This window comes from Myodes glareolus, chromosome 1 (genome assembly GCF_982192425.1).
Source record: "Myodes glareolus chromosome 1, mMyoGla1.1, whole genome shotgun sequence".
NCBI classification, from domain to species: domain Eukaryota; kingdom Metazoa; phylum Chordata; class Mammalia; order Rodentia; family Cricetidae; genus Myodes; species Myodes glareolus.
The window spans coordinates 71,626,252-71,739,565 of NC_142026.1; the positions used below are offsets into that span (position 1 = coordinate 71,626,252).

General features: G+C 47.2%; 4 protein-coding genes across 5 annotated transcripts; 2 read left to right on the plus strand and 2 right to left on the minus strand.

Moving 5' to 3' along the window:
* The first annotated feature begins 238 nt into the window (after positions 1–238).
* Positions 239–23,324, plus strand: Znf787 (zinc finger protein 787). Its single transcript, XM_087909206.1, is given in 5 exon segments — positions 239–363; positions 3,793–3,982; positions 12,604–12,692; positions 21,635–21,717; positions 21,719–23,324. Coding segments are annotated over 4 exon segments (1,161 nt in total). The 5' UTR covers positions 239–363; positions 3,793–3,977; the 3' UTR covers positions 22,703–23,324.
* A 9,975-nt stretch (positions 23,325–33,299) lies between these two features.
* Positions 33,300–70,008, minus strand: Nlrp5 (NLR family pyrin domain containing 5). Of its 2 annotated transcripts, XM_085692274.2 has the most exons (12): positions 69,880–70,008; positions 61,683–61,760; positions 56,013–56,063; positions 54,008–55,577; positions 51,100–51,270; positions 46,800–46,967; positions 45,377–45,547; positions 43,046–43,216; positions 40,613–40,783; positions 39,154–39,324; positions 37,125–37,295; positions 33,300–33,539 (listed from the first exon to the last, which is right to left on the minus strand). In XM_085692274.2, exons 1-12 carry the CDS (start codon positions 69,953–69,955, stop codon positions 33,407–33,409), a joined length of 3,102 nt encoding a protein of 1,033 aa, XP_085548400.2. In that variant the 5' UTR covers positions 69,956–70,008; the 3' UTR covers positions 33,300–33,406. The 2 variants fall into 2 exon arrangements, with proteins under 2 accessions (XP_085548400.2, XP_085548405.2); XM_085692279.2 differs by lacking the exon at positions 56,013–56,063.
* Positions 47,090–50,914, plus strand: LOC148123451 (transcription intermediary factor 1-beta-like). Its single transcript, XM_087896280.1, has 8 exons — positions 47,090–47,111; positions 48,708–48,768; positions 49,268–49,478; positions 49,555–49,874; positions 49,957–50,080; positions 50,165–50,251; positions 50,332–50,469; positions 50,558–50,914. The coding sequence occupies exons 1-8, from the start codon at positions 47,090–47,092 to the stop codon at positions 50,732–50,734; spliced, it is 1,140 nt and encodes a 379-aa protein (XP_087752406.1). The 3' UTR covers positions 50,735–50,914.
* Positions 70,009–74,013: 4,005 nt separating the features above from the next.
* LOC125395521 (NACHT, LRR and PYD domains-containing protein 8) lies at positions 74,014–106,884 on the minus strand. The gene is made up of 9 exons (XM_085685817.2): positions 106,501–106,884; positions 103,516–103,587; positions 99,707–101,297; positions 91,499–91,669; positions 86,535–86,687; positions 82,870–83,040; positions 79,660–79,830; positions 78,934–79,104; positions 74,014–74,331 (listed from the first exon to the last, which is right to left on the minus strand). The coding sequence occupies exons 1-9, from the start codon at positions 106,838–106,840 to the stop codon at positions 74,232–74,234; spliced, it is 2,940 nt and encodes a 979-aa protein (XP_085541943.1). The 5' UTR covers positions 106,841–106,884; the 3' UTR covers positions 74,014–74,231.
* Between the last annotated feature and the right edge of the window lie 6,430 nt (positions 106,885–113,314).

A 113,314-nucleotide genomic window follows, 5' to 3' on the forward strand; every position in this document is an offset into this window, starting at 1 on the left:
CTTCCCCATTTCAAGTCAGCCTAGTCCGTTGCTGCCCCGGGCGCCATGCGCCGGTCTTTGATCCGGCGAGTAATTACAGAGATGCAGGCGGCAGGAGGCCCATTCATCTCTTTCCCCCGCGCGTGCTGACGGGCGGCAGGAAACAGGTCCCGGGAGAGGAAGCACCAAGCCAAGGTCAGCGCCGCGTGGGCCCTGCGGCCCAGCCTGGACAGTTGCCTTCCTCCCCCGGGGCGGCTTCGGGGCTGGGTCCCGCGCGGAGCCCCGCCCCTCAACAGCCCTCCCGTTTCCACCCCTAATCTGCACCAGGGCAGGTCACAGGGTGACCCCCAAATCCTAGGCATGAGTGCCATAGCACCTGCAAAGGTCAGTCGGAAAAGCGATCTACAGACACAGAAGCGAGCGCGGAGCGGGAACTGACGCTTGTCTTAGTGCCTGGCCGGTGCTGGGCTCCAGGATAGGAGGAAGGTGAATGTAGTGGGTGGAAAGCAGAAGCTGAGAGCTGACCCAGCACAGGCCCAGGGAATTTTGTTCAGGGAGTTATTAAAAAGGCAGCGACTCGTTTTTTTGTTTGTTTTGTTTTTTTACCCCTCTGTGTAGTATGTGGTTCAGGCTCCATGTTGGGCATTGTTGAGGTGTACAGCCTCAGCTCCGATGAAAGCACAGGTGGACCCTAAGCCTCTTGGGTCATGTGCAGCCAGCCTTCCCTGCCTGCCTCTCTGGAGTTTCTGAGTGTTGTGCTGCCGTGGCCCAGAGAACTTTCACATCAGGTGCTGATTCAGCTTATCTCACGTATTCTCCCTCTGAGAGCTGAGGATGGGATGGGAAGGGCATATCCTCCAGCTTGGCCCGTGGTGAAGTTCAAGACTGAGTTGCAGCCACTGGGAATATTCCTCCCGATGGGCTTTGTAGCTCAAATCCGTGCTTCAGCTTCCTAACTTCTGTGGCCGTAGAGAAGAAACTTCACTCTGTTCCCATGAGGACACAATGGAGGTGATAACAGTATCCTCCCTAGCACAGGGCCTGTCATACTTTCCTTTCAGGCAAAAGTTACTCAAAAGGTCTCTGAAGCCAGCGCCCCTGAGTCCCAGTTTTGGCTCTTTTACAGATTTGTGACCTTGGATGTGTAGCACTTCCTCTTTCCCAGGCTGTTTCCTCCACAGTCTCCTTTAGTGGGGAGCATTGTTAGAGTTCCCTGAGTAAACCTAACCCATCAAGACTACAGACACGGCTAACTCCAGGATATTGCCCTGTGGTGGGGACACCTCCTAGGTTGGAGAGAAGTTCAGAAAGTTTCCATGGGCCAGGCTTGTTACTGGGTGACACTGGTCAACTTGACAAGGATCTTGTAGTCCCTTTTTGGAGTTGTTCAGACCAAGAGGGAGATATGCCAGAGTGGCCATGGGCCTAGGGACCTACAGGGAAAAGGACTGCGACCTCAGTGCAGGGACAGTGGCATTAGCATGGTGGGTCTTGGACAAGGCGACCCCAGGACATACGGGAGATGGCAGGATGCAGAGCTCAAGGCCATCAACAACTATGTAGTCACTGATGGGCACCCATTGTTCTCGTGGTGGGGGTGCCCAGATCACTTCACAAGCTTTCCAAACCCGTACTGGCATTCTCTGACTAACTAGGGCTGTACCGGCTGTTTGATCCCATATTTAGGAGAGACTGCAAATTTGATGACGAGCTCTGAGTGCTTGGCAGGCATCTGGTGCTGACTTGTTTGAGGCCCTGGGACCAAGGTGGTCACCTCGTGTGGACAGGCTAGGACAGATGCATGTGCTGGTGCTCATGCTCCCTAGGCCTAAAGTAGCTTCAGAGTATGGTCTCTGTAGAAGCCCAGAGCCACCCCTGATTGTAGTGCCATCCCTACTGTTGGAACAGTTCTTTTGGGCAAGCCTGAACCTGGGATTACAGGCCTATTCTTAGGTGCTAGCCATTGGGTTGAGGTTCCTGGTTTCCCATTCTGTGGGTAAAGTGTCAGGAAGACTCCTACATACAGGACTGCTGGCCAGAAGACTCTTGAGACCTAGTCTCTTATTATAGGGGATTTATAGCTTAGTGGGATAAGCAGAGGTGACTTCTACTGGTGGCTGGGAAGGGTTGTGAGAATTGAGATCCCTGTCAACTGTGGTGGGTAGGGTAGCCAGTAGGGTGGGTAGGAAGCTGAGCTGTCATAGTCTTAGTGTCAATGGCTCTAAGGTGGAGTGCAAAGAACTGTAGAGGGATCGTCTCAGCCCCTGTCCAAGTGGGCCGGGTGACCCAGGCTGCTGGTGCCTCTGTTCCTCTGCTTTGACCTCTTGGGCTCTCTTTTTGTGCTCCCAGAACAGTGGCTTTTCTGCTGTGCCCAATGGGGACTTCTGTCTAGCTCCATGCTGAAGTGCCTGCCCTGAAGTGGATAATGCTGGGGACTAGATATCAGATAAAATCAGCCTCAGGGCCAGGCTGCTCAGAGCATTGCTTTGTGTGCAGGGTCAGATGGTCAGAAGAATAGTTCCTGGCCTCCTTTGAGGACTCAACCTGCTGGACATTCCTTCCCAGTGATGTTAGGGGATGGGAAACCCATAGGAGGAGCTTTAGGGTTCGGAGAGGAATCTCCCAGAGGACTGACTCAGGCACAGGAACAGTCATTAATTGAGAACAGTGCCAGTGTCCTGTGGGGAAGTCTGGCCGACCCAGATTGGACCTGGAGTTTGCTCTGTGGCTGTATGACTTTGTATTAGCCTTACAGTTGTCTAGCTCTTGGCTTTCTCATCTCTGAAACAGGAACAGCAGTTATGGAGTGCAACAGATGCTTCATTGCCTTGTCTGACGGCATAAAGTGCCTGCAGCTTTCTTGTTCAATACTAGGCTTGTGTTTTGATTTACTATTGACATGGGGTGAGATGAGGCACCTTGCCTCGGTCACATGGTTGGTCAGCAGTGGGGTAGGTTCTGACCCTGCAGCTTGCCTGTGGGGATTGTCCTCTGGCCTCTCACAGGGAGTTCAGGGGATCAGGATCTAAGCTTATGCTCTTAGAGCACCATGCACCTCACGGCTTGGGGTTTAATATCCACTTGGTGAATGTGATGTTACTGTTGGCTAAGGAGGACAGTTGCAGCAGAGGGAAGGCTTCCTGAGGGAGGAACTTGATGCTGGGCCTTGGCAAATGGGCATGTTACCTCAGCACATCTAGAAAGACATAAGACCAGGTGGTATCTGCACACCTAGAAAACAACCCAGTCTAGAGGGTGGATCTGAGATGGCTCATGGGTCTTTGGCCTGTCTGTAATGCAAGATCTAGTTTTTTTTTCTTTTTTTAGAGAGTTTTAGGGTCACAGAAAAGTTGAGGAGGCACAGTTCCCTTATGCCCCTCCCACCAATCCCAGGTTCCCCACTGTTGGAATCCCGCTCCACCCCCATCCTGGGTTAACTTGCTGTTATTGATAAACCTGTACAGATGTTGTAATTGCCCAGCATGCAGTGTATTCATGAAGAGGGTTTTGCTTTTGGCAGTTTGCAGTTTACTTGCCAGTGGTTAGGAGTCAGGTGCTTAGGAGTGACCCTGGAGATCTGCAGACATACTGAGTCTTAGAGCTAATGCTGCAGGTCCCTGTCTGACTTGGCTCCTGCTTTCTGGCTGTGCTGGGTCAGGGTTGAGCTGGTGCCCCTCAGGGACTGCTCCTGCTGAGTGCCAAGTGTGTCACAGGTTTACAGTGGATTTAGAATCTAGAAGACTCTCCTGGGGTAGGTGGGGTCAAGGTCCTTCTCTATCCTGACCTTGTTTACTTCTTTTCCTTGACCATCAGGCCCTGCTAGCCCGGGTTGACAGTGTCCATGCCTGTTGAAGAGACTAGAACCCACAGGAAGTGAGTGTACTAGACCAGTTAGGAGGCAGAGGCGGCTCATCAGCTAAAAGACTGGAGAGCAGACCATGAGGATCAGGAAGTTCTGCCTGGCTCCATGCCATGTCTAAATACACCCTCAGATCCGGATGAGGTACAGACGGTGTTCTCAGATTGTCACTACCAAAACTGACTGGATGAGATGGAGTAGTCCCCATGAGCTCACCCCCGACGGACAAGTGTAAGAGCCCAGTGGTGACAAATGGTGGGATGCATCCCCTGGATGGTCAGGCCTTGTCCTAGGGCTGAGGAGATGAGGGCTTAGCTTTGGTCTGGTGTTGGATGCAGGGCTTGAATAGAAAGGAAGCCAGAGGGCCTGGAGTGAGGGGAGAGGCCATAAGGGATCTGCTAGGGAGGGCAAAAGGGATCTGTAGGGAGGGAGAGGCCAGAAAGGATCTGCTATGGAGGGAGAGCAGAGAGGTTGCTCTGTGGAGCACCCTGGTGAAGGACAGCAGGGCAGTGGACTGATGGCCACCTGCAGCAAGCATATAGTGGAATGGTAGGTACCCGGCACACTTAGTGATTGCCCTCAGGGAGCACAGAAGGAAATAGAAAGATGATTAGAGATAATGACACAGCTGGCATGTGATAGGAGGTAGGGCCCTGCCCCTTGTGGCGGGTAGGCACTTGAGTCAGCCCTTGATAGGGGAGGAGCTGGAAGATCTGGGGCAGGATTCTCCAGAAGGGCCTGGTGGGGTAGATAGTGAGACTGGGGCTCTGGGAGAAGATGGGAGTTTGCAGAGCCTGGGCCAGACTGGGGTCCTTTGGGGCTGGGCGAATCTTGGTTTTGTGGCTAGAGCAGTGGAACTGTGATGGGCTGTGTTAGGCAGGGTAACATTTCTTGCCCGTGGAAGTTTTACTGAATTAGGGAATCCTTTCCATAAGGTACAGTTCACCCACAGAAAGCACACAAGTTTGCTTGCTTTCAGTATATTCACTGCTTTGTGTGTGCAAAACCACACAAGATTTTAGAAAATTATCCTCACGGTGAACCCCCTACCATAAAATTATTTTCCTTACTACGTCATAACTAATTTTGCTGCTGTTATGAATCATAATGTAAATATCTGATGTGTTGGATATCTGCAACACCTGTGAAAGGGTCGCTTATCCCCCAAGGGGTCATGACACACAGGTTGAGAACTGCTCTTCCATGGGTTTGTTTATTTTAGGTGTCTTATATAGAATGCAGCAGTATGTGCTTCCCCAAATTTGGCTTGGTTTGCAAGCAGGAAGCCTTCGAGGTTCAACTTTGTTGTGTGTGTTAGTGCCTCACTCCGGTTGTGGCTGAGTGCCATGCTTCTGTAGATGACCATTTTTATTGGCTCTTTTTTGTTTCTTGTTTTGTTTTTCAAAACGGGGTTTCTCTGTGTAACGGCTGTCCTGGAACTCACTGTAGACCAGGCTGTCTTTGAACTCATAGAGATCTGCTTGCCTCTGCCTCCCAAGTGCTGGGGTTAAAGGCCTGTGCTTCCACCACTGCCTGGCTATATTGACTTTTTGGTTTTTGTGATTATATTTTCAGAACATTCACATCTAGATTTCCGTGTGGCAGAAGTTTTTCCCATGCACTGTTCTAGTGTATAGACTGAAGTGGAATTGCTGCGTTGATGACGATTGTTTGCTCAACCTTGAGGGACTGCCAGGTGTTTTCCAGAGCAGGTGCACCCGCCTTGCCCTCTCTTCAGCCAGGCCTGAGGCTTCCTTTCTCGACCTCTTCGCCAGCACTTATGACAGTGGCCTGTAGTGTGAAGTGGATCCTCTTTGTGGCTGTGCTTGAATTTCCCCAGGGCAAGCATCATTTCATGTGCCCACTGGCCATCTGGATGTCTTCTTTGGAGAAAAGAGTATTAGGCCTGATGCCTACAGCGGGGTTTGTGTGTGCTCTGACTGTGCACGTGTGCAGATGCTTATGAGTCTGAGCACTCTGTCTTTTATTTGTTAGTTTTGATTTTTTTCAAGACAGGGTTTCTCTGTGTAGCCTTGGCTGTCCTGGGACTCAGTTTGTAGACTAGACTGGCCTCGAACTCAGTGATCCTCCTGCCTCTGCCTTCCAAGTGCTGGGAGGTCTGCACCACCACCACTTAATTTTAAAGATTTATTTGCTTATTTAACACGTATGTACCTGTTTATATGTGCCATGTACATGCAAGTACTTGAGACCAGAAGAGCATTGGCTCCTCTGAAACTGGGTTTGTAGGCAGTTGTGAACTGCCATATGGGTGCTGTGGACCAGATTTATGTCCTCTGTAAGAGCATTACCTTGGGTTTTGAGATGGGGTCACACTGAGCTTGGAACTCACCCTTTTGGGTAGATGAATTAGTTGGCCTTGCAGATCCCCCTCCCCAAATAAGCCTGGCTCTGCTTCCTGGCCCTGGGGTTGCAGGTGTGGAGTGCTTTACCTAGTGTTTTTATGTGGATGCTGGGGATGTGTCCTTGGTTCTCACACTTGTGCAGGCTCTGAGCCATCTGTCTCAGCTTGTTTGCTTAGTTTTATTTAGGTTATTTGAACTAAGTAACTTTTTTACAAAGACTAATTGGTTGTGGAGTGGAGAGGGGTCTTGAGAGGCACAGGCTGCATCCAGAACTGGAGTGCCAGGAGCAGGTCCTGAGGTAGGTGGGTGGGTGGAGGGAGTAGAGGGAAAAAACGGAGGAGGCAATGGCTTGCTTGGCACCTTTGAAAAAGGAAGGGATGGTAGTGGTGTTGGTATCTCTTTTGGTGACCCAGGGATTTGGGGAGGTGGGGGTAGGGTTATTTGAAACTCAAAGGCAAATGTAGGAACTTGGTGACAGAAAAGCCAGAGAGTATAGTTTGCTAATGAAAACAGAAGAGGACAGGTGGTTTGGAGATGAATGACAGGTAAGGTGCGTTGGGATGTCACCACTCTTGCCTGCTGCTGGGAGGAAAGGAGCAAGGAACGCTAGGCTGGAACAGGGAAGCAAGTGAGTGAGAGAGGATGAGGGGCAGGAGGGGCTGCTTCTGCACCCAGCCCCAGCAGGCAGGGGGAGGAGGAGGTGAGATTGGCAGCAGAAGAAAGCAAGGGGATAATTGGTGGGCAGGCATCCAGAGAGGGTGGGTGGAACCTAATAACAACAATAATAACAATAATTTGTCTGGGCTTAATAGCTCTGTCAGATCCATGTGCTAATTGGATTGCTTAAGGGCCCTGCTGGGAGGGGTGGGGGCCGAGGGGGTGCCCGCTCGCTCGCTCGTCTACTTCTGCAAGGAGGAGGTCAGAGCAGTGAGCATCAGAGGCTGGAGGTACTGGCTGAGAAGGGAGAGGAGGAGGGAAGGCAGGGGTGGCCTACACCTGCAGGGCTCCTGGTCAGAAGCGTGAAGCGTTGCGTTGTGTTGCTTGGACTGTTCTTTCTTATTTCTTCAGTGGTACTGGAGCCTGACTGTCAGACCTAGGGCCTCTGCCATATGCCGGGCGTAAACTCCGCCACTGAATACCCTTGCACATTTTGGAGATTTCTTGTGGTCAGCTTGGGGCTCTTTTCCAGGGATCTGGACTTGTGACTCCTAAGGTTCTCCTGGTTCCTCTGGGCCTCCCCTGCAGATGCAGCATCCTACTCCCCAGGTTGTGAGATCTCAGGTGGGCCCTGCACCTCAAGACCTAAACAAGAGGGCCGGTAGCTACCTCCATGAATGGGGGACCCAGTAGATGGGAGAGGAAGAGGACTGGATGCCCTTAAACCCTTTGCAAGAATCCCTGATTCATCCCTACAAGCTTGGTACCACTGGGGGTGTTACACAGCCCTGTGACACACTTGTCCTGAAACGACACAGCTGAGCCCTAAGAGCTTTTACTTGCTCAGGGTCACAGTGTGAAGCCGTGGTAACACGTGGGTTGAGCTTCCAGGCTGGGATTTGCCAGGCAGAGAGAGGTGTGTGTCCCTGACTGGTACCAGACCTGCTTTCAGCTTGTTTGCCTATGTCTGCCAGGTGTTTCAGCTCCTGGAGAGCACAGTGGACTGCTCTAGGCAGCCATCTAGACGCCCTGTAGCTGAGACTCACTGAAGATCTGCTTCTACTGCACACATAAACCTAGGCTCTTGTGCCCTGTGGCCTGCTGCAGCAGAGGCCGGGGGCAAAACAAAAAGACTGCAGCGAGGCAGGAAGAACAGAATGCTTTTCTCTTCTGAAGTCTAAATCTTTCAGGACATTTTGTGTGGGTGTGGAGGCCAGGTTTTGATTGATGATGGCAAATCTTTCCCAGTCATTATTTTTTAAAATTGTCTTTCACTGAACCTGGAGTTCATCATTTTGCTAGACTACCTGGCCAGCAAGCCTCAGGAACCCTTGTGTGTGTCCCTTTCACCATCTTTTACGCAGGTGCTGGGATTGAACTCACTCAGTGTACTTGTGTGGCAAGCCTCTATGGACCGAGCTATCCATCTCCTCAAATCCTTTGGGACATTTTGTGTGTTATTTCCCCGTGGGATAGGAGCCAACCCTTCCCATGCCCTGGGCCCAGCAATGCTGTGGACTTGTGTGCTCCCTTGGTAAGGGGAAAGTACACATACAACTCGGCTTCACAGACAGAAATCAGCACAGCGGCACATGGCCTGAAACCTAAGCGAGGCTGCCTCTTGCCTGTGCTCCCAACCCTGGCTCTCCTCATGGCTCCCACAGTCCTTGGATTTGAAAGCTGTCCTTATTTTTGTATCTCTTGCTCTTTAACATTAGGAGTCAATCAAACTCTTCCTTTTATTTGGCCAGGTATTAAATATTTTAGACTTTATGGATCACAGTGTGAACCAAAACTGTCATTCTTAATAGGTGACTAGGAACATATAAAATGTGGCCATTTGAGAGGAGTCATCGTGGTGTTAGTGTCAGGAGGAGGAATTTGGCTAGTATGGCAAACATTTTCCAACTAGCACAGGTCACCCTGCCAGCTCTCTTTTGGGCTTTAGTCCCCTTGAGGGTTGCCTCCCTGTCTGGTCAGAATAGCAAGGCTTCCTGGCGTTCAGGCAGTGGAGTCTGTCCTCTGACCACGGAAGGCATGCAGCAGGGGTGAGGTGAGTAGAGAGCAGGCAGGAGTGCCCTGCCCCCCTCCTGCCTGCAGGAAGTAGGCTGGAGATGGGAATTCCCGGCTGCTTGAGCTCTGGGCTTATTTAAGTGAGACCACAGTATCGCGCTGGCAGCAGCCTTTCGTAGGCAGCCCTCTTTCCACCTCTGTGACCCCTGCTGGTGCCTGGGCAGTGCCTGTAGTTGGTTTGTCTTTTCTCCCCTTAGGTACTTGCAATGTTGACAGTTTGATAATCATCAGGCATGTATAGTTTTTAAACATTTTCTTTCTATTAAAGATATTTGTGTGCTGAAAATACACTGTTTTAAAGCACAAGCTTGGGTGAGTTGCTGTGTCCAGAATTGCAGGGCAGTCACTGCTGTCTAGCCCCACATGTTTCACCCTGTGTCGGGAGCCCATGTCTGTCTTTGGTCATTTCCAGAACTGTCACAGCACTGCAGTCACTAGTCTGATGCTGCTTTTTTTTTTTTTTTTAATTATTTTTTCAAGACAGGATTTCTCTGTGTAGCCCTGGCTGTCCTAGAATTTACTCTGTAGACCAGGCTGGCCTCGAACTCAGATCAACTTGCCTCTGCCACTTGTGTGCTGGGATTAAAGACATGCACCACTTCCTGGCCTAGTCTACTTTTTGTCTGTGGGCTTCTCTAGAAAGCCCACACCCATGGAATCCTATGCCACGTGGCCATGGGCTTAGTGACTTAGTGACCTTGAGTAGTTCGTGAATACAGAATCTTACACCCTTACACCACGTGACCCTGGCTTATTTGATCCTGAGTTTAGTGACCTTGGGGAGTTCACACACAAACCTACTCCTAGTGCACTGGGCTTTGTGACCTTGGCCAGCTGATACACTGGAGCCAGTATCTTGTAGCTCTGGGCTTAGTGACCTTGGCAGTTCACGCACATTGAGTCATACACTGGTGCCCTGGGCATAGTGACCTTTGGCATTTCATGCAACCAAGTGGCCCTGCTCTTAATGGGTCCTTGACCTTGGGAAGTCCATGTACGCGGAATAATAGGCTTAGGCCTGTTTCTTTCCCTAGTATTTGCTGTCTGCTTTTTAGCTGGCACGCACAGCACTGCATGCCTGTTCACTCACGCTGTCGTGCAAATGCGTGGTTTCTTCTCCGGTATATGCCAACAGTGCAACTGTAGGGGCAACTCGGACACTCCTTATATTTGAGAAGTGACTTGTTTTCCATGTGACAGTTCACCTGACACTTTCCCAGTGTACTTGCAAGTTCTCCTTGGAGTTGTTGGCTCACTTTTTCATCCTGAGACAAGATCTCACGTAACCTGGGATGGCCTTGGATGCCTTCTATAGCTAACGCTGGCCTGGAACTTTTGATCCTCCTGCCTCCACCTCTCAGTGCTGTTATTAACACATGGTCACCACCATACTTAGCTTCCTGTAGAGTTTTGGTGTGCATGGTGTGCCGTCTGAGAGCCCCGTAGTGTGTGTCCTGTGTAGGCGGGACAGAGCTTCCTCTCTCTCAGAGCTTTCTGCTATGTCTGAGAAATAACCTGCCACAAAGCCGATTACCCAGCAGAAAGTGCAGGTGCCTCCTTGTGTGTGGGCATCAAGTAAGAGCAAGGCCCTGTGGGGCTTGTATGCTGCTGAGAGAATTGTGAGTGGGGAGGCTTGTTTGTTTCCAGATCCCTTGGCCTTGGCTCCTGGCCTTGATAAGGTAGTTTCCTTCCCCAGAACGGGGAGAGCCCGTCTCAAGAGGAAGCTGGGCTCTGGCTTTCAGGAGCGAAAGGGAGTCACTGCTGTCCCCACAGACCTTAGGGTGTATGTTCTGTGTGTTTCTGCCCTCATGCCTGCCCGTTCTGTTTTATAGTCCTGAAGGTTGTCAGATGAGGGAAATGAAGCAAACAGAAGAGATTTGGACTCTCTTCTGTGAGCTGGAGGATCCACTAGTGTCACAGCCCTGCAGCGGTTTGCTGACATTCTGTCCATAGGCTGATAGGTCCTTCCAGGTTTCCCAGCTTAAACCTTGCTGTTCTTTTGAGAAGCATCTTCAGGGTTTTGAGTTTTTCTTTCTCAGTAGCTTCTGGAGAGGTCATCACGTAGGGTTCCTGTAAACATTGCCCCTAGCTCTTCAGCCACTTGGTCGCCTTGTGCAGTCACTGTTCAGACCTGACTCCAGCAACTGGGGCCTCTTGGGTCTTTGTGTCTGTTTCATGTGGTTCCCCCTCCTGAGCCAGACCTGGGGCAGGACCAAGTACTAGAATTCATTGGGTTTTGTCTTTTAAGCCTTTCCTTGGCCCAGTTTCATTCACCTATGTATTCATATACCGTTGTTCTCTGAGGCACTTGGGCTGCCTGGCACTGTTGTAGGTGCTGGGATTCCTATGGGTAGTGCTGGCTTAGGAGTGAATGAATGAAGACAGACTAACCTGGTAACATGAAGGAGCCCTAGTGTGTAGCACGAATTCTAATTGGCATTAATAATAAAAACCCAGAGTCAAATATAGGGGTTAATGCTAAAGATCAGAGAAGCGGAACGGCCACTAGAGAGTTCTTACCTCTACTGAATCCTCAGACCACAGGGGCGATCCTGTCCTCAGGCTGCTTCAGACTGACTGCCTTCTCAGACTGCTTTGAGCTCCTCTCTCCTCCTGTCTTATATTCCTTTCTCCACCTAGCCCAGCCATATCACTCCTGTCTCCACCTCCCTAGGACTGGGATTAAAAGTGTGTGATCCTATGTGCTAGGTTCACCTTTGTGTGAGCTCTGTTTCTCTTTTAGACTGGATCAATTTCATGTAGCCCTGGGTGGTCATGAACTCACAGAGATCCGTCTGCCTGTCTCCCGAGATTAAAGGTGTGAACCATCACTGCCTGGCCTCTAGTGGTTTAGTTCTGCACTCTGATCTACAGGCAATCTTTATTTGTTAAGACAAAAACAAAATATCACAAGGGTGAGGCGGAGAAAAGGCCGGGTGGGGGTAGAGGTGGGTAAACAGGTCTTCCAAGGAGGGGACTCTCACTTCAAACACAGCCTGGCAGGGACAATGACCATAACAGTCGTCACTTGCTCAAAGGCTCTCCAGAGCCAGGAGGAACACCACCTGAAGGGTTCCAGGTGGCTGTACTGGGAGGGGACCTGTGGTCCAGGGTTTTCCTGAGGGCTGGACCTAGCCCAGGCTTTCTATTGCCTGGCCTAGAAGACCCACGTGTTAGTGTTGTCTTGTGGAGCAGGCTTGTTGCTATGGTTCTAAATTTGAGCAGCCGATCGGTCCATAATGTTTGATACAGGAGGTACAGGCTTTCTGCCTCTGAAATTTCTTTTTGTTGCTCTTATCTTGCTGTAGAAATTGACAGCATCTGTCACTGCCACAGTCTAGAGACATATGGGTCTCTTCCACTAAGTGTCGTCAAATCTGCATGGTTGTGTAACCCATGCACCTCTGTTTTCCATCTTGCCCATGAGGAAACTGAGTCATGGAGATGAATTGCTCTGCCTCATTCCAGCTGGATGGAGCTGGATAGGGGTCTGGGAAGATGGCTGTGGCCTGTATAGCTATGGGGACTGAACAGTCATACCGTCTGAGTCAGGGTATGCCTCCACTGTCTCAGTGCAGGCTCCCGTCTGCGGTGACTGTGCCTGCCGTGCAGTGTCGTCTGTTCCGTTCACATCTGTAATCTGTCTTCCTGTGTTATCCCTTCCTGCAGGGACCCAGATATGGAGCTGCGGGAAGAAGCTTGGTCTCCGGGGCCGCTGGATTCTGAGGATCAGCAGATGGCCAGTCATGAGAACCCAGGTGAGGTGGCCTCGGTGATTCTTCAGCCAACCCCACTGCCTTTCCACCAGGCCGGGGAACCATCCTTTGTGACTTTGGGGTAGCTGAACTCCTGCCCTTTTCCCTCCAAGAGCCCCACCCCCACAGCTAGAGTGAGAGGCTGATGTTCCGGTCCCCAAGGGTTCTTTTAACAGGCCCCTCCAGATCCTTGGGGTCCACCTTCTGTCTGATGTCTCCAGCTGGCTATTGTTGAGCACCCCTTTTGTGTCCTATGCTCTGTTCTGGTTCTAGGAGCACTGTGACTGCTTTATGGGCACTCCTCACATCAGGAGTGGGCCCCCAAACTCTGTTCTGGAAGTTGTAATGAATGAGTGAAGTACTAGGAAGGGGAATCTAGTCATGTGGTAAGATTGGGAAGGGTGGGCTGGGCTAAATATGAAGTCATTCATTTTTAAGTGTTGGCAACATATGTTTTGTTTAATAAAGCATTATTGGGTGTATCAAAACTCACCTGTGGGGTACGTGGTGCCTAGGTTTGTTGGGTAAGACCCATCCTGGCCTACAACACCCTCATCCCTCTCCCTGGTGACACCAGCGTGATGACAAGCAAGCTCATGATTCGGCACAGTGAACACTGTGTCTGCCGCTTGTGGCAGATGCGTTGGCTTCCTCCATTTTAATAAATCGGTGCTTACAACACATTGCTTCAGTGTTCCTTAGACTTTGCTGTCATGGCCCAAGGTGGCTTGTCTCGTCACCTCCACCTGTACACAACCACGGATCCATGGGGGGGGTTACAATAAAAGTTTGGCGTGACCTGAGCGCCTGAAGTGTGGGTAGACTGTCCCAGTTTCCTTTCTATTGCAGTGATAAATAACTCACCGTGGAAATGTAGGGGAGAAAGGGCTGATCTGAACTTTTAATTCCAGGTTACAGTCCATCATGGCGTGAAGTCACAGGGGCAGGAGCTTGAAACATCTAGTCACAGCACATCCACAGTCAACAGCTGAGAGAAATAAATGCATATTTGCTTGTGCGGGCCCAGTTTGGTTTCTTTCCCCTCATGCCAGTTTCAGATTCCCTGATCATTGATGCCCTCACAATGGGTTGGCTCTTCCCACATCAGTTAGCTGATGACAGCTCCCTACAGACCTGCCCACAGGACAGCCGGTGTAGATGACCCTTTATTGAGACTTCCCAGGTTACTCTGGCTTGTGTCAGGTTGACAGTTAAAGCTGGCCAGCACACTGACGTTGCTTTTCCTTGGCTCTGCCTTGTTCAAGTGCTGGCCCGGTCATCACAGGCTTGACTAGTCTCTAAAGGTGGTGGTCCTCAACAGAGCCCTGGCTCTGGACAGCGGAAGCCATGTTGCCTCAATCTGCTGAGAGTGATTGCTGAGAAAATAAGAGGCATTGCAGAGAATTAGATCACATCGCAGGGCTTTAGAATTTGCTTTTTTTTTTTTTTTTTGGACTCTTGCATATTTCTGGGAAGCCTGTTGAAACAGAGGCGCTGATGCGGTTACTGAGAAAGGCACTTGCAGTCTGTCCACCGTCATTGCCAGCCTCCATGTGGGTCAGCTCACTGAGCATGCACAGAGCTGGGAAGGTCAGGCTGCCTGCTGCTGATCTACCTTATTTTTGAAAGGATATTGGTGGGGGGTGGGAGTTGAATTGGGGCCAAGGCCAAACAGCTTGCTCAGGCTGCTCAGGTATGGGATGCACAGGTGGGCTAGGTCTCCCTAGGGCTGAAGTGGTTTCACAGTCCCTGAGGCTCCTTTTCTCCTGATTGCTCCAGCTGCCATATGAGTTGGCAGTGGCTGTGACCAGAGTGATCATTCTAGATTGTCTTAGTTCTTATCCTGGCAGCAGGATTTCTAGACAAAAAGAGTAGTCCCAGTCGAAAGGGCTTTCATCTGATATTGCGGTAGACTCCCACTGGGTGATGAGGCTCTGTCCTCCCTGTGGAACATAGTGCTCACCCTGCCATGCACCTCGGTCACCTGGGAGAGCTCACTTCAGCTGGAATGGCCCTTGAATTTTCCCAGGTCCCTATGTAGTAATACACCAACACATAGCCAAACCCCAAGCCATTAGACCACACTGACAAGTGTCAGGCCTGGAGCATACCTGCTAGCTCTAGCAGACATGAAATGGGGTAAGCCACCTTAGCCTGAGTGTGTAGGGGTGTCTTAGGGAAAGGAAGCAGAGGAGATGGTTTTCAGGTGTCCATTGGGAAGCTTGGGGGCAAGGACACACTTGAGGACCCATAGCTATAAAGTAGGTGTTGTATGCAGAACTGTGTGAGACATGAGAGGCCAGGGAGGCCAATGAGGAGCAGCCTGGGTTCTTGAACCAATAGACCTTGAACCAATGAACATAGACCTGCATGGCATGGTCTAGGGAGCTAATTGTGAGCAGGGAGGGAGGAAATAGGGGTGGCCACTTGTGTGAGTACAGTATGAAAACAGCGGAGAATTCCATCCTATTGCTTCATGAGCCAGGACACCTGCCTGTACAAGTAGTTGTGGCCCGTGCCCTAGAAGGCTGTTACGTTAATAAGGAAACAGGGCAGCCTCTTCACAGCCAGGTGACTGGGAATCCCCTCCCCCTCCCAAGTCCAGATTGCTTAGGTGTGTTGAGAGAACACGGCACACAGAAAAACCATGTGATCATAGAACTCTTTTTTTTCCTTTTTTTTATTTATTTTTTTCCTCTTTTTTTTTTCTTTTCTTTTTTTCATAGAACTCTTATCTGGGGCAAACTCAGCAAAGATTAGGAGTAAAAGTGCAAACCGTCTCAAAATGGAAAGACTAGAAGGAACCCATGTCAGTAAGCACATTGTTTCCAGAATATTGAAGGCGAGGGGTAGACATGACTACTCGGTGGTTAAGAGCGTGTGCTTGCAGAGGAACCATCTGTAACTGCAGCTCCAGACGGCCTGACTCTGGACTCTGGGCACCTTCATCCACATACTCAGAATAGTATGCACCCTCAATAGTACATATAGTTAGAATTATTTAAGAAGCTGAGAAACAGGATACTTATTAAAATGAAAACAAGTTATTTTTGTTTGTTTCGAGACAATTTCTTGGTAGTGCTGACTGTCTTGGAACTGTAGACCAGGATGGCCTCAAACTCAGATCCATCAGCTTCCTGAGTGCTGAGATTAAAGGCATGTGCCACTGTCTTCCAGCAAAAATGAAATTTTAAAATGATTACAATGAAGTAAAGAATATTGAAGTTAGGCAGAGAAGGTGCGATACACATTTAGACTGAATCCTTGATATATGCAAAGCAAAGAAATAGGATATATGGCAAAACTGTAATCCATGGGCTGCATGGCACTAGCTGCTCTTACTGTGGACCCAAATTCCATTCCCAGCACCCATGTCTGGCAGCTCACAACTGCCTGTAACTCCAGCTTCTTCTGACCTCTCCATTATTGTACACTTGTGGCATGCATTTACACAGACACATGCACACACAAACACAGATACATCCTAACTAATTCAAGTGAGAATCCCCACTATTGAGCTCTGTTGAGAACAAGTCACAAACGCTGAGAACAGCTGTTCGGAGCCGAGGGCCAGGATGTGGCTTGGTGTAGCGCACTCATTTCCCATGCCTAGGCTTCTGCGCTTGATCCCACTTGTTGCAAAATCAAAATCCAGCTTCCTGGCAGAAAGAATGAATAGCTTATAAGAAAAAGTAAAGGCAACAAGTAAAGTTAGACGTCAGCAACATGTCAGCCCAACAAAACAATAGCAGCGTAACTTTGACAACCCTCAGGCTGAGAGGGGTGAGCCGAGGATTTGAAGGGTCTTGATAGAACTTGAGCCCAGTTAAGTCCCTCAGCTGTGGTCCTTTCCCAGAAATGTGATGGTGAATAAGCTTTGGACAATGTCAGTGACCAGAGAGAGGCAGGCAAAAGGTGGCAGTGAACAGGCTGGCTTCAAGTACAGGACCAGCTGGCCACCCAGACACCTGCCTATGAAAATACTGTGAAAATGCAAAGGGACCCCTTAGGGCATTTAGTGTGACTGTCCCCAGAAGGCAGCATGGGTCACACCAGTAAGTGATTCCTTTCTGCTTCCACCGTTCCTCACAGTGATGATGGGAGCCATCTCAAGCGGGAGGTACTAAGTAGTTGAAATAAACTTTTGGTTGCTGAGAGTGCACGTGGCAGTTGCCTGTATGGATTCACAAGTTCTTATTTGAAAACAAAACCCCAAACAGGCACTTTCTGATTCTGCTTCTGAGTATTACTTTGGAAAGCTGTCCGTTGTGGGTCTGGGTAAGCAGCATATAGAACAAATGGGATGCTGTCCCGCACCCAGGGAAGACAACAGCATTGAGGAGGCTCGCTCACACCGGAGATGGGCAGTTTTAGCCTGAGTGAATATAACAGAATGCCTGTTTTTGCTGTGGTACTGGGGACCCAAGGGCCCTGCCACAGAGCTACATTCCCAGCCCTATTCTACTTTTTATGTGGTCACAAGAATTGCTGAGTTGCTGATACTGACCTTGAGCTCATAGCCCAGGCAGGCCTTAGCCTCCCAGAAAGCAGATACTGCAGACCCTGTTCCACCAGGACCAGCCTGTGGTCCTTGCGTTTTATGGTGTTGGGAATGGGGGAGACTCAGTTGGCCACTTCGGTGAAGAATAGGGAACCAACCTATACTCAAAAACTGGGCCAATGTCCTGCCTACAACCTCCTGAAGTGGGCCAAGCACCAAGAGCTTACTTCTAATGTCTTGTCTTGAGATCATCACAGCTGCTATCTCACAAACAATAAATACCTGCCCCTTCTGTGACCAGTTGGTCCATGATCTGAATACCATCCCAGGAGCCTTTCTCTGGGGAGAGGACAGGATGGCATCTCGAGACTGTCTTTGGCAAGGCTGGGCTACAAAGGGGTGGTCTGTCCGCTAGTCCAGAGGTGGTGTGAGTGGACTGTGTAGCCAGCAGAGCCATGTGGGCCTGCCTCTTTTTTGATATTTTTAATTTTTATTTTATGTGTTTTGCCTATATGCATGTCTGTATACCATGTGCCTGCCTGGTGCCTGTGGAGGCCAGGAGGGTGTCAGAGCGCCTGGAACTGGAGTTACAGGTGGTTTTGAGGCACTGTGTGGGTACTGGGAATTGAACCCGAGTTCTCTGCAAGGGCAACAAGTGCCCTTAACAACTGAGCTAGTCCTGGAACTCCTACTGAAATCACTTTAACAGCCTGCTCGTTTACAAAACAGGCACATTTAACTGAATAGTCAGACAACTTAGAAAAAGTCGAAGCCTAAGGAAGGAACACGCGTGACCAGAGTTCTTGCCCTACTGCTTATCCACTTCTTCCCCAGCTTGTCACTTAGCCAGTGATGGCCCTGAAGGGAGGTGGATGCACTTCTGCCCCTGCAGGTCTCTGTCCTGAGCTCCCAGACTTCTTGCTGTATTCAATATTCAGATTCCACGTCATGACTGCAAATGCTGCTCAGAGATGCATAAACACAGTACACTGGCACTTTGAATCTTTAATATTTTAAATTGTATTTTGTATGTGCACAGGTGGGCAGTGGGGCAAGCATGCCACCACACACATGTGGAGGCCAGAGGAAAACCTGAGGGGTTGGTGTTCTCCTTCCACCATGTGGGTATTGTGACTGAATTCAGATTGTCAGACTTAGGGCAAGCACATTTACTTGCTGAGCCATCTCCCAGGCCCCACTATGACACTTGAATACATATGTGTCACTCTTTTGTTTCCGTTTACTTCCCCATGCCTGTCTTCCATAGTCCCTCCTGCTTTCTTCTCTCATGTATTCCATTCTTGCATTTTGCCTGCCCACCTGCCCTTTTAGATCTCTTCCTCCCCCAGTCTCCTTTCTACCTCCCACATGTATGTGTGTGTATGTGTAGAGTGTGCATACATGTGTCTGCCCACTGTGTGTGCCTATCCACTAGGATGCATAGGCCAGAGGTACATATAGATTGTTTTAGTGTATTGATCTTCACACAGACCCTGAAGCTGCATGTGTTGGCTAGGTCGCCTTGCCAGTCAGTCCATTTGTCTCTACCCACCAGCCAGCACTGTAGATTGCCATGCCTGGCTTTTATATGGGTGCTGAGGATTTGAACTTGGGACCTCTCGCTTTCACAGCAAGTACTTTTATCCAGTGAGTCACACACAACCCAGCTCCATACATATATTTAAATCTTGCTGCTGCTGGGTTGGTTTTTGTTTTGTTTTGTTTTTTTGTGTTTCAAGACAGGGTTTCTCTGTAGCTTTGGCTGTCCTAGAACTCACTCTGTAGACTTGTAGACTAGGCTGGCCTCGAACTCACAGAGATCCACCTGCTTCTGCCTCCTGCGTGCTGGGGCTAAAGGTTCTGCCATCACTCCCTGGCTTAAATCTAGCTTCTTAATATGAGGAAAAGTCATATTGTTGGAATCTGGCTTGTTTCATGTAATAATCCAGTTCCATCCATTTTCCTGCACATTTCATTCTTTACCACTGAATAAAATTACATTGTATGCATGCATGATGTTTCCTTATCCATTCTTCTGGGGATGGGCTTCTAGGCTGGCTTAATTTCTAGATTGTTGCAGTGAGTATCTCTGCCCACTTTGTGCCTGGATTTGCTCTCGACCCAGGTGATTCTGAAAGTCTTTACCTTAGGCTAGTGTGTCACAGCCTTGAACACGGAGAGCCACCTTGCTGACCTTGTGACAGTACGGCTGAAGTTGGGGGAATACAATGAAGCCAGAAGGTCCTAGGGCTTCGGTGGGAGAGTGCCCTCGGCTACTCTAAGCTTGGAACTGCTGCAGGTGTGTTGGGCACTGGCCATTGGTGTGGCTGTGCAGATCTTGGCTTGGCCAATTTCTGGTTCTGTCACCATGAACTGTTACTTTAGTCCCTCATACCTGGAACTAGGACCATTTCTTCCAAGCAAAGAAGTGTAGCTGGGGCACTGAGCCTCCCTCTGCCCTCAAGGTTCTTGTTCTTGATCAAAGCATTCACAGACGCCGAAGGGGACTTGAGGACAGACAGTTTGATCTGTGCTAGAGAGGGATTACTATGAGCATAAGGGTCAAAGTATTGGGAGAAGGTAAAGAAGGGAGACAGCCTCCCCCGCAGTAGAGGTTCTTTTAAATAGAGTTTGCGAGACACGAGGAAGACTAGGGTCCGAGGCCTGCTTCCTTGTTCAGGGTGCACAGCGGGTATTAGGTGAAAGAGCAGCTCGATTCTTTGGATCCACCAAGGAGGAAGTGTTTAATCTTTGGCTAGCTAAGAGTTGCTGTGTGTGGCTTGGAACTGGAAGGAAGCTCCACTTATCTTTTAGCTTTGGGCGCTGACAGAATAGCACTGTTTACTCTCACCTGCCCAGCTTCACTAGTGGGGCCACTTTCAAGCATCTGCTCATTGCTTCAGCTTTAACCCCTATCAGCCACCACAGCCTGCCTGTGATCGTTATCTTCTGAGTTTATTTTGTATCTAGCCCCTGAGGGCCAGCGCCTGAACAGGAGCTCTGGGCTGCTTGGAGAGTGCTCTGTAACCTTTGACATAGAACACACGCACGCATGCACACACACATGTACACACCTGTAGAGGTCTGCAGGCAGCCGTGGATCCCTGGAGCATATGAAATCCATTTCTCTACTACAGAGACTTTGCACTTTCTTACCTCATCTCCCTGTGTCCATCTGACTTTAGGCCGCCTCCTTAGGTTATGACACTGGAAGTGTTTTCTTCAGTGTAGAAGTAGAAGGGACCTTGCCTCGAGTCCGCTCTCCCCCAGTCCTAATGGGGGACAGGGGCTTCACACACCTGTGGCCCTCACACCACAAGGTCTCAGAGAGCTGACCTTGACAGTCACTCGACCTTCCCTCCTACCTAGCTCCCATTACAAAGAAGCAGGTTGCACTGCAGCCACCGGTGTGGGTTTGACAGGTCTCAAGTGTGTCTTCCAGCCTAGTGGGCCACAGTTACTCATTACCAGCATCGCCTCTGAGGCCGCATTTATGAGCAGGAGCTGATGAGAGAGGAAGAGAACTTCAGTGGGCTGTGAGAGCCTGATATTGAAGAGACTTCAGGGTGCTGCCCGAGCTGGTTGGCAGGTGAGGCCCTGGCGTATGACTGTGGGCCTCGGCTCTGCTGTAGAGGGGTGGGGGCTGGAGGAGTTTAAGAGGTGGTAGACCCCTGGAGAAAGTGTAGTCCACCTCAAGAGCAGGACAAGTTAGACTTGGACAGGAGGCAGGCTTCAAGGCAGCTGGATGTACATGGAGTGAGCTGGGGCTACCCTGGGTGTTTTCAGTTGTTCAGAGCAAGACCCCTGGACTGTCAGTCCTTGGTTGGTGGGGGTGGGGTGTAACAGACTAACTGTGGGGCTTGCATGCCTAGATAGTCAGGCTAGTGCAGCTGGTGTTCCATCCCCTGTTTGTTTCCCGCCCTGCAGCTAGGATTGCCCAGATGTGACACCATTATGCCTTAGCCTGCAGAAGTTCTGAGACCTATCTTTCCAGCAGCATCTGGTCTGGTCCTCCCACCCACATTGATATTCAGGTGCCGTTTGTGCTGGGGTTTCTCTTAACATCTTTACCCTTGACCCTCTATAGCTCTGGTTGGTAGACCTTTATGGGGGCCCTGGTAGCCTTAGCCATTAGTCTACAAGTCCAGAGAAAGGCTAGCAGAGAAGTCCTCTCTGAGGGAAGAAGAGCAGGTCCTAGGGAGATAGGTTATGAACGCAAAAATACTTAGTGAAATACCTCGAGTCATCAGTGCTCCATGGGATAAGGGGTGCGGGCTGCGAGCTGGCACAACCCAGCTGTCCCTGGATTGTCGGAACGCTGAAAGGATGAGCCGCCCCCGGGTTGCTCACTAAACTGAAATCAATTCATTGGCCACCTGCACGTGGACAGTCACTGTGGGCCTGCCACCTCTGACTTGCCTCCTCCTTCCCTCTTGCCTTATAGTGGACATCCTCATCATGGATGACGACGACGTCCCCAGCTGGCCCCCGACCAAGCTGTCCCCACCCCAGTCGGCGCCTCCGCCTGGGCCCCCCGCCTCGGCCGCGGCCTCCCGCACCCTACATCTGCAACGAGTGCGGCAAGAGCTTCAGTCACTGGTCGAAGCTGACCCGACACCAGCGCACGCACACAGGCGAGCGGCCCAACGCCTGTAGCGACTGCGGCAAGACCTTCTCGCAGAGCTCGCACCTGGTGCAGCATCGGCGCATCCACACAGGCGAGAAGCCGTATGCCTGCTCTGAGTGCGGCAAGCGCTTCAGTTGGAGCTCCAACCTTATGCAGCACCAGCGCATCCACACGGGCGAGAAGCCCTACACCTGCCCCGACTGCGGCCGCAGCTTCACACAGAGCAAGAGCCTGGCCAAGCACCGGCGCTCACACAGTGGCCTCAAGCCCTTCGTGTGCCCGCGATGCGGCCGCGGCTTCAGCCAGCCCAAGAGCCTGGCGCGCCACCTACGGCTGCACCCAGAGCTGTCAGGGCCGGGTGTGGCGGCCAAGGTGCTGGCGGCCAGCGTGCGGCGCGCCAAAGCGCCCGAGGAGGCTGCGGCGGTGGACGGCGAGATCGCCATCCCAGTGGGTGACGGCGAGGGCATCATCGTGGTGGGCGCACCGGGAGACGGTGCTGCAGCAGCCGCAGCCCTGGCCGGAGCAGGGCAGCGGGCACCGGGGCCGCGGTCGCGGAGGGCTCCGGCGCCCAAGCCATACGTGTGCATGGAGTGCGGGAAGGGCTTTGGGCATGGGGCCGGGCTGTTGGCCCACCAGTGCGCACAGCACGGGGACGGGCTGGGGGCAGCGGGTGGCGAGGAGCCTGCACACATCTGCGTGGAGTGTGGTGAGGGCTTCGTGCAGGGCGCTGCCCTGCGGAGACACAAGAAGATCCACGTGGTTGGGGCGCCTTCGGTCTGCAGCAGCTGCGGACAGAGTTTCTATCGGGCAGGTGGGGAGGACGACGGCGAGGATCAGTCGGCCGGTGCGCGGTGTGCCGAGTGTCGTGGTGGGGAGGCCCGGTAGGGACGGGGGTGCCCGAGGGGTGGGCAGGGCCCCTCGGGCTCAGTGGGGACTATCAGCGAGCAAGACCACGAGGCCCAGGGAGAACCGGACCGGGAGGATCAGCAGCTTCGCTCCTTCCTTGGCCCACGCTGACCCGGGTGTGAGGGGTCCCGCAGTCATCGGGGCAGGTTCTCAGGACTGCCCACAGCCTCTCTGCTGACTGGCACCGGCCCTGTGTAGGTTCCCACCCTGGGAACCAGAGACTATGTGAGAGAACTGTGTAGATCAATCGGCACAAGACCCTCAATAGAGAGGCCATCCCCCACTGCAGGTGTGGGGCTGCGGTGTCCTAAGGAATGGAGGGATCCTGGCCTTGTGCACCAAGAGGGTCTTTCTTCCCTTCTAGAATTTTCTTTTAATCATACCTTTTTGGCCCCTCCCGTTCATTAATTTTTCTGTCCCATGGGCCCTTGTCGATTTTCTAGCCCAAGTCGTTCCTCTCCCTCCTGGATTTGCAGTAGCAGAGGAGTGAAGAAGTAGCCTGTTCCCATCACGGTCTCATTGAGAGGACAGAGTCCTGTGTGCTCCCTGTCCTGACGGTGAAGAAGGGATGTGAGGGCAATAAATGGCACTATTCAATTGATCCAGCACTGCATGGTTTTTGAGTTTGGGACGGAGAAGGGAGAGAGGTTAAATATAAGTGACAGGTGCCAGACTAGGGGTGACCATACTGGGCCCAGACTGCTCTCACCTGGTTCCAGGAAAGAGGCCTGCTTGCTGAGGAGCTCCTGACTGACCTGGTCACTGAATGTGGTCTGCTCCCGCTGGGCAGAGTTCAGACGCTGACATCTCCATAGAAGGGTGCAGCTCCCAGAGACCCCAGTGCTGTGACTCATCCAAGTGCTGGTTACTAGGGAGCCATGTATCTGCACTCTGCAGAGCAAGCTATATCGTGATGACTGCTACTGTCTCAGGGGAGGAAGCTGAGCTAGGAGTAGTCATTGTCTCTGGATCCAGCACCAAGTGAGGATAGGATGTTGGCATGTTCTGTCCAGGTTCTGCTCAGTGCCAGTCCAAGGCATCTCCCAGAACACTACACCCGCAGGATCAGAAGGCACCTTCAAGTGTTGGGGTGTAGTTTCCTGGGCCCACAGTCCTCAGCTCAATGTCGCCTGTTCCTGAGCTTGGAAGGCTGTCTTGTGGACCCTGCCTGGGAGTACATTCAGCCTAGTCTGCAGAAGTGGGGGGTGGGCTGTAGGTTCCTTCCAGCCATCCCAAGGAGTAGGGAGGCTTCTTGTTAATGGATGTTGGAGGAGTCCTGAGTGTGTCCATCTGTATCTGTCCATCCTGTCCCATCTGAAGGTTGAGAAGGTCAAAACTGAAGGTCACACTGGGCAACTGGTGGGTCAGGATGTGACAGTTCTCTGGAAGATTTACAGTAGTAGGCCAGGAAGACGCTCAGGTGTTCACTGCCTGGCTTGGGTGAGTGGGTAGTATCTGGTAGGTACTATCTCAAAGAGTTACGTGTGAAGCAGCCACAGGTTCGTAAAGATCACAGAAATGTTGCTTAAGAACTCTTCAGTTCTTTCTGCTGAATGCTGACCTGGGACATTGCTGGAGGCCAGAGAGGGGAGACTGTGTTGAAGATGTAAGCCGGAGCCTACCGCCAGGACATGGACACGCTCTGCTTCTTACAGGCTGTGCTACTCTGGGCAAGTGAACCAGCCTCTCTAGTCCTTGATTGGCTTTCTCCTCTGCAGAAGGAAGAGCTGGGCTGTCTCATGAACTGTTGAAGGTGATCTAAGCCAGACGTGGGGTCATGGGCCTCTGTCCCTCTCCCAAGCAGGGGCTGAACGCAATGGTGAGGAGCTGGTATTTAAATTCCGGCTCTGCGCTATCCATTTGGGCCTCAGGTGCTTAATGTAACTCAGTGAATAGAGAATTCACTGAGCAAATGTGTCTGCACTTAGGGCAGGGTGTCATGCCTTCCCCTGGAGTCACCACCTAGTCCTCAGCCTGAGGTGCGGCTGTCCCAGTGGACAGGTGAACAGGTGAACAGATGAACAGACAAGGCTGGGCAAACTTAACTTTGGGAAGACAGGCGGTGACAGTGGAAACACCATTGGTGTTTGCTTCTGCGCACGCCATGCCATTTAGTGGCTCTGCATCCATGATGCTATCCTTTTCTCTAACTTTTTTTCTGTTGTGTGTGTGTGCATATAGAGAACAAGTTACAACAGTCTGCACACTTTCCACCACCTGGGTCCTGGGGATCGGAATCTGGTTGCGGCAGGCTTAGCAGCAAGCATCTTTACCCACTGAACCACCTAAGCTCCCAGCTCTGCTTCCATGTGGAGCTGCTGCTGTTACAGCCAACATGGATACAGTCTGACCCCAATCCCTGTGCAAAGTGGAACACCCCTCCCCCAATCCACAGTCCCACCCCCACACTCTCCTGAGTCAAGTCCTACCCGGTTGTATTTACTTAGCATGTACTATACATGAGGGATTCACCTGAGTTCCAGGAACATGGTGGTGACCTTGACAGCCACAGTCTGTGCCCTTGTGAAGTTTGCCCTCTGGGGTGAAGGGAGAAACACCAGTAAGGCACAACACAGTTGCTTAGAGAGGTGCCAAGGGCGTATGGGACAGACAGACACGGGAGAGAGGAAAGCACCCCCTTGGTCTCCTCCCATCTCTGAGTGCAGTGCACATTCAGGAGCATTCATAGTGCACATGTGCTTTCCAGTGTGTCCTGGAGGGTGGCTGGAGGAAACAGTGATGTGTGGAGAAAACTGGGCTCTCTGCGCCAGTAACTTGGGAACATGCCAGATTCGGTGCCTGGCATGTGTCATGATGCTAGGTACCCTTCCCCCAAGCTTGTGTCTCTTGGAAGACCTGAAAATGGCACACCCCTTCCCTGCCCAAACCCATTCCCAGCTCGTCATGAAGCCGCATTCTCTGCAGAGCCGGCTGTAAGGGGTGGGATGCTCCTGTCCAGTGATGAAGGGGGCCATGGGAGAAAGAGGAAGAGCAGGAGCAGCAGGTACTGCTTGGGATGTAGTATCCAGTATTTTCTGAACTTAATCAGTCAGGAAATCTTTCATTCATAGAGCATCTTGGGGCTGGCTGGTATGTTAAATCCCACCACGGTGGGATGTTCTGCCTGTCAGCACCATGGACAGAGAGCCTGAGAGCCCGGCCCTACGTTTCCCGGGTGCGCGCCGCACCCAGCCCACCCACAGGTATCCTGGTCTGAGGGGAGCAGACTAAATAGGGGAGCACTGTTGCATTTTCCAGCAAAGGAAACCGAGGTCAGTGGAGGCTGAGTGCTGTGCTCCCCGTAGATGAACAGTGGAGGTTAACCATTCAGAGTCTTAAGTCCATATACCAAGTTCACTGAAAACAGCCCAGAGTCCATTGTGTGCACTCTCTCGCATGTGGCACCCAGAGGATGACTTGCAGGAGTCCTTTCTCTCTTCTAGCACGTGGGCTCTGGGGATCAAACTCAAGTCACTGGTCTTGGCGGTAGGTACCTCGACTTGCTGAGCCGCCTCATCAGCCTAGACTATCTTGACAGATACCATTATTTGGGCAGGCTGATGGGAACTACGCTGGGGAAATTTGGGTAAGGAATTCAGGAATTTATGTTTGGATACAGATTTTTTTTTTTTCGAGATGGGGATTCTTTGTGTATCTCCAACTGTCCTGGAACTCCCTCTGTAGACCAGGCTGACCTCAAACTCACAGAGATCCACCTGCCTCTGCCTCCCGAGTGCTGGGATTAAAGGCGTGCGCCACCACCACCTTGCGATTTTTTCTAAAGTCATGGATACTTGGAGTAAATACTACTAAATCTACCTATACCATCTTCAAGAGTCCTTACTCCATGTGTCATTCATAGGCAATACTTAGTACAAAAATAGGGCGTATTTTTAGGGTTAGCATAATGTATGTATGTATGGTATGTGTGTATGTATGTATACACACACATGCACACATACATGCACACACGCACACTACATGGTATCTTGTAGTCCAGGCTAAGCCGGAAGCTGCTGTGTGAAGATGACTGTCAACCCATCCTCCTACCTCCACCTCCCCGTGTTGAGGCTGCAGATGTGTGCTGCCTCACACAGCTGAAAAACGATGTATTTCTGGGGTCAGAGAGATGGCTCTGTGGTTAAATGCACTTCTTGCTCTTGTGGAGGACCTGGGTTCAGTTCCCAGCACCCACATCAAAACAACTCATAATTGCTTGGAACTACAGTTCCAGGGTATCTGATGCCCTATTATGGTCTATGCAGGTGCCTGCACCCACATGTGTGCGCATGTGAGCACACAAACTCACAATTTTAAACTACGACAAATATGTTTGTACTGTGCTCATGTCTGCCTCTCCCTCCCTTCCAACTCGCTCGTTGGTTCCTATGGCCCTATAAACACTCCCCTTCTGCTTTTATGGCATACGCTCAGAGAAACACATCTGGTTTCTGCACCTGGGAAAATGTCCACTAGAGGGGTTAAAGAATTGCCTTTTCAGGGCCAGTGAGCTAACCCAGCATGTGGAAGCGGCCATGGAAGCCTGACAGCATCACTTTACTCCCTGGTTTCACGAGGTGGAAGGAGAGAACTGACTGCTAGAAGGTGTCCCTTGACCTCCACACGTGTGCTGCAGCATCCATGTGTCTATGCCCACACCGTCACACTTCCAGAGATAAAATCCCTTTCAACGTGAGCGTGCCCTGCACACCACCCTTTATTTACACACCTGTCATTTACCAGCACCCATCGTCTCTTGTTAGTAGATTACTTGTCTACATAGGAACCGTGTATCTCCCATCTACCCCTCTCTGTCACCCTCTCCGGACCACCTAGGATCCAACCCAGGGCCTTGTGCACATGCAGTGAGTACTCTGCCACTGAGCTAGACCCCCGGCTCCCATCGTCTCCATCAACTGTGTCTTTATCTGGGATTCTCTCCCACTCTCTCCCTTCCTCACTCTTTCCCTCATTCTCCCCACTGTATCTCTCTTCCTCTCTATCTCCCTTTCTCCTCCCTTTCCCCTTCCCCATCCCAACCAGGCCTCAAACTTGCTACACAGCCGAGAAAACCTTGAACTTGTGATCATCCTGCCTGCCCCTCCAAAGTGCTGGGATCACAAGCGTATGCCATTATGATGGGTCGCAAGTGCTGCTGGGGCTCAGATCCAGAGCTTTATGCATGCAGGCAAATACTCTGTCAACTAAGCCGCAGACTTGGCCCTGTCTGTTTCTTTGAACAGCAGCCGCACATCTCCCTGCATGGACACAAGGGCTCCAGTTCATTCTTGGAGGATGCAGTTTGTTTTTGGCTCCCTGCTGGTCACCAATACCACTGCAGGAATCTATGCCCATGAAAGAGGTGTGTGTGTGCATGTGTGTGTGTGTGCATGTGTACGTGTGCATGTGTACATGTGTGTGCATGTGTACGTGTGTGTGCATGTGTACGTGTGTGTGCATGTGTACGTGTGTGTGCATGTGTACATGTGTGTGCATGTGTACATGTGTGTGCATGTGTACGTGTGCGTTCATGTGTACGTGTGCATGAGCATGTGCATTTGCTCAATTCTGATGGCTACAGTTGTTTCACTCCTGAGACATGAGACTAACAGTGCTCTTTAGCAAGCGGTGCACATGGTGGCTGCTGACCCCCCACCCCCACCTTCTCCATTCAAGGCACTGTCATGGTGGACGCCTGATTCTAGGAAGGGGAGTTTAATGTCCACCAGCTTGGATCATCGGAGCTGTCACTTCCCTTAGATGGAGAAGGCGGACCCAGAGAATCGAGGGACTGATGGGGGCTTCTGAGGTGGCACAGTAAGTCTGGCCTTGGCCAACAGTGCCCACTAACGACCTGGCTGGGGCCAGCGAAGTGGCTCAATAGGCAAAGATGCCTGTCTCCAAACCTGACAACCCAAGTTCCATGCCCAGGACTCACATGGTGGAAGGAGAGAGCCCTTGCTCACAAGTACTCCTCTTGATTTCAATTTCTTCCCTCCCCCCGACAGGATTTTTCTATGTAGCCTCGGCGGTTCTGAAATTTGCTCTTTGACTTTGAACTCAGATCTGCCCCCTCCCGAGTGCCAGCATTAAGGTTGCGTGCCACCACCCTGGCTCGTCTCCTCACTTTCGCATGTGCCTGTCATCCCTGCCCCCCACCACCCTGGCTCGTCTCCTCACTTTCGCATGTGCCTGTCATCCCTGCCCCCCACCACCCTGGCTGGTCTCCTCACTTTCACATGTGCCTGTCATCCCTGCCCCCCAAAACAAAAACCACAGATGTTAGGAAAAGTCATGGCTGCATCGTGTTCATCACAGACCCAGCCCTGCTCAGAGAGGTCGCCTATCCTTACGCGATGGAATATCCCGCACAAAGGAGTGAGGATATAACTCACAGCCTGGGTCAGCTTTGCCGAGGACAGACAACCCCAAACGGCTGTGACTTCCCCATCACAGAATCAGAAATTAGCGGACACCTTGGGACAGACTGTGCCTTAATCAGTACTTTGCAAGGGTAACGGGAAAGCCTTTGGGTGCTACTGAGATTTCCATGAATAATGTAGGTCCCTGGCTCTCCGACCCTGGTCAGGGAAATTTGTCCCCTGCAACATCTAGGGACAATTCTGGTTGCTGCAGCTGGAGTGGGTGAGTCTTCCTGGCATGTGGTGTGTTGAAGACAGGCATGCTTTTCTGTATCCCGCAGTGTCCCTTGACACAGAAGGCAGCCCCAATGTCAGGAAATGTACCAGGAATGAAAGAGAACCATCCTCTCCTCCCGCTCCCCTGTTCTGAGACACAATGCTCTACTGCCATCTGGTGTTCACTGAGAGAACATCAAGCGCGCAAGAGAAGACGGGATTAGGGAACCTGAAACTTTTCAAGGGCTGTTCGCACACACCTCGACTAAAGCTTCCCGGATGCACGCCTTTAATCCCAGCCCTCCGGGGGAGGTGGAGGCAGAGGCAGGCGGATCTCTGAGTTCCAGGTTAGACTCCAAACAAAGAACAAAGAACAAAACAAAACCAAATAAGGGTTCCCCACCTCGAATCAGCCAAGACAAACTGAAATGTTGAAGGTTCTCAGCTGATAAATATTCATACTTAGAGTAAGCCCCAAACGCTGTTTGTGAGGGTGGTTTTCGTTTAGCCCAAGGCCAAACAACCTGACCTTCGGGCCTTTCCTGCTGGACCTCACTGCTCTCCAGACAGGTGTGGGAGGAGCTCGAGCACTGGACTCCTTGTCCCTTGACTGTCAGACTTATACAGTGGCTATTGACCTTCCGTTGTGTTTATATGTACAGGCATTTTGCCTCCATGCATGTCTGTGCACATGTACATGCCTGGTGCCCCTGCACGTCAGAAAAGGGCAGTAGATCCCCGGAACAGGAGTTATAGACACTTCGGGTGCTGGGAATCAAACTCAGGTCCACTAGGAGGGCAGCCGGTGCTCTTGACCACTGCGCCGTCTTTCCAGCCCCTGGAGGCCATTTCTGCATCCATCCTTGCAGGTGGGACAAGCAATAAAGGCTGTGAGAGTTCAGGACCTCTGCCTGCCCATACAATATACACAGCTGCTGGGGATCATATGGATCAATCACTACCATATTTTCTATTTTCAGATTTTTTTCCCCAGATTTCTCATGCATCCCAGGCTGACTTTGAACACTACACAGATGAAATACCCTTGACCTGATTCTCCTGCCTTCCCTGCTGGGCGCCGAGATTCCAGGGCCATGCTACTACCCCTGGCTAATAAGTGTTACTATTCAACACAAGCATGCATGGTGGCTGTGTACCCTGTATCTACACAGCAGATGGTCAAGGTGGCTAACAGTGTTCTGACGGATGGACACTTCCCAGGCCTTGGGGAGCTACAATGGCCCCTTATACCTCCACCCATTCTCACAGATCATGTCACATTGGCTAAATGGCTGGGTGTTACAGAATGCAAACTCTCCCAGGATGGGGGAGGCATTCTTGCAAAGACGCTCAAATAGGGTCAATACTAACGACATCAGCACAGAATAACTGCATACTTATGGAAAAATAAAAATATACATGTGACCAGATGTGCTAATGTCAGAGTACACGTGTTCAGCTCGGAGGGCAACTTGGGGACTCAGGTCCCGCTTTCCCTCGTTGAGTCTTAAGGATCTAATGCAGGTTGTCAGTCTTGGTGACAAGTGCCTGTGCCCGCCGGGCCATCTTGCTCCCACCTCCCAGAAATAAGCTTTTCATTCACTCGAAGGGTTCGTGTGGGAGTCAGGCTAATCACCTTTTAGGCTTTTATTTTTCCTGTTCAAGACAGGGGCTCATTATGTAGTTCTGCTGTTTTAGTCCTAGAACTCTGTAGACCAGGCTGGCTTCACACCCACAGAGATCCGCCTGCCTCTGCCTCCCAAATACTGGGATTAGTGACATGGGCCACCATGCCTGGTGACTTTTAGGCTTGGCTTCAGAAATACTGCTTGAATAATGGGGCTACAAGCAAAGCAGTCTGAGGCATGTGGAAGGCTCTGAATGCTTCCTGAACGCCCCGGATTTGATGATGGTGCCCAGAAGTAGACTTACTGGGTTTGAGTGACAGCTCTCCATGGAAAGATGGCAGTTGTGTCTAAGGCACTGTGACGGTCTGCAGAGATATGAGATGTATATATGTATCACAGGAGAGCATCAGGGAGATTGTCTAGGGGCAGCAGTTCTCAACCTGTGGTTCACGACCCCTTTGGGGTCACACGTCAGGTACCCTGCATGTCAAGTCTCCTGCATGTCGGATATTTACAATTTATAACATCAGCAAAATTACAGTTAAGTAGCAGCAACAAAATGATGTTATGGTTGGAGACCTGTATTAAAGGATTGCAGCATCAGGAAGGTTGGGAATCCCTGGTCACTTTCCATGTGTTGTGTGCACATGTATACGGGCACACGTGCTTGGATATGAGCATGCATGTGGAAGGCTGCAGGTTAACTTGGGAAATCATACTCCATTGCTCTCCCACCTTGCTGAGACAGGGTCTCTTAGCCAAACTCATGAATATGGCCGGTTTTGCTAGGCAGCCTACCCTGGGGACGTCTTATTTCTGATTCTGGAGGTTGGGAAGGCTACCACGCCTAACCCTCATCCTGGTCTTCACACATGCATGGCAAGAGCTTCTTAACTGCTCAGCTAGCTCCCCAGTCCCAGATGAAGATTCTTAACAGGCAGGGGGAAGGAAAGAAGCAGGGTTTCAGGCACGCACCACTAACCTCTCTGCATGGACCATGCGGTGCTGAGGATGAGCCAGGGTTTCCTGCGTGCTGGGCAGGTGCTCTGGACCGACTGAGCTAGCTTCTTCCCAGCCCGCTCATGCTCAGGATGTCTGCTCTATATTCCTGCCAACAAGGCGCTACCCAGACTTAACTCTAGCCAACAGACACAGGGCAACTTGCAGGTGAACATGCCTCTGCACACCAACCAACGGCTGTTCTTGCCTTTGGAAAATCAGCTAATCGGGAAGGAACTCACTGATGAACACGGTCTAGTGCCAACCAGCTACCTTTGAATGAACTTTGTGGCAGAACACCTCTAGGACGCTAAGCATCACTCTCAGGCTGTGTCGCTGGCGTAGGCCTTGAGAGTCTCGCTACCCTTTGATAGGTGTGCGCTTCAGTCTGCACCTTCATTATCTGAAGGTTAATATGGAGGCCTTCAATCCTCCACCTCTGCTTTGAAGATGTGTGCGTGGGGCTCAGAGGACAACCTCAGGCGTCACACCTCAGATGCTGTCCACCTTTCTGTATTTTCTTGTTCTGGAATTCTCTGAGGAGGTTAGGTCGGCCAGCCAGTGAGTGCCAGGGATCCTCTGTCCCCTCCACGTGAGGGTTAGTGTCACCAACTGAGCAAGCCACAAGGAACAAGCCAGTAGAAGCATTTCTCCATGGCCGCTGCTCCAGTTCCTGCCCCGACTTTCCTTAGTCATGGACTATGACATGGGAATGTTAGTCAACTAAACCCTGTCCTCCGTAAGTTGGTTTGGGTGAGGTTTTTGCTTCTGGTCCTCCACCAAGACAGGGTTTCTTTGTTTAACAATCCTGGACATCCTGGAACTCACTTTATTATAGACCAGGCTGGCCTCGAACTCCTTGAGATCCGCCTGCCTCTGTCGCCACCACCGTTCAGCTTGGTGCAGGTGTTTTGTTACAGCAACACAAAGCTGATGACAACAGGGAAGACTCACCCTGCTGTAGACGGCACAAACAGAAAAAGGGCGTGAAGCAGCAATGCCTTCATCCCTCACTCTGTAGGTGTGATGGATGTGGCCCATCTTCCCCACCATGATGGGCTGTCTCCTTGTGAGCCATTAGCCAAAAATCAACTGTTTTTCCCTTCAGCGAATTTTGTCAGAATCTTTCCACCTCTCCCAGTGCCGGGATTACATGCATGCGCCAACACATCTGGCTTTTTAACATAGGTTCTGTGTATCAAATTCAGGTCCTCATGCTGGCATGGTACGCACTGTACCCACTGAGCCGTCTCCCCATCCTACCTCTGCCCTCACGCCATACCCTGACTGATCAACATGACCACCTGGTGCTTTTTTACATGCTAAGTATTTATTTTCATTCCTGCTACATCCTTTGAGGCGGGACAAACGTTTTCAAAGAGGTCCTAGGGCCTGAAGCGGGAGGGCGACTCACGCCTTCAGTTTTTCCACCAGTTCCGGTCATCTTCGTCTAAGGAATACCAGTCACCATTGATCACTGTGTGGGGCCTGGTGAGCTGCAACTCCTCCAGGTGCCTTCTCACCTTGGCATGGTACTGCTGCTTCCACAGGCTGGGAAGAAAGGACTGTCACGCTAGGACCCATCTTTGACCTGTTCCCCCTTTCTCAGATGTCCTGGGAGCCAAACCAAGGACTACAAACATTTTGGAGAACTCTCAATGAGAGTAGTACATTTGCCACAGTTTAAAAGCACTGGGGTGTGTGTGGCTCCCAAGGCCCCATCCCCAGTGGAAGAGGAAGAAGAATCACTTTTCTTTCTTTGGGATGTGGCCACTGGTGGCTACTCATTCCCCAACCCCCGAGGATGGCTCCACATCCATGTGCATGTGGGCTGCACTAACTGGAGGCAGTCAGCTAGTTAACTAATTAAAGAGAGAGAGAGAGAGAGAGAGAGAGAGAGAGAGAGAGAGAGAGAGAGAGAGAGAAGCCAGGCATGGTGGCACACGCCTTCAGTCCCAGCAGCTAGATCTCCAAGTATGAGGCCAACCTGGTTCCAGGACAGCCAGGACTACACAGTGAGACCCTGTCTCAAACAGCACAACATCCCAGCCATTCTGGGGACTCCACATGCACAGGCACACGTAGGCATGTGAACCACAGATGCACATACACTCATACACACATGAATCCACACATGTAAAAGTCCTAAATGCAAAGGAAATCTACTCTGTGTGCTGTGTTTTGTCCCAGGTTTGAAGCACAGTGATGAACTCAGGGCAAAGGCCTCACCCATCCCACTTGAGAAGAGGGCTATTTAAACACTTACATAGCTGCAGAGAAATCCCGCTTGGCTTCTGGAAGATCAGCTGGTAAAACTGACTAGGTGGGACTGGTAGTGGTGAATGCATGTAGGTGTGCTCCAGTATGTGTATGTGTGTGCATGTGTGTATCGTGTGCTGTGTATGTGTGTATGCATGTCTGTGTATGTGAGTGTATTGTGTGTATGTGTTTTTTGTGTGTATGTGCTGAGTATGCGCATACGTGTGTTGTGTGTATTGTGTGTTATGTATGTTTCTGTGTGTATGTGTGTTGTGTGTATTGTGTGTGCCTGTATGTATTGTGTGCATGGTAGTGTGTTGTGTATGTGTTTTTGTATGCACAGTATTGTATGTACATGTGTATATTGTGTTTTTTGTGTGTATGTGTACATATGGGTTGTGTGTTTTGTGTGTATACATGTATTGTGTTGTATATGTGTTTTTTGTATGTGTGTGCACACATGTGTGCACTGTGTGTTGTGTGTGTATGTGCACACACATGCAAGTATGAAGGTAGAGGACAGAGGTCAGCATCATTGCCGTTTGTCTTTCTCCCTATACCGAGAGCTTGCTGACTGGTTAGGCAGACTGACCGGCCATGAACTCCAGATCTTCTGTTCTGTGTCCCTAGCGCTAGGCTTGCAGGTGTGTGCACCACCACATCTGGCTTTTACAGGAGTTCTAGGAAGCAGAACTCTCAAGCCCTCAGGCTTGTATGGGAAGCACTTTACAGACAGCCATCTCCCCAAGCCTGCACCAATTACTAAGACCATACTCACCAACTGGGCCCTGCCAAAGACGGCTGGGCCTTGTGGCTCATGGTAAAATTGCCTCTCTTTTTTAAAATTATTTTTTCCAAGACAAAATTTCTCTGTGTATCTTTGGAACCCGTCCTGGCACTGGCTCTGTAGACCAGGCTGGCCTCAGACTCACAGAGATTCACCTGCCTTTGATCCCGAGTGCTGGGATCAGAGGTGTGTGCGCCACCACCTCCTGGCTCCAGCTGGTTCTTTAAACCAACATTCTGCCCTTTGGGCTTGTTTGCTCATGCACCTTGTGAGATGTTTATGTAACGACTGCCAGCCTCACCCAGCCAGGGTTCCCGACCTACCGCCCCTTCCCTGCCACCTCCAGTGGTACACTCCATCCCTACAGTCACCCCTGGCTTTATGCATTTATAGGCATGTGCTAAAACGTGTACTCTGGATACATTCTGTGGCTCTGATCTGGAGTAGTCACTCAACTGAGCCACCTCACCACCAACGTCATCTGGGCTGCCAGCCCTATCCTCTTTAGCCAAATTCTTTGTTTTTGTGGGCAGAATCTTACCCAGAACATACTAGGTGGGCTAGCCTGGCCTCAAATGTGCAGCAGCAATCCTGCCTCTGCTTCCTTAGAGCTGGGACTACAGGCATGTGCCATTTTGCTCGGAATTTCAGTCAAATTACTTTCTTGGATTCTAAGTACACTTGGGCACGTGAGATGGCTCAGTGGATAAAGATACTTGGCTGCTAACCCGTCAACTTGAATTTTATCCCAGGACCTTCATGATGGAACGAGAAAGCTGGCTTTTGCAAGTTGTTCTCTGACTTTCACACATGCACATAAATAAACAATATTTTAAGAAATGGACGTGCATGTATCTGCATGCATAATGCACATGCAGGGCCCACAGAGGCCAGAAGAGAGCACGGAGACACCGAAATTATTAGAGTTATAGGCTGTTGTGGGTCACCATGTGGGTTCTGGGGACAGAAATCATGCCTCTGCAAGAGCAGCAAATGCTTTCAAGCATCAAGCCATCTTTCGAGTCCCGCTCCATTTAATTACAGTTGCTTGCATGAATAGGGTGTTATTTATCAGAGCACAGCAACTTCTCAGCGGCTCCATTCAGTATTTATCATGCAGGGCAAACTTGTCTATTTTTGGCTGAGATAGAGTCTCAGGCTGTGGGCTACGCCGTCCCGGAACTCACTATGTAGTCAAAGCTCGCCCCATGTTTGTGGCAATTTCTTCGTCTCAGTCTCACAAGGGCTAGGATTGCAGGTATGAGACTCAGCAAAATGAACCATCTTAACCACCATGGGGCGCATCCGTGGCATCACACCAACAGCTATACTGTAGAGCAACCACGTCCGTCATCCAGAGAACTTGCCCATCATCCCAAACTGAAGATCTGCAGACATTGTATGGGAACTCTAAATGTTCCTTTCCCCTTTAAATTATTTTGGCAGTGCCAGGTATGGAACCCAGGACTTTACATATCTAAGAAAGTTCTCTCCCACACCACCTGGCCCTCTTTGTCTCATCCTTTAGCAACCTCCAGTCTTCCTATCTTGAGTCTAAATCTAGGACCGTGGTGCGAATGGCTACACAACAGCTGTCTTTGTGACTGACTTCTCTTAACACAGAGTCCTTGTGTCTTAGCCATGATGAACAGGCATCAAATTCCCTGTCTTGAAAAATGCCACTATAAACATGAACATACTAATTATCTCTTTGACATTTTTTCCCCCCAAACAGGGCTTACTGTGTAACCTCGGCTGTCCTGGAACTGTCAGCAGTCCTCAACCTGTAGGTCATGACCCCTTTGAGGTCCCACACGAGACATCCTGCATACCAGATGTTTACACTACGATTCATAGTAGTAGCAGGATTACAGTTATGGAGCAGCAATGAAATAATTTATGGTTGGGGGTCACCACAGCACGAGGAACTGCACTGAGGGGTCACAGCATTAGGATGGGTGAGAACCAAAGCTTTGATAAAGATAGTTGCCAAGCCAGGGATCCCAACTACTTTCAAGTGCTGCTGCTTCTCCGAGTAACATGTCAGAGAGTCAAGTTTATGTCTCAGGAGACGATCGGTAGGGACTTACCCAATTATACGCAGATTGGAGGCGAAATGGCGGAAGGCATAACACAGCTTCAACATCCCCGGCGTACTGAAGTTGTTCTTCACCAGGTTGAGGCTGGTGAGGTGCTGGTTGTAAGCGAGGGTCGACGACAGGGCCTCACAGCATTCGAAAGTCAGCCCACACGCCTCCAGCCTACCCGGAAGCCCAAGAAGAGCTTCAACCCAATGTTTAAAAAACGTGAGTGGGAAGCCGGGCGGTGGTGGTGACCCATGCCTTTAATGCCAGCTCTCGGGAGGCAGAGGCAGGCAGATCTGAGTTTGAGGCCAGCCTGGTCTATAGAGCAAGTTCTAGGATAGCCAAGGCTACACAGAGAAACTCTGTCTAGAAACCTCTCTCTTCCCCCCAAAATGATATTGCTCCAGAGACTCAAAGGATAGGGAAGTGCATGAAGGAGGCAGGATGTCTGGACATGCACATCCACGGACGCTGCATGGACCTGCTCTAGTGGGAGGACCCTAAACAGATAACCACGTCCAGGTCAAAGCTTGGTCAGGGACTATGTGGGACATGGAAGGCTGACAACTTTACAGTAAAGGGTTAGCATTCAAGGGAAATGGATAGACTAGAGATCAGCATATTAAATGAATTAAGTCAGCTTGGAAAAGACAAATATTGCATTGTTTTCTGTTCTCGGAGCCTAGATTATAAGTAGATACATGAAGTCATATACGCTGCTAAAGTAGCTGCGAAGCTGTCCAGGGCAATGAAGGGGACTATTGGGATGGGAGCCCATGTGAGAGGGGAAGGCTCGGAGGTGTGTGTGTGGGTCAAATGGTGTATGACATGGTCAAAGTAACTATATATATATATATATATATATTTGTATGAGAACATCCCTGTGAAATCCAACACTATCTAGTATGAATACATGGCAATAAAAAATTAGGGCTTTATCCCGAGAAGAGCAGCATGCCAGAGAATATCATTGACAAGGGCACTGGAAAGACAGCTTAACAGTTAAAAGCATTTGCTGCTCCTGCAGAGGACTGGGGCTTACTTCTCAGCACTCCCGTCGGGTGGCTTACAGCTGCCTGGAACGCCAGCTCCAGGAGAGCTGATGCCTTCCTTCTGGCCTCTGTAGACACAAACAAGCATGTGGCACAAATAAAGACAAGCAGGCACACACACCCGAGCACACATGGCAAATTCTAAATAAAAAGATTAAGCAGCCATGGAGAGCTTCCTCCTGTTTACCTGCACACTCAAAAGACTGAGACAGACACATAAGATCCAGGCCACGTGGGCTGCGCAGAAAACATCCACCTCTAAGGAAAGAAAATCAGTGGATCATGGTCTACCAGAGTGCTCTGGTATTTGAAAGGTCACACTGACTAGTTTTGTGTACGCACACATGTGCGTGTTTGCTGTGCACGTGTGGAGGTCAAGGGACAATCTTCTACGGTTAGTTCTTGCCTCTTTCTATTTGAATTCCAATGTCGGAACTCAGATTGTTGGGTGCCTTTACCTACTGAACCACATCACCGGCCCATATTCTAGTATTTAAAACAATTACTTTTTATTTACGTGTATCATGTGTGTCTGTGGGTGTGCACGTCTGTTAGGATCTCACAAAAACCTCACAATGTAACCCAGATTGGCCTCAAACTCAAGAAGATTCTCCTACTCCACCATATTGTGTGCTAGAACGACAGGTGTGAGCCACCGTATCTGGGTAGCACTCTGGTCAGGTGGTTGAGATTCTGAGAATAAAAGTCTTAACCACTGGTGTAACTGGTTGCTTTGGGTTCATGTTCCCCGCCAGAGTCTATGTGCAGCACCACCAAGGCCTTAGCTGTCTCTGTTTCCACCACACAATACCCAGTCCCCAGCATTGAGCCAATCACAGAGGGGAGGCTCAGTGAGAGTATCTGAGAGCTCCCACTGCTAGACCCTGACACCCATCACAACACCACCCTGGGGTCACGGCTCAGGTCCCTCCCACCACCTCCTCTGAGCTCAGCCCCTCAAAGAGGCGACCCTAAGAGATTACCCGAGTCTCCTCAGGGAGCTGTTACTCTGTTTCAGCCCCTTGCACAGGGTTATGACTCCGTTGTCACCCAGGTCGTTGTAGCCGAGGTCCAAGCTCTTCAAGTGCTGGTTCATGGTGATCATGCTGGCCAGATCCACACAGCAGTCCCCGGTAAGCCAGCACTCCACCAGTCTGCGAGGGACACGGGAAATCCACGTGCTCAGCGGGGAGGACTAGCACAGGAGCAATATTCAGAAACACTCGGAACGGCTGCCTTTATTTTCTCCTGAGAGGCTGTCTTGGATAAGGGGTCCCTGCCACCACGAGTGATGATCCTAAGCTTCATCCCCTGAGACTACATGGTCGAAGGTGAGAGCTGCTTTCTGCAAGCTGTCTTCTGACCTCCATGTGGGTACTGCTGCCCATAAAGGCCCTCACTCCAAATAAGAAAACAAACACATGCAATTTAAAGGGAGACAGCCTTTGCTGTGTATGGAGTATGCATGTGTGCATATGTGTGTAGGTGGGTAGGGGTGTATTCACACCTGTGCATGCCTGTGGAGAGTCCAGAGATTGACATCAGGCACACGCCTCTATTTCCCTATGCTTTAAACTTGTCATTTTAGGAGACTTGCTGGCCAGTGATCTCCTGGGATCTGCTTAGCCGCCTCCTCCCTTAGTGTTGGGGTTATAAGCACATGCAGGGGACACCTAAGTGAGCTCTGCAAATCTGAATGCAGGTTTTCATGTTTGCTAGGCAGGCCCCATCCCCATGAGACAGCTTTCTATCTGTTCTCACAAAGGGCGCAGAGTGGGTAGCACGTTAGCCTCATGAATGGCGCAGAGTGGGTAGCAGTGGAGGGGAACCTGCAGCAGGTATGGATGAGTTGAGGCATCTTTGGAAAAATAACTGTGCCAGACTGGGAGGCGTGGCTCAGTGGTAGAGTACCTGGCTAAGATCCCCCAGTAAGGGGTGCAGCTCAGTTATAGATCACTTGGCTAAGATCCCCCAGTAAAGGGCTGGGGGCGTGGCTCAGTGTTAGAGCCCCTGCCTAGAATCCCCCAGTGAGGGACTGGGTGTGACTCAGTGGTAGAGCCCCTGCCTAGAATCCCCCAGTGAGGGGCTGGGGGCATGGCTCAGTGTTAGAGTGCACATACAAAGATCTTGGTTCCATTCCTGGAGTACTTCAAACAGAAACAACAAAAAAACAAAAACCAAAACCAAACAGACAAAACAAAACAAAACCCAACCAACCAAAAATCACCAAACCAAATCATCTCTGAAGAAATGAACAAACTTCTAGGGGTCAAGGGTGACCCTGAACGCGTAGTCCTGCCTTGGGGCTCCTGTCACTTTCCCCAGCCGGTGTGACTGCAGAGGACTGAGCACTTGACCTTAGTCTCGTGTCTCCGTGTCCACCTCTCTTGCCGTCTAGAAACCTGGGTGGCAGAGACGACGTTAGCCACCCCTGCTACTCACTCCAGCTCTTGCAGGTGACAAGTCGGCTCCTTTATAGCCTCGCACAGAAACTTCACGCCGTCATCCGCCACTGGGTTCTTGGTCAGGCTCAGGTGCGTCAGCGTTCTGTTGTTGATCAGCGTCAGCGCCAGGAAACCACAGGCGTCTCCTTTGAGGTCGCACTGGTTCAGTCTACGGGGACACAAAGGGGAAGAGGATGGACAGGCACTGCACACACAGGGTACACATTGACCACTGCTGTGAGACTTAAGTGGTGGGTGGTTAAAGACCCTGGCAGTTACTGGGATGCTTATTGGCACTGGATACACTCGAAGCGAGAGCACCAACCGAGCTGGCAGGATGGCTTAACAGGTAAGAGCGCTTCTCGTTAAGCCTCAGAACTTGAACCTCCCATTCTCTGGGAACAACATGGTGGGAGAAGATTACTGACTCCTAGCTTCTCTGTCACCCATATGCATACTGTGGCCGGTGTGTGTGTATGTGTATTTGTGTGTAGGTGTGTGTGTGTGTGTATGTGTGTGTGCATGTGTGTGTAAGCATGTGTGCGCACACACACGTGTGCACAGATTCTCCAAACCTATTTCTCCTGTATTTTAATAGAATTTCAAACATTTTAAGTCACACTTTACGTTTGTGTGTGAGACTGCACATATGCTATGGTGTGTGAATGGAGGTCAGGAGAGCTGATGAAGCTGGCTCTCTCCTTTCACCGTAATAGGTCCCCGGGGTCAAACTCACACTGTCAGACTTGACAGCAAGCACCTTTGCCTACTGAGGCATATCTTGATGGCACTAGTTTATATTTTTAAGACAGAGTCTTCAGTAGGCCAGGCTGGCTGGGAACTCCTTTTGTAGGTGAGGATAACCCAGAATATTCCTGCCTCTGCGTCCTGAATATTGTAGTTATAAGGTAAAACACCACCTCACCATGCTCGGGTTATCTTAACACACTTCCTGGTTTATGATAGACACACGTATATGTTTTCAGATTGTATTTACTCTGCGTGACAGTGAGTGTATATCGCAGTGTGTGTGTGTGTGTGTGTGTGTCTCAGAGGACAGACAGACACTTGGATGTGACACTTGGCTCTCTCCACCGCCATTAGGCATGGCAGCCAGCTCCTTCACCTGCTGCCACACCCCATATATGTTTTGTTCACACGATGTTACCAGTGGACCGACTGTTCAGAGAGAATAAACAGCAAGACGCCAGCCCCTAGTAACCAGAGTAAACAAACAGCATTGATTCGAGTAACAAGAATCTCTCACTCTGCTAGGCCAAGATTTCTGGCTGAAGATAACAGAGGCTGACGAAATTACATGGAAACATGGCCTGACAGCAGTCATGGGGAAGTCTGTTCCTACTGCAACCCGCATGTGGCCTTCTAGGAGTTGCCAATCCCATACATCTGTGACCTTAGCCTGAGTCCTCTACATCCACCTAAAACAGTATTTTCATGGGTGTGTCATGTATGTGCGTGTGTGGCGGCCATGGATCTGCTCCTCATGAGTTATCCACTTTCATTTCTAAAGATTTTTAGTTTATATGTGAAAGTGTTTGGATGCAGTATGTTTACTGTATGAAGTACACATGGAGGCCACAAGAGGGCATGAGATCCCTGGAACTGGAGTTATGGATGGTTGTGAGCCTCCATCTGGGTGCTAGGAACCGAACCTGGGTCTTCTACAAAATCAGCCAGTGCGCTTAACTGCTGAGCCATCTCTCAGCCCAACCCTAGTTTGTTTCTTGAGACAAGGCCTCTAACTGGCTGCCTAGCCAGCCCCAAGCTGTGCCTGTCTCCTGCTCCCCAGCACTGGGATTAGACGGGTGTACCAACCACCTGTTTTAATTATCAGGCGAGTTCAGGGGATCCCAAGTGAGGTCTTCATGCATCTGTGGCAGGTGCTTTACCACTGAGCTGTCCGCTCAGCTTCCCTGGAAACCCCAATCAGTTCTCATACACAGACTCTCAGCTCTGTAGAAACAGACACCGCAGGCCCTTTCCAACACTGTATTACCGGTAACTAACACCAGAGTCCTACACATACTGGGTGTGCTGGGTTGAATATAAAATATCTACCTAAGGTAGATATTGGTTCCCAGTTGGGGGCGCTCTTTAGAGAGGTGGTGGCCTTACTGGAGGAAGCATGTCACTGGTGGTGGGCTGTGAGCCCCCTCACTTCCTGCTCTGCTTCCCATGAGTGTATAAAAACCTGCCCAGCTGTTTTTCCTGTTCCGCCATTTTGTTTTTCCTGACCGTTGCTAAGCCACCCCCACTATGCTGGACTCTATCCCTCTGGAACAACAAGCTAAAATAAATTCCTTGAAGTTGCTTTCTGCTGGGGTGTTATAACACATTTCCCACCCACACACTGTCTCTCTGGACACCGCCCGTCACTCCCTTTGAGAACTGAGAAAGGAGCCAGACTCACATGAGCCGCTGGAGAACGCACCGCGGGCCTTTCATGAACTGGCACAGCAGTCTCACGCCTTCGGTCCTTAGGCTGTTGTTGGACAGACACAGGTGGGTCAAGGTCAGGTTGCCGGAAAGGGCTGAGACCAGGCCGTGGCAGCTGACCAGGCTGAGTTCACAGCTGTCCAGTCTGCAAGAAGAGCCCCCCCCAGAGGAAACAATGAGGCCCGTTCTTCCGGTTTCCTCCCAACACTCACACCATCGTTTACCACAGCACTACCCAGGACGACTAGCTATGGAGCCAACTACAGTGTTCAACTGCAGAGCAGCTGACACGGAAAACGTGCGTGCAGGCAGCGGGGCATTTTCACCATAAAGAAGAATGAAGTTGCGTTGTTTGTAGGAAAACGGAGGCAACCACAGACAGGTGTACTAAGTGAACTAACCCAATTTCATTTGTGGTTTCTAGATCTAAATTAAAAAAAAATTATAAGTGTGTGTATATGTGCACGCTGTCTGGGTTCCCAAGGAGGCCAGGCGAAGGCATTAGATTCTCTGGAGCTGGAGCTAGAGGCACCTGGGAGATGCCCAGTGTGGGTGCTGGAACGGAACCCAGGTCCTCTGGAAGAGCAACGATGTTTAGCTGCTGAGCCACCTCTCCAGCCCCACACCTTGGTTGTTTTGAGACACGGTTTCTCTGTCCAGTTGTCCTGGAACTCACTCTGAAGACCAGGCTGGCTTTGAACTCACAGAGATCCGCCTGCCTCTGCCTTCCAAGTACTGGCAGCATCACACTTTAAAGATTTTTTTTTAAAAAAGAATTACATATTTTTATGAGTAATAAATTAATAGTGTTTTGCCTGCATGTATGTCTGTGTGAGGGTGCCAGATCCCCTGGAACTGGAGCTGTAGACAGCTGTGAGCTGCCATGTGGGTGCTGGGAATTGAACCCAGGTCCTTTGTTAGAACAGTCAGGGCTCTTAGCTGCTGAGCCATCTCTCCAGCCACCTCATACTTTTTAAAAGTACCTTTTACTTATTGATTACGTGCATGTATAGGGGCACAGTGTGTTAGTTAGCGGGAAACTGAAAACAGTCAGTTTACTCTTTTACCACGTGGCTTCAAGGACTGGGCTAAGATCACTAAGGCTTGGTGGCAACCTCACCAGCCAGCCCAAGATTTTATTTTGTGTGTGTAGATACACACAACCGTGTGTGTATAAATATCATGAGAAGAGAAATGGTCCAGGAGGACCAGCGTTGGCTATGGGTGAGAAAATATATGGGAGTCAGGGTGTGGAGACGCTGCAGACAGTATATCCAGGTGTGGGGTCTGGAGGACCGGCTCAGTGGTTAGAGCGCTGCTGATCTTCCAGAGGACCCTAGTACAGGCTCCAGCATCTGGATAGATGGCTCCCAACCACCTGTAACTCCAGCTCCTGGGGATCTGATGCTCTCTCCTGTCCTCCGTAGGTACTGCCCTAACATGCAGATACCTACAAGATAAAGTAATTCTCAGTATATACATGTACAAAAAATTTAAAAAATTTCCTCTCCTCTCATCCCCTGGGTTTTGTCTGTATGTGTGAGGGCATGTGTGTGTCATGGCTCTCCTCTCATCCCTTGGGTTTTGTCTGTATGTGTGAGAGCATGTGTGCGCCTTGGCTTTCACGTGAAGTGCAGAGGACAACTTGGCGGCTGCCCATTTTCTTTTCGCTATATGGCTACTTGCTCTGGGGATACTGTCTCTGACTCCTTAGTGCTGTGTAATCCTTCAGGTCTATCTGGATTTACGTGGGTTCTGGGGAACTGAACTCTGGTCCCCATGCTTGCTCTACATGCTTCTTACCCACAGATCTACCTGACCAGCACACCTATTTCCTGTGTGTGTGTGTGTCTGTGTGTCTGTGTGTGTGTGTAGCTCAGGCCTCCCTAGACTTGCTATGGCCCTTCTGTCTTTGCCTCCTGGGTACTGGGATTACAGTCGTATACAACCAGACCCCCTGTACCAACCATGCCCCATGTTCTGTTTTGGGCTTGGGCTTGGCCAGGCAAGAAGGATGTCACTAGTCACTGAATGAAGAGATCATCTCTAACCATGGAGTCAAGTGTGAACTAACTCACTTGGCTCATGTAAGCCTCACGCTCCAAAGGCAATCTGTCAGTACACAGGTCCTGGGGCTGATTCCTATTACTCTCCTTTTGCACAGGAAGGGGTATGATTGAGTGAACGGGGTCTCTCTGATGCCCCACACCAGGGCTTTCCTGTGAGGCCTTAGAGTGCAACATCTGCCACTCCACCCGTCTCCCAGACATCTGGGCTTGACAGTCAGAGAGCGAGTGGGACTCACATCAGCTTTTCCAGTGCACACCTGGAGCTACTCAAGGCCCCGCAGAGCTGCCCCATGCTCTTTTCTGTCACCCGATTTCTTGCCAGGCTGAGCGACTTCAGGCTGGTGGATGAGAGAAGGAGCCCGGAGATCATGCTGTAAGAAGCGGAGGTCAGCTCGCAGGAATCCAGTCTGCAGAGACAAATGATAGCCTGAGATATTTTCTCATCCCTCCTGAGTAACCCAGGGTCACACACTCTTGACTCAGCTACTTAGGAACTGGAGGTGGGTGCACACAGATAGCTTCCCCTTTCCTTTTCCCTATAGTAGCCCGGCAATGCTTTTACCCAGCACCCCATACCTCACAGATACAATAAGTTATTGATGATTTGCTAAATGAAAGAAAGTGCTGGGCTGGTGAGAATGCTTGGGGGTCAAGGAGCTTGCCGCCAAGACCGAGACCCGAGTTTGATCCTGGGACTCATACAGTGGAAGGAGAGAACCCATTCCCACAAGTTGTTCTCTGACCACCCACACAATGGCACGAGCACACACATATGCACACGCGCACACACAAATTTAGTAAACACAATCCAGTGCAAAAGAACGAAAGTGGCAACTCCTCGGCATGACTTGACAGGTGGCCCATGTCAGTTCTAGCTCAGAAAGTTCACCGTGGTCACATAGCCACTCAAAGAAAACCCCAGATGTTGCACATGACCCCTTCTTTTCCTCTGGAGACAAAGCCTCACGTAGCTCAGGTTGGCCTCAAAATCGCTAAGTAGCCTAGGATGATCCTGAGCTGCTTTTCCTGCCTCTACCTCTTGAGTGCTGGGATGTCAAGGTAGTGATGGTTCAAACTGAAGTGACACTTCCTGCATGTTGGACAAACCCTTCAACAACCGAGCGACACCCGCAGATTTCCCCACACCGCTTTTCTAGAGACAGGGTCTTGCTAGGCAAACCAGGCTGGCCTCTGAAGCTCACCGACCATGGTTCCAGGTACACCCTCCCCAGCATGCAGTATTTGCTTTCATTCTTTTCTCACATATATTTAATGTGTGTGTGCACATGTGTTACAGTGTACCTGGGGAGGTCAGGGGACAGTCATTTATCTCTCCCCCCCATCAACTAGGCTCTGGGGATGGACCTCAGGTCACCAGGCTTAGTGACAATCTCTTTTATCCACTGGGCCATCTCACTGGTCCTGTTTAATTTTTACAAAACACTAAAGTGTTTCACTGTGGCATTTATACCTTAAAACCTACTATTTGAGATGCTCCCTCTGCTGGCACACAGTCCGTTCTTTTTCTCAGTTCTCCCAGCGAGCGTGTTGCCAAATCAGTACGGCCACGTCTCTCGAGTCCTCTATTGAAACTTTCTGGAGACTACTCAAGCTTCTCAAGTGAAAGCCACACCTTTGATAACCAGAACCGAAACTCACCGCAAAGTCTCCAGGGAGCAGTTAGGGTGTCTCAGTGCTTCACAGACTAGCTTGACATCGTCACCCTTCAGGAGCTTATTCCCCAGATTGAGGTATTTTAAATTCCGATTGCCAATGAGGGTCATCCAGAGATACCGAAGGCCAGCGGCTATCTCTGCACCCTTAAGACTGCAGAAAAGGAAGAGAGATGAGGAATACAGTCACATCCTAATCCTTTTTTCTCTGAAATTATAGCATGTTTGCTCATTGTGTGAAGACAGATTACTGTGATTGGTTTACTAAAGAGTTGAATGGCCAATGGCTACGCAGAAGGTATAGGCGGGACTTCCGGGCAGGGAGAAAGGAAGTAGATGAATCCAGGTGCTCGTCAGACACCAACAGGGCTTGAAGGGAGTCAGAGGTACAGAGTGAAAAAAAAAGGTAGAAAGCCACGAGGCAAAATGCAGACGACTAGAAATGGGTTAAGTTCTGGGAGCTGGTGGGACAGAGAGACTCACTGCAGCCTTACCCTTCTACACCAGTTCTCTAAGCTGGAAACTCTTATTGTTTCTGAGCGTCTACACAGCCTTGTGCTGACCTTCGTCCTGCTTCCACCTCTCAAGTTCTGGGATTACAACCCTGTGCTATAGCACTCCAATTAATTTTTTTCTTTTTAGAGACGGGCCTAATTTATCCCAAACTGGTCTCACAAACTCACTCTGTAGCCTTGTTTCCTCAGTGATGCAGCGTGAAAGTTACAAAGCGAAACAATCTTTCTTCCCCAGGGTACTTTTGGTTGTCTCATTTGGGGTTTCTGTTACTGTGATAAAAATACCATGACCAGAAGCAGCTTTGGGAGGAAAGGGTTTAACTCATCTTACAGCTTGTAGAGACCGTCTAGGGAGGTCAGGGCAGGAACTCAAGGCATTCGCTAGCCAACAAGAACTGGAACTTGCCTCAAAAGTCCATGTCATGTGGCTTTTCCCTGGGTTGCGAGCGTAAGTTAAGGAGTGGGTTGTGTTTTTTGGTTTTTTTTTTTTTTTTGTCTAAAGTAGAAATGATGTTTATTCTCCTACCTCAAGATCTGTGGCATCTGTAGCAGGCTCTGAATTTTGTTATTGTGAGAGCATGGGGCTGCCCCTGAAGGCCAGTCCCGTGCAGGGCCAGCCTCCCCACAGCTCTCACTGGGAGAGTTTAGAAGCTGTCTGGGTGGTGACAGCCTTCAGCTGAAGGTACCTGGTCCTGAAGGCTCCTTGTTACATATGCACTGCTGAACTAAATCACCATAATGTGAAACTTCTCACTATCCTAATGGCTCACAAAGTCAGACCTTTCCTTTGGTCTGGGGATTTGCTGGAGAGAACTGACAAAGGGTGCTTTCTGACTCAACCCAGCACTCCTCCTGTGATGACTTGAGCATTCTCATTCTCTCTCTCTCTCTCTCTCTCTCTCTCTCTCTCTCACACACACACACACACACTCACACACACACACACCTTTTTGAGACAGAGTTCCTCAGTGTAGCCCTGGCTATCTTAGAACTTGCTTTGCAGACCAGGCTGGCCTTGAACTCAGAGGTCTGCCTGTCTCTGCCTCCTGAGTGCTGGGATTAATATTCACACTCTTAATTTTTTTTAAAGATTTACTTATTATTTATACAGTGTTCTGCCTGTACATATGTCTGCAGGTCAGAAGAGGGCATCCGATCTCATTACAGATGGTTGTGAGCTACCATGTGGGTGCTGGGAACTGAACTCGGGACCTCTGGAAGAGCAGCCAGTGCTCTTCACCACTGAGTCATCTCTCCAGTCCCCGTGTTGTGCTCCTGCATGAGTGTGTGTACGCCACGCAGGTGCAGGAGCCTGTGGAGGTGGCAGGAGGGTTGGATCCCCTGGGTCTGGGGTTACAGATGTTGTGGTCGCTGTGCAGACGCCAGGAACAGAGCCCGAGTCCTTGGCAAGAGAAGCCCTCCAGCCCGCTGCCTTGCGCAGTCAGCTCTGCAGTCTCTGAAGGGACACCCGCCCCTCCCCCCCAAGGCCCCATCATGTGTAGATCTTTCTATACCGTATCGTTTCTATAAATTCTGCTTTTCCACTTAAAGCCAATTTCCGAAGGGATTACAAGTCCATTTCTTTCACAGACTGACTGTTGTTACTCCTGGTATGTTTAACAATTAGCTGCACGATATTCACTAGCTTAAAGGTATCAAAGGGTAATGAGAGCTATGTAATGCATGCACCTTGACCTATTACTTCATATTCGATTACCAGCCCCCAAAGTCCTCTCATTCTTTCTTTACTAACCAACTCCTATGCATCCTTCAGAACCCACAGTAATTAAGCCTGCCTCAAACCTATGCACCTCCTGTGGTCGGATGGTTGTTAGCAAGTCTTACAGTGCACGGCTCAGCAGCAAAGGGGGGGCAGTGGCACGGGTGGCACCACTGTCTGCAGAGAGGCCAGCAGCCAGCAGTTTGGCTGCGCCCCTAGGTGCTCCCCCCCATTCCCTGGGTGCCTGGATCTGGATCTCACTGCTGATAGCCAGCCACCAGTCTTCAAGGTCTTTCCTGGAAACACCACTGAGGATTACAATCTGATTGTTATTGAGCGTGGTGCTGCTGCAGCAGCTGCTGGTCAGGCTGGGACTGTTCCCCCAGGGGCTCCTGGCACCCTACCCCTGCCGGGCATGGCCATTGTCAAGGTGAGCCTGTCTTCCATTACAGGACGGTGACACCTCTTAGCACAGATTTGGTAACAGCCCTTCAACTGTCTTACAGGAAGAAGAGACAGAAGCTGCTATTGGAGCCCCACCTAATGCCACTGAGGGTCCTGAGACCAAGCCTGTGTTGATGACTCTGGCTGAAGGCCCCGGGCCTGAGGGACCCCGTCTGGCTTCACCTAGTGGCCGTACTAGCTCAGGCCTGGAAGTGGTGGCTCCTGAGGGTACCTCAGTCCCAGTAGGAGGACCAGGTATCCTGGATGACAGTGCCACTATCTGCCGTGTCTGCCAGAAGCCAGGTGACCTGGTCATGTGCAACCAGTGCGAGTTTTGCTTCCATCTGGATTGCCACCTCCCTGCCCTGCAGGATGTTCCAGGGTATGTGTGAGGCTGGGCAGGATCAAGATAGATCATGGGGAGCTGGGTGTTTGTCATCACTAACGTCTGTTCTTCACCCTAGGGAAGAGTGGAGTTGCTCACTCTGCCACGTGATCCCTGATCTAAAGGAGGAAGATGGAAGCCTTAGCCTGGATGGATCAGATAACGCTGGTGTGGTAGCTAAGCTCTCACCAGTCAACCAGCGGGTAAGGGCCGGATGCTTAGATGTTGGGTGGCCCAGTGGCTGAAGCCCCCTCCATGCTTTAACTGCCATCTCTTGTGCTGTCTAGAAATGTGAGCGCGTCCTTCTGGCCCTGTTCTGCCATGAACCCTGCCGCCCCTTGCACCAGCTGGCTACCGATTCTACATTCTCCATGGTGAGTTCCAGAACGTCGGAGAGGTTGGCAATGTCGAGAAGAGGTGGGGTGTCCCCTCATGCCAATGTGTCTCCCTGCAGGAGCAGCCTGGTGGTACCCTAGACCTGACCCTGATACGTGCTCGCCTTCAAGAGAAGCTGTCACCCCCTTATAGTTCTCCCCAGGAGTTTGCCCAAGAGGTGGGCCACATGTTCAAGCAGTTCAACAAGCTGACTGAGGTGAGCCTGCAGAATGAAGAAGGGAGGGTAGGGGCGGGGGAGGAAAAAGCCAGGACCTCCTCACCGACTGTACTCTTAATCAGTCCAGGACAAGGTGGATGTGCAGTCCATCATCGGCCTGCAGCGCTTCTTTGAGACGCGCATGAATGATGCCTTTGGTGACACCAAGTTTTCTGCTGTGCTGGTAGAGCCACCACCACTGAACCTTCCCAGTGCTAGCCTAAGTTCTCAGGAGCTGTCTGGTGGCCCTGGTGATGGTCCCTGAAGCTGGGGAGCTCTTGTAGTCAGCCCAGTCAAGCTCTGGTCTCTGTCCTTTTACCCCATCCCCTCTCCTCCTTTGGTGGCCTGACTCCTGCTCTTGGTGGCCGTGTCCTCCAGTCCCTCTTCACAAAATGGTTTTTACTTCTGTGGATTTAATAAAAACTTCACCAAATTAAAAAAAAAACAACAAACCTTATGCACCTTTTTATGAGTTTTTTTTCCAGTCAGCTCCCGTCCTGTGTTTCTGGAAACTTGTTTCATGCATCCTGTATAGTGCTCGTCCTCCCAGGGTTTATAGATGGACCCTGTCTAGGCAGGAGAAGCCTGCCAAGGGAAGGCCTGTCTTGTAGCCGGCTGGGTGGCACTTACATTAGATTCTGTATATTACAGGCTGGATTCCTCAGTTTGAGGCACAGTATCTTCATGGCCCATTCGTTCAGGCCACTGCTACCCAGATCCAGCTTCTTCAGTCTTGGATGCGTGCTGAGTACTGAGCAGAAATCCTCCCACAGCTCCATGATGAGGGACTTACATGTTGTCCTGTGTCAGCAAGGAGAAAACAGAAGGATTGAACAGACTGACATCCCCTGGCGGGTACGCTAGAGTGATCAGGAGCCTCACAGCCCTCCCTGTCACAGACGACTTAAAAGTCTTGCACTCCCTAGTGGTAAAATGGTGCAGCTGCATGGTCATGCCATTAAAAAGATTTTTTTTTTAAAGATCTTATTTGAAAAATTACATGCACGCGTGCATGTGTATGTGTGTCTATGGATGGGTATGTACATGTGTGAGTAGATGTGCCCATGGAGGCCAGAAGATGGCATCAGATCTTCCTGGAGCTGGAGTTATTGGCAGTTATGAGCCACTCAATGTGGTGTTAGGAAACACGTTCTAAAACACGTTAAAAGCAGGTGCTCTTTAACTGCTGAGCCATCTCTCTAGCCTGGATTTGTTTTAAAGTCTGGAGATGATACGATCATCATTTCATCTCTTGGGTTAGGTATTTCCACTTCCAGTTAGCTATGGCAATTAACGGAACAGCCAGGTATACGGCAATGGAACTACTGATACTCCTCAGTGGCAGCAGAGGAAGACTACAGGACCCTTGTCCTGGGGTGCTAGCCCAGCTCTTACTTCCTCTCCTCCCTCAGCTGCAAGTAATTTGGGAGGGTGCCAGACTATATGTGGAAATAAATGGTTAACTAAAAACACAACTCCATGACACAGTTTCCCATGAGGCCGTTGTCTGCATGAGGGAGACTTTATTAGGATGCTGTTGCTTTGAGTTACCCATGTTTCTGGAAGCAACCCCAATAAACTTGCTGTTTCACCAAAATAGTTTTGGTAGAATAACTCTAGGCTTTTGTTGGTTTGGTGGGGTGAGTAGAGGTTTGCTTGCGTCTCTCTAGGAAAACATTACAGAGCAAGCTACTACGCGAAGTAAACAGGGACCTCTAGAAGGAAGACATGGTACAGGAGCCCCATGTTGGCGTATGGTTACAACACAGTCCAGCCCCTTTAAGACATTCTTGGGAACTCCAGACCTCACAGGTCTAAAGAGACCAGATGTGCCTTCCTGCGCACATCTCTAGAAAAGTCATAGCCTGTGCTGTGACTCGCGCCAGCTCTCGACTTATGATCCCTGGCTCCCCCAGGCTTTGTGCCACGTGTCTGTGGCAAGTGCAGTAAGCTATAAGCAGAAACAGACGCAAAGAGGGCCATCAGCTGAGGCAGAGTGAGAGCACTGTGCTCTGCACTTCTCACTCGTGCATCTGGCTTTAGGTGGCGGAGAGTGATGTGCGTTTACAGGGAACAGTAAGACAAGAAGGATTATTGGAACAGACTACATGCAAATGGTGAATGGCTCATGTAGGCATGTGGACTCGGAAACAGTCAAATGCCAGCCGCTGAGATGGTTGAGTGGGTAAAGATGCTTGCTGAACATGCTTCGTGACTTGAGCTCAATTCCCGAGACCCGTGCGGTGGAAGGAGTGGACATGTGACTGCTGGTTGTACTCCTCTGACCGCCACATGTGTGTTGTGACATGCATGCACACGTACACAATAAACAAATAAATACAGCTAAAAAACATCCCTAGAAGTGGAGAGTAGCGGAGTCACCAGAGACTGGTAGGAGGAGGAGAGGAAGGAAAGCTGGTCAAAGGTCACAAAATCTCAATTAAGAGGAATCAACGTAGGAGATCATTTGCGCATCATGGCTTACTATAATATTGTGTTGCACATCTAAAAACTGCTAAAGTGATCCTAAAACCTTGAGCATCCAATCTTCCTGTAGCCAGAGATGAAGATATTTAAAAAAATTCAGTGTTTATTTTGATTTATGTGTGTGCCTTACGTGCATATAAATGCAGGTGTCCTGAGAAGGTCAGAAGAAGGTGCTGGAGCCCTGGGCCTGGAGCTGGAGCTGGAGCTGGAGGCAGCTGTGAACCACCTTACCTGGGTGCTCGGAACTAAACTCCAGTCCTCTGGAAGAGCAGCAGCAACCTCTGAGCCCTCTCTCCAACCTAGCTACTTCCATCCATTCATCTGTCCATCAATCAGACCCCAAGAAACTGCCAATCTCTCAGGAATCTCACCCTGGGAGAAGGAAAAGGCTGGAGCCTGGCACTGGCTTCCCAGAAAAAGATTCCACACAGAGCAACCCACCTTGTTGGAGAGACTGAGGCAAGGCCACGAGTCATTGGTAGGCATGGATTTTGCCTTGATCAGAACCATTTAGATGTGCATGTCCTGCACCTTTACCTCACTGCAGGATCCAAAGATGGGCTATGCGGAGGGGCATCAATAGAGACCTACTGATTTTTGTCCCTTTTTTAAAAATGTGGCAGCACTAAACAATCTTTTTTTCTGCATTTTACTATTAGTTTGGCAGTTCTAATTGGCTTACGGGTGGAAGCTGGGTTTGCGGGTGTGCACCACATCCCACCCAGTCTCTGCAGTGCTGGGGATTGAACCTTGGGCTTCATTCATGCTAGGCAAACAACCTCCCGAGATCTGTCTACCAACTGAGCTATCCCCCAGCATTGGACTCAGTGTTTTAAAGGGCTTATCCAGCCGCTAATGATGAACTAGACTTGCCAGGTCCTGTTAGTAAGTGAAGGACCAGGGGCCAGAACTGACCACCCATACATGAGCCCAAATGGTGAGACCCTTTAAGAGCCATCGGATACCCTAAATATATCTGAACGCCATGTCTTAGCCCAATAACATACAAAATTCACTAACTGACTTAGAATAAAAATCATCCGATACTCACTGCGGGAGAGTAACGGGGCACAGCTCAACATTCTTAACCACTAACAAAATGTCTCTGACATCCACCCGGAGTGTCTTCAAGTTCTGACAGTGCTGGAGACAGTAGGAAGATACCATTAAGTCCATCTTCTGGTTAATCTGAAGCCACACTTCTTGGAAGCTATTCAGAGCCCAGTAAACAAATTCTTCATCCTGAGACTCAAAGAGATAGTAGAAGGCATCCAGAACATCCGCTGGGCTGGTGGCGCTGACCTGCTGACCTAGTACAAAGACCCAATGCTGGAGCCTCTGCTTCACAGCAGAGGACACAGGACATCCAAGCAAGGCCTCCAGGGTCCTCATTGTGTCCTTGTTCATGAGGCCAAATAAGAAACGCTTCATCCCAAGGAGGTGAGTGTTGAAGTTGGTTCGTTCCAGCTTCATGATGCTTCTCTTCGGGTTTTCAATAAACAAACAGTGCCCATTCCATTTCTTCAGCCCCTTTAAAAGGTAGTATAAGGCGGCACAGAAATCCTGCAGGCTGAGGTGGAAGAAAACGTAATGCTGCTTGGTGCTGTCGTCAACCTGGAGAAGGATGTTCATGTGAAAGAGGGCTGAGATGGCAGCCTCCTCCAGGCCGTAGTTCTGCAGGTCATCATCATAGAACACCGACCTCATGTTCCACACCCCCTCTGCTGCCATGCTGCACAGACCCATCAAGACCACCTGCTCTCTGTGACTGAGGCAACTCCGAAAAGGCTCTCTTGGGGTGAGCTGGTGGAACACCAAGGTGGCATACAAACTGGTAAGAGTCCAACAGACTGGGGTGCCTCTCTCTCCCAGCTTCTCCTGTAGCTGTAGAGCCTCACAGACCAGCGAGCATACGGAGGGGACTTGACACTGGTCAAATATCTGGTCGTTCTCGATCACAGAACGGACCACGTGCTTTCTTTGCTGGTCATCAGAGATATTCTCAAGGAGTAGCTCAGTCCTCCTTGTTGCCGACAGGCCTCTGACCAATATGTAGAGGGGGGACACCGTCAATGACTTGAGCTTTTCTAGGCCCGTGTCTCTGGTGGTGATTATGAGACAGGATTGGGGTAGGAGGACCTTCATCAGGAGGCTGTACATCAGAATATATATGGGCTGCTCATCCTCCCAGTCTCCAGAGTGCCTCATGTCATCCTGCAGGAGGGCCAAGTCCAGATCGTCAAAACCATCCAGGACAAACAAGAGTCTTTCAGGTTTGGACATGATCTTTGTCATTGCAGCCTGCAAGTACGGCCACTTCTTGGAAATCAGCTCTGCCAAACTGCTCTTCTCTGTCCATTTTATTTCTCTAACAGAGAAGAAGAAGGCATAGGACATGTCTTGGTAGAGTTTACCCTGTGCCCATCCCAGAATGATACTTCTGGCCAAAGCTGACTTTCCAACTCCTGGTTTTCCATGTAAGATAACAGTATGAGGCCAGAAGGCTTTCTGGTACGACTTGAAAGCCTTGAGCAGCACCTGCATCTCTGGGCTGTCATAGTGTACTTCCACACGTGTGTCAAACTTGGCTATCACGTGGGCCTTATAGCTATGCAGGTCACCTAGAAGGTATGAGGTCAGGGAAGAGAGCAGAAGAAAAAAAATTCGAAAAACTTATTTGTAGTTGAAACTGACATGTATATCTTCAAGATAAGTCTAACAATGGCCTACAACATCTCAAAAATAGAGGAGAGGAACCTGAAGGAACTTACAGTAAAAATAAAATCTCTAATTTTGATCAGGGTAGGTAATTACTCTCAGCTGTGTTTAGAACACATCAAATAAGCTTGTGCTTGTATCCAGATAGCTGGAATTATGGGTTATTTTGAATGACTCATAAATTACCACCCAACATAAATTGCCGTGAGCCACATGGCTCTGTCCATGATGTTCACCCCCAGGGATCACAAGGAAGGTTCAGGTGAACACACAAGTGACACCAGGACCCCACCTCCTCTCTTAATGCCCTTATCATTGGCCACAGACATTTTCTTCACCTTGTTCACTTTCGTCTGCCTCGGAATCTTGTTCCTCAGCTTGAAAGAACTCTGTAAAAGGGACAGAACAAAACTGATGTAGAATTCCCCTCTGTATGCCGTGATTACCACTGATTAATAAAGAACTGCTTTGAGCCTATAGCAGAGCAGGGTAGAACAGAGCTAGGCAGAGCTAAACTGAATGCTGGGAGAAAGAAGGTGGAGTTAGTGGGAAACCATGTAGCCCCTCTGGAGACAGATGCCAGAACTTTACCCAGTAAGCCACAGCCTCATGGTGATACACAGATTACTGGAGATGGGTTAATTTAAGATATGCGTTGGGCTGGAGAGATGGCTCAGTGGTTAAGAGCACCGCCTGCTCTTCCAAAGGGCCTGAGTTCAATTCCCAGCAACCACATGGTGGCTCACAACCATCTGTAATGAGATCTGGTGCTCTCTTCTGGCCTGCAGGCAGAGTACTGAGAATACTGTATACAAAATAAATCTTTTTTTAAAAAAAGATATACGTTATCCAGAAATACACTTATGATGTGGGAGTCCCTCTGTGTGTTGCTTGTATTGGTTAATGAATAAATAAAACTGCTTTGGCCTTATAGGGAAGAACTTAGGTAGGCAGAGAAGACAGAATTGAATTCTGGGAGGAAGAAAGCAGAGTCAGAGAGACACCATGGAGCCGCCAGAATCAGACATGCTGAATCTTCCTGGTAAGCCACTGCCATGTGGTAATACAGAGATTAATAGAAATGGGCTAAATCAAGGTGTAAGAATTAGCCAATAAGATGTTAGAGCTAATAGGCCAAGCAGTAATTTAATGAATACAATTTCTGTGTGATTATTTTGGGGATAAGCTAGCTGGGCAGCCAGGACAAACAAGCAGCCCCTCCCTGCAACACGCTTAAGCTATTGGCCAAACAGTATTTCAAAAATATGGTTTCTGGAAACAAGCTCCGCCGGGAGCAGAAGCCAGGAACAAATCCAGCCCTGGGAGCCATCCCAGTCCTGGGACACTGGTAGACCAGGATTGAGCCAAAGACCTGACTCACAGTCTGTGACCTCCACTGGAACCAGAGTGGGACTGAACCAGTTACCTAAGACACAGAGAGAACAAGCTCTACCAGGAGCATATGCCAGGAGCAAACCCAGTCCCGGGACATGGGCGGATCACGATTGAACCAGTGGCCAGATCCAAAGTCAGCGATCGTCACCAGAACAGGTCTAACTCCAAGCCAGGGACTTCTGCAAGAGGAGATCCAGACCAAGATTTACAGAAACAGATCAAAGCCAGAAGCCTAGGTCAAAGTAGGCCTGAGACAGCAAACTCCAAAGAAGCAGACCAAAGCACAAGAGCACTGAGCTACCTCCAGGAACAGGAATAACCAACGGGGTAACTAGAACTGTGACACTGACTGTACCACGAGGAAAACCATCTGAACTTTGGATTCACTGGCACCTAGAAGATTATTCAACAGAATCGCAGACAGCCCCAACCACACCTATTAGAGGAAAAGATGAGTAGAATAGGTAAGATCACATGCTACACCACAAAGAGCAACACAATACTAGAAAACCTAAAGACCCTACAAAAGTTAAGACCCAAACAACCAAATATGGATGAACCAGAAGAAAATGATCTAAAAAATAACCTCAAAAGAATGTTTGAAATTCTTAAAGATGAAATGAAAAATTACCTTAAAGAAATGGAGGAAAAAGAAAACAAAAAATTGGAAGATATCAGCAAAATCACTTAAAGAAAACCAAGGGAAAGAATTCAAACATTTAAGAGAAACTATTCAGGACTTGAAAATTGAGATAGAAAAAATAAAGAAAACACAAGCCAAAGGAATTATAGAAACAGAAATCATGAGAAAAAGAACAGGAGTCACAAATGCAAGTATGAACAGCAGAATACAAGAAATAGAAGAATCTCAAGCGCTGAATAGAAAACAGGAAATAGACTCATCAGTTAAAGAAAACATTAAATCTAACAAAAGTTTAACCCAAAATATCCATGAAATATGGGACAACATAAAAAGACCAAATCTTAGAATAATAGGTATAGAAGAAGGAGAAGTTCAACTCAAAGACACAGAAAATTTATTTAACAAAATCATAGAAGAAAACTTTCCCTACCTAAAGAAAGATATGCCTATGAAGATACAAGAAGCGTATAGAACACCGAATAGACTGGATCCAAAAAAAAGTCCTCTCACCACATAATAATCAAAACACTAAACATACAGAGCAAAGAAAGAATATTAAGAGCTGCAAAGGAAAAAGGCCAAGTAACACATAATGGTAGACCTATCAGAACTACACCTGACTTCTTAGTGGAGACAATGAAGGCCAGAAGGTCATGGTCAAGCATTATGCAGACATTAAGAGACCACGGATGCCAGCCCAGACTACTATACTCAGAAAAACCGTCGATCACCATAGAAGGACAAAACAAGATATTCCATGACAAATCTAGATTTCACCAATACCTAGACACAAACCCAGCCCTACACAAAATACTAGAAAGAAAACTCCAACCCAAGGAAGATGGCTACACCAACAAAAACACAGACAATTGATGATCTCATTACAGCAAATCCTGAAGAAAAAAATGCACAAATTAACATCACCAATGATGAAAACTAAATTAACAGAAGATAGCAACCACTGGTCATTAATATCCCTCAATGGAAATGGACTCAACTCACCTATAAAAAGGCACAGGCTAAAAGATTGGATACAGAAACAGAATTCATCCCTCTTCTGCATACAATAAACACATCTCAACCTCAAAGACAGACATCGTCTCAGAGTAAAGGGTTGGGAAAAAATATACCAATCAAATGGACCTAAGAAACAAGCGGGTATAGCTATCCTAATATCTAACAAAATAGACTTCAAGCTAAAATCAAGAGAGACAAAAGAAGGTCAACAAGACAAAATGACAGCCTACAGAATGGGAAAAGATCTTCAGTAACCCCACATCAGACAGAGGTCTGATCTCAAAAATATACAAAGAACTCAAGAAATTGGATACCAAAAGAACACATAATCCAATAAAAAATGGAGCACAGACCTAAACAGAGAACTCTCAACAGAGGAATCTAAAATGGCTGAAAGACACTTAAGGAAATGAACATCCTTAGTCATCAGAGAAATGCAAATCAAAACAACTCTGAGATTCCATCTTACACCTGTAAGAATGGCCAAGATCAAAATCACTGATGACAACTTATACTGGAGAGGTTGTGGGGAAAAGGGAACACTTCTGCATTGCTGGCGGGAATACAAGCTGGTACAATCCCTTTGGATGTCAGTGTGGCAATTTCTCAGAAAATTAGGAAACAACTTTTTTCAAGACCCAGTAATACCACTTTTGGGTATATATCCAAAGGATGCTCAATCATGCCACAAGGACATGTGCTCAACTATGTTCATAGCAGCTTTGTTTGTCATAGCTAGAACCTGGAAACAATCTAAATGCCCCTCTACCGAAGAATGGATAAGGAAAATGTGGTATATTTACACAATAGAGTACTACACAGCAGAAAAAAATAATGGTATCTTGAATATTGCAGGAAAATGGATGAACTAGAAAACATTATTTTGAGTGAGGTAACCCAGATACAGAAAGACAATTATATGTACTTACTCTTAGGTGGTTTTTAAACATACAGCAAAGAAAGCCAGCCTACAAACCACAATCCCAGAGAACTTAGACAACAATGAGGACACTAAGACTTACATAGATCTAATCTACATGGGAAGTAGAAAGTATAAAAAGCAAGATCTGATTAAATTGCGAGCATGAGGGACCTTTGGAGAGGGGAGAGGCAGGGAGGGGAGTATAGAAAATGTAGAACTCAATAAGTATTATAGGAAAAATAAAATATGGTTTCTGTGTGATTATTTCGGGACTGAGCAGCTGGGAACAAGCAGCCTCCTTACAACACAAAATCATCTAGCACGGTTATGACTGTTAATGCCATCTGTGTCGACTCCCCACGCCCCAGGCTTAGGGTGCATAGAGGAAGAGGGGGCAGAAAGAGCGTAAGAGCTGGAGGGTGGGGAGGAGAGCTGCCAGATGCTGTGCTCTGCACACACTACTGCTGCTGCACACATGGAGTCGTGCAGCTGTGGTCACCTGCACAACACAGGCAGTGAAGATCCCGCCACAGATCGGGTTGGGGCTCTGGGTGCTCTCTTGCTGGCTGTGGAAGTCTCGGCATTTGGAGTCACTTTTGTTTAGGGGTGTGTCCTCTGGTTGGTTGTTCTATGTGTATGTGTACACATGTGTGGGTAGATTCATGCGAACAATCAAGGGTATATATGTGAACCTGATGCTGACTTTTGGTGTCTTTTGCAATTACTCTCATTCTTAATTTCTAAAGATGCATTTGTTTTTATTTTATGACTATTTGGCCTGTATACCTTGTGCATGCTATGCTTGCTGAGGCCAGAAGGCAGCAGATACCCTAGAACTGGAGTTTCAGATGACTGTGAGCTGGCACAGGGGTGCTGAACACTAAACCTGTTCCTCCGGAAGAGTGGCCAGTGCTCAGAACTGCTGAGCCATCTCTCTGGAACCCAATCTATTTTTTGAGACTTTCTTACTAAACCTCAATCTCACCAATATATCTAGACTTGCTGGCCAGCCGGCACCATAGACCCTCCTATGTCTGCCTCCTCCGTGCTGGTATTACAGGCACATACCGCTCCCACATGGTCCTTTAATATGGGTTCTGGGACTTGAACTCAGATCTTTATGCAGCAAACATTTTACGGACTGAACAATTTAAGCCTCAGGACTCCATCTTATTAATACAGCTAGTTATATACCTAAACACAGCTCCATGCAGTTTAATGCAATCTATATCAAGAGTCCAGCTGGCCTCTAAGAAACTGTCAAAGTGATTTTAAGGTTTATGATAGAATCAGTGGGACTGAGAATGGCCTCCAAATTTTGCAGATAAATGGAGAGTGTCAATAGATCCTGAAAGAAACAGCATTTAATTCAGTGTGTGTGGGGGGGTAGTGGTATAAGGACAGGCTTATAAGCCAGACAACTAGAACTGAGAAATCCCAAATCACCTTCCTGCACCTCTGTCTAGACAATTTAGTAGAATTGTGTGTGTGTGTGTGTGTGTGTGTGTGTGTGGGGTATGTGGAAAGTTCAGGTTATGAGTGTGGATGACCATATCAGAGGTCAACCTTAGCTTTCATTCCTCATGAAGCACTCCCTTTTAAAAAAAGATGTTTAATTTTAATTTCATGTCTGTGTGAGTATGTGTGAGCACTTGTGCCTGCAGAGGACAGACGTGTTGATCTCTTGGAGCTGGAGTTACCAGTGGTGATGAGCCACCTGATGAGGGTGCTGGGAGCCAGACTCCAATCCTGGATGTACACACATAATTCAGGGGGTCTAACTGGGCTGCGGTGGCACACACTTTTAGTTCCAGCACTCTGGAGGGCAGAGGCAGGCAGATCTTTGTGAGTTTAACACAAGCTGACCTACAGAGCAAGTTCTAGGTCAGCCAGGGCTACACAGAAAAACCTTTCTCAAAAAACAAATAATACAACAACAAAAAAGAATTCAGGGCTCTAATTCTTTAGTTAAAACTATATACCACGTGGCTTTAAGTGTATCCATGTTTACACCCAACCCTGCCTGCAAACCTGGTGGCCGTTCATCATCTGATCCTTCGTCATTCTGAACTGGTCCACTGCCTTCTTCCGGGTTACACACTAAGCTTTCTGCAACAGAGAGGAAGAGGAATGCTGTTGTGAGTCACAATCTGATTGCCCCAGCTGGGGACGAGAACGCTTCATATCCAAACTACCGAGGGGAATGAGAGCAAGCCTCGGCTCAGTTTATGCCTGGAGTTGTCTGTAATAGGACATAGTTGGGCCCTTCTGCCTCAAGAGCACAGAAAAGCAGCTGAGACAGACAGGCGAGGATGCTCCAATCTGCACTTTACCCATGCGTTCTATAAACTAGCTCTGCTGAGTGGCTTTGGGTGGGTGACCCAATGAGGTGCTGGGTCATAGGTATTAAATTTTCATTCGTCGTCCTCAGTGCCTTCAAATTTCAGACCTACATAATGAGCAATTACCTTAATACGTGTGAATTATCTGATTAGAGGCTTCTTCGACCGTGTGTGTGTGCTAATATACATCAAGCATGGGTGTCTTTACTCTGTAGGCACCTGCCTGGTTTTTGAAAAAGATTATAAATTTTGTTTTATATCTGTGTGCATGCAGTAAGAGGATTCATGGAACTGGAATTACAGGCAGCTGTGAGCCACTTGCTGTGGGTGTTTCGAATGGAACACTGGTCCTGGGCAAAAGTAGCAGGTGCTCTTAACCACTGAGTCATTTATCCAACCTCTGCTGCGCTGGTTTGAATGAGAATGGTCCCCATAGGCTTATATATTTGAACGTTTGGTTCTGCAGTTTGAGAAGGATTAAGAGGTGTGGGCTTGTTGGAGGAGCTTTTGAAAGCCCACACCAGGCCCAGTCCCACCCTCACTTGTGTGTGTCTATGGATCAGACAGCTCTCAGCTACTGCTCCAGTTCATGCTTGCCTGCCTCCAGGCTGCCTGCCATGAGGATCACAGACTAACTCTGATGCTGTAGGCAAGCCCCCCATTTAACGGCTTTCTTTTATAGTTTGCCTTTGTCATAGTGTCTCTTTATGGCAATAGAAAACAAGACACCCATTCACCTATTTTTTTTCCTAGACAGGTTTTCTACTAAATCTGGAGTTCACTTAAGCCTTGAACTCCAGCCTCTGCCTCCTAAGTGCTAAGATTATAGGTGTACACCACCATGTCCTATTTAGCACTGGGGACCGAACCCAGCTGGGGCTTTTTGCATGCTAGGTGAGCATGCTACCAGTGAGCTACATTTTAACTTACAATCATTTTCATTCATTCAACATATTGTCCAAAAAAAAAAAATCTAATGCATGATCCTTAGTTCCCTAAACACCACCCAACACAGACTTGATCTAATGTTCTGCCTTCTTAGGGCTCTCAGTGTGGTACTGTGTACTCAGAGAAAATAGCAATAGGTTCCCAGCAGTTGCTAACAACCAGGACCCACTTTTTCAGATCCGTTCCACTTGGGGACTGTTAAGTTATGTAAAGTCTGTAAAGTCTGGTATTAAAAGGAACTCTAGCAGGGCGGTGGTGGTGCACGCCTTTAATTCCAGTGCTCCAGCAGGCAAAGGCAGGTGGATCTCTGTGAACTTAAGGCCAGTCTGGCCTTCATAGAGAGTCCAGGCCAGTCAGAGCTATACAGAGAAATCCTGTCTCAAAAATAAGAGTAAAAAGGAATTCAAAGGCTAGCAAGATGACTCGGTAGGGAATGGAGCTTGTAGCCAAGCCTGCTGACCCAGGCTCGATCCATGCGACTTAAATGGCAGAAGGTGAGAAGGAACTCCGGTTAGTTGTCCTCTGACCTCTAAATACAAATAAACACGTAAAATACAAATAAACACATATTAAAATTATATCCAATAAATGACCCAAATGTAGATAAGAAGACTCTAAGACCAGCAGTAAGACAGTGGCTCAGAGGGTAAAGGCCATTTCTCATAGAAGCCTGGTGTCCTGAGTTTGATCCCCAGAGCCCGTGTAAAGGGGTAGAAAACCAAAATCATTCTGATCTCCACATATATGACATGACATGTGTACATACACAGAAAAACATTTTAAACACAATCAAGAGACAATTTCAAACAGGATAAAGACCTGAACAGAAATCCCTCCGAGGTAGTTAGATGGGTAATGAACGCACACAAATCCTGGTAACCGCCAGCAACCACAGAACAGAAATGGTTCCTCACCTGGCACTAGCCCAGTCTGTTTCAGGACTATACAATCCTACATTTCTTATCTTCTCAATGTGGCCTTTGACAAAACAATGTAGCAATCCGAAGAAATGCCCTCTTTGGGGCTAGAAGATGGATCAGTGATTAAGAGCACCAGCTGCTCTTCCAGAGGACCCGACTTCCATTCCCAGCACCCACATGGCAGCTCACAACTGTCTGTAACTGAAGTTCTAGTGGATCTGACACCCTCATATGGATAGACATACAGACTAAACAACAATGCACATAAAAACGGTCATTTTGGCTAGTCTGGTTTTCCACAATTCTAGCTTTGTGGTATAAAGTAAACAATTGGAGAGATCCCATATTATGAGAGTTTAAAGACTCAAGGGCAAATTAAAATTGCCTTGAGGTCCCATCTCACCCCAGGTAGAATGACCGTCACCAAGAAAAAGAATGGCTAGGGAGGATCCAGGGGACAGGGGTCCTTATTCACTGCTGGTGGAAACAGAAATTGGTGCAGCCACCAAGGAAATCTGTGAGGAGATTCCTCAAAAAAAAAGAAAAATAAATAAAAATAGATCTGCCGTATGATGTGTCTCCATGGCAAGTAACTGAACCCATCCCCAAGGCTGCATCTTCTCTTCTGAAAATGGAAACCAGAGCCCCCACCTCTCCTTGGCCATCATGACCACCAGGTGAAACAGGAGGCCTGTTGGGAGTCATTGTAGACTATTTATTTTGAGACAGGGTCTCACTCTATAATTTTAGCTGGTCTAGAACTTGCTCTGTAGACCAGGCTGGCCTTGAACTCAGATCTGCCGGTCTCTGCCTCCCAATCCAAGCACCAGGACTGAAGGTGTACATTACCACGACGGGCTCATCACTAGACTCCTGAAGGACTCAAAAATGACACCTGTTCCTTGCCTCAAAAACAAAACAAAAAAGTGAATTAACGATCCACTTAAGTTTGCGGGTATGAAGGATGAGGTTTGGGTAGCCTTAAAACAACTACCGAGGGGTTGGAGAGGTGGCTCAGAGGTTAAGAGCTCTGACTGCTCTCCAGAGGATGTGGGTTCAGTTTCCAGCATCCACATGGCAGCTCACAATTGCCTGTAACACCAAGATCTGACACCCCCACACAGATACACATGCAGGCAAAACACCAATGTGCATAAAAATTTTTTAAAAATCAACTACTTAGCATCTGAAATGCATGACAATATAGGAGCTTTAAGACCAACAGAGTTCATTTTTATAAGATTATGACTTCATCAAAAAAGGCCAAGAGGTTTTTTGTTTGTTTGTTTGTTTGTTTTCTGTAAGTGCTATCATTAGAGATTGAAACCAGCACTTCACGCTTCAGCACATAAAACCACTAGGGATTGAAGCCAGGGCCTCCTGACTGCTGTGCACACACCACCACCAGAAGTCAAAGCATCATGCACGATATGCACGCACTACCAGAGATGCCAGGGTATCACACACCAGAGATGCTAAGCACGTACTACCACCAGAGACTGAAGTCAGAGCCTCGTGCATGCTTTGGATACACAGCCCCAGGTATCATCAATGCCCAGGAGGTGCAGAGAGCAGAAGGAGCAGAGAAAACATGAGCGAACAGCCAGACAAGGAGCAGGTGTCGGTTCTGAGGAGCTGGAGTCGTTCAAAGAGTCTTACGATAGTTGAGGCTGAGGTGCAGTGGTGCACACTATACCCCAGCACTCAGGAGGCAGAGGCAGGACATCTCTTAGGAGTTGGAGGCCAGCCTGGTCTACAGAGCTACTTCCAGGACAACACATATATGTACACTGGTCTACAGAGCTACTTCCAGGACAACACATATATGTACACTGGTCTACAGAGCTACTTCCAGGACTACATAGACCTACAGAGCTACACAGACCTGTATAAAAACAAAATTCCAACCGAAAACTAATTGTAAAAATGAGGACATCAAGTTGGAATGGAGACAGGTTGTGGGGCCTCAAGGTGACATGGCGAGAGGCAGGAGGGAGTACATATGATCACGATGCTCTGTAGCATATGTGAATATGCTACATTCAAAGAATAAAAGTATTAAGAAGAAAAAATTGCTGTTTCCTAGAGCTGAGGAAGACAGATTCAGGAAAGTGTAAAATGCTTGTATGCACCATTTTTTAAAATTTCATTTTAAATTCTACCCACAGTTCTCCCTGCTCCTCTCACCCCCACCTTCCTTCTATCCCACTCCCCCCCACTCCTCCCAACTGGTAAGGGCTCCCATGGGGAGTCAACAAAGACTGGTACATTAAGTTGGGCAGGACCAAGCCTCTTCCCCCCACATTAAGGCTGAGCATGGCATCCCACAATAGGGAATGGGCTCCAACAAGCTAGCTCATGCACCAGGGGAGAGATCCTGGTCCCACTGCCAGGTGCCTCACAGATAGTCCAAGCTTCACCACTGCCTCCCACATATGGGGGGGCGGGGCTATGTGGTCCCATGAAGGCTCCACAGCTGTTGGTCTAGAGTTCATGAGTTTCCACGAGCTTGGTTCAGCTGTCTCTGTAGATTTCTCCATCATGATCTTGACTTTCCTTGCTCATATAATTCCTCATCCTTTTCGAATGGATTCCCAGAACACCAATTTCTTTATATCTAACCCCCAAATAACTCAGATGAAATACATCAGGATAGAATTTTTCTAAAATAACTCAGATGAAATACATCAGACTAGAATCTTTTTTCTTTAAAAGTATATCCTTTATCTTAGCTGGCTTCAAGTTACTATGTAGCAGAGATTGTATTTTCACTTCTGACCCTCCTAATTAGTGCTGGAATTACAGGCAAGTGGTGCTGGGGATCTGAGGCAAACACTCTACAGTCTGAATTATCACCAGCTCAGCACCTTCCTCTGCAGACCAGGCCTCAGACTCAGAGATCTCCTGACTCTGCCCACCACCACTGGGCTCAAGTGTCTCAATCTAATGTTATGAACAAGATAAGCAAAGTCAGAGGCTCTCAACTTGTGGGTCATAACCCCCTTTCAAGGTAAAATGACCCCTTCACAGGAGTCATATCCAAAATTCTGCATGTCAGATATTTTCATTACAATTCATAATAGTAGCAAAATTACAGTTATGAAGTTGCAAGGAAAATAATTTTATGGTTGGGGGTCGCCACAACATGAGAAGCTGTATTAAAGGGTTGCAGTATTAGCAAGGTTGAGAACCACTGAGCAAAATGAATCCAATTTACACCCTCTTCATTCTAAAAATATCAATAAAATAATCAGAGGTCACTAAACTTTTAAGTTACGCTGGGGTTGGGGGCTGGTGAGACTGCTCAGCAGGTGAAGGTATTTGCTACCAGATGACTTGAGTTTCACACGAAGGAGAGAACCAACTCCTCAAAGCTGTCTCTTCACCTCCACATGAACCATGTCACTTAGGTGCCCCCCCCAATCACACACACACCAGCATGCAGTGGTGGTGCATGCCTTTAATCCCAGCACTTGGGAGGCAAAAGGTGTCTGTGAGTTCGAGGCCAGCCTGGTCTACAGAGCGAGTTCCAGGACAGCCAAAGCTGTTAAATAGAAATGCTGTCTCTCAAAACTAAACCAAACAACAAAAAGACAAACCCCAAACAGCCAAACGGAGAAACCATGGATCTGGAACTGGTAAATGTGAGATGCAGCGTGAATACTTTTTACAGTTCCTATCCACAAAGACCACCAGCAAGTTCAATTTTCTACAATAAGCAGAAGATTGAGCAAATCAGACAACTGTCTGTGGCTTCCATCTACACCTGAAGTTATTAACAGAATTAAGGATCACGGGGAGTGTGTTTTTTGCCATACTGAGCTGAGTGTGTCTTCAATGTTGCATAAGACACAGCGTTGTGGTCCCTGTGAAAAGGAGCCCCTACTCGGGGTAAAGGGAATCAGGTACCATCCACTTAGGGAACTGGGCAACATCAAGAGCAAAGACCATTTAGGACTTGATCAATGCCACATGAGTTCCTTTAAGCCATGAGGCTCTGCGCCCTTGGAACACACCCAGCTGGAAATAATCAGAAAAGGGAGCCTCGGTGTGTAGCAGGCTACACAGGGGTGCAGCTAAGCAGGGCTCCTCTGGAAGATGATTAACACCTGCTAAGGGATGTGGGGAAAATGAGATGGGCCAAGGCTAGGGAGAACTCCGCATCCTCATGTCTGTTGCTTTTTAAGACAGACCGAAAGATAATCCTAATTTAACCATTTTAGTAAAAGCTAACAGAAATAAACGCCATTTCACCAAGACGGTTTATCCCTCAAAGCACTGATAACCATCGAACACTGGGGTTTATAGGGACTGAATGCTCGCTGAAGGCAGCTGCTCACACCTGTAATCCCAGGAACTCAGGAGGCGAGGTGGGGTGAGGTAGGGGGTGGCCGAGGCAGGTGAATGCTATGACTTTCACAGCAAGACCTTGTCTTTAAAAGCCAAGACAAACAGATAAGATCAAACAAAGAACAGACAAATGCAAACCCAGTGACCCCTTAGAAGGCTAGAAGTAAGCCTTTTCTAGGCATCCCTCAGTAGGAAGAATGTTCACTGCAGGGTGATTATTAAGGAAAAAGAATTTAGCCAGGTGTGGTGGCGCATGCCTTTAATCTCAGCACTTGGGAGGCAGAGGCAAGTGATCTGAGTTCTAGGCCAGCCTGGTCTACATGGAGAGACCCGTCTCAAAAAAAATTATGAGCATAATTTAAATGGTTAATTTCTAGTAAAAAATAAGAATTTTCTAGAAATTTTTAAATAGAGATCAAGAAAGTTAACCAGGATCAAACAAATCTCCCAACATTGGGTGAAAAATTCAGTCTGAAGTCTAAACGTCACATTCACACAACTTTATTTAGCTATACATATATCCTGTCCCTGGCGTTCCCTCTGAAGGGCTGAAGAGGCAGGAGACCCTGGGTAAACACATCAGCAGGCAGAAGGCATGGGAACTTTACTTTTTAGAATGCTCTGACCAGCAAGGTCTTCTCCCAGGAAGGGACTCTTTCCTGGCGTTTGTTTTTCCGTGGGTGTGGGGAGTGTTTACAATATCTCATTTAATTCCACATAAGCGCATGAAAAACAGAATTCTGTCATCCAGGGTTCAAAGCTGATGTTCTGGGAAGTCAAATACTTTACATGACTTTACAGCTTGGGCTATACTTGAAGACATTCCAGATTTCCTAATAGATCAGATTCCTCCTTCAAAACACAGTAGAGGAAACAGATTTGGCTGAGAAACTTTTTGGGAAATAAGGGGTGGAGGGTGGGGAAGCATGGAAGACCGCAAGCTACTGTGGCTCTCTAATACAAAAACAATCCAGCACATTTCCTTAGCCTGTATTTCCACTCTTATTCCTGCCTCCCAGACACACCTGTTCGTTCCCAAGAGTCTGGAATGATTTGATGGAATCAGCGAAGACTGACACCTACCGCCAAGCCTGAGGACCCAAGTTTGACTTTCAGAACACACTTCGTGGGAGGGAGAAGCAAATCTTGCATGCTGTCCCCTGACCTCCACCTGGGTGCCGTGGTGCGTGTATACACAGAAAATAAAGAGCTTCAAATTGCTTTCAAATTGGTCAATTTGCCACTTGTTCACCTTTGACTCAGTTTCCTCTCACTTGGCAACCGCAGCAAACAACACTCCCGCATCACACAGCATCTCACGGGCCATAATTCACAGTAGTTTCCCAGTCACCCCGTTAACCCAGCAACACCTCACACTCCTGCAAAGTGTGGCCCAGACATCACCCCCAGCCTGGGGCACGTCTCCAGTTATCAACCAAGTCTGGGAACGGCACGGGACCTTCCTAAATGCCCTTACTGTCCAGGTTAACTTTTCTGAAAAACAAACTTGGGGTGACATTATCTTCTTTTCTCATGAGACCCTTTGGCCTCTTAGCTCTCCCAGGTCTAAAGACGGAAGCGGGGAGGCTTCGTGCATATTAACTGGCCCTAGAGCGAAGATGGCAATGCAGGGATGGGGCTGGAACTAAGAAGTTACCCAGAACTCACCTTCAGGTACAGAATCCATTTTCTGCAAACTGACAACCCCCGCAAAAAGAGAGCCAACTGTGTCTCCACTCCACATCCATGTGGTGACAGCCTTTGAAGAGTCTCACACTAGCACGTGCTTAATGCCCATTGGCTGCAAGTTCAGACAGCCCTTCCTGAAGTAGATTCGGAACAGCTGTGCGGGCTGCGTGGGCGAGCATTGGCATCCGCCCACTCCTTGCCCAGCAGCTGCTCAGGGAAAGGTTCACGCCCCTATTAGATTGTACTCAATATTTTTAAGATTAAAAAAGCCCTTAAATTATGTGTGTAAGTATGGAGGCCAGAAGAGGGCCTGGGATCCATTGGAGTTGCATCAGGCAGGTTTGAGTTACCTAATCTGGGTGCCGGGCATCAGGCTCAAGGACTCTGCTAGACCCAGGGTCATAATCATTGATCCATCATCTCTCCAGACAAGGACTCGTTCTTAGGTGCGGCAGGACTGAGATATGCTCAACCCCGCTGGGTGTTTCTGAGCAGCGTATATTCAGGGTCCTCACCTTTTAAAAATTTTAAAAAGTAGTGCTTGGCATTATTTTTTTTTAAATTTTACTACAGGCGGACCAATCATAATTCTTTGTATGTATGAAGTACAAAATGACATTAAATATATTCATTGTGGAACGACTACATTAAGCTAAATATCATTTTTGAATACTTACGTTTTAGGGGTGCATTTGGCATTTATGTTTAGCAAGTTTTGAAATCTTTTTTGTGGGGTGGCAGAGGTTTCAAGACAGGGTTTTGCTGTGTAGCCCTGGCTGTCCTGGAACTCACTTCGGTAGACCTGGATGGTCTTGAATTTAGAGATCTGCCTGCCCCTGCCTCCCGAGTCCTGGTGTGTGTGTGTGTGTGTGTGTGTGTGTGTGTGTGTACTTGAAGGTGCATGTAGAGGCCAGCGATCAGCCTTGGGTGTCATTCCCCAGGTACTATTTATTTTTTTTAATGAATTTATTTATTTTTATTTTATGTGTATGAATGTATTCTGCCTGCATGTACATCTGTGTACTCTGTGTGTATGGTGTCCAGGGAGGCCAGAAGAGGGCGCTAAATCCTCTGGAATTGTAGTTATAGGTGGTTGTGATTGGCCACATGGGTGATGGGAACTGAACCCAGATAAGTGGTCTTAACTACTGATCCATCTTTGTAGCTCCCATATATTTTTTTTCTTTTGGACTTAGGGCCTTGGGCTTCCTACCACTGAACTAAATCTCCAACCCTTCCCCATATTTCTTCAATGATAGCATCTCTGACTGGCTTGGAGCTCACAACCCTCTTTTTTTTCATGGGTTATGGGGATTGAACCCTGGTCCTCAGGCTTGTACAGTGAGCACTATGCAGATTGAACCATTTCCACGGCCCCTACAATTTATTATTCTTTTTTTAAAGATTTATTTATTTATTTATTATGTATATAGCATTCTGTCTGCATGGATGTCTGCAGGTCAGAAGAGGGCACCAGATTTCATTACAGATGGTTGTGAGCCACCATGTGGTTGCTGGGAATTGAACTCAGGACCTTTGGAAGAGCAGCCAGTGCTCTTAACCTCTGAGCCATCTCTCCAGCCCCAATTTATTATTCTTAATTTAAGAAAAATTACATTTATTTATCATGTTTGTGTGCATGTGCCTGTGTGTCACTGTGTGCATGTGTATATGTGTGTGCTTGTGCATATGTGTAGTGATATTTCATTTGCTTTATTTCATAAAGCAAAACAGCTAGTCACTAGCTCTTACCTCTACCTCAGTCTCAAATAGCAATCCTGCTTCTACGAATCCTCAGAACAAGACCGTTTCTGAGAGTTTCCTCCTCCCATCTTATATTCCTCTTCAGTGCTGGGACTAAAGGCATACATCACTACCACCTGGTTTCTATGGCAAACCAGTGTGGCTACTGGGGTTAAAGGTGTGTGTCACCCACTGCCTTGTCTGTAAGGCTGACCAGTGAGGCTTTTTTACTATCTGATCTTCAGGAAAGCTTTAGTTATTAAAATACAAATGAAATACCACTACACATATGTGCATGCGTGTGCATGCATGTGAGTGTATTTATGTATATCAGAGGACAGTTTGTGGAATTTGATTCTCATCATTCTCTTCTCCCACCATGTGAGACCCAGGGATTGAATTGAGGTCATCAGGTTTGACAGCAAGCACCTTTAACCCAACACCACCACCAACAAAAAACAAGTTCATCCATATTGTTGCAAATTACAGGATTTCTTTCTTTGTTATATGTACCACAATTTATCTATCCACCCACCTACTGATGGATACTTAGATTAATTCCACTTCTTGGCTATTATGAATAATGCTTAGCTATTAGCATACAAGATATTGTATATCATTATGTCATTAAAATTTTAAAAATGTATTTATATTGTATATGAATATGCCTGCACTAACCTGAATGTATTGTGTGAATGCAAGTGTTTGTGGAAGCCAGTAGAGGGTGTCAGATCCCCAGAACTGGAGTTAAAAGCAGTTGTGACTCCTGATGTGAGTCCTGGGAGCCAAACTTTGGTCCTCTCAAGAGAAGCAAATGCCCGTAACGTCTGAGTTAGCACTCCAGACCTCATCTCCCTTACTGAACAGAGTATTTTAGTAGATTCTCTTTCTCCTTTCCACCTTTATTTAGCATGTTTGTGGCTTACTCTGGTATGATATGTTGATTATCTTGACTTAATCACTCCACAGTGAATTTATAGAACATCACACTCGTGCCATACACGCTGACCATAGTGACATCTGGTGCCTTTAATATTCTAATAGTGGCTTGACTGCAACAGCTCAAAGGAACTCAAAATAATCAACAAAAATAAGGAAAAAAGTTACTTCAATTACTTAGCTAAACTAATTGTCAAAACTTTCATAGGGGCTGACAGAGACTGAAATCATGAAGCGTGCATGGGCCTGTGCTAGGATCTCTGCATATATATTATGGTTGTTGGCTTGGTGTTTTTGCAAGGTTCCTAACAGTGGGAGTTGAGGGTGTCTCTGGCTCTTTTGCCTGCTCTTGGGACCCTTTTCCTCTTACTGTGTTCCCTCTTCCAGCCTTGCTATGAGGTTTGTGTCTTGTCTTATTGTAACTTGTTCTGCACGTTAGGTTGCTATCCCTGGGAGGCCTGCTCTTTTTGAAGGGAAACAGAGGAGGAGTGGATCTGGGGTTGAGAGAAATGGGAACTGGGAGGACTGGGAGGAGGGGAAACTGCAGTCAGGATGTACTGTACAAGAGAAGAATGAAAAAAAAAAGGAAGAAAAAAATGCTAGATCATTTTATTGTGGCAGTTCATGAGCCAGGTCATGGGATCAACCTTGGTGCCTGACAACAGATATGATACCAATAGATCTTGTCTATCCATTTTCTTTATCTGTACATCAGTATGGGTGAAGGGTCCTCAAAGAATAAACTACACTATGATGTAATTGCACTACTTCTGAGTACATAAACCTGGGACCCAGGGGGAGGCGGAGGCAGGAGAATGGTGAGATTGAGATCGGCAGGCACTTTACCCTCTGAGCCATTTCGGCAGCCCCATGATGGAGTTCAGTGGCCCTCAACTGAACTCAAGGTGTCTCCCTGTTTGCCGGCTTTGTTAACGTCTCAGGTAGGTCACACATAGTAGTAACACCTCACTTTCGTAGAAGCCCTTGGTCCCTGTGCATCTCTGCCTCTGTTTGTGTGACTGTGAGTCCATGTGTCTTTTATGGGTGTGTCTGTCTGTGTCTTCTACTTTCCTCTTTCTCCCCATGTGTCTTTGTCTCCCTATCTCTGCCTCCTTACTTGTATGACTTTCTGTTGGGTCTCTTTACATGTCTTCCCATTTTCTGGTTGTTCTGAGTCTTTTTAGTTCTGTCTCTCTTTGCTTTTGTAGCTCTATATCTCTGTCTCTGTGACCTTCTTAAACACCCTAGAGTCACTTCCCTTGGAAATCTCCTGTAGTGACCAACTTTCAGACAAGGAACAGGTTTCTTTCTTCTGAATGGCGCATGTGCCAGGCAACTGGTAAACGAACACTTGCTCACACTGCATCATTGCACACACATGTTTAATTTAGTTCTCCCAACAGGTAAAACAGGCATTTCCTAGCCCTCCACACCACCTGGTCCCACTTAAGTGTCTGATCTGCTTCATAGTGATAGCCCCTAACCCGGAGGGGGTTGTGAAGACCACGTCCACACCACTCCCTAGCACAAACTGGGCTGTTCCAGGCAAAGAAGGACCTGAAAACAAGGCACTGCTTCCATTTTAGTTAGAAAGAATGTGTCCCAAGGGTCTCTGCATGCGTTCATTTGCCTCATGGCGTCTCGGGGCATCAAGAGTTCCAGTCTTCCACGATCTTCAGATGGCCATCCTCTACCTCGGGGCCCTTCAGTCTTCTGTACCTGTCCAGGCTTTTATTTGATTTTTTCTTCCTGGGAAGGGCACAGAAAACAAGGCTTGGTATTTGACATTTAAGACTGCAAAGTAGCTAGGTGGTGGTGGCACACGCCTTTAATCCCAGCACTTGGGAGGCAGAGGCAGGTGGATCTCTGTGAGTTCCAGGCCAGCCTGGTCTGCAGAGTGAGTTTCAGGCTCCCAAAGCTACACAGAGAAACCCTGTCTCAAAAAAAAAAAAAACCAAAACAAACAACAAACAAACAAAGATTGTGCAGCAATCACAGAAAAGCCACAAAAACCTCTAGCACAGGAAGCTGCCACCCAGGAGACCAGCGTGAGGCTAGAACTAAACAAACACCTACAGGGGCTTGGCTTTTGTAGTGGCCTGTGCCTTTTATCCTGGCACCTGGGGTGGGGGTGGGGAGGTGCAGAGGCTGGAAGATCTCTGTGAGTCTGAGGTTGTGTCAACAAAACAAACCCAAAACAGTTCTGGGCTTGGAGTCCTGCACAGTGATTCACCTGCTCGGGACACACAGTAAGCAGTGTCCCATCTTGCGCCCCCCGTCCCCCATAGCCCAGGGACTAGCCTGCCATTCACACCCTGGTAGACCTGGTACAGGGTGCACACTGAAAGTTATAAAGGTTCGTTGCCTTCTGGCTTTTTGCCTATGTGTGTCTCTATATGCGTGTCTCTGTCTCTTTTCTAGCTCTGTCTGTGTATCTGTCTCCCTGCATCTCCCTTTCCATGTGTCTGTCTCTCTATGTGTCTCTGTGTATATACATGTCCCCATCTCTGCCACTATATATGAGTCTCTATCTCCCTGCCTCTGTGTTCTCCTCTGTGTGTTGTATTTCACGTGCCGCCTTTTAGCTCTCGGCCACTCTCTTTGTCTCTATGCATCTGTTTTTCTGTCCTTGTCAGTCTGTCTGTACCTTTGTGAGTCTATACAGGTCTCTCTCTGGCCATATGCTTCTATGCGTGTCTATCCCACCTCTGCATGTCTTTGTGTCTCCCTGTGGATATCTCTGGCTTTTCCCCATGGATTTCTATGTCTCTTTCTCTATGGCTCTTTATGCACACCTGTGAGTGTCTACCTCTATGGGTCTCTCTCTGCGTCCCTGTCTCCATGTTTTTGTCTTCCTGTGTGTCTTTCTGTGTCTTAGCTCCATCCATCTTTCCCTGTGTCTCTATACATCTCTATCCCTGTGTGTCTTCCTCTATGTGGGAGTCCATGTGTGACTCAGTTTCCATCTGGAGTCAGTTCTGACTTAGAAGTCATTTGAGTTCAAGTTTGTGTGCTCTGCTTTCCCCAATAATCTTAAGGACTGTGAGAGATTACTGTGAGAGATTTCTGATTGAGTTCACGGGAAAGAGCATTTTGCCCACAAGGAAAGAAAATTCTATCTAGTAGAAAGAACATGGCTGATGTCAAACCTCAGGAACATCAAGTTAGAAAGCGAGGATACGGGCTGGAGAGATGGCCCAGTGGTTAAGAGAACTGACTGTTCTTCCAGAGGTCCTGAGTTTGGTTCCCAACAACCACATGGTGGCTCACAACCATCTGTAATGAAATCTGGTGCCAGCAGAACATTGTATTCATAATAAATAAATTAATTAACTTAAAAAAGAAAGTGAGGCTGCTTCCGAACAGCAAGCACATGTTAGCTGGAAGACTGCTCACCCACAGACAGGAATGGTTTTGTGGGTAGATACTGACTGACTGTGCTGTGCTTGGTTCTGCCTTTGTATATAAGCAAGTTCTAAAATAAACTTTGGATTGGTCGGCTGTTTTGGCATGACCAAACAGCCCTCCTGGTTCTATCCTGTGTTTTCTGTCTCAGTTTCTTTCATCTGACATTTTCTTAGCCTTTGTGTTCCCCCAATTCAGGAACCCTGGGAGCAGGCTCCTGTATGTGCCCTGCCTCCGCTTGTCTCCTTTCGTGTCTCTGTATGCACGTCTGTTTTTCTATCTCTGCCTCATGTGTCTCTGTTAAATGTCTTTCTCTGTGTCTGTCTCTTGGTTTCTGTGTCTCTTTGCATCTCTCTGTTTCTCTCTGCTGTTTAGCTCTGCCTCTGTGTTTCTCTCTGTCTTTCTTGATATCTTCATATCTCTCTCTCTGAGTGTTTCTCCGAATCTGTTTCCATGTGTATGTCTCTCTGTGTTTCTATACATCTCTCTTGTCATGCATTCTGGAAGAAACTAGCTAATGTCATGAGCTACCCTATAGAACAGCATAGGCCTCTGGCCAATGGCACGTGTGTGGACAGCAAATTCCTGGCTTCTGGCCAATGACCACGTGTGTGAACAGCAGATTCCTGGCCTCTGGCCAATGGCACGTGTGTGGACAGCAGATTACTGGCCTCTGGCCAATGGCCATGTGTGTGGACAGCAGATTCCTGTCTGGCACGTGTACAAACAGCTGAGTCCTGGCTCCCATCACATCCCAGGCAACAGCCTTACTGAAACCTGGTGAGACACCCTGACCTGAATGGCTGCTCCTCAGACAGCTTTGCCCATCAGAAAGTCTGCTCAATGCTTGAGGTGACAACACATGAGGTAATTTGCAGCACAGTATGGACACTGAAGGCATCGGCTGCAATGACACCTGTGCCCACATCCACCCCTGGATGACAGCATGTCAGTGCTTGGTTTCTCACACGTACATACCCCATAATAATCCTGAAATCTCAGGGATGAAGAACCCACACAAATCCTACCTATAGACAGGGACACTGAGGCACAAAGGTAGACAAGGTCATTCACAGTCACTCAGCTGGTGAACAGTCTAAGCAATAATATTACTAACTTAATGTAAAACTTGGGATGAAGAGAGGGGCATGCTAATTCCTGCCATATCATCCTGGTGCTCAGGACGCTTGAGGCAGGGGAAGGTGAGGCTGAAGCCACCCAGGGATACATAGAAACAAAAGGGAGCAAAAACCAGAAAAATATGAAGGAAACAGAAAGGAAAGGATGAAAAGAGAGAGCATAGCAGTCAGGAGAACACAGACCCCTTTCCCATCACATGGGAGGCTGGTCTAAATGTCACATGAAGGGGGCTGGAAATCCCCAGGAACCGGTCAGACTTTCAGCCACACCCATGGTAGCATCTCACTCTACACAGGGAGATTTTAAGTTGTGTTTGTGCATAGGAGACCTCCTGAGGCCTGTAAGAACAGAGCACTACAGTCCATTTGTTTAGCTCATTAGAGAACTGCAGATAGAGGGGCCCTGATGCCCCGCCTTCGTTAGCTGGCAGCAGGTACCTGCTTGCTGTCTAGGTGCTCTCAGTTCATCCTAGGATTGGGAAATCGGCCATCTGCCTGACCTGACATCAGAAAAAGAGGGTGTCCACTAGAGGAGGCCCTGTGTTCTGAGCCAATAGGATGGGGGAGTTTAGGGAGGAAGCTCTACTAGACATTGGGAAGAGAGCTCCCTGGAGAACCCAGCCACCAAGGAACTCAGGGAAATGAGAGCAGGACTACATTCAACACTATTTGGTGACAAAATGACATATTAGCTTTCTGCATTTTTCTTTAAGGTCAAAAAAAAAAAAAAGAAAGAAAAAGAAAAAAAAAAAGACAACAACTTCAAGGCCAGCTTGGTCTACAGAGTGAGTTCCCGGACAGGCTCCAAAGTTAGAGAAACTCTGTTTTGACATACATGGATTCCTCAGGGAAGGGGAAATAGACAAGATCTCCTGAGAAAATTGGGAGCATGGGTGGGGGAAGGGAGGGTGGAAGAGGAGAAGAGAGAAGGGGAGGGGGAAGAGAACTTGAGGGAACAGGATGGTAGAGATGGGGGACAGACACATAGTGAGAGCAAGGGAAGAGATGTCTTGATTGAGGGAGCCAATATGAGGCCAGTGAGAAACCTGGCACTAGGGAAATTCCCAGGAATCCACAAGGATGGCCCCAGCTAAGATTCTAAGCAATAGTGGAGAGGGTGCCTGAACTGGCCTTCCCCTGTAATAAGATTGATGACTACGTTAACTGTCACCATAGAAACTTCATTCAACAACTGATGGAAGCAGATGCAGAGATCCACAGTGAAGCACTGGGCTGAGCTCCCAGAGACCAGTCCAAGAGAGGAAGGAGCAATAACACGATCAAAGGGGTCAAGACCATAATGGGGAACCCACAGAAACACCTGACCTGAGCTAGTGGGAGCTCAATGACTCTGGACTGACAGTGGGGAAACTTGTATAGGACCATACTAGGCCCTCTGAATGTGTGTGACAGATGTGTGGTTGGGGCAGTCTTTGAGGTAGTGGGATCAGGATTTATCCCTAGTGCTTGAACTGGCTTTTTGGAGACCATTCATTTTGGAGGGATATCTTGCTCAGCCTAACTATAGAGGGGAGGGTCCTGGTTTTTCCTCAAAGTGATGTGTCAGAAGGCAGGGGAGTGGGAGGAGGGGAGAGAGTGGGCCTGGGATAGGTATGTTAATGAGAAAAGATCGTTTTTAAAAGACAAATATATTATAAAAAGAAACCCTGTTTCAAAAAACCAAAAACCAAACAAACCAAACAACAACAGCAGCCCCCCCCCAAAAAAAAAACCTCTTCCCAATAGCTACTGAGTCTCTGGTACTATTATTACCAAACAAGAATCCTTTGGTTCCCACGGAACTTACAGTACGACCTCTTCTGCCCGTCTCTGTCTGAAGAACGCCAGGGCCAAGGTCAGCATGCCATCGATTCCAATAGTGTTCTTGCTCAGGTCCAGGTACCTCAGCTTCCTGTGCCTACAGAGCATGGATTCCAGAGCATGGCAAGAGGCAGAAGTGAACCAACACTTTTCCAGCCTGTGGGGCAGAAATAGAAGGTCTGGGTGGTAGTGCCACATGCCTCTAATCCCAGCATTCGAGAGACGGGCAAATTTCTGTGGGTTCTGACCAGCCTGGTCTACAGCGAGTTCCAGGACAGGCTCCAAAGCTACAGAGAAACCCTATCTCAAAAATACAACAGAACAAAACAGCAACAACAACAACAACAACAACAAAAAACCCAAACACACACACACATACAAACCAAACCAAACCAAAACCTAGAAATAGACAGAAGGGAAGTCACCATGTCCCACCATCTGAGGGCTCACCTCACACTGAGCACACAGAACCGAATCCCACAGCAGCTGAAGCTGCTGCACGTCCCTGCCATGCACCAGGGTCTGCAGGGCGATTATCCAGAGGAGGGAACGGGGGTCTAGTGAGATGGCTCAGGGAGTCGAGACTTCACTGGGAAAGTGTCAGACAGACCCTTAGCAGCTGTTATCTTACAACAGACATGGCTGCAGGAGTTCCTAACCCCAGGGCTAGGGGTAGAGCCAGGGAGATGCTGGGAGAAATGGGGCAACTTACTCCAGGACCAACAAGTTGCAGTTGGCTTCTGCCAGAGCCCTACAGAGTAGGCTGACCCCATCGTCCATCAGCCTGTTGAAACTCAGGTCCAAACTTCGCAGGCTTTTATTGTTCTTGAAAGACGACATCATATATTCACAGCATGCTGAAGTCAAAGAACACTGCCTCAGCCTGTCAGGAAACACCATCCAAATCATTCTTGGACTGTACTTATTTCTTCCATGGTTTTGGTAATTAGGACAACTTGGTTAACTTCTCAGAGAACATGGTGGAAGAGGGGGCAGAAAATGCCAAGTAAGAACCGGAAGATGGGAGGGGTGCTGTGGAGTCTGCCCTCTGGCCACAGCACAATGACTGCTCTCCTGAACTCACAGCCACTATGGTGGTCAGCACAACATCAAGCTAGAAATACAGCACGGGGGGGGGGGCTCACACAACCCCACCAACCAAAGAGCTAGTGGCAGTTGATGGCAGCTAGGGGAGGGAGAGTCATTTTTCTTTGGGTGTGTGGTCACTAGAATGTTGCCAATGTTCTAATGGAGGGCCACACACTCATGTGCTTAAATAACACTAATTGGAGGCAGTGGTGTGTGTGAGAGTGTGTGTGGCAATGACATAACACACATGTAGCGAGGTCAAAGGACAATTTGCAAGACTTGGTTATCTTCTTTAACTATGTTGATCCCTGGGCTCAAACTCACGTTGACAGGCTTGCCATCTTGCCAGCTGAATCGTGTGAGGTTTTAGTGCCCCATTTCCCGTCAGCTCTGTGGTTTCTGCCTACAGACCCAACCAATGTGTCCAGCTGCCTCATGCGCCTGCTGCTACGCCTTTCCTGTCAGGTCAGGATAGAATGCAGACTCCCCTCAATCATAAGCCACATGAACTCTTGTCCACTCCAGTATTTTCTTGTTGGGTATTTGATCACATCAACATATCATGGAGAAAATGACCAATATGGACTCTGAGGAAGGCCATCTAAGGCACCCATGCTAGTGTGAGATAAATGGTCAACAGACTACCATTTAGAATGCATTCTGGCTGGGTGGTTGGGGTACATGCCTTTAATCCCAGCACTTGGGAGTCAGAGGAAGGTGGTTCTCTGTGAGTTAGAGGCCAGCCTGGTCTACAGAGTGAGTTCCAGGGCAGCCAGAACTACACAGAGAGACCTGTCTCACCTCCCCCCAAAAGGAATGCATTCTGGTCCCCAGCAGTGTGCCAGAAACAAGACATTCTTCCTATGGCAGGAAGCCAGGTCTCATGACACCATTCTGATCTCAGAGGCAGACAGAGCATTCACTCAGAACACAGGAGATGGGAAACACAAGTTCAAAGGTTCTTAAACATTCTTGGCTGGTGCCAGCTTTAACACTTTGATCACTATTTTCAGGACGTGCCTTTTTCCTCATTTAATTTGTAAGATCCCTGTCGCCATGACATCACCACAGGAAACACAGCTTTGCAATTACATGATATCGTCAAGGGGAATTGAGTGCAATCTAGTTTTTAGACTCAGTGCCCTCCAGCTAGCGACTCCTCCAGCGGTAAACACTGATACTCCTCCATGTCCCTCAAATCTGAAAACTTCCACTCTGTGGCTTCACACCTAAGTTTGGAATTTCATCTCACCTCAGAGAACTGGGTTAAGGACTAGATCATTTGCCTCCAAAATGGAAATAGTAACAACTTTGCTCTTTACTGGGAACTCACACACCATCTCACAGCAGCCATGGTTGCCTGCATAAGTTTAGCACAAGGTCAAGCCAGCCAACACTCCAGCATGCTAGCTAGCATCACCCTCTGAGTGAGTACAGTGCCCACTGCTGTGTTCACTCCCCTCGGTTGTGCTTCAGGGAAAATCTAAGTAGCTGGAACCTGAAGCAGCTAGTCAATGCACAGTCAAGAAAAGAGAAAGAGAGAGAGAGAGAGAATAAATGCATTATAGTGGTATATTATTTTTGTTTAATAAATAAAGCTTGCCTGAAGATCAGAACACAAAACAGTCACACTAGTCATCCATACAGGTCAGGTCGTGGTTTCACACACTTTTTTTTTTTAAAAATTGTCTTTATTTTATCAAATCATCCTTATACAATAGTGGTTTTAATTCCTCGAAGCAGCTACATTTGATGCAAGATAATCTTTTCTAGACTAAGCAATGTACACTCCCTTGATTGCTACCCATAATGGTCTCTCAGCCTTTTGTTGGTCACCAGTCCTCTATGAATACCATCAACAACAGGGTACCCAGAATGCAGTGCTCCAAACTTCAAAGGGTTGGGCTGGATGTGGCAAGATTGCTTCCCTGGTAACATCATAGCTGTTGGGACATCCAACTTGCCATGGACTTAGTGTGGAGTGGATGATGACTCATCTTCAGCTCGTCTGTTAAAGTTCTAGATCTTTCTCAAATGACCTGATGCCAAGTCTGGTGTCTCCTGCTTTTAGACACATGCCTCTGGAAGAGCAGGCAATGCTCTTAACCACTGAGCCATCTCTCCAGCCCCCACACACCTTTAATCCCAGCAATCATACTAGCTGGCCATAGAGGCTTGGCCACGGTGGTGCTTGCCTTTAACCCCAGTACTAGAGAGGAATATAAGACGGGAGAAGATAGGTCTCAGTATGGAGGCAGGATTGCCCATTTTGGTCTGAGATAGAGGTAAGAGCCAGTGGCTGGCTGCTTTGCTTTTCTGATCTTCATCTTGAACCCCAGAATCTGTCTCTGGGTTTTTATTATTCATGCTACGAAGCATGCTTGTATTCAGCTCACTTTCTTAGAGAGAGAGAGAGAGAGAGAGAGAGAGAGAGAGAGAGAGAGAGAGAGATAATATAAATGCATGCTTAAGAGAGAGAGAGAGAGAGAGAGAATATAAATGCATGCTTATATTCTTGTATTCATCTCACTTTCTCTTCTTTCATAGAGCCCAGGACCCAAATCAAGGGAATGGTAATACCCATTTTCAGTCTGAGTCTTCCTAAATCAATGAGCTCAGTCAGACAGTCTCCCACAGACATGCCCAAAGACCCACTATCTGATCTAGACAGTCACTCATTGAGAGTCTCTTCTCAGCTGACTCCATATTATAAAAAATAAACGAAATCACCACAATACTTAACATACTGCATACGTGAATCCATAATAGAGTCTCCTGATCACCCCCTCCTAATTCCCCCAGAGTTTCAGGAAGAAAATCCTTGCAGACTTACACCAGTCTTTGCAAAGGACACATCAAATGTTCCAAAGCATCCCAGATATGCCTCGATCCTGCATCCTCCAATTTGTTCTCTGCCAGGCTCAGGTGGGTCAGCATCTTACTGTGCTTGAGAGCGAAGGCAATTTCTTTACAAGAGGCCTCAGTGATGTTACAATTCTCCAGCCTGTGAAGAGAAACGCACAGGCAAGGAACAGTTTTAACGTACATGCACATAATAAATATTATATATGTATACATATATATATACATATAAATTTATTTATTTATTTGACTTCCTGGTCGAAGTTTCCCTTCTCTCTTCTCCTCCCTGTCTCTCTTCCACCCCACTATGTTTCCACCCTCCCATTAACTCCTCCTCCGTTTCTGTTTAGGAAAGGACAGGTCTCCCATGAGTATCAACAAAACATAGCATATCAAGTTGCAGTAAGACTAAGCACCTCCCATGTATTAAGGCTGGACAAGGTGACCCAGTATAAGGAGTAGGATCCTAAAAGTCAGTAAAGGAGTCAGAGACAGACCCTGTTCCCATTGTTAGGAGTCCCACAAAAGGCCAAGCTACACAACTGTAACATATATACGGAGGGCCTAGGTTAGTCCTGTGCAGGCTCCCTGGTTGTTGGTTCAGTCTCTGTTAGCTCCAATGAGCCCAGGTTAGTTGATTCTTGTGTTGTTCTTGATCAGTCTGGCTCCTACAATTGACAAGGGACACTTTAAATTCATTTCCACAACTATCTTTTTTTTTGTTTTGTGTGTGTGTGTGTGTGTGTGTGTGTGTGTGTGTGTAACATGAGGGGGTCTGTTTGTTATTTGGGTTTTCTGTTCCACCCCATCCCCCAGCTATTTAGTCCCAGAGAAAAATCACACTGAAATCTCTGTAAGTTATAATGCTGATTGGCCCGTTAGGGCAGGCTTTTTACTGGCTAACTCCCACATCTTGATTAACCCATTTTTCTGATCTATGTTAGCCATGTGGCTCAGTACCTTTTTCAGTGGGGCAGCTCACATCCTGCTGCTTCGGTGATCTGGGCAGGAGTGGGAGGAATCAGCGTCCTCATTTTCAGAATTCTCCTGCTCTCCTTGCATCATTTCCACTTCCTGTCTGGTTTTCCTGCCTATACCTCCTGCCTGGCCAATCAGCGTTTATTTAAAACATGATTGACAGAATACAGACAATTCTCTCCTGTACCATGTGTGCATGCATGGGTGTGTGTATGTGTGTGCTATGCTGAGGAACAGTCACTTTAACCTGAGCTCTCCTTTTAGAAGCAGAAAGCTCCTTATGGCTCTGTCACCAGCTCTTAGGACTTTCAAGTTTTGTGGAAGAGAGGATAACAGATTGAAGGAATAACGGGGTCAGGGGAACTGCATGACAGAGAGGGAAATAGAGAGAGGGCTCAGTAGTCAAGCACACTTGCTGGTCTTTCTGAAGACCTAAGTATGGTTTCCAGCACCCACACGGTGGCTCACAACCATTAACTCCACATCCAGGGAATTCACTGCTGCCTTCTGACATGCATATTGCATGCAGACATATATGCAGGCAAACACTCAAGCATGTAAAATAAAACTAAGCAAATCTTTACAAAGAGGACAGCAAAGGTGACCGTCTCAATGAGAGTTGACCCAGGAAGAGACACAATTCCAGACGTTAAAAATGGAAAGACACATCAAATGCAGACATCAGGGCTAACACAAGGAATAGAAAGGTTATTGGGCCAACGAGAGGGTTGGAGGGCAAAGGTTCTTGCTGTCAAGCTCAATTAATTGAGTTAGAGTTTGGGATCAACGTAGTGTTGGGAGAGAACTGACTCTTGCAAGTTGTCCCCTGACCTCCACGTGTGCCATGGGTACACACATATGCATTGGAAATACACATTTAAAAAATAATTAAAAACAAGATCATTCAGAAAAATGACAGAAGTATCAATTAAAACAATAAAGTGCCATTTGCTGTTCAGCAGGTTGACAAAACATGACTAGAGTCAGCTGAGTATTTCAAGTCCTGGGAATTTTGCTATGCATTGACAATAGGACTGGAAATGGGCATAGCCAGTCACAAAACCTTGCAGATTGAAGACAAGCCCTCTTCAGCTCTGGAATTCTGCTTCTAAAATGTCCATTTAAAACCTTCTGTGTGAGCCAGGAGGTGGTGGCACATGCCTTTAATCCCAGCACTCGGGAGGCAGAGGCAGGGAGATCTCTGTGAGTTCGAGGCCAGCTTGGTCTGTGAGAGCTAGGCTACAAAGCTACAGAGAAACCCGGTCTCAAAAAACTAAACCAACCAACCAAACAAACAAAAACACCAAACCAAAAAACCCCCAAACCTAAAACCTACTGATTAAAAAGGAAGGACAGCAGATGCCACCGTCGATGTAAAATGTAAGATAATAGAAACCTGTTTGTCCGTGTGCCGTCCTGCTTAAGGATAAGTGTGTAAGAGTTCTGCCATGGAGTTAGGAGATTCTAGCCTGTTCAATTGCATTCAAGACAGTTGATATGCACAGAGATGGAAGAATACAATAATGATAATATTCTGTTTCGTTTCACAGAGCTCATAATGATATAGGTTAGGGTACTAGGTATAAGTATATACCTGTCTCAGGGGTTCTATCACTGTGAAGAGACACCACAACCATGGCAAACATTTAATTGGGGCTGGCTTAGAGTTCAGAGGTTCAGCCAATTATCATCACGGTGGGAAGCACAGCAGTGTGCAGGCAGTTATGGTACTGGAGAAGGAGCTGAGCGTTCTGCATCTTGATCCACAGGCAGCAGGAAACAACTGGCTTGAGCTTCTGAGACCTCAAAGCTACACCTATTCCAACAATGCCACACTCCCTATTGGCCTATGGGGGGACATTTTATTCAAACCACTGCAATACCCTTAAAAGGTTTATTTTATTTTTAAATTATGCATATGTGTCTGCATGGGGGGGAATGTGTATATGAGTTCAGGTGACCATACTGGCCAGAAAAGGTTGGATCCTCTGGAGTTGGAGTTAAAGATTGTTTTGAGTTACCCTACATTGGTAGCTGGAGGCTGATCTTGGGTCTTCTGCTAGAATGGCAAATGCTCTTAACTGTTGACCCCTAACCAACAGGGTAGGTTTCTATCGCTTTGATAAATTCATGTGTCCAAAAGCGGCTTGGGGAGGGAAGGGCTTATTTCTCCTTATACTCTTCAGCCCATCATCCAGGCAAGTCAGGGAGGGAACGCAAAGCAGACCCCATGATGGAATGTTGCTTATGGGCTTGCTTCCCGTGGCTTGTTCAGTCTGCTTTCTTATGGACCCCAGGACCACCTGCTCAGGGTTGAGGACAGTGGAATAGGCTCACACATCAATCATTAATCAAAGAAACGCCCTATAGACTTGCCTATGGGCCAATCAGATGAAGGCATTTTTTCTTCCTGGAGATGTCTAGATTTGTGTCAGGTTGACAAAACCAGCCACACAGGTATTCCTTATCTTGTGCCCCCTTCCTCTGTCACACTTCTTCATTTTTCCTGGATGCTCATTCGCACACCCACGTAATCACATCAACCGTAAGACTTCCACCTGTTAAATACATTTACCTTCTCCTATTGTGGCACAGGATTTCTTTAGGGATGCCCTGGAGCTACCAAGTGATAACGACAGGAAGAGAATTTAAACTTACGTCAGTTCCCTGAGGTAACTCAGCAGCAGGTACTTCACCACAAAAATATTTAGGGAGCTTGCTGTCAGTAGCAGAGTCTTCAGGTGCGTGTTCCTTTGAAAACTGCTAGTAAACTGAATCCAGTCTCTACAGGTGGCCTCACAGTGCTTCAACCTAGATGACACACAGAGATGGTAAGCCTTACTCCTGGAGGAAATGGTACCCCAAAGACCCTTCACTCTACCTCATATTCTTCTTCAAGGATGGATAACTATAGGAGTTAGTTCTAGCTTCTCAGCTGTAAACTGGAGGAGACTCCAACCAGCTGAGCAGCCTGGAAGGAAACTCTCTAGCACATTGAGTTCCCAGGAGCTGTGTAGTGAGGCCTACGGTGCCAGTTTCTGTGAGCCCATGCTAGGGTGGGCTTTCAGTGATAAAACTGGCTTTGAGACATCTTGCTCCTGTAAGTAGCCCCTCACCTATACAACTGTAAGTAACTCCGATAAACTCATTGGCTCACTGAGTTGGACTTCAGTGCTATTGTTACTTTGGTTTGTTGTCAGTTCCCTGTTTGGGGTAAATGGACATTTGTTCATAGCCCTCAGGAGCAGGGTCATATAGCAGTGGGGCCAAGGAGGAAATGTGCGGAAAGCGTATTACAGGCTATGTGAAAATGTGGAATCCAGCACCGTGGACAGCAAATGCATGCCAGTAAGAACTTAGCAAAAGAAGTCGGGAGACGGCACAGTGGTTAAGAGCACTGTTTGCTCTTGCACAGGACCTGGGTTCAGCTTTCAGCACCCACATGGCTCACTACCATCTGTAACTGTAGTGCCAGGAGATCTGATGCCCTCTTCTGGCTTCTAAGGGTACTGCCTACATGTGGCACACATACATGCTTATAGATAAAACATCCAAACACATAAACAAATCTAAACATTTTTTACAAAAGAAAAAAAATCTAACAAATATGCAAAAAATGAACTACAGAGCTAACGTGAGCCAGCAATTCCATTTCTGGGCATTATCCAAGGTAAATATCATCAGATTATACTCTTAAAGTCAAATAAAACTAACAGTAGCTGGACATAAGGAAGTCAGGCTGGCACAGAGCACCTGACCATTCATTCTGCGGAGACCACCATGTGCTATTACTAATCACCATGTGCTATCACTAATTCCAGCCTCTGCCTTTACCTTACACACTGCAGAAGACACCAGGGTGATTTCGGTGCTATACACAGGAATTTCACGGCCTCCTCCCCCAGTTTTGTGTGCTCTGCCCCCAGCTGTCTCAGATGCTGGTTTTCACTCAAAACATGGAAGAAGTCTTTATGCAACGTGTGACTCACATGCCTCAAATTGGATGACAAAGCAGAGTCCCGTTCCCAACGGACTTCAGTGATCTTTGTGTGTGTGTGTGTATGTGTGTGTGAGCACCAGATGTCTTCTTCAACTACTCTGTACCTTATTTTCATAAAGGTTTTATTTTCATTCATGTAAGAATGTGTGTGGTTATGGGCACATTCACCAAGTGTTTGCAGGGATCCCAGGAGGCCACCAGGGAGCATCGGATTCCTCATGCAGCTAGCGCTCCTGACACTGTGAGTCATCCAGTGTGGGTGCTGAGAACTAAACTTCAGTCCTCAGTGAAAAGCAAGCACTCTTAACTCTTACTCCAGCCCTTCTGATTTGTTTGTTTTTGTTTTTGATTTTTTTCGAGACAGAGTTTTTCTGTGTAGCCCTGGCTGCCCTGGAACTCACTCTGTAGACCAGGCTGGTCTCAGACTCACAGAGATCCATGTGCCTCTGCCTCCCTCAGTGCTGGGATTAAAGGTGTGAGCCACCACTGCCTGGCACCATATTTTTAAACATAGAACCCTTTACTAAACCTGGAGTTTACTGATTGGCTAGACTAGCTGCCCAGAGAGCCTAGTGAACCCTTTTGTCTCGCTTCTGTTTTCCACGCTGGGACTATAGGCATGCCCAGCCCTGCTTAGTTTTTATGTCAGACCTGGGATTCTGAACTGAGACCTTTGTGGTTGTGTAGCTAACACTTTCCTGACTGAGCCAGCTCCCCAGCTCCCTCAGCATCCTTCTTGTGCTATGGGAGCCAATAATAGCGATTGTAACAGAAGAAAAGGCAGTCAGATACTGGCCAAGGCCTCCGTGAGGCTTAATGTTTTGTTTTAAGGGAAAACCAGTGGTTTGTTTATACGATAAATGATTAGCTTTCTGGATCTTAAAAGCCCCAGGGATTGGGTGTACAGTTTAACAGATAAAAGAACTGGCTATGGGGTTAGGTCTTTTTGATTAAAAAAAAATACTCTGTGTGTGTGTGTGTGTGTGTGTGTGTGTGTGTGTGTGTATGTGTGTACCCACAGAGGCCAAAAGGGGGTGTTGGATTCTCTGGAGCTAGAGTGACAGGCTGTTTTGAGGGCTCAACACAGGTGTTGGAAATCAAACTCAGGTCCTTTGCAAGAGCAGCAAATGCTCTTAATCATTGTGCCATCTCTCCAACCCAGAGTTAGGTTTTTAAAAATTTTATTCTTAAAGACAAGGTCTCATAAATCCCAGGTTGGCCTTGAACTTACTATGTAGTCAAAAACGACTTTAAACTCCTCCTCCTCCTGCTACCACCTTCCAAGTGTCACAATTACAGTGTGTGCCGCCCAATCTTTAGTGTGTGCAGTGTGTGCTGCCCAATCTTGCAGCTTTAATCCAGTTCTCGATACCCACAGCTCTACGACCCCACGCCTTGTCTTTTATTTTCATCCGTGAAATGGGGTTCCAGCTTAGCATAGTTGTGAGTTTTAGGAGTGCCCCAGACAGGCTGGAACTATGCCATAAAACTTTGCTCTTGCAGTTTGTATGAGCAAGGGCTGATGAAAAGTTTAGTAAAGGCGCTTGCTGCCAACCTTAATGAGCTGAGTTTGAACCCAGATCAGAGATGGGGAAGGAGGGAACTGACTCCAACAGGCTGTTCTCTGTCCTCTGTATGTGCACATGCATGTGCACACTTACATACACACATGCTCTTGCACACACACTCTTTCTCAAACACATGCACACACACAGTATAGTTTGTATGACTGAAAACGAAGTCATGGTGATGCTCCTGCCCATTTCCCTAGTTGTCTATGTATGGATTTATATAGGATGGAATGAAGGATGAAACTTTGTAGGTCAAATGCATTTCCCATTATAATAGCTTGCTAAGCTGTAACCATGATCTCTTTCATCCTACCTTCTCCTCTGAGAAGATCTCATGCTTGCCAGCACAGCTCCTTGGCGAGGTGTACCACATGCAGCACCTGCTGATGCTGGTGCAGTAGAAAGGCAGGGTGGGTGCAGGGACGGGAGATGAGCTCTTGAACTGCTAGGGGGCAGCAGAGTTCTCAAAAGCTTATAGGTAGTTGATCTCAGACTTGAAATTCTTCGTGTGTGTGTGTATGTGTGCATGTGAGTGTGTGTGTTGTGACAGTACATGCACATAAGGGTGTGCTCACAGAGAACAGAAGGGGCACAGTTCTCTGGAGCTAGAGTTACAGGCATAACAAGTTCTAGAATGATACACTCCTTCTCTTGGGCATAGTTCTGTGGGCTCTACTGTATAACTATTTTAACCTTCTCATCATTATATCATTATTAGTCTTTAAAATGTATTATTATTATTAAAATGTAAATAATAATAGTAGTAGTAGTAGTAGTAATTTTTGTTTTTTGAGGTAGGATCTCACTACCCTGGCTGGTCTGTAAGTCATCATGCAAAACAGGCTGGCCTCTAGCCAATAGAGAGTCACCTGCCTATACATCTTGAATGCTGAAATTAAAAGTATGTACTACCACACCCAGCTTTTGTTATTATTTTATTATTTGTTATTATTATTATTATTTTATTTTTATTGTTATTATTATTATTTTATTATGATGTATGTTTGCATTCATGTGTGTTGAGTGCCAATGTGTGCATGTGTGTTGAGTGAGTGTATGAGTCTGTGTGCATGCTTGTGTTGAGTATGTGTGTGTTGAATGTGTGTGCTTATGTGTTGAGCATTTGTGTGTGGTGCCTGTGTGTTGAGTGTGTGTATCTTCATTCACATGTGTTGAGTGTGTGTGTGTGTGTGTGTGTGTGTGTTGAGTGAGTGTGTGCAGGTATCCACAGAGGCCAGGAAAAGAATTATAAGTAGTTGTAAACTGCCTGATATGGGTTTTGGGAACTAAACTCAGGTCTTCTGCAAGCTCCGTACAGCTCTTCCCTGTCACAACCCTATACAGCCGACAGACCAATAGACAGCTATATACAGGAAGCGTATAGAAACCCCATACAGAGAACCCAATGGCAGAGCTATGGGAACACTTGTCTTTTGGATAAGTCACTATCAATTCTGTAAAAACCTTGTGAAGACCATGAAAATGCCGTAATGAAACACACTACAAAGATAAAGCTTTGAGAGCCACTAAAAATGATGCAACTATGTTAAAAAAAATAGCTCAGTGTGTGTATTTCTTCCCCATAGAGTGGAATAGAAGAGGGAATAAGGAAGTTAAATGGAAATAGATTATTTCCACAGGCTTCCTTCCGCCCAGGAAGTGGTCACTATTCTCTGGGATATACTTGTGTTTTGTACTTGTAGAGATTTGAATTTGAGATTTGAAACCATATAGGTTCACGTGTTTGAACACTTGGTCTGTGTTTGGTTGTGTCCTTTGGGAAGGTTATGGAACTTTTAGGAGGTGGAGCCTCACTGGAGGAAGTACATCACTAGGGGCGGGCTTTAAGGTTTCATAGCCTAGACCCTCTTCTTGCTCTTTCCTGTGCGTGTGGTTGAAATGTGGACATCCGTCTTCCTGCTTCTGCACTGTGCCCTTCCTCCATGTTGCCCAGTCTCCCCCGGCATGATGGGCTCCATGCTGGCTTTGTGTCCATGCATTTTGTTGCCATAGTAACAGAAGAGTAAACAAATATAGAATACAGTACTCACTGTAACCTTTGCACTTTACACTGGGGCTTCTGCAGGGTGGTGGTGACTGTCTCTATGAACAGGGCCTCCAGGACGCTGTTAGTTACTGTCAGCACTTTCAGATTTTTATTTGTTTCAAACACAGAGCAGATATCTTGCCACCAACTCAAGACGATCTTATCCTTTCTCAGTCTGAGTGAAAGGATGGAACAAAATGAGGGTAAGGGCCCAAGATTGACATTAAACTCAAGGAAAATTCAAGTTTAAAGTTGAATAAGCAGCCTGGGAGCCTGCAGGCCGCTCCAGCTGGGGAAGCAGGTAGGCTAACTGTAGACCTCCACCTCCCCTTCAGATCCTCCAAAACCAGTTCCCCAGTCTTATCCACGGCTTCGTGCAGACACCTGCTCCAGCCTCCCACTCCCAGTTCTGAGTGACTCAAACAGATCTTCCTCCAAACTCACCCCCGTCCGTTCAATGCTTCATGTCAGCTATCAGCTTTAGCAGGCAGGCAGGCAGGCAGGCAGGCAGGCATTCTCAGGGAGTCCGCAGGCCACTCTGGCCAGCTAAGCCAGAGGCTAACTAAAAATCTTCACCTCTCTCTCCATTCTTCCAAATTCAAACCCCTAGTTTCATCCACAGCCCTGTAGCAGACCTGCCATGACCCCACCTCACTCTCTGCCCCCATTTTCAGTGACCCACTTAACTCCCTACTGCTCCCTCACACGCTCCCCTTCCTTCCCTAACCCCATTCCTAAATGTCAGCTCCAGACACCTAGAAATGCATTTTACCTGGGACTCCCAGTGGCCACACTGGCCCAGATGAATTTTCTACTAAGCAACACACAGCCACCATATTCTCCTAAGAACCTGAGAAAGCAACCAGAAACTAAGGAACAAAACACCCACCTGATAATGACAAGAACAGATATTAGCACCTAGAATTACAGTCTTCTCAACCCCAGATGCCTAGATGCCAGCATAAAAAATCCAACCGTAACAACCAAGACAGTATGTCTTCACTAGGGCCCAGCAAGCCCTGAATATTCTAACATAGCTAAAGAACAATCAAAAGATCTTCAAACAGCCTGTCTCAAGATGGTACTGATCCTTAAAGAGGAAATGAAAAAAAATCCCTTAAAGAAAAACATATATAGCTCCTCCTGGAAATTGGAAGCAGACAAGATCGCAAAAGTTGGGAGAATGGGGGTAGGGGTAGGATGGGAGGAAGGGGAGAAGGGGAGAGAGTAGGGAGAAGGAGAGGATTGGGGAGAGCTTAGGGGAGTGGGATGGTTGAGATGGAGGAAGGGTGGTTATGGGAGCCGGGAAGAAGCTATCTTAATTAAGGGAGCCATTTTAGGGTTGGCAAGAGACTTGGCTCTAGAGGGGTTCCCAGGTGTCCAAGGGGATGTCCCCAGCTAGGTCCTTGGGCAGCAGAGGAGAGGGTGCCTGAACTGGCCTTCCCCCATAGCCACACTGTTGAATATCTTGCATATCATCATAGAACCTTCATCTGATGATGGATGGAAATAGAGACAGAGACCCACACTGGAGCACTGGACTGAGCTCCCAAGGACCAGATAAAGAGCAGAAGGAGGGAGAAGTTGAGTAAGGAAGTCAGGTCTGCGAGGGGTGCGTCCACCCACTGAGACGGTGTGACTGATCTAATGGGAGCTCACCAAGGCCAGCTGGACTGGGACTGAATGAGCATGTGATCAGACTGGACTCTCGGAATGTGGCTGACAATGAGGGCTGACTGAGAAGCCAATGATAATGGCACAGGATTTTGATTCTACTGCATATACTGACTTTTTGGGAGCCTAGTCTGTTTGGATGCACTTCCTAGACCTGGATGGAGGGGGGAGGGCCTTGGACTTCAGGGCAGGGCACCCTGACTTCTCTTAGGACTGGAGATGGAGGAGGGAGGGGAAGTGGGGGGAGGGGGAGGAAAATGGGAGGAGGGGAGGAGGTGGAAATTTTTAATAAATAAATAAATTAATTAAAAAAAATCTATGAAAACACAAAAACACCATGGAAGAAAATGAATAAAACATTTCAAGGCCTGAAAATGGAAATAGAATCAATAAAAAAATCAAACCAAGGAAAATATAAAATAAAAACTATGGGAACTAATACAGGAGCCCTAGAGGCATGCTTAACCTAGAACAAAAGAGATGGAAGATGGAATCTCAGGCATTGAAGAGACGATAGAAGAAACGAAGATATCAGTCAAAAAATGCTAAATCTAAAAATATTCTGTCACAAGGCATTCAGGAAAACTGGGACACTGTGGAAAGAAAAATCTATGAATAACAGGGATAGAGGAAAGAGAAGAAACCCAAGTCAAAGGCAAAGAAAAATTCAAAAAATCATAGAAGAAACTTTCCTAACCTAAAGAAAAAGATGACTATCAAGGTACAGGAAACATATAGAATACAAAATAGAAAGTACTAGAAAAGAAAGCTCCTTGGCACATAAAGGAGAAAACAAGACATTCCAAAATAAAACCAAATTTAAGCAATATCTATCTACAAATCTAGCCCTCCAGAAGGTGCTAGAAGGAAAACTCCAACCTAAAGAGTTCACCCCCCCAAAACACAAGGAATAAATAATCCCAGACCAACAAATTAGAAGAAGGGAAACGCGCATGAGGACAGACAGACAGACAGACAGACACACACACACACACACACACACACACACACACACCACACACCAAAATAAAAACAGGGATCAACAAACACTGCTCATTGATATCTCTCATCATCAATGGTCTCAGTTCCCTAATGAAAAGACACAGACTAACAGAATGGGTTAAAAAACATGACCCATCCCTCTGCTGTAGCCAAGAAACACACCTCAGCATCAAAGATAGACATCACCTCAGGATAAAAGGATAGAAAAAGACATTCCAAACAAATGGATCTAAGAAGCAAACTAGTAGTTGGGCACATGCCTTTGATCCCAATACTCAGGAGGCAGAGGATTTTTATGAGTTCTAAACCAACCTGTCAGCCTGATCTATAGAGGGAGTTCCAGGATAGCCAGAAATACACAGGGAAACGCTGTCTCAAAAAAACAAAAAAGATTATCATTGGATAGTCACACTGATGAATATCTCGAATATCACCAAAGAACCTTTGTCCGGCGATGGATGGAGATAGAGACAGAGACCTACATTGGAGCACTGGACTGAGTTCCCAAAGTCCAGTTGAGGAACAGAAGGAGGGAAAAGTTGAGTAAGGAAGTCAGGACGGCAAGGGGTGCGTCCACCCACTGAGACAGTGTGTCTGATCTTATGGGAGCTCACCAAATCCAGCTGGACTGGGACAGAACAAGCATGTGATCAAACTGGACTCCCTGAATGTGGCTGACAATGGGGGCTGACTGAGAAGCCATTGGTAATGGCACTGGGACTTGTTTCTACTGCATGTACTGGCTTTTTGGGACTCTAGTCTGTTTGGATGCACAGCTTCCTAGGCCTGGATGGAGCGGGGAGGGCCTTGAACTTCCCACATGGCAGGGTATCCTCTCTTAAGACTGGAGGGGGAGGGAGGAGGGTGAGTGGAGGAGTGGGAGAGGAATGGGAGGAGGGGAGGAAGTGGAAATTTTTGAATGGAAAAAAACAAAAGAAGATGATGAAGGAGGACAAGGAAGAGTAGGAGAAGGAAGATTAGGAGAAGGAGGAAAAGAAGAAGAAGAAGGAGAAAAAGAAGAAGAAGAAAAAGAAGAAGAAGAAGAAGAAGAAGAAGAAGAAGAAGAAGAAGAAGAAGAAAGAAGAAGAAGAAGAAGAAACCTGATGTAGCCATTTTAATAGCTGACAGACTTCAAAAAAAATTTAAACAGAAGAGATAAAGAAGAACAGTATAAACTCATTAGAAAAAAAACCACCAAGGGGACATTGCAACTCTTAACATCTATGCCCCAAACACAAGGGCACCTCTCCCCCACACTCTTTTATTTTTATAAGAAACACTACTACAGCTTAAATCCCACATTGACCCTCACACACTGATAGTGGGAGACTTCAGTAGCCCGCACTCATCAATAGACCGGTCATATAGACTGAATCCAAACAGAGAAATGCTGGAGTTAACAGACATTATAAACCAAATGGACCTAACAAATATTTACAGAACATTTCACCCAAGCACACACACTCACACACACACACACACACACACACACACACACACACACACACACCTCCTTCTCAGCATCTCATGGTATTTTCTCCAAAATTGACCATGTAGTCAATTACAAAGTAAGTCTCAACAGACACAAGAAAACTGAAATAGCCCTCCACATCCTATCAGACCACTGTAGATTAAGGTTGCATAACAACAACAGAAACAACAGAAAGCGTACAAACTCATGAAAACTGAACAACTCACTATTGAATAAAAAATTGATCAAGACAGAAATTAAAAAAGACTTCCCAGAATTGAGTGAAAATGAACCCACAATATACCCATACTTAAAGGACACAATGAAAGCAGTTCTGAGAGGCAAGTTCATAGGAAAGTGCCTCCATTTAAAAAAACGGAGAGATCTCATATTAGTAACATAACAGCGCATTTGAAAACTCTAGAACAAAAGGGAGAAACCACACCCAGAAGGGATGAACTGAAAGAAAGAATCAATCTCAGGGCTGAAATCAATAAAATAGAAACAACAACAACAATACCCAATAAAAAGAATCAATGAAATGAAGAGTTGGTTCTTTGATTAAAATTGATAAGATTGACAAACCTTAATACAAATTAACTACAAGGTAGAGAAAGGATATTCAATTAACAAAATGAAGAGGGAGACATAACAACAGACACCAAGAAAATCCATAGAATTATATGGACTTATTTTTAAAAACCTGTTCTCTACCGAATGGGAAAATCTAAAAGAAATGAATAATTTTTAAAATACATACAACTTGCAAAAGTTAAATAAAGATTATATAAATAATTTAAATAGATCTATAACCGCTAGTGAAACAGAATCAGTCACTAATTATCCCAGACCAACCAACCAACAACAACAACAACAACAACAAAAAAACCAAAAAAAAAAAACCAACCCAGGGCTAGATGGCTTCAGAGGAGAACTCTATCAGAATTTGAAAGGAGAGCTAATGCCAATACTCCTAAAATTATTAAATAAAATAGAAACAGAAGGAACATTGCCAGATTCACTTTATGAGGACACAGTGAACCTGATACCCAAATGGAGTAAAGAACCAACAAAAAGAACAAAGAGAATTGCAGACCAATTTCCCTCAAAACATAGATGCCAAAATGCTCAATAAAATACTCAAAACCCGAATCAAAGAACACATCAAAAATATTATTTACCATGATCAAGTAGGCTTCATCTTAGAGATGTAGGGATGGTTCAACACACAAAAATCAAGAAATATAATCCACCATATAAACAAATTAAAAGAAAAAAAATCACATGATCATCTCATTAGATGCTGAAAAAGTCTTTGACTAAATCTGACACCCCTCCATGATAAAAGTCCTGGACAGAACATGGATACAAGGAACAGACCTAAATAAAATAAAGACAATATACAGCAAACCTATAGCTAAAACCAAATTAGATGGAGAGGAACTCAAAGCAAGTCCAGGAAGAAGAACAAGATAAGGTTGTTCATGCTCTCCGTGCCTAATAAATATAGTACTTGAAGTATTAGTCAGAGCAATTAAGACAGTTGAAGGAAGTCAAGGAGATACAGACTGGGAAGGAAGAAATCAAAAATCTTTATTTGAAGATGATATGATAGTATACACCCTAAAAATTCCAGCAGAGAACTCCAACAACTGATAAACGCTTTCAGCAAGGTAGCTCAATACAGAATTAACTCACATAAGCCCTGCTATATACAAGTGAAAAATGGAATGAGAAAGAAATCAGGGAAACAGCTGTCACAATAGCCTCAAACACTATAAATATCTTGTGGGTAACTCTAATCAAGTAAGTGAAAATGACCTGTATGAGAAAAACTTTAAAAGACTCAAGAATGAAGTTGAAGATGATGTCAGAAAACAAAAAGATCTCCCATGTTCATGGATTGGTAGGATTAACTTAGTAAAAAAGGCCATCTTACCAAATGTAATCCCCATCAAAATCTCAACATAATTCCTCACTGAACTTTAAAGGACAATTCTCAGCTTCATATGGAAACATATACACAAAAACCTAGGACAGCGAAAACAACCCTGGATAATAAAAATACTGCAGGAAGTATCACTAACCCCAATTTCAAATTCTAATAGCTTGGTATCGGCCCCAAAACAGAGACAGCAGGCAATAGAATGGAATTGAAGCTCTAGAGATAAAGCCACACCTTTGGATACCTGATTTTTGATTAATAAAAAGCCAGAAATGCACAATGGGAAAAGTAGAGATGGAATCCATACCTGACATTGCTCGGGTGACTAAGAACCAGAGATTAGATAGCCCAGAGACCTAGGATAAGTCAAACACTACAAGTCTAAAGCAAAAAAGAAGCAATAAAATGACTCCCAGTTACATCCTGCTATACTCATAGATCAATGGCTTGCTCAGCCATCATCAGAGACACTTCCTCCTGCAGCAGATGGGAACAAATACAGAGACCCACAGTCAGACACTATGCAGAGAGTGGGAGACTTCAGAACACTCGGTCCTAAATGGGGCATCTTTATCAAATCCTTCCCATCAGGGCTCAGAGAACCCTTTGGAAGAGGAGGTGAAAAGAATGTAAGAGCCAGAGGGGATGGAGGACACCAGGCGAATAAGGTCCTCTACATCATCATGAGCAAAGCTCATATGAATTCACAGAGGCTGAGGTAACACACACAGGGCCCACAGAGGTCTGCACCAGGTCCTCTGTGTACACAGTATGGCTTCCGGTTTAGTGGTTTTTTTTTAATGGGGTTCCCGAGTGTGTTTCTTGTGCCTTCTCTTGGGCTCTTTTCTTTTTACTGGTTTTGTTCAATTCCAACATGTTTGCTTTTGTTTTCTCTTATTATATTCTATTTTATCTTATCTTATTTTATTTTATTATTATCCCTCAGAAGCCTGTTTGTTTTAGAGAGGGAAAGGGAATGAATCAAGATGGGAGATGGGTAGGGGAGTAACTGGGAGGTGGATAGGAAAAGGAAATAATAATCAGGATATATTATGTGAGAAAAAAATCTATTTTTGCTGGGCAGTGATGGCACACACCATTAATCCCAGCACTTGGGAGGCAGAGACAAGAGAATCTTAGTGAGCTCATGGCCAGCCTGGTCTACAGAGTGAGTTTCAGGACAGCCGGGACTATTACACAGAGAAACAGAGAAATCTTCTCTCTCTCTCTCTCTCTCTCTCTCTCTCTCTCTCTCTCTCTCTCTCCATATATATATATATATAATATATATAATATATATAATATATATAATATATATATATTTCAATAAAAGAAAAAATACACGAAAAAAATTGAGGAAACACAGGGCTGGCATTTAAGATAAAAGCATCAGGCCATGCCTTCAATGCCAGCATTCAGGAGGCTTCTAGAAGCAGGTGGATCTCTATGAGTTCAAGGACGGCTTGGTCTACAAAGTGAGTTCCAGGACAGTCAGGGCTCCAGAGAGAGACCTAGTCTCAAAAAGCCAAAACAAACCAAGACCAAACCACAAATAAGTTAGAAGAATCATATAAACGAGAGAGCAGAAAGATTTGGGGTCTTCACTAGCCTAAACTAACACTGACTCAGCAAGATGGTTCAGTAGGGACCACGCCCTTCAAACTGAGTTCGACCCCTGCGACCCACACGCTGGAAAGGGAGACCTAACTCCTGCAAGTTGTCCCCTGGCCTCCACCTGTGTACCCTGGTAGGCATGCACCCATCTCCACATTAAATAAATAAAACATAATTTAAAAACTACCCAAGTGGCTGGAAAGGGTGTCTCAGAGAACTTGCTGCTCTTACAAAGGGCCAAGTTTTGCTTCCCAGGACCCACATGTTGGTTCACAACCAACCCTAACCCCAATTCCAGGGGATCCAGTGCCCACTCTTGATCTCTTAGCGCACCAGACACATGTGGTGCACAGACATACATGTAGGTAAAGCATTCACATGCACCCAATAAAATCTAAACGAAAACAGAACAGTAACAACAAGATCAGAACACAACTGCTTCCCGCATTCCCAGGAGGTAGAAACCCCAGAGCACAGCAGGCTACTACCAAAGACTAAACACTCACTGAGTGCCCGGGGAAGGATCTTCTGAGTCCGGCCAAAGCTCCTGTTGGAAGGCTCTCGACAGAGTTAGTTCTACTTTCTCCAAACCTTGGCAGTACCTAAGGCAAAACGCAGACAGTTGAAGGTCCTTCAGGCTCCTGATCTTCAAAGAGACTTTCTTGTAGTTTTCCAGGGCACTGTGGACAAAGCTCTTCTCCGCGATTTCGGTCAGGCAGGGAAAGAGCTGTGAGCAGTCATAGCATCCATAGTCATTCAAATGGGTTATCACGCTAATGGCCTTCAACTTGTTACCCAAGGCTATTCTGCAGTTGAAGGACCTCATCACGATTTCAGCACATGCTTCATTTAAAAGACCAAATAAGAAAAGCCCCATCTGAGTCTCACAGCTTTCTCTGGCTCTCGACATTGCAATCAGATCCTGAATGTTCACTTGACTCAGTGGGTGATAATAAATAATTCTTTGGGGGAAAAAAAGAATATAAAACAGGGCGCCAAAAAACTCCTGGAAGATAAACAAGGCAAACATGTAACGGTCGCCTTGGTTTTGTAGCTTTCGAAGAATGTTCACTTGAAGAAAAGTGTCTATGGTGGCCTCATCCACCTTGACATGCTGAAAGTCCGTCTTATCAAACACACTCTTCAGGTCCCATACACCCTGAGCAGCCAGACGGCACACACCTTCCAATTGCTTTTGGTAATTACTGCCGGAAAGTTTCTTACATATGGTTGGGAACAGGGTAGCCAGATACAACACACACACAGATGTTGCATTTGGACAAGCCGTTGTGAGATTTACCATTTTCTGCATTACTTTTCTTAGAGAATGGCACACTATCCAGCACACCACAGGGACCCGACACATGGACAAGAGAATGGTGTTTCTCATGGCAAAATCCACAACTTGATTCCTTGTCGTTTTGCCTCTGAAATACAACCTGAAATAGTCAAGCGTTTCAGTCCTGCTAAATCCAGTCAGGATGACATGGGAGGGACCATTGACTAAGAGTTCAACTCCTCTCCAGGAAATCGGTCTCACCAGGATCAGGAGTGTGGCTTCTGGAAGCATCGTTTTGCTTAACAAACTGCTCAGGAGAAAAGCCCCAGGCAATTTCTGGTTCCAGTCTTCCACCATGACAGATGGTCTTGTGATGAGGGAAGATGTGAGCTCCTCAAAGCCATCCAACAAGAGCAGAAGTTGATCTGGTCTGGATAGAATCTTAGACACGAGAGCCTGAGACCTAAGCCCTTGGCCCTCAATCAGCTCCGAGAAGCTGCGCTCTCCCACCCAGTTCAGTTCCCGGCAGTGGAAATAGAAAGCAAACTTGAACTTGTGTGCATAGAACTCATTGTGCGCCCACATCAGCATGATTTTTTTGGCCAGCGTTGTTTTTCCAATACCAGGAATTCCATGAATGACCACTACCTTAGGCTGTTTCCGCTGGGGACTCCTGGGTAGAAAGAGATATGGCAAGATTGCCTCGTGGTTTCTCACATTGAGGTACAAAAAGTCTGCTTGGTTTCCAGGCCAGACGGTATTGTCCCACAAAGGGAGGCTCTTTTCTATCACGCGCTGTTTGTACTCCCGTATTTTATCTAGAATCATGAAGAAACACAGATAATTCCTTTAGAGTTGCTTAGAGCACTGATAAAAAAATACAGCGTGTTAGTGTATGCCAACCTCCATAAGATGTTTGAATTTCCTTTGGGAACCCGTCTTCCCACCCTCAAGCCCTTGAACTAGATTGCAAGTCACATAACACAGAGATACAGCCACATGGCTATTCCTGACAGTGTTGTTCACAATAGTTCCATGATGGAACCACCCAAGCTAGGGGCTAGCTACAGCAGGCATCTTAATTCATTCTTCCATCCCTAGAATCTAGAGATATCAGAAATAGGATTCTGGTAGTGGAAACAAAACAAAACAAATTACGCTAATGTGTAACAGATTCTCTCAATCAAATGGTATGAGGAAACAGACCCAGAGGAAACTAAGGGCCGAAGGAGAGCATCTTATAGAGGTAGCCAGACTACCACAATCTGTGGTTTCTGCAACATGTATTCAATTAGCTATGGATTGAAAGTTGTGCTTGTGCTGAACATGTATCTTCTTTTAAAGAATCATCATTCCCAAACAATTAAATATAATGGTGACTGGCAGGTCTGGCAAGACAGCTCAGTGGGGACAGTCTCATGCTGCCAAGGGTGATGACCTGAGCGTGATACCTGGGAGAGAAGGGACACCAGCAAATTGTCTTCTAACCTCCACAGACATGCTGCAGCATGCTCGTGTGTGTGTGTGTGTGTGTGTGTGTGCGCACACACGTGCACACACACCTCAACATAAATAACAGAGAAACTCAATTAGTTATTTATAGAATTGCCATCACAGTAGGTACCAAATGGGACGTCTGAAGCACATTCCCTTCCTCCAGGGCTCAGAGATCATTGAAGAAGATGAGGCAGAAAGATTGTAAGAGGCAGAGGTAGTGGATGTCTGTAGTGGAAATGTGTTTGCATGGTTATAGCAGGGCCATCACACTCATCGGCTCGCAAGAGACTGTGACAGCACGCACAGGGCCTGCAGAAGATCGAGCCAGCCCAAAATCTCAGCGTGGAAGGGGAGGGGCTCATAAAATCCCACCCCTAGTTGAGAGCTATCAGCACCTGATGGCTGCTGGTGGAGGCAGCAGGTTTTCCTCAGGTGTGGCGCCCAAGGCTGCCTGTGTTCCGGTAGACGGCTCTTGTCTTAGGGAGGATTTTTATTGCTGTGAAAAGCTACCATACCCAAGGCAACTCTTAAATGGAAACCTTTAGTTGAGGTAACTCGCTTACAGTCCAGAGGTTCAGTTCATTACCATTGGGATGGGGAGCAGGCAGATGTGGTGCTGGAGCTGAGTCCTCTCTCTTGACTCAGAGGCAGCAGGAAGTCGATCTGACTGCCATAACGAGTGAAGCTTGAGAGAAGGGACCACCCCACAGTGACACACTTCCTCCAGCCAGGTCACACCGCCTGTTAGGGCCACGCCCTTTGGGGGCCACTTTCTTTTAAATCATCACAGCCCTCTAGCAATGGACATGTCAGAAGCACTAAGTGTACCCAGTGAGGGTAAAAAACGAGCAACTGAAGTTAGGAAAGAAAAGTGACGCAAGATTTGGGAGGACTGGAAGAGAGGGAATGGAGGTAGGTCTGATCAAATCACAATGCAAGCATGTATGAAGTTCTCAAGCAGCAAAAAAAGAAACAACTGGCTGACAATGTCAAGTGCATGGGAGGGATGTGTGGAAGTTACGTGCAGATGCTGCATCATTACATATAAGAGACTTTAGCATCCGTGCATGTTGGCAAACTCCCCTAAGATATCGAGGGATAACTATACAGTAGTTTTTCTTAACTAACTGGAGTCCCTTTTTAAATCAGGTAATATGACCTTTTTCGTTCACTGGCCCCAATTTGAGGAATTTTGCATTGGAAAACATACTCTTAAGCTGGTGCTCTTTAAATTAGCTGGGCATGAAGGTGTTTACTGTGCAAGGGAGAGACTGTTCAGAACCAGCTTCTACAAAAGGCTGACCCATAAGGAAGGCAGAAAAGCATCTTTGATGATGTTTTTAGAGCACCTGCATCCAGGTGGCATGGAGACTGGGCTTCCTGTGGTCACGTGAGTCCACAAACACTATTTTTTGCCTAAATTTTGATGAGTAGAAGAGAGACTTCCACTTTCACGTACAGTCTACGCTGACGAGGCATCCGAGCTTTTTGCTCCAGCCTGTGCCCCACTTTCACCAGACTAACATGGCTAGCACGTACCGCATTCTTCTTTCGTCAGACTCAGCGGTGTTTTCCTTAGATGGGAGTCCACTGATACCACGGCAGGAAGGTCTGCAATGAATGAGAAAAGTGACAGGCCCATCAGAATGAACTCCCACAACAGAGTCTAATGGACATTATACTGGGAAACTGTCACGTGCGATTTAAGGTGACTGAGAAGTTGGCTCTGAAAGTGGGGTCCCTTTCTCTACACTTGAGACCTAAGCATATGTATGTCAAGTGCTCTCCAGAACCCTTTGTCTGTGGGAGGGGCTTTTTACTCTAACTCCATGACAGGGAGAGAATCAAACAGCTCGAGAATAAAACACAGGGTTCTCAAGAAGAGATGGAAGGGGATCCTACTCAACAGAGGCTTATTGCTTATCCCAGGGTATGAAAGTGTCTGCAGTGGGAAATAGAAGCCTGGAATTCAGTCATCGGAAGCTCAGTTATGGAGAAAAGGCACCGTTATGAACCCCAGCTGATTGTGTTAACTTCTCCAGTGGGTTTCTGTGGATGTTGTAAGCTCCTGATTCGATGACATCATCTCTATCTATTGCTATTTTTCTTTTTGCTTGAAAGCCTCACCCAAGGGGGTTCTCTCCTCTGCCAGAGACTTGATTTCTGCCAGGAAATCCAGCTGGCTGTCTTTTCATTCATTTATATTTCCTTAGCACCTTCTATACAATCTAAAGGTGGTTTTAAAAAATTAGACAGAGAGAGAAAGAGAGAGAGAGAGAGAGAGAGAGAGAGAGAGAGAGAGAGAGAGAGAGAGAAGGGCACGAGTTACAGCACAGGTGCGGAAGCCTGTTGAGACTCAGGGTTCTCCCCTCTGTGTTATTTTTGAGGCAGGGTCTCTCTCTGTTTTTCTGTATCTGTGCTGTATGTGCCTGACTAGCTGGCTCAGAAGCTATTGGTCAGTTCTCCCAGCTCTGCCTCCCAAGCTGCTGTAAGAATGGTAGGATTTTGGATGTATGGCCACCACCTTCACCTTTTATAAAAGTTCACCTTTTATAAAAGTTCACCTTTTATAAAAGTTCTAGAGGTCAAACTCAGGCTGTCAAGCTCACTCTGTAAGGCATTTACCGACCTCCCCCAATCATTTCCCAGCCCTGAAAGCAGTTTTGTACAATATTTTTAGTGTCCCATGAACCACTTCCCAGCCCCGAAGATACAATAATTTTAGTGTGCCTATATCTTATCTATGACCTATCACATGAGTTCAGAAGTGGAATTTTCCACTTGTGGCATCATGTTGGTGACCCAAATGTTTCATATTCTCAAGCGTTTCATATGGGTTGTTGGGTTAGGTTGGTCAACCTAATCCAGTATGATATACATACTTTAGCTGGTGAGATGGCTTGTGGGTAGGGGTGCCCACATGGTGAGAGGAGAGCACTGACCCCCGAGTGTTGTCCTTTGACTACCCCATGTGCATGAGCATGTGTTCACCCCACTTCCACATACAATAAAAACTGTACTAAGATAACCGAAGCACAGCACATAATCCATATATGTGCAATGCATGCACACATCTATGTATATGTATGAATGTGCATACATTGTGTATGTTTACATATGTAATATGCACACATATTTGCAGCCATTGGGTTATCTACTACCCACAGTTGCTATGTTCTCTAGAATCACCATAAACACTGTGTTAGCCAGTACCATGGTTCCCATGAGAATTCAGAGTGAAGATTAATTTTTTGCTCTTTTGAGACAGGGTCTCGATGTAGCCCTGGCTGTCCTGGAACTTGCTACATAGACCAGGCTGGCCTCAAAATCACAGAGAGCCATCTGCCTCTGATTCCCAGGTATTAGGATTAAAGAAGTGTGCCACCACACTGAGCTTAGTAAGTTAGTTTCTTATGAGTTTCTGGTTACTATATTTTCATCAGTTGATTAAGATACAACATTGTTTTGCATATATCTTACATATATATATATCATATTTAGAGGTATTTTGTTTAGCATACTATTTGAATATATTTGCTTAATACATTGTTTAAATATGTTTTATCATATATATTTCATTTGCTATATTATCTTTAGATCTCGCTGATTCATTAACATCAGACTCACAGACAACAGTGTTACAAGTCATATCTAACGGACAGTTCTCTGACATGAAGAATTTCTTCACAAGAGCACAGGATCACTGGATGATTATTTAATACTACATTTTGAACAATAAAATCAATGAAAGCACAGAGATGTGGTATAGCCCGGACTGGAGAAGACACTCGTGCACAGGACAGGAACTTAATGCATTGCCTTGCATGAGCTCAGCTGGGAGCCATAGCTTAGCTTGCTGCTCTGCTCAGGTCTACGAATGACCCAGAATCCTTGTTTTTTGAGATAGGGTCACATGTATTTGGGACCTGAAACTCACTATGTAGCCAAAGATGAATTAAACATCTCATCTTCTTGTAGGCACCTCCCTAGTGCTGGGATTGCAGACGTGCACCACCACATCTGGCACATGTGGTCCTAGAGATGGTCCGTGCTGTGCACGCCCTCCACCAACTGAACTATACCCTAAGTTTTTGGTGTTTTTAATCACAGACTATCTCTTATAAATAGTATCTGGTTAGGGTTTTAAAAAGAAGAAATATAGGGGATAGAGAGACGGCTCAGTGGTTAAGAACACTTACTGCTCTTGCAGAGGACCTGGGTTCAGCTCCCAGCACCCACACTGGCTCCCCACAACTGCCTCTAACTCTATGATCGAATGCCCACTTCTGGCCTGTGTGGGCTCCCACATGCGTGCACACGTGTACATGCACACACACAAAAGAAAAATGAAAGTCTTACAAATTTACAAATCCAACAAAGTAGATTTTGCCGGGAGATTCGACCCACCATCTGACTTCACTCTTTGTTTTCCTTTGCAGGTGAACAGGAAGTCACAGGGCAGCCCCTTTAGCTGCCTCTCTAGCTCCTCAGCCCCCGCCCACCTGTGTGCTGTACGTCACTTACCCGCTAACTCTTTCTGTAGCAGGGAGCAAATCTTTCTCTGGTTCATTGTCTGTAGGATTTCATGAGCCACATTCCAGGCCAGTTCTCCAGGAAGGGATTCTACTAAGAGATGAACCGTCTCTGCCCAGTTGGCTCTGTTCAGCTGCTGCCAGGTGATGCCGAGAGAGTGCGGCAGGAGCTTCTTTTCCATCAACAGCTTCTTGAAGGCTTGTAGCTCCGTCTTGCTTAAATAACTCATGTACACCATGACCCCATTGTCACACAGGGAGGCAAGGGAGTGAGTGTGTGTCGAAGTTTGGGTAGAAGTAAGATGGCGGAGTCTTTGACTTACCCCACTCATCCTCACGCAAGGTGAACAACACTTCTCTGTCAGTGATAAATACAACTGAGCAGGAGAGAGCAAACAAGACAAGCCTGTGAAGACACGGCACGGTCATCAGCGGTAGAATCCAGACCACCCTACAGTCAGAGAACTTCAACATCTCACAAGAAGTCTGCCACCATGCTTCAACATTCTTTCTGAGTCTCACTTTGTGTCTCATGCTGCAGATGGAACCTAAGGCCTTGTGCCTGCTAGACAAGTCCTCTATCGAGCGACACCCCAAATCTTGATCCTTTATTATTTTAAAAAGTATTTTTTTGCTTTATATCTTTGCCTGCATGGATGTGTATCATGCATGTGAAATACCCAAGGAGGTCAGAGAAGAGCCCCTGGAAGTGGAGATACAGGCAGTTATGAGTCACCATATGGGTGCTGGGAATCGAACCCATGTCCCCTGCAAGGGCTGCAAGTATTCTTAGCTGCTGAGCCATCTCTCCAGGTCCTAATCCTTTATTTTTAATTGTACAAAGAATGCCATTAATTTTTTCAGCAAACACTTTTATTTTTATTTACTTTTATCAACATATACTCATTGCATAAAATTATAAATTTCATTATGACTTTTCAGAAGCATGTCTCACATGCATTGAACTTCTCAGGCTCTTCATTACCATCTCTTGTCTATATTCTTCCCAGATAATTCCCCTTCTGCTTTCACATATGAAGTAGGTTTTTAATTTTTAACATCAACTTTTACTTAGCACACAAATGATGAGTTTCATCATGACCTTTGCATATATGTGTATTATTGTTCTTAGCTACTATTTGGCCAAATGAATGCTCATGTTCATCTGTTTTCCAACTGTTCACTTCCTCCCTTAATAATCTTTTTTTCTGCTTTAATACCATATACATATTTTTGAGGCTCTTTCCACAAAGCCTTGAATTCACAACAATCCTCTTGCCTCAGTCTCCAGAGTTCTAAGATTATAGGGATATATCACCACACCTGGCTTCATCTATCTTTTTAAATCTAGGTCCACATGTAAGGGAAAGTGTGCACTATTTGTGGAGTATTTATGTTTTCCCTTACTGTCTCCTGTTACATCCTCCTCCATAATGGTCCCCCTTCTCCCGTCCTGCCATCTAAAGCCATGTATACTCTATCATCTAACTACCCACCTGTTTACCCATCCCATAGCTATACACCACCTATCACCCATGATCTATCTACAGATCTATCACCCACCTCTATCCCTTCTATCCAACTGTTATTTATCTATCTATCAATTTTCTATAATCTGTCTATTGCCTGACATCTTCATCTAGTATTCATCTATCAACCATCTATCAAGCATATATATCAATCATCTATCACCTACCTACCATCAACCAATCATTTTTATCTACATATCACCTACCTAGCCATCCCTACTTATTTTTCATTAATCTATTATTTATTTATCTACTTATCACTTTCCCATTAGCTATATATCTACCCACCTACTTCTTTATTAATCACGAATATCTGTCATCTATTTTTATCATTTATTATTTTACCTACCATCTATCTAGATCTATTTATCAACTATTACCTATTTATTATCTATGTATATCATTTATATCCCGCTGTCTTTCTATTCACCATCTGTTGATTTATCTATCAAATATTATCTATCTATCTATCTATCTATCTCTATCTAACTATCTATCTCTCTGTCTGTCTATCTATCTATCTATTTAGATTCTTCATAGGATAGAAAATGTGGTGTTTGTGTTTCTGAGTCAGATTTAATTCACTTAACATCCCAAACAGTTTTGACTTTCAGGTAACAGCTGAGCGGTAGAAGCAGCAGCTGAAGCCTGGCTAATGCCCAAAAGCTGAGCCTCGGGGAGAAACTAACGCTTTCCTTAACCAAGGAGGAATAGTGTAGGGAGGGGGTGTGAAAGTCTGCGTTTCTCAAGTCTCTGCTCCCTGCTCTTTGCCTAACTCCCATCCTGTCTATAACATTTGATTTTTCTCAGCACATGTGCCAGAGGTTAACCTAACTCCCTTCCTGCCTATAGTGTTTGATTTACCCTAACACATATGCTAGAGGTTGACCTGGACCTCCTGAGCACAAGAGGATCAGAGATCAGGCCTCTTTGGGGCTTTAGGGGATTGTCAGCTTTGGCCAGTCTCTTGGAGCTCAGGCCTCAGAACTGGAATTTAGGACACTATGTCAGAAATGGGGATAATTGGGGAGGCTGGTAAGGATTTTATCCATGAGAACTGTTGAGTTCAGAGACGAGTCTCTGGTTGTGTTGTGTTTTGTATTTTCAATACAAATTTTCATCTGGGTTGGGTGAACTCTGTCAATAGAACTAAAAAATTGAGATGATGAGAAAAATTAGAACACTCACCTCTGAAATGGATCAGACTTCTAGTCTCCTTCTAGCAAAAACACATCTTCCCAAGCAGATAGAACAAACCCTTCTTGGCTCCTTCCCAATCCTTTATAGGCTCTGGGAACCCAGGCCAATGGCATCCTTCTTTCCATTGGCTCCTTTCCCACAGTACCGATTGGTAAGCACTTAGTATATCACCTCTGCCCCGCCCCCACCAAGTACACTGTCTTCAAGGCTTGCTCTTCCAGGTGCATCCAATGCGAGGCAGGCCTTCTCCCCAACCACTTCTGCAGCGGAACAAGCTGCACGAAGGTCCCTTCGGAGAACTGCATCTACCCCAGTTGCGCTACTTACCCTTGCAATCATTTTGAGACATTCTCAAGGTGACCTTTCTTCACTTGTCCTCTGCCTTTACACAAAGGATAATGGTGTTGAGTGGAAGGAGGTTTCACAGTCCCCAGGGTGGGCAAGATGGATCTGTGGGTCAGGGCACTTGCTACCAATCCTGATGACCTGAGTTCAGTCCCTGGAGCCCACCTGGTAGAGGGAGAACACTGACTGCCAGATGCTGTCCTCTGACCTCCCTCCACAGGAACACTGAGGCACACAGTGCCCCCCTCCAAATAATGAAGTGCAAAAGGACATGAAACATGATTATATGCAAATATATTACACCTTATAATACTCCTTTTTTTTTTTAACCTTTTCTGATATACCGCTTAAATATAAAGTTCAGTTGGGAGGGTGGAGATATTCGTGGTAGTCATTTCGAGAAACATGCCTTCCCTCCCAAGCAGCTCACAAAGTGGTTGACATACAGGGTAAAAGAAAAAATATTTTAGAAGTCATGTAGTTTTCAGATCCTCCCACTGTCAAACATTACGTTGGGTAAGAAGGGGGTGGCAACGGATCCGAAAGGAGGCGGGGAGGAGGTGAATACGGTCAAAATGCATGATAGGAAATTCTCAAAGCACTAACAAAAATGAGAAAAAGACGGAAACATTATTCAGCTGAAATATTTGAATATGCGAAATATTGAAATATATTTCTTGGCCAGGAATGGGAACCTATGCTTAAGATCCCAGATCTTGGGAGGTTGAGGCAGGGAGATCTTGAATTTTGGCCAGCCTTCCTCGGTTTCATGGCAACACCCTATCTCAAAATAATTCTTGGGCCAGAAAAATAGCTCATTGGTATTGGTAATGCTTGCTGGACACGCATGAAGTCACGAGTTTGATCCCCAGAACCTACATAAAAATTGTGAGCGTGTCAGATCATGCTTGTAATCCAAGTTCTGGGGAAGCAGAGACATGTTGCTCCCTGGGGGTGACTGGCCAGGGAGCCTAGGCGAATTCCAAGGCAGCGAGACCCTGCCTCCACAAGACTGGCACAAGTTGAAGCCAGTCAAACTTCAGTACAGGTGGGGTGGGTGCGGGGGGCAGACTCCCAAAGCCTTTTCGATAGTGATTGGGCTCTTTCAGAAGCTCTTGGTGAGGGAGAGAGAACTGTCTTTCTCTGGGAAATGGAACTGCTGATAGGCTGCTCAGACCCTACATACCCTGGTGCCTGGCTCCAAGCTTACGCGCACCTATACACACATGGGTCAGCACTAATTGGACTTGGGGAGCACTAATAATAAAAATGAAAAAGGTCATGAAGTCCTTAGGGAGAGCTGCAACCAATTTCTGTCATTCCATCTTGTCTCAGGTGAAACTCAACGCCTACCATTGGCACACCACTCTGCGTCCCTTTTATGTAGTGTGCGCATGCGCGTGTATGCCGGCGTCTTCACCCATGCTCTCGGAGGCCAGAGGAAGATGTTGAGAATTTTTTCTTACTGCTCTTCTTTATTGCCCCGAGACAGGATCGCGCTTCAAATCCGAAGTTCACTGTTTCTGCTAGGCTGGATGGCCAGCGAGCTCCTGATGAAGGGACACTGGTCCACACGAGCATGGGGTTCTGGCAGGCCTTGCCCCTCTCCCCCATCCTCTCTGCCTTACTAAAAACCGTTAGATCACATTCCTAAAGCTAACCAGCACAGTCTGTTCCTTTATTTGGCCACTTCCTCCTCCTGAGGTTGACTACCAAGGTTCAGCTATTGAAGGATTGAAGCCCAGCAATCAAAGGTCCTCCTTTGGCTCACCTAATTAACATGCCCAATTAAAATTGAACACTTTATTCTAACACAGGTGTTTCCCCTTCTACCTTTATAAATTGCAATTTGCCTATGGACCACGTCTGTTTTCTCTCTTTCCAGAGGCAGTCCTTCGTCCCTCCAGGACAAACACCCCTCCCCCTTCTCTCACCCTCCTCTTTCTTATTCCCTGCTCTCTGTTCCTCTGGGGCAAATAAATCTCCTTTGTACTGAGAACTTAGTCTTGGGGTGTTCTGGGCCAATACTTTTCCTTTTGTGTGGCTGTCTTCACTCCCCAGCACTGTACAACACGCCATGCCGATTTTTTGCGAGTGCCCGGGATTTGAACTCACATTGTCCTGTTTTCACACTGTGTGCTATTACCAGGGTCCGGGCTCCCTTTTTCTAGAGACCTCTGCCTTGGAGGTGGAGGAACTTGTTACGATGTTACTGTTCCCTGCAGGGGTTTGGAGCAGACATTCCCTCAGGACATCTGCCCATTCTTTCACTTCCTTCAGCCACCTCAAGCCCCTAATGCTCTAATCTTTGGTTGCCTTGGAAGATGCCTATTTTGTATGCGTCTGTGCTTGTAAGTGTAATGCCCACAGACGTCAGAAGGTGGCAGCAGATCCATGGAACTGCAGTAACGGGCAGGTTGTGAGGCACCTGATGTGTGGCTGCTGGGAACCGAACCCCCTTCCTCTCTGAAGGGCTGAGCCATTTCTCCCGCCACATTTGGCTGTCTCTGAATTAACTATATCTTTGTTACCTTAGGGAGATTCACATATCAGAAGTTTGCAGGGTTGTAAATTGCAGTGATATGCATAATGCTAAATATTAGAAGCGACCTGAGCACTTTGGAAAATAGATACAAAACCAAGCTTCTGCATTCATCTGCATTCTACATTCTAGGTTAACAAAATAAGGGGTAATACACATATCAACATTTTTCTCATTTATTAGCTCTTTGAATATTTTGTACAATGTATTTTGATCAAGTTTGCTTCCCCTCCACTCCTCCCAGCTCCAGCCCTCCCTTCCCCAAGGTTGTGAAGCAGATTCCTGAGGCTGAAGCCTGCCATCTTGGAGTGAAACTTCCTAAGACCCAGGATGTGAAAGTGAGGAAAAACAGGATATTTTAGGACAGGATTTTTACAAAGAAGAGTGTTCTAAGAGGAGTTGAAACCACTCCACCCAGTAGGAATTCCTTAAAATGAAAGCAAGCCGGGTGCTGCAGGACTGCCCAGAGGAGACAGAGCAGCCAGGTGCTGCCTGGAAGGACTCTCCAACCTCCTCAGGCTGTGCGGTGTGCCTGGGTACTCAGTGGTTGTGAGCTGTTACCGTGCTGGGTGGGCTTCAGTGATGCTCAGACTCTGAGTCATTTCTGCTGCTGTAAGTAACCTCAGGAAAACTTACTGGTTCACTGGGCAGTGTGGCACACACCTTTAATCCCAGCCCCTGGGAGGCAGAGGCAGATGGATCTCTGAGTTCCAGGCCAGCCTGGTCTACAAGAGCTAGTTCCAGACAAGGCTCCAAAAGCTACAGTGAAACCCTGTCTCAAACAAACAAACAAACAAACAAATGTTCTTCTCACATGCAAAAGACCCATGTAAGCTCAAATCAGACCGAATGCTAGCAGAGAGTCGAGTTGGGCATGGAGCTCCAGCCTGAAGTGAGCTGCTGTCACCGTTAGCTGCTGGAAGTGTGGGTCAGCGCTAAGGGAGTAGCCCCTGGCCATACTCTAGAAAAGACCACATAACACATGCTGGCACTGGTGGGAGAGCCGGGTGACGACACAAGGGTGCCAAGAGAAGAGGGATGGGTCTGGGAAGAGTCAGAAGAACTATGATCAAAACACATAGCGTGACATTCTCAAAGAACTGATAAAACTGGACAAGACATGCTTTTTAAATGTCTTCATCCAGAAAGAGAAGAGGAAAAGTCTAGTAAGACTCCTAGTAGGATGAAGA

Excerpts from the sequence above, each read along its gene's own strand:
- LOC148123451 (XM_087896280.1), top strand. The coding sequence starts at position 47,090 with ATGGCCAATGGCTACGCAGAAG. Across the intron at positions 49,479-49,554 it reads CGGGCATGGCCATTGTCAAG|GAAGAAGAGACAGAAGCTGC; the intron begins GTGAGCCTGTCT and ends ACTGTCTTACAG. Across the intron at positions 50,252-50,331 it reads CCGATTCTACATTCTCCATG|GAGCAGCCTGGTGGTACCCT; the intron begins GTGAGTTCCAGA and ends GTCTCCCTGCAG.
- Nlrp5 (XM_085692274.2), bottom strand. The coding sequence starts at position 69,955 with ATGTGGAGTGGAGACACAGTTGGCTCTCTTTTTGCGGGGGTTGTCAGT. Across the intron at positions 55,578-56,012 it reads GGCAGACGAAAGTGAACAAG|GTGACCTGCATAGCTATAAG; the intron begins GTGAAGAAAATG and ends CATACCTTCTAG. Across the intron at positions 43,217-45,376 it reads TGTGCACTGGAAAAGCTGAT|ACTGGACAGCTGTGAACTCA; the intron begins GTGAGTCCCACT and ends CTCTTCTTGCAG.
- LOC125395521 (XM_085685817.2), bottom strand. The coding sequence starts at position 106,840 with ATGAGTGGGGTAAGTCAAAGACTCCGCCATCTTACTTCTACCCAAACT. Across the intron at positions 79,831-82,869 it reads TGTCCTTTGCAAAGACTGGT|GCTGAGGCAGTGTTCTTTGA; the intron begins GTAAGTCTGCAA and ends GTTTCCTGACAG. Across the intron at positions 74,332-78,933 it reads CGGGCAGAAGAGGTCGTACT|GAAGAAAAAATCAAATAAAA; the intron begins GTAAGTTCCGTG and ends TGCCCTTCCCAG.